General features: G+C 39.7%; 4 protein-coding genes across 14 annotated transcripts; 1 reads left to right on the forward strand and 3 right to left on the reverse strand.

The window, feature by feature from the left end:
• Window positions 1-32505: 32505 nt before the first annotated feature.
• On the reverse strand, window positions 32506-37295 carry LOC117575300 (protein fork head). Its single transcript, XM_052006773.1, is given in 2 exon segments — window positions 32506-34768; window positions 34844-37295. Coding segments are annotated over 2 exon segments (2058 nt in total). The 5' UTR covers window positions 36379-37295; the 3' UTR covers window positions 32506-34245.
• Window positions 37296-55509: 18214 nt separating this feature from the next.
• On the reverse strand, window positions 55510-60393 carry LOC117576322 (torso-like protein). Of its 2 annotated transcripts, none has more exons than XM_034260988.2 (3): window positions 60215-60393; window positions 57024-57328; window positions 55510-56654 (listed from the first exon to the last, which is right to left on the reverse strand). In XM_034260988.2, the coding sequence occupies exons 2-3, from the start codon at window positions 57267-57269 to the stop codon at window positions 55803-55805; spliced, it is 1098 nt and encodes a 365-aa protein (XP_034116879.1). In that variant the 5' UTR covers window positions 57270-57328; window positions 60215-60393; the 3' UTR covers window positions 55510-55802. The 2 variants fall into 2 exon arrangements, with proteins under 2 accessions (XP_034116879.1, XP_051863969.1); XM_052008009.1 differs by having other exon boundaries at window positions 60209-60393.
• A 5391-nt stretch (window positions 60394-65784) lies between these two features.
• Window positions 65785-100813, reverse strand: LOC117576321 (peripheral plasma membrane protein CASK). 10 transcript variants are annotated; one of them, XM_052008000.1, is made up of 20 exons: window positions 100597-100806; window positions 98848-99273; window positions 98247-98359; window positions 97657-97762; window positions 97472-97549; window positions 96087-96444; window positions 95758-96025; window positions 95340-95671; window positions 71038-71223; window positions 70804-70968; window positions 70662-70730; window positions 69518-69547; window positions 68964-69062; window positions 68720-68858; window positions 68001-68054; window positions 67020-67139; window positions 66834-66956; window positions 66667-66774; window positions 66423-66598; window positions 65785-66347 (listed from the first exon to the last, which is right to left on the reverse strand). In XM_052008000.1, the coding sequence occupies exons 2-20, from the start codon at window positions 98904-98906 to the stop codon at window positions 66168-66170; spliced, it is 2763 nt and encodes a 920-aa protein (XP_051863960.1). In that variant the 5' UTR covers window positions 98907-99273; window positions 100597-100806; the 3' UTR covers window positions 65785-66167. The 10 variants fall into 10 exon arrangements, with proteins under 10 accessions (XP_051863960.1, XP_051863966.1, XP_051863964.1 ...); XM_052007999.1 differs by having other exon boundaries at window positions 65786-66347; window positions 95340-95683; window positions 100597-100805; XM_052008001.1 differs by lacking the exon at window positions 69518-69547 and having other exon boundaries at window positions 65786-66347; window positions 95340-95683; window positions 100597-100805.
• Window positions 100814-111806: 10993 nt separating this feature from the next.
• Window positions 111807-113275, forward strand: LOC117575465 (gustatory receptor for bitter taste 93a). Its single transcript, XM_034259679.2, has 2 exons — window positions 111807-112952; window positions 113008-113275. Exons 1-2 carry the CDS (start codon window positions 111864-111866, stop codon window positions 113206-113208), a joined length of 1290 nt encoding a protein of 429 aa, XP_034115570.2. The 5' UTR covers window positions 111807-111863; the 3' UTR covers window positions 113209-113275.
• Window positions 113276-118487: the final 5212 nt, after the last annotated feature.

The following is a 118487-nucleotide window of genomic DNA, read 5'->3' on the forward strand; positions in this document are numbered from 1 at the left end:
GTATTTTAATTAGCAAATGACAAAATTGAAATTTGAATCTTATTTATTTCTATCTTTATTGTATGCAAGTAACATTTCTTCCCTTGTTGTATGCAAATAAAATAAATAAATGAAATTTAACAATTCACTTATTTTTTTAAACAAAATAAGAATCTGATTTATTATATTTTCTTGAGGTAGTTTCATTAGGTTTTGGTTTATAAAGTAAGCACGTAAAAGGAGTTGTATTTAAAGTTAAAGTTAAATTTACCTTAAAACCAATGCGAATGTCTACAGTAAATACATAAATTAATATATAATAAGGTATACAAATAAATTGTTTTCTACATTTCTAGGGTATGTCGCAGTTTTGCCTCAACGCTTGATTTCTTTTTATATATTTGTGCATATTTGACTTCGCAGTCGTTTAATATAACCGAGTCGCTTGCTTTCGCTGCGTCTCCTTCGCCTTCTCACTCACAGACTGTCGCTCTGTCTCTGTCATGCTCGCTGTTTGTGAGCATATTTGTTTTCGCAGGCGTAAGGATTAATTAGCGTACAAGTGTCGCAAAAAAAGCAAAAAAAAAAGAAACGAAAAAAACACACACAGATAATAAAAGCATGCATTCAATTGCATCATTTGCCAAATGAAACTCAATTACCAGACAACTTTTTTGGATATATCATAAGGTTCTTTGCCCTCTCGACAATTTGGCACAAAGTGCAGATTATCTGCCTGCAAATTAGTCAAAGTCAACTGAATGAATCAGAGTTACACTTGCAGCTAGATATATGTGTTTATATGTGGAGATGATTAAATTTCAAGAATATTCTATCTGTGAATATCTTTTGCTATCTCTTTCAACACAATTTTATTATTGTTTAAAGTTTTTTTTATTAAAGACTTTTTATTTTCATGACCGCTTAAAATTGTAATATTTTTTCAAATGTTTCTTAAAATTTTGTTTTTGTTTTTTTTTTTTATAGAAGATTTTGTTGAATTGAACTTTTAATTAAAAATTTAAAATTTGTTATTTTATTTGAGTCAACTCTTTTTAAAAATACTTGTTCGTATACTATTTATATATAGTCCACATTAATTTATATTACTAAATAATAAATAATATGCTATAATTAAACTTTTTACTTACATTAAAATGAAAGAAACACATATTAAAACAGATTTTGAAGAGGAAAAAGCTATTAAAAAACACACACATGAAAAAATATTTTCAATAAATATAATAATCGCAAAAACACATAACATATGTATATAATTGAAACACAGCTGTTTTATTTATTTTGTTAAAAGAGTTTTTTTGAGCAAATTCCTTAAATATTTCAGCATCTTTTTAACTAGCTTTTAGTGCGTTGTTTAAATTGAGGAATGCTTTCTTTTTTGTTGCTTGATTAGCAATCAATTTGAAGTACAGTTGCCTCATTTTCTGCCCCCAAACAAGCGACCCATTATCGCAGCAAATTATAATTTTTTGTCATCATTGCTGCTGCTGATGCTGTTGATGCTGTTGCTGTTGCTGATGTTGGTTAATTGTGCCTGACAATCTTGCAAAATATGCAAACGCTTGAATTTGACATGCACACACGAAACGGTTGGTAAATAGCAGTAACAGCGACTGCCAGCATACACACACACACACGCACACATACATTCATTGCGTGTGTGTGTGTGTGTGTCAGGCGAATGCAAATTGATGCAACGCGGCAACGAGGCAAGTGCACCTGCATGCTACTGCAAACAAAACGCAGCCTGTGACAGTCCACATTGGATGCTCTCTCTCTCTTTGCTCTCCCTCTTGCTATCTCTGTTGCACACACACACAGTCTGTTGTGGTAGCCTAGTCTAGTCGAGGAAAACTGCCGAGTGGAAAACTGCATATCACAGCAACTGCAGTTTCTCGCTGCAGCGACGGCCTCAAGATGCTGCCAGGCCAGGCGAATGACTTTGAAGTGGCTGCCACTGTCGATGTTGCTGCTGCCGCTATCGCTCCCTCTCTCTCTCTCTTCGTCTCTGTGTTTCGCATATAGGGCAGGGCATTCTTAAAAATTCATTTCATTGTCCTGCATTGTCTGACGGGGCGCGACGCGGCGGGGCAAACACAGCTTTCTGCAAGAGCAGCAGCAACAGCAGCAGCAACAGCGACCGCTGCTGCAGCCGCCATCATTTCCGTTTAGAGCTGACTGCGTCCTGCAAAAAGATGCAAAGACAGCTAAGCAAACATCATCAGCACAAAGATGGCAGGCTACAGCGACGGTAACGGTGACAGTGAGTTTTGCGAGAAGGACGCAGGACGCAGGACGCAGTTGCTGTTTGCACAACGTACGACGGATATTGTGCTGCTGCTGTTGCTGCTGCTGTTAGCAAACCAGAAGGAAGGATGCCGACGAGACGTTTGCAACAGCATCACTCAAGCATTTGGACAAACAGCGAGTGAAGCGCCGGCAAAAACAAGAAAAAAATACGAAACGCTGCCCGCGGCTATAATAAGCGTGACCAGCATCAGAGAGAAAGAGTCTCACCGCCAGAGACTAAGAGTCAGGTTAATGCGCCTGCAGCCAAAATGCAGGCCTAACCCTAACACAATTTGAGGCATTCTACAAGATGTCAAGCGGCCAAGTAGCCAAGCCAGTCAAGCCAAGTGCAGCAGCAAATAGCCCCAGGACGCAGGATTTGTGTGGAGCTGTTGGGCTCAGCTGCCTAAATCACGCCAACAATAACTGTCACAAGAAATGACAAAGATAAAAAAAAGAGGAACTGAACAATTTCTAAATATTTAGCCAGCAAAATGTGGAAAAGGGAAAGGGAAATGATGTGCCAAATGAAATAAAAACCAAAACGAATTTGTCATTGTTATGCCTTTTTGGCTCATAAATTTCTCCCTGTCCTTTTTTGGCAAATATCTATGTGTGTGTGAGTGTGCCTCTAATGAGCCATGCAATGTATCTTCTTTATGTAATACATGACCTCCTGTCGGGATGTCCCGCTGTGCCATACAAATCGCATTACACGACTTTTCGACTCTGCCATTCAACTCTAATTACCCGGTAGTTGATTCTTGTTTCCTGCTGCCTGCACAGTGTTGTCCTGCCTTTGGTCTGGGCTCTGCTTTTGTTTGCGGTAACTGCATCATCTGCTGCAGTTAGGAGTTGCACCCTAACGAGGCAGGCGTTATCTGTTTGTTGTCCTATTGGAGAGACTAACAAGCAGTCAATGTTATTGCCAATTTGTCTGCACTTTCATGCTGCATTTTAACAACCTGGGCAACGACTTTCACACGCCTCAACCGAAGGTCATTTGGGGTCGTTATGGTGGGTTAGAGTTTTGGTTAATCGCATAATTAAAACATAAGTCGTTAGCAAAGCGTTTATTACGCGTATCAACGTTTTCAAAATTGAATCTATTGTTTGCCCCCGCCCCGAAAAAACAACTGTGTGCGGCTCTTGTACAAATATTTTATTAAAGCGTGCTAAATGAAAATAAGTACTACATCTGTGTGCTACAGCTAAGCAAATAGACGTTCGCGACAGTGCATAGAAAAATAGGAGCACCTCAAGCTCTGAGGTCAACCAACTCTAGCCAACTAATTGTATACTCTACACTTGTCACTCTTCAATCAACAATTTCAATTCATCATTTCGCTGATATACTCCTTCGGTGTAGAGCAGTCGTAAAGCAGACTTTGGAACAGATCTTGCTCTCGTATCACTTGCGAGTCGATAATGACTTGAGTTCCGACATGTTTCTAACTTTCCAAACAGCTTTCGATGTGGTTGTTGTGAATGTTGTCGCCTGCTATTTGCACAGTTGCTGCATTGTGTGAGACGCAGCAGCAGTATTTTTCCAAATAAATAGGGAAAAAAATAAAAGCGAAACAGAAATAACAATGTCGCATTAGGTAAACACGATCTGGCATTCGTTCCAATTTCTTGACTATCTATATGCCATAATAATAGGCAACTTCAATTGTGTTTACATAGGCCAAGCATCAAACAATTAGTATAGATCTATCTATTCTAGCTTGGCTGGCTCCTTCGACTCTGACTCTTTTTGCCTCGCGTCAAAACACACGTCAAATGTTTGTACACCTTTTCTCTCTGCCTCCTCCTCCTCCGCCGCATTCACCAAAAATACTGTAGCAAAGAACCCAAATGGCCAAGAGGAATCTAAAATAAAACTGCTGCTTCCGCACATTTCACACAATGCTCTCACAATGATCTGCTTCTGGCCCTTGGGCAATACCTGTCAGCCAAAAAAAAAAACAAGAGGAAAACTGGAGGCATGACAATGTCACGACACACACAAAACACATCCGGCCAAGTGACAAATTTCTGTAGCTACACGCCCCGAGCATCTTATGAGTTTCTGCCGACAATATACTTATAGTATTTATTGTGTTATGTCTCTGCAACAACAACAACAACGACTTGACAAAAAATTCCCCAATTTGCTTGTCATTATTACGAAATACAGCGAGTATTGTATATTACTCCGATATTTCTCAGTACTGCGTTTCCGTTCGCATCGCATCGCAATATATGAATGGAAAGTCAATGGGGGCAACACGGCGCTCACGTTTCAACGCAAAACAGTAGCGGATGCTGTATGCAAATTTCTCCATTGTGGCCCCAAAAGTGCCGCCAAAGCCTCGTCAGCATTTGGCTCTTTGGCATGCAACTCATCGGAGGCTTGGCCAAGTGCTTCTTGGCATGGCTAATGAGGCAATGGCAACGACAACGGCAACGGCAACAGCACCCATTAACTTGGTCAGCTAATTGGGGCCAAGTGGCAAAAGGAGGGGAATTGGGGCAGGGTTCGAGTCTTCAGTTTGAATAGTAAACATTTAGAAAATTAAAGACAATTTACGAGCATTTAGAAGTAGAAATATGTTAATGAACTCTTTAGGATTAAGATTAAGCAATTCCACAAACATGTTTCCAACACTTTACACAGGTTTAAATAAAGAGAATGCTTGAAGGAGAGGGAAGTTATTCAAACACATTATTTAAATGATACACTCTTCTTATATATAATACAAATTATAAATAATATTTATATTAGATAATTTATATTATACAGAACTTAAGAATAGAATTAGTAAATTTTTACTGATGAATGGAGAATACTTTTAAAGATTTATTTAGTAATCATTACAATTATCAATATTTTAATATATGGTAAACACGCATTTGTTCAATGATTGAATGTGATTCAAACATACTAAATTTTAATAAATTTATATATATTATTATACAGAACATATCATAAACAGTAAGCTGGTTTAAGCATTCATTTAGAAAGAGATCGAAATCGATTATGTCTTCAGATGTATTTAGTAATGATGAATATTCTTCTATTATATTGACTAATAATCTCTAATTAATGCCAAGATTTGTTGATTAAATCTCTGTAATTCAAACAGAAGTAATCGTTGGTATAATTAAACATATTAAATCTGATGTATAAAGTAATTTTTACATAATTTGCTAAATACACATTTTACTTTTTCGCTCTATCTGTCCATCATCATCCCTATCAATTGAAAAAAAGAACTCAATTGCATGTTGGTTATTAAACCACTGAAATTTTATCGACTTTTGTTTGGCAGATTGTTTTTGTGTTTTGTCCAAATGTTGATTAATTTTGTTGCCACAAGTCATTGAATGCACAGCATTCATAACGGTTGACAGTGCACATTGATTGCTCCACGCATGTTGCATTTACCAATTTCCAATTTCCCATTTTCCATCTCGCAATTGGCAATTTTGTGTTTGTATGTGTCTCGTGTTTGGACTGCTGTGGCTGTGGCTGCTGCTTTTCGACTTGCTATTTGTATTTGGAATAATTTTTAAAATTAATTACAGAAATATGTTAAATCTGTAAAATACATTTTATAATAATTTATTTATCGAAAGCATTTTAAAGAGTGAATGCACACAACACACACACTGGCAAAAATTAAACATTAAATGGCCATTGCCAACAACATTAACGTCCATTATTTGCACTGTTATATGGAAAGAGAGAGGGAGAGAGGAAGAGAGAGGCGAATCGAGTCGATGGCTGCTGCTGCTGCGGCCGCATGAGCCTCCAATTAGCAATAACTGTAAATGTGAAATTTGCACAAGCATAAAAAGCCTTTAGCCGCCATTTTTCATTTGTCAATTGTTGGCAAATAGACGAAAGAGACAAAGTCACAGAGAGAGAGCGAAAGAGAGGGAGACAAGTGATTTCATTGCCATTTTCATTACCACTTGCACTCACAGTGCTGAAAATTAATTTCCATTTACACATGATGTGCATCACAGCTTTAAGATAGTTGCCTCAACTACTAATACTGCCGAAACTGCTGGCAAAACAATAATATTGCAAACTGAATTCGAAACCTGCGGCCACATGTAAAATTCCATCAAAAATCGCGGCTTTCAGCAAGTGAAAACTCGCCATGAAAATTAAGTTTGCGTTAGCTGGTTTTGTAACAACAGCAACTAGAGTTCTGATAGAGCGACGCGACTTTTTCAATACACTTATAAAGGGACGAGTTTTAATTACAAATGGCAATAGTTTTGGGAAAATAAAAACTATTTCACTTACTATTATAATTTTAGCCATATTGTCTTATACTCCAACTATTTTGTATGCTTATTTACTATTAAATATTTTCTCATTTTATAATTATATTTGTGTTAAATGATCTAGGAGTATTACCTTATTATTATTATCTCAAGTTGTCTTTCATAACTAGCATACTCTGCTTTTGGCAGAGCATTGCAAGGCGCAGTATTTGACTTTTTGCAATAAGCAACCACTGGCAAGCAACTGCACCACTTTGTTACTCCCTCCCAGCTGCATCCACTTGGTCAAGTTGTTGTATTGAAGTTGGTATGCAAATATTGTACCGCCTTCCAAACAACGCTTTTGATGCTGCTGCTGCTGCTGCTTCAACAGCGACGCGGCTCAACGTCAAGCGCGTCGAAAATCAAATTTCGATTGCCAACCGTATACGCTGCGTATACGCAACGTACTTTTTGCCTCGCTTTCGCTTGCAATTCGCGCTGTTTGCACACACAATTTGGACTGTTTGTTGTTGCCCAGCGTCGAAGCAGCTTATTGTTTTCATGGGGCGTAGCTGTTACGCCCCCGCCAATGTTCGCCTTCTCCGTCTCCGTCTCCGTCACCGTCCACTGAATACAGAGAACCCCGCAGACATAGATACATACGATTTCATTATAGACGGCACCTTGGCTCTAGCGCATTTTCATTGTTAGCTGGCTGGCTGGCTGGGTGTTTGGCTGGCTGGCGATTAGTCAATATCGCTAGCTAACTCGTCGTTTATTTGCCCTGTTGCAGTAATCAGCCAGTCTCTTATTTGCCTTGGCACAAATCCTGGCCAGCCATTTGACTTTTGCCTCTGCCTGGAGGGAAATATTTGTTTAATTTGCAGTCGCTTCGTTGACTTAATAAAAATGTGACAATGAAGTCGTTTCGCCTCGACTATGAAGCGAATTAAATTCCAAACTGAACTGAACTAAACTGAACTGCACATCGAGTGCGAATGTCATCAATTTTTGGGGGGGTTTGTGAATTTTTCAAAAGTCTAAATTGCCTGGGTCATTGTTGTGTTTAGTGAGCGATGAACAGGCGACTGCCTGAAGGCTCCACAAAATGATGCCAACTAATAAAAATCGCCACACACACTATGTGCTATGTGCTGTTGTTGTTGCTGGCCAGAGAGTCAGAGTCAGTCGAGTGTGAGTTTATGGTTAAATATTTTATAATTAAAAAGCTAACACCGACTAACACCGCGCGAGGTGTGTGTGCAAACAATAAACAAACAAAATCCTTTTCAAATATTTACCGTTGGCATATAGCAGAGTCGACAGCGACGTCGACGTCAACGTCAACGTCAACGTCAGCGTTGACGTTACGTTGAAGTTAACGCTGACGTGACGTTGACGTCTGACGTTGATACATGTCAACTATGTAGTTAAAATTTAAAATTTGATTTTATTGTTTTCGACAAAAATAACAACAGCAGCAGCAGCAGCAACAATAACAGCAACAACAACAAGAATAACAGCAACAGCAACTTCGCGTATTTGCATGCCTTTGGGTCATTTAATTTTGCATAATAATTTATTTGGAATGGCTGAAAAAATTGTTTATTGTATTTTATGTTTCAATTTTTTATCAAGCCAACAGACCGAGCGACCGACTACTAACAATGGCCACGCCCCTAGTCTGTTGGCATTTAATTTCAATTGCTTTTTGTCTGCTTTTTACACACATCTTTTATTTATAACATTTGCATATGCTAGTGTTTATGCTTGTATTCGCATTCGCATGTGTGTATGTGTGAGTATGAGGCTGAAGCCTCTAACTGTTCTTGTTTTGTGTGATAGTGTTAGTGAGTTGCCAACGCGGCAAAATCCTGGCCATGTGTCACATTTCATCATCGCACAGCCACAACAAATTCCTCCACACAGAGGAGACAGAGAAAGAGTGCAAAAAGGGTCGAGTGATGAATATTAAAAAAGAAGTTTCAAAGCCGAATCCAAAAAACCAAAACACTAAAGAAAAAGCACATATAAACATATGTAAATATAGTATATGATAAGTCCGCCTAAAAAGGCTTTGCTGAGAGTGAAATTATTGTGCGCTTTTCAATGTTGGAAAATGTATGTGATTTGGGAAACTTAAGTTGATTTCCAATTCAGAGTCATACTTCGTAATGTGACAGGGCTTCAGTGTTTTTGGTGTTGCGGACAAATCGATTCCACTTGGGGCATGCCACAACAGCCTGCCACATTTGGCGTAGCGCAGCGCAGAGCAGCACCAACACAAAAGGGGCTGGCGAAATTCTAATAATTTTTGCGCACTCCAGGCACAAACCGAATCCATCATAAATCTCGGCCCAGCTCGATGACAATGCATCATCCGTGTGCAAACAAAATGCTAAATCTCTTTTAATATCCTTTATGTCCAGGATGCGCCATATGCGTGTGTGTGTAGGCTAAGGCACAGTTATGTATGTTTTCAAAGTGTGTGTGTGTGCCCAGGGCAGAATTCATTTCGGGCCTTTGTTCTGCTTTAAATTGTATTTTAAAGTCGCAAAAATATGTAACAAGTTTCATTTAAAGCACAATAAAGAGAAAATCTTAAGCAGTGCAATCAAAAAAGCAGACAGACTGTGAAGAGAAAGAAAGAAAGAGCGAACAGGAAGGAAGTGAGGCAAAAAAGTGGCAACGTTTGACGTTGTATCTACAAGATACAATAACTTGTGCCACTAGTGCTTGCCGCTGTTGCTGCTGCTGCTGCTTGAAAGTAGCCAAAAAGTACCGACAAAGTATCAGCAAACAAAGGGCCAAAAAGGAGAGCGCATAAAACAAATGAAACTCTTGTAGCAGCCGAGAAAAGCACAAGAAAATTTCAAGAAAAATATTAAGACAACAACAACAATAGAGGGGAGGAAGAAGAGGGTGGGGATGGGGTCAGGCGACCCCAAAAATGCTCAAGTGCTCATGCTTAGAGTCAGCCAATGTTGCAACTGGAACTAGAGCTGGAGCGGGAGCTTGCTGCCTGTCAAGTGTTCGCCATTTGTAATAGTTGCCAGGCTGCTTCCTGTGCCCCATCCCCGTTCCCTCCATTCCAAGTAGCTTGCCGACAAATCCGACAAGCCACGGACAGATCCCGGGGGGCAGCCTGGCTGCCAGACTATGTAATAAAATGAAATAAAAGTAAAAATCAAAATCAAAAGTAAAGTAAAATGCCAAAGGGGCAAAAAGTAACAACAGGGGAAGGGACAGTTCTCTCCCTCTCTCTCTCTTACTCTCTCTATCTCTCCCTTTCTTTCTCTCTGATCTATAGCACTGACTTTGACTGGAATAGCAGCAATTTGCTGCTGCCGGCAAATTCAACATAGTCGAATCAATTCAAAACAACTACGAATGCAATTTAATAAAATCCCGTTCACGATGCGAAATATTTCGAAGACGATGTCTGGTGGTGGTTTCGCAGCTCACGTAGCTCGTAGGTATTATTGGGTGGCTCTTTGCCTCCTTCCCTCTGCCGGTTGTATCTGTAGCTGTATCTGGTTCTCGTCCTCGTTCAGTGTTCTGTATTCTGGGTCTTGGTCTCTGCCTGGGCAAAGAGTGAAGCCAGTCAGCCCCAGCGCAAAACAATAAAGCGCGCTTGTGTACACAAGGGATATGCGCCTGTCTTTCAGCCACGTCAGACGTGTGTGCAAGTATATGTGTGCGAGTGTGTGTATGTGTGCCGCCATATTGCCAGTCTCTGCTTTCTTTTGTTTGCCGAGCGTTGTTAATTTGGCAATACCCGCTTTCAATTATCTTATAAATATGAAAATGCAGCAGCAAACGCTGCAGGCAACGCTTCAGAGTTGCTCTCTCTCTGGCTGTTAAAAAGGAGAAGGAGTTTGCCTTATGTACACATACGCGTAATGAAAAACGTTTCACTTTTATTAAAAAATACAAAAGCCAACTGCACTGTGTGCCTTACAGATCAATCAAAAAATCATGACGTCCAGATCCACTTGCAAGACGTGCGTGAAAGGAGCGACTCGGACTTGCTACGTGACTGCAACAACAGCTGAGGGTAATGAGTGCATATGCAACTGCAACTGAAACTGCAACTGCAACTGCAACTGCTACGCGTCTGTGATGCAATTGTGCGCATTACTCTTTTTCTTTCGCAACCCACACACTCGCACCTTCCTTCTAAGTAGCCAGGCTGGGGATAGGCGAGGTCGCCACTTCGTTGCGCATCTCTGGCATTGGCAAATATGTGCACAGTACAGCGCACTGATCACTGATCGCTGATCGTTCGCAGTCCCCCGACCTCTGCATCCCCTCCTCAACTCAGCGACACTATTTCAATTAGCAACTGCAATGCACGCGCTAAAATATGCAAAGTGCCTGCCACTCGCATCCGCGTCATGCCAATGATCGAGTCGCAGCCTCAGCACTTGACCCCGCCATCGTCGTCGTCTCCGTTGCCGTCGTCGTCGTCATCATCATCAACGTCTGGCACACTTTGCGCAGTGTATTGCTTATTGGGCGTGTATCTGTGTGTGTAAATATTTAACGCGAAATGCCACAGCGACAGCAGCATTGAGAAGAGTCTCAAGCTCCAAGCCCCCAGAGACACTCGCGCTTGGTATTTCGCAGCGGCGCTCCTGTAAAATGTTTAGCAACGATTTGCGCATGCGCACCCGACACTCAGCTCAGCTCAGTCCCCTTTCCATTCCCGTTACCTTAAGCAATCCCTCGATCGACGGACCGACGATCGACACCCTTTGCCACTTTACCGTGCCCATATGCCATCCTTGACATTGTTTGCCTACGAAATGCCGCAAGTTATTTGTAAGCGAACAGCGCAGAGAAAATTGCAAATTGACTAGGCCCTAGAGTCTAGGGCTTAACTTGAAAAACCTGCTCCTATTTGAGATGTCCGCCTTTAGGCCAATTGCAAACAATACTTGGATATATCTTGACAGGTTCAAATATGATAAGATGTCTGTGTGATTCACTTGACATCTGTTATAAGATAGCTGAAACGGAAATGCTTACATCTAATCTTTATGATTATAATGCAGAATAGCAAATCATCGGATATTTTTAAGCTATTAAATCATTAATTTAACTACTTGACTTAATTGTTTATCTAAAGTTAGAGAAGGTTATTAGCTGTTAATAAAGAAGTATATATTTACTTAAATTTGAAACTTTAAATAGAAGTGATGTGATGACGTTAATAATAAATAAATAAAGGAACAAGAAGGACAAATGTTTTAAATTAGAGAGGAAAAGACAATACAATATAATTTAAAGGTGTTTCCAGCTAAATAAATATGTAGAAGAAATAGACTGAGATCTAATTAGTCAGTATAAGAATCATCTTCTTAACAAATTGTATAAACTAGATAAGAATGTAGTTATTCATAGAAAGAATAGTTACTGTAAACTTGTATTTAAAATATAATTCAAAAGTTCACATTGTATTGTATTTTATCATTTTATATTATAGCTTATAATCTGTGCTTCTGCAAAAGCGTATAGCATACTTCGAGGATCCTAAAACCCATGAGAAACTTCCTTTCAATCAGTTCTTCTTTGCACTTCTTAGCGTGGTCTACAAAAGTGCAAGGCAATTAAAACTTATGCAACCTCTTATAAGTATGTTCGCTGGGTCTTATTTGCTTTGGTCGAAGAAGGCATTAGCGCGTCTCACCAAAGAGCTAAGCAGGTCGAAACCCCAGACGTAGAGTGAGACCCCAGCTGGAGCCAAAAAACAAAACTCCATCCACCATTAAAAGTCAACCGAGCGCGGCATTTTTGTAGTACAATGTGAGCACTCGCACTTCACTTGGGAGCAAGAGATGTTGTAGATGTAGTTGCTATTGTTGTTGTTGTCGCTGCTTGTTTGTGGTGATAATGATGCTCGAGCAGAGCCAATTCAACGTTAATCACGACTTTTACTTGTCTTTAATTTTTTTGGCAAATAGTAAAAAAAAAAAATAGAGAGAGAAAAACGCGGTTGAAGCCTCGCTCGCAACAACTGGGCGCGGACAGCAGGTTAAAAATCGACTTACGAACTTACGGATACATTCACAAGACATACAGATACTGGTATGTGTGTGTGTGTGAGTAAATTTTCACTGTCGTTCTTTTTGTTGTTGTCGAATTCAATTTAAAATGCACGTAGTTATGTCTGTTTGCTTAAGTTTTTGACGGATATTTTAACGATGTGAGCTCAACACAAATTCACTTTAAATGTTTTCGAGCGACAACTCGCGACGGACATGCATACATACTTACATCCATCTCTATGTGTATGTATGTATGTGTGTGTGTGTGTGTAGATGGGCGACAGCGTCGGTGACAACGTTTCGCGTTCCACGTCCCCGCCCCGCGATGAGGAACGACAACGGCAAACATGTCGAGATATTCACGTCCGAGTGATAATGAGATGCGCGCCTTTTTTTCCAGTCGCTTATTTTCGTCTTCTTCTTCAACGTCTCCTTCTTGCCCTGCCCCCCTTTCCAGTCTCCCCAACGAATACAGCTGTCGCTTCACTCTGTCGTTGTCGTCGTCGTCGTTTTGTATTTTCACTGATAAACAAGATGGAGTTACATTTTTAGGTTAATTATGTGCTAAAGCGTGGGGCAGTGCACGAAGTCTCCTTGCCAAGACAGAGAGGGAGAGATAGAGAGAGAGAAAACGCGAAGGCTGCCATCATCGTCATCATCAGCATTCGAATACTTTCAACACGTTCGAGCACTCGTATGATATCATTGACTAGGCCTACTACAATGAATCTAGTTTGCCAACAGACAGGCGTCGAAAGAGCTGATCATTAATCAAAAGTAATGCAAATATTTAACTATACTTTTATTTGATCTGTCGAATGATCGTTCAATATGCGAATTTACGAGTACTTTCCAAAGTGTTGCGTTAATTAGCTACTTAGCTATGCTTCCTCGTTAAATTTTAATTACACTTGGATAACGAAAGTCAACAGTTTAAAATTATGTTAAAGATAAATTAAACTGAATGTTTAGTTATATTGAGAGTTATTTTCAAGATAGTAAATTATAAATATGTTCCTTATACCTATTTTATGCCTTTTCGGGAATAATGTAAAAATAAAGACAATAATTTAAGTATGTAATTTGAGTTAAATTGAGAGGGGCAAGCTAGTGAAGTATAAATATTACTAACATAGAGAGATATATCTATTTTCATATTACTTTTTTTCTTCTCTTATTACTAAAATTGCTTAAAGTGAAAATTGTGCCAACTTATTTCATTATTCTTCTAGTAATATGTTCATATTAAGTTTTTATTAAACTTGGATAAGAAAAGTCACTAACTTTAATTAAAATTACAGTTGATATTAACTGAGAGTCACTTGCAAGTTAATCAAATATCTTTTCTATTACTAATATTGTCATAGTAATAGGAAACATATTTGACTCTTCTGTTGTTTTTCTTTCTTCCATTTATTACCAACTTTGACGACTAACTTACATATATGATTGTAATAGTTAAACTTTCTCATTAATTTGTAATTCAAGGTGTCTAACGAAAGTCAATAATTTAGGTTAAATGAAAATGACTTTGCAGCTTCACTTGCTTGAAAGTTAGTTAATTATAAATATATCTGATTATCTTAGTTTTTCTTCTTTTATCACTAAAATCACAGAGTGAAAACTATGTCGACTGATTTATTTGTAGTTGAACTCGAACCCATTGCTTTATTTATGATATTATAATATTAAGATAGAGTGTGTTTGTGTATGAGAGATTTGTGTAAATTTGCAACTTTGCTGGGTTTGAGTGCCCGAGGACAGCGCATTTTGTGCTAATTTATCAAAACTGGGCAAACCAGACATGGGCCAACATTCAAAATTGAAAGACGTTTGCTGATGCGGCAGGTTGTTGTCGTGTAGTCCTCGCAATACAGAGTGAGAGAGAGAAAGAGAGAGAGGGGAGTTATGCTCCCTTCTATCTATCTCTCTTTCTGGCAGCCTAACAACCTGCAAGGCTGCTGATTCATTAAATCAGGGCTGGAATATGCTTGTTGTTGTCTAGTTTATGGGCACGAGCCCCTCAAAGCAAAGGCAAAACCAGCAGCCGCAACAGCAGCAGTAGCAGCAGCAACAGCAACAGCAGCAGCGGCAGCATTGCACTATACGAAGGCTGTGCAAATATTTTATGCAAATGCCCGGCCCATCATTGCACGGAATCGCTCGGCCATGGCTACTACGGTTTGGGCCACTGAAACGAAATTAATTTGTGTTTATACATAATATGCCTGGTCCTGAGGAAACGCCCACACGGTCCCGCCCACTTGCCATGTTCTGTGTACACACACTTAAATACACATACACACACTCACACACACACTCACACACACACTCACACACACACACACACACATGCGTGTGTGTGTATGCGGATGCTGCAATGAAATTTCATTATGAATATGCCGGCCAGCATCATTATCAGAGCGGCAAAACAACGCAATGCTACACGCTGCAAAGGATATGCACACAGCCACACTGACACACACACACACACATACACACAAAGTATATGCGAACGGTATTATATGAGCTACAGTAGTTGCTGTTGGTGTTGCTGTTGCAGCTGCAGCAATGTAGATGCAGGCAACCATCCAACCGAATAGAACCAAGAGCCGCAGCCCCAGAGCCAGAGATCCCGAGAATTTGCCACTGCCACTGCTGCTGCTGCTGCTGTTGCGGTGGCTTTGGTTTTCACTGTTTGTTGTTGGCGCTGTTGTTGCGGCTGGATAGACAGCGTCCACCAGATAGACAATAATGCACATGTGTCTAAAATTGAGTTTAAATATACATACGCGAGGGTCGCCACGCATTTCAATTTAATGTCTATATACATTTATTTATTTTTCTGACTCACTAACTGACTGAATCAACAAATCACAGTCATTTATATAATTTCATCGTGCAATAAGGCTGGGTATTTTGAAAACTCATTTTCTGACTATTTAGAATCATAAATTATGGTGGCTTTCTTGACAGAGTTTAAATAAAAACTATAGTATTTTAACTAGAAGTTATCCAAGACAAAAACCAAAAAATTTAAAGTCTTAGATAATATATTTTATCTTTATTCTGAGTTTATCTATTTACTTGTTCTTTTAACTTCACCTTTTGTGATATCAAATTGATTTCAATATGCGGAAATAAAATGTTGTATTTTTATATTCTAACTATTAGATATTACATCTCATTCTGTGTTTATTTATTCACTTATTCTTTTAATCTTTAATACATTTGCATTTGCAAAATGAATAACTTTTCAAGCTTCCCTCCTACATGTGATACACATCCTTTGCATTTTGCTGAATTTATCTACATACACTCATATGAGATACTTGACCAAAATCTAAAGTTAAATATTTCGTGTTGTTGTGGCACGCACAATGCCCAGCCTAGCTCTAGAAGTATTCATATAATTTGTTGGCTTTGGCACTTAAAGTCTATGACACAAGGGTTCTCGCTTGACTCCTTCAAGTAGTACGGATGTGTGTGTGTGTAAATTTTTTGGGAAATTATGACGGCACAGCAGAAAATCGTTGATTCATACGGTTGACTCCGCAATGCAAACTCAACTGGCAGTAAATCGAGTAAACTGTTGGTGCATGCGGCTCCCCTTCAGGGAGTTGAGCCGAGTCATCAGCCCTAGGCCGTATGCATATGCAGGCGACTCGAATTGCAGCTCCAAACTCTCCTGCTGCCAAACATTATGACTCTAGGTGCAGGTTTGTGCTGCTGCTGTTGGCTGCTGCTGGCTGCTGTTGCAGTTGCTGCTGCAGTTGCTGTTGAGCAATCAATCAGCGAGCAAAAGTCAAACATTGACTTACAATCCAATCCACGGATTTAAATTGACGTATTTACCTGCCCAACGAACGGCGTAGACGTTGACAATGGACGCTGCTTCTGGCCGTGGACTCACTGACTGTTGGCTGCTGCCTGCTGCGACTTGTGTTCCCACACCTGCCCTGGCATTAAATTGGGCGACTCGCCAAATTATTGAGTTGTCGCCGTTGTCGCCTGCAGTCGACCTAATGTACCCAATGGCCTGCAGCAGCAACAACAGCAGTAGCAGCAGCAGTAAACAGCCCCAGAGTTCTCACCAAGGGGAATGGGACGGGGGGAGGTAGAGGTAGAGGTAGAGTTGGCTATAGGCCATTGGAGTGGGATGTGAGTCCGAGAACGGGCATGCTGTTTGGCCATTAAAGCTTCATATTTGTCTTTTGAATAATTCAAATTACTAATATTGATTCAAGCCACGGGTAAAAAAATGTAAACGCATTGCAAGTGAATGTGTGTGTGTGTGTGAGTACGTTGTAGAAGCTATGTTGTAGCTATTTGAGCGACATTTCAGCATTGCTATGCAACAATAACAGCAACAACAAGAACAACAATTCGCATGGAACTACGTTGACGCTGACGTTGACGTTTGGCTGATTGGCGCCCCAGTCGTATACGTAATCAACGAATGTTGACCACGTCCACCACGCACATGCATAGATGCCCCCTCCCCCTTCCCTTACCAACGCATACATACCTATGTACTACATACATATATGGCGATATATGCTTGATTGGATACGCGCGTATACGGAAAAATACCACACGGCCAACGGCCATCAAAATGGGCGTTTGTCATGCAAGTGCCTAGCTTTGGGGCCCCATTGGATCGCTTCAGGGGCTCTGGGGTTATTTCCTTTTTTTTTTTTTTGGTGCTTTGCTTTCGTTTCGTTTTGTTTTTGTTTTGGGTGTCCCTGCTGTTGCCTTATTTTTGTTTTATTGACAACGGCATTTGGGGGAGAGAGAGGCGTCGAGGGGGCTGAGCTTTTAACTAGGGTAAATAAGGTCCTCATCAAATTGTCATAAGGACTCGCAGTCCCACACACACACACACGTCACATATAGTCATGCATGCACAAGGCAGATAGACATAGTTAGTGTTGTAATAGAAATGCCGAGCAATTGTTCCACGGCACGCTAAGCAGACGCTATTCTGAAAAAGTGTATTATTTATACACTACTAAATTAGATTGGGAAATATTTTAACTACTTTATTGATCTAAATAACTTTCTATAAATTGTTCAACAACATATTTGTAAATACCAAATTTCACTATTTCTATTAAAGAGCATCAACAATTCGTGATCTCATTTATTTGTCACTGACTTGACGTAATCATTTTGGGGCTCCTAGTTTCATTTGGGTCGCCTGTCGCAGTCATTGGCCGTTGTCCTGCGGGAAAGTGCCTGATTGATGGCGCGCGATAAACAAGGCCAACTATTTTCACTGACTTCAATGTTTGTCGACTTGTTCTTAATTAAGCCAGATGGTTGGTTTGGTCGGCTTTTGTTGGACATAGCCGAAAAACCCAGTTGCCACTTACTACCATAGTTAGGTCAATAATCTGACTAAAGCACTGCAGTCAAAGCGAAAGCCATTTTGTTTCTCGTGTTAATCAGCAGCCATGCAGGACCGATAAGAGCATAAACAGATTCGAGTCATATATATGGCTATATATAGACGATTACACAGCCACAAAGTCGACCTTTTGCTCGGCTTATCTCGCTGCGTGCCCAAAGAAGAAAGAATTTGCTCTGTTCTTGTCACTGTTTGCGCTCGGCGTTGACGCCTCAGCGGCGGATGCATTCTTATTTCTGCTTAACTTATCGCTATCTCACATTAAAGGTTCCATATATAGCAGGACGGAGACCGCAGACCGATCCCGATCCCAACCGTGACTACGGCACGATCTTTCGTTATTTGCATTTATGCAGCGTCTGATTAGATAAGCGCCTGATACGAGTACGAGGCACTTGGTTGGTGCTTTGTTGCTGCTTGGTGCGTCTTCCTGTTCCCAGGTAACGCGACTCACGACGCAGATAATGCGGTAGATTCAACGTAGTAAGCGCGAGACTCACTTATCACATGCCACACAGTGCGAGAGATAAAACCCGGGGGTCTTAGCGTTTCTTTCTTGTTCACATTTATTTACAAAGTGCAATTTACAGCTTTTCCAAGAATATCAAGTGAAAATGTGCCGCTCGCTCGCAGCTCGACAAATTAATAAGCCCTGTGTAAAAACCACATTATACACAAACTAAAGCGTAGATACTTCAGCTGTGAGCACACCTTGCGATCAACTCCCCACCTAAAGCCAAATGAATTCTCACACTGGGCAATCTCGGTACTCGGCGCTTTTGCCTTTGTGGTTGTAAAGACCCCTGACTGTGGCTCTGGCTCGGAGTTCGTGGCAGGGCGTTCCCCCTGCTTTTAATGCTTTCGCAAATAGTCATCAAAAATATCCGGACTGTGGCAGACAATTTTAGACTCGCTCCACATCAAAATATTAGCAGTAAACAAATAATACCCCAAAAATATTATTCACTGTGCCATGTTCATGGCTTCGTCTCGGCTCGTTTATGGCATAAAATTTAAATAATATCTTCGTTTCTTGCATTGCGTTTTACCTTTAACAAAGCGTCAAAGTAACCGAAAGCACTCAAATTGGCAAATATTGCCAACACACGGAGAGTAACAAAAGGCTTGACCAGAGATTGGTGTGAAAAGCAAAAAGCAAAAATTCCAGGAAATGCTCTCGAACATACATCTATGTACATTGCATAGCCATTAAATGGGCTTTTAGTAATGGACACTTGAGCCATGGGAAACAAGATGGTTCAATGGGAAAAGACCGAGAAATATGACAAGAGATCGGCATTAGTTTAGAAAAGAAAGAGCCAAGCTAATGAACGATAAGATAAAAATATACCACATTAGGCAGATATTGAAGGTTTTACAATTATTTATAAAGATAGATGTTAGTACGACTAGTAGAATCAGTGATATTCAATTACAGATCTTAACATATAATAAACTTTTTCGTTTAAATATACAAATCTCTTACATTAGTATATCTTTTCTACTAACTATGCTTAACAACACCTGCCCTGATATTTATTTTTACAAGTTATTTAACTCAACTTCTAGTTCTTATTCTTTTGTTTTGTTTTATATTCCAAGGCTAATTGTAGGCGCCACATTTGCATAAATGCAGCTTCTGTGTTTGCAAGCCCTCAACAGTGGAGGAAGGAGGCAAGTTCGATTGGGAGTCATAGTCGTGCTTCGATTGTTTATTATTATCACCTACAGGTGTCGCTTCATAAACATTTTCAAACAAAACGACGATGACGATGGCGATGACGACGACGACGTCGATTGACTGCCAACAGGCTGAGGCTCAACATCGTCGACGTCGTCGTCGTCTGTATGGAATTGAACAATTGCTGCGTTCGTTTGTGCAGAGCAAATATTTTACAAATCAAGCGCTTTTCTGATTTTGTAAATGTGGGCTACCAATTTCCCTTGGCACACACACAGAGACACACACACACACACACTGGCATGAGCACATATTGACACACAACGAAAGCGCAAGTCATTGGCAATGTGGCGTGAACGTGAAGCAGCGACGCCTCCTCAAAAGATCTACATACATAAGTAAGTACTACGAGTATGAGTATGAGAATACAAAATACAACAGAAAAAAAAACAGCAAGGCGAGAAGCGGGGAACTGGGGACCATGATCCATCCGTGGCTTGTGGCACTGTGCATTGGCTGTGCAGGTCCAAAAATGGCATGCTACTAACAATATTTAACTGGAAAATATTTATTATTTACCAATTTGTTTGCTAGGCTAATAACAATAATCACAACAACAAAAACCACAGACAGACAGCGGGGCAGACAAACGGACAGAGAGACAACAATGACAACTTGATATAAAATAAAAAAGTCATTCATAGTCAAAGAAGGGTGCCCCATTTGGCGTCTCTCTCTGTTGTTCTCTCTCTTTCTCTCTCTAGCTCTTGTGACACTCAAGGACGTTGCAGCACTTTGTAAATCGAATACGAAACAATCACAAATATTCACAAGCAGCGCGCTGCATGCCACAAATGCTGTCGCTGTTGTTTTTGTTGTTGTTGTTGTTGTTGTTGTTGTTGGTGTTGTTGTTGGTGTCCAGGAGGCTGCCCCATTTCCATGTGGCATGTCCCATGCCTCCTCAGCCACGTTTTGCACTTGGCAGACAAGCGCTAGACGGCGGCTTGTGTACACTCGGCTCGGAATTTGCCTGCGACTGGGAATGCCACAGAAGCTTCAACTGACTGCGACAGGGATTGGAACTGTGACTGTGACTGCGACTGTGTGTTGTATTGGCAGTGGCTTCTCCGTATCCTTACTAAACATATACATATATATATATATACGTTATACTCTTACTGCCAGCAGGGCGCATTGTTTTTGTTTGCCTTTTTGTATTTCTATTTACTCGCAGTTTAGTTTGACTTTAAATTTATTCCCACTGACATCCTGGCCACTGACGGCAAAAGTCGAATGGCAAAAGGAATGCGTGGGCGTCGCATTCCACTTTGCACTTTCCACTTTCCACTTTCAAAACGTTCGATTTCTTGTTGATTCCGTTTTCAATTTGGTGGCACGGCCTTGCCATCGTCGTTGCCATCGTCATCATCATCATCATCATCATCATCGTCATCGTCTAACCCCACGTAGCTTGCCACTGACTGTGGCAGCCACTGCCTGGCAGTCGTCGTGCATTAGAGCTGAAGTTGTTAAGCAGCGCTAGATAAGTGCTCGAATAAACATAAATAATAAATGACATTTACTAAATAAAAATATTTGCGTTCGCATAATATTTGAGCAGCAAACTCAAACTCGACAGCTCCAGCGATTGCTCTATGGGCGCCTCTTTGGCTCTCTCTCTCTGCCTCTCTCTCTGTCACTGTGAGTGTGTGTGTGTTAGTTGTGGCACCCGGTAGCCCAACATGGCCGACACACTCACACACAGACACACACAAACGCTGATACATTTCAATGATGTCTGTGTGGACGTTGTGCTGTTTTGCTTTGGTTTTGGCTGATTTCGGAAGCAATTTTGGCACCAAACCAAACGTCGCGCTTCACGCTCAGAGTGTCTCTCCCTCTCTTTTACTACTAAAAATATATATCTAGATATATAAATAAGTGTGTGTGTGTGTACCTCTCTCTCTCTCTTTCTCTGTGTGTGTGCTTAAAAGAAGCATAAAAAAAAGAACCATCGCAAATTTGTGCTTTCACTTTCATTTGTTTGCTATAATAACAAGGCGCAAGGTAGCGCATTTGAAGAATGTATTGTGGTTCGGTACACAAATGAGAATTTAAAATACACTCTCTGTCTGTCTGTCTGTCTGTCCGTCTGTCGGACTGTGTGACTGTTTGGTTGGTTGGTGGTTGGGCGATTGTGTATTTTTGGATTTACTGTGCATTTGTTAATGGTATATTTGGCATGCAAACTCAACACTTCGAACTCATTCCCCGATCTATCCGCTGGCAACTTAATTAAATCATGAATCTTAAGAGAGAACTCAATTGAATTAAATTAAAATCTTAAAGCTATTCAACGCTAAAGAAAAAAAATTATGTGTTTGCTTTCATAACTTTTTTTTGTACTTTTCTCTTTTGAAGTTGGCCGAAGCACAGCCGATGATTATCTCTTGTCTAATTATGCAAGCTCAATTAAAAAAAAATTCAGTTTGAATACTTAATTCGGGCAAGAATGAAAAGTTGTACAAATTATCTTGAAAAATCACTCGTTGTATTTGCGCACTCAATTCAAATTATTTCAAGCAATTGCGTTTTCTTCAATTTTTCCATTTTCCTGAGACGTGCAATTAAGCGAACGGGCAATTAAAGTGCAGTTAGTTGTGGCTACGGAATTGCTAATAGATAAGACAAAGAAATTGATAAGAGACTCGAGTGGAAGGCTTAAATAAACGCTTGCGTTAAGAGCTCATGCTTAAATTGGCTTATCCTCCAGCTGGACGAAATCATTGATCCTGACAGGTTTGAGCATAAACAAATGTCATTATTTAACGACCCTCGAGATGGTTGTAGGAATAAAAAAAACATCAGCAACTGCAGCAATTTTGCTAAGCCACAACAATAAAACCATTCACAATTACAAACACAATTGAATATGAAAAGCAACAGCAACAAAAAAGCAGTTTGAGCTGCCTCAATTGTATTAACGCCGCAATAATCAAATCAAGATCATCGGACGGGTATGTGACACCTCCCCTTCCTTCCTTGCTTATCCCTTATTCCTTGCCCATTCAGAAATTGAATCAAAGCTGAGCACAGCACAAACTATTAACTGTTGAAATGGCAAAGAACCCATGAAATCCGTGAAACCCGGGCACAGTTGGATTAACATCAAAAACCTGGCAGCAAGTCGCCACCCCAGCAATCAACATTGTCGTCACCACCCGCCTTCTGCAATTCTTCGCTCTCCCCCTTCGATTGTGACCTGCTCGCTAAATTGCTCGCCCCTTGCAGTCACACAAATGAATAATGAAATGCTTATTGTCGCAATTATTTTATTGCCCTGATATCTCTAGCCTCAAAACATACACCAAAAACCAAATGACGTCGACTACAACAGCAGCAGTTGAAGCAAGGCAAGCAAGTAAGCGAGGCAAGCCAACTGCGACTGCGACGCTGCTGGCATCCCCTGTCCTTGCTCTGGTGTCCTGCTTTTCCCGCTTGCCAAAAGATTTTTGACGTGGTTTTATACACATTTAGATAGAGTATAGATTTCTGGATGGAGTATGTGCATTGAGTCAGGCAATAGGTGATGCATGTGAAATATATCACATAAGGGTATATCAAATACTTTTAAATCAATTTATTATAATAATTTTAGTAAGAAAATGCTTAGATATCTAGTAAGCAATCGGATTTAATACGAACATTATTAACTCCATACATGAACTGTGTTAAACTATACGCTGAATAAAAAAACATTTTGTAAAAGTATCTTTTTGTTTAAGTATAGAATCTCTACAATTAAAATAAAGTAGTTTAAAATCACAGTTTTGAAGCTGAAATATAAATCAACAATTTTAATTTAGATACATTTTTATATACTTTAATTTAAATACTTTTCTAAATACTACAACTTATTAGGAACTCTATAAGAAATAGAGTATACGCAAGTCGACAATCCAAGTTCATTGTTGCTGCCTTCTGATGTCTGCCCAGGACAATGCACTCCGCTCGTATTCCGAGCAGCAGCAGCGACAGCGAGAACTCGTAATCCTTGCTATTATTTGGGGTTGATTGTTTGTGAGTTGTTGTGAGTGAACGTTTTTCCATTCGAACAGTTAGGGGTTGCATATAGTATAGTACATCATAGTCATGGGGTTGCCCCGGAAGAGGCCAAAAACAACAACAATGCATTAGCACTTTAATGCGGCTAGTGAGCATAAAATGCAGAAACAAATGCGCGCCCATTTCAATTAAATGCTACATGGGGGCTACAACACTGAAAGAGAGCTCAGCATCAATAAAGCAACAATAACAACAGCAAACAGCAACAACTTTGTGAACAAGCTTCCTTGGTCTCGCCCTCTCTTTTTCTCTTTGTGGTCCTTTGCCTTTTAGCATGTGCTGGCAATTTGTTTCGAGGGTGTTGATGGGCGGTTGTTGTTTTCATTGGATTTATGTTGTTGTTATTCTAATGCTTCGCGCCAAGTGCCCAGCCAGAAAACAACCGAAAACAACCACGTCGAAATATTTCCAATCAAAAAGCAACAGTCACCACCGCAGACTGCGACTGCGAATGCGACTGACAACCTGCGTGTTAAATGCCAGCATATGTGAAAATAAGCTGTGACAAATGGCTTAATTTAGTTGTCAAACGGCGATTGTTGAACATGTTTTAACATTGTAAAAATATTGGCACATTACACAAAGATAACAGCGACCCACCTGGTGTGGGTGGCCAGTGGTAATGTTTAACGTTTTAGTTAAAGCCTCGCAACTAGTCTCGAGTAGTTGGCCAATTGACCTGCTGTTAGCATTTGGCACATATGCACTGAAATACTTTATGTTTTTTCGTCACAGCTACTTGACTTGAGGCCACAATCCTTGAGCCTTGAGCCTTGCACCTGCCGAGCGCACAGCCTTTTGATTTTTACCATTTGCATGTCTCTGCACTGTTATGCTTCGGGCCAAAAGACGCGGTAAATCAAATAAAATGAAAAATGAAAAATCTTTAACTCATTGAACATCTGGTAGCATTAGATTACTTGGGGTGGCTCAACATGATTGACATTCATTCGGCCAGCATTCTGTTCGCTTATGAATGGGCGCCCATTGTACTATAGTCTTCTACAAAAACGAAAACCATTTCAATTGGCAGCTACGGGGCAGGTACTTAAGCTGGCCTGGCGACATTGCAACCAGAACTCGAGCTGGCATTTATATTGGCATTGCAACCCGCGGCGACAGCCGCTAAGCTTCGCTCCGTGCATCGATCAATTACGCCGGATTTGCCTCCGTCTGACACTTACATGTGTTGCGGTAAGCTTTAACGCGGGGGTGCCGCCAATGTCTGTGCTCCCAGCACTTTGTCTCTGTCGCTCTTCGACTCCCTCTTCCTCTCTCTCTCGCTGTGTATTAAGTAGTTGTTGTTAGGCTTGTTCAATTGGCCAGAAAAACTGTTTGAGCACGCACTCAAACACATGACTAGAAAAGTGCATTTGGTTTTTCGGTAAATGCTCTTTTTTTCTTGTTCCGATTAGTTTTTCTTATTTTGCAATGTTTTGTTTTGGGGAATTCCGCCTGCTTGCATCTTTTTGACTTGCAATTCGGAAATACTGGATTATCCTGTTTTCTTTATTGGTTAAATGTTTTTCTTGTTGCTTAATGTTCCTCATTGTGTTGATGGCTTAGCTGTCCAAACAATTATGCTTAGGCTCTGTCCCTGTGCCATTCTCAGCTTCTTATGATTGCTGTATATTCTCATTCATAAAGCAGCCTGCCTGCCGGGCAAAAGAACCTCAATGAATTCACCTTTTTGAGCTAACGATTCATGTCTGCAGTTTATTTGAATAATGTAACAGTCATTCCTAAACAATCTTTTATTTTAATTCCTACTTTCAGAATAATAATTGTGGCATTCAATTTGAAATTTAATAAAATTGGTAATGGTATTTTTTCCTTTTTTTTTTAAAATATTTGAACATATATTTACTTATATTAATAAACCATTAATATGACATCTTAATCGAGGGAAAAATTGCTATATAAACTTAGTCATAAATAGAATCATTCAATGAATCCTTTTCAGTATTCTTTTCCCAGAAATATTTGCTAAGAATTGGGTTTCTCTATTTTCCAATAGCATCAAGAAATTTCCTTAATTTGGCAAGCAAGTATGATTAATTTTGGTTATTTTCTAAATATGCACACGTATTATTTCGATTCAAAGTTTGTGAAAACAACACTTTGCAATTGCAGCGTAGTATTATGAAAGCTATGCTAGCAAGTCAAACAATGGTCGAAATTCGTATAAAAATGCTGAATTTAGGGCAGGCGGTTTGTGTGTCAGGCTGACTGCTGCTGTCCTGTCCTGTCCTGTCCTGTACTGTCTGCAAAATGGCTGCTCTTCTAGAGCCACTTGAGCCATTTGAAGGACACACACACAGGGCACAACACATGGACCCTATCCCTACGGTCAAAACGTGAGCATTGTTTGGAACATTGCTGCTGCTTATGGTGCTTCGAATGGTGCTGCTGCTGTTGCTGTTACTGCTGTTGCTGCTGCTGCGATTGTTGCTGCTGAGCTATGCAAATCCGAAAGCCCAACAGACTGATGGGCAGGGCGAGTGCTGGGTGCTCGTCGATGGGTGTCGGGTGATGTGGGGAGAATGGCGCCCACTTGACAAATACCATTTTCGAAATTGAAAGACAAACTTTTGAGCAGTCGACGTTGTCTGGTGGAAATGGAAATGAGACACAATGTGCAGCAGGCGGAGGGAGGCGGAGGCGGAGAAGGCAACCACATCCTGCTGACGAATTTGCTGAGTGTGTTGATTTGTTGATTCGTTTCGCCTAATCGCACCACCACCATCAGAGTCAGCTTGCCAGCCAGGCAGCAGACAAACTTGTCCAGTTTGCGTATTGTCCCATGCCATGCCGGACATTGGCCCGGACTGGACTGGACGAGACCGGACTCGCCTGGCCTGGAATGTCCTGGCCTGGCCCGTACGCAAATGTGTTTGTCCTGTGCGAGGACATGTGTGTGTGTGTGTGCGGGAAAGTTTAACTCTATCTCCATCCCGTTTGCACATGTGAATGTGTGTGTGTAGTTGGAAATGTGTGGAAAATTTATTGACATTATTCAATTAATTATTGTGCAAATATTTTCACATACACAGAGGCTCGTAAGTGGCAGGGAATTTGCCATTAATTGTGAATTAGATTGCATGAATTTGTTGCCTCTCTGCTCAACTTGTTGTCGTTGATATTGTCGCTGTTGCTGTCGCTTTCAGCTGTTGTTGTTGCTATCGCTGTCATGTCATCTGTGAGTGTGTGTGTGTGGCAGCCAGATCCAGAGCATCAGTCAACCAAGCAGTCAGTCAGTCAGTCAATCAGTCAGCCAGTCTGTCGCTCTCTGGCTCATTCATTCATTTATGCAGTGAAGCGTTTTGCGCAAACATTCAAGCTCCCCAAGTTCCCCAACTGCCACATGCCACATGCCACATCTAACATCGAGCATGAGGATGAGGATGCACCAACTGCGCCATTGACCATGTCCGTTTCCGTTGCCATTGTCCTCACCGGAAGCGGAGCCCTCTACTACAACATTCGCATTCGCCCATCCTCCTTCTATGTTATCCGGTTTCTGCTGCTGCTGTTGTTGTTGATTATTTCGCATTAATTTTGGCTGCGTGTGCAAATAGATTTTGAAATTAAATTGAATTAATTTAATTTAACGAGCACGCATCGATTTAGATTTTGACTTATGCCAAATGCCAAAAACATTTTATTCCGCACTCCACATGGCCAACAATTTTATTTCTCTTCTCTGCCGCTAAATTAACTAAATTGCTTTTTAATTGAAAATATTGTATGTCAAGTGCAATTTGTGCGCGCTTTAATTAAAACTGCAAAACTAAAGTTGTCCGCAATGAATGAGCTAAATATTTATATACTACATCACATTAACTAAATGAGAAAATATTCCGTTTGAATCATGTGCAGAGCTTTTATTTGAGACTTAATTAATAGTATGTTTGTCATTTTATGCATTTGAATTGCAGCTTTTATCGCTTTTAAAATGAATGCGACAACAGGAAGGCATTATATAGATATAATAAAGTTGTGTGTTTAGAAGCAAAAGATACTATTTGATTTAAAGAAATATTCAATATTTATTTTATGACCTGCTTTTATTAGTTGCTTATTTGTAGATTATCTTTATCATTTAATAAATGAACGTTTATTAAATATCTATTATATTGCTATAACTTGCCAATAATCCTTATCGAGCTGCAGTTTGCTTAGCACATTTTTTTTGTAGTGCCCTCTTTGGACATCATCTCTGTCAATTTGTGGATATTTATATAATTATGCATGAACGCTGACATAAATATTGTTGATTGTTTTTAGGGGCGATTGGCAGACAAACATGATCCAAGTACATTTATCATATCCTAATGATTTTAGCCACACACACAACCATTCTATTCAAGTTGCCACTGTCGCTCTTTCACTCGTCTGTCAAAACACAATTTGGTTATTAGCCGCGCGTTTTTTGTTTTTTTTTTTTTTGCCGGCGTCGTCTCACATTTCATCCAATCGAATGGAGCTGCTGCTGTTGGTGCGCTGGCTGCTTGATAAAGGTGTGTTATGCGGCTTCCAATCGATAAGCGGCCTTTGTCGTTGTCGTTGTAGTTGTAGTTGTTGCCGTGCACATCAGTCACTGTCAGGGCGCAGAGCCCGTGCCCGACAACCAACCACAAATAGCCGCCCAACCACTCAACCCACCCACCTTTCTCACCCACTCGATTGTGATTAATGCGTTGCCGCTGCAGCTAAGCTTGCTGTTTTGGTCGCCCATAGGACTCAGATAGAGATACAGATCCGAAGATATGGCTGTGTGTGTGCTCTACATGCCAAAACTTATGGCAGCGGCGACTTCGACGATAAAGCCCAGTCGATTTCACACTCGAGCCCAGGCGATTTGTAATGTTTTGATTGCTGAGCACGAAAATGGCAACACACGACACAAAAGGATGGCGCGTGGCAAGTTCGTGGTCCAGTCGTGATTTTGCAGAGCACGTGCCCGCATTTTCGTAACGTAAGGTTTCATGGATTAATTTCAATTTGCAGCAGCCCAAAGATATAGACAGAGAGAGAGAGAGTTGAAGGGTGTCGAAGTGGGAGACGTTGGGCGGGTGTTAACGGGCGGCTTTGCTGCTAATTATGTGTGGAATGTTTAAGATAAACAAAACACAATGCAGCAACGTCGATGGCAACGACTGCAGCGGCAAAAAGGACAACCAAGCAAAGACGGGCACTTGTCAGCCAGAGCCGAGCAGCGATGTTGCTGCTGTTGCTGTTGCTGCTGATGTTGGCCTAATCCGTAAGTGTCGTTCACAGGCACGCAGCGGCGGCAGACGCTGATAGAGCACACACACACACACACATACACTAGCACACACACGCATACGTTGGCAGGCAGCGAGAGCGGGAACGAGATGGCAACAGAATGATTGTGGCGAGGAGTCCACAAAACGTTTTGCTGAAACTGACGACGGGCATGGGCATAATGATGTGGCGACTCTCGACATCGACGCGTCATCGACAGCTTGGGTTGGGTTTGAGTCGAGGGGTCTCTATCTCTCTCCTGTACAAAGCAGACCCCGAGCCAGCCTGTTGGTCAAAGATAACAGCAATTTATTTTCAAGTCATCATTTTAATTATCCCGTTCGCAATGTTGGCCAACCTTGCGAATGGGCGCGCCGCGCATTAAACGTGACAACAACAGCAGCAACATAACAACATAGCATACGTTCGTTGATGGCAACGGCGACGGCAGCCATTTTGCTCATTAAAATATAATATGTATTTTTTAATTTAACTGAAATGTTTGCACAAAAATTTTCTCGAAACAAAGTTGAGTTCCGTGCGTTGTCTCTCCACATTTTCCAACTCCAACTCCATTCTCCATTTGCCCCATTCGCCTGAATTTGTCTCTCTGTCTCCGCCTCTGACGCTATGCTCTGCTGTCTCTGGTTGCAGCTCAACGAGAAACCGACCAAAAAAAAACCTTTTTCGCATTTTTGCTTTTTTATTTTCCATTTTGGCTAACAAGGCCCAGACCGAGACCGAGACCAGGAACCAGGACTTTTAGTCCCCACATACACACACGACCAGAACCAGGAGCAGAAGCAGAAGCAGACCCAGATCTAGATCCAGATCCTGGCATATCCCCCGAACACAGTTGCTCCGCCTTCATGTGTTTTCATTTTACCGTTACCGGAAGCGTTCATGGGAAAGTTTCCGCTTTCATAACCGAATTTTAATTAACTTTCGAAAACCTAATTACAAAGTATTATTATAATGAAAAAGCAGTGCACAAAGCAAGCGAACAGGGGGGCAAAAGGGGCAGCACTAAAGGATGGGGATGGGGGAAGAGCAGAAGGGGCAGACACTGGCACGGATACCCAGCCAACCAAGCGAGCTCTGCCCCTGCAGCTAAATAAAAAGTGCGGTGACTACAACGATGTCGACAACGACGTCGACGACGATGGCGATGACGATGACGATGAGGTTGCCTCCGCCATTGCTACGTGCGCTGTCTTTGGCAAATGGTGGAGAGGAGACGGAGACGAAGATGGGGCTATGTGCCACTACTTCCTGTGTATCCATCCGGCATAAGCTGCCCGTTGTCGTTGCTGCTGTTACGTGAGTGCCGCAGTGGGGGGCAGAAAGGGTTGCCATTTTTATGGCAGCAGAGGCTCTTTTATGCCCCAGCTAACCAGGCAGGCAACCCTGGTTAGCTCTTGTGCACAGTGTCTCGTTTCGAAATTAAATATTCCATTAGAAAATTACTACAAGATTGTGGTTTTTAGCTGGAGCAGAAATACTTCTAGCTTAGCAGCTAATTGGATGCTTGTTCTTTGGCCCAGACTAAACTGAAATTCGCTTTTGTGGCTCCACAGCAAACTGATACAAAATGAATTATAATTTAGTACAACAATTTAAGTATATGACTTTCAAAATTGTTAAATTTAACTTAATTTCTCGCTTTAACCATCATCATCATCATAAAGCCACATGAATTTTTAATGCTCAACAAAATGTCATGACAATTTTGTGTAATTGTATTCCTGCGAGGTGGAGTCAAAAGTTCAAACTTTTTTTAATAGAATTTTATATGCAAGTATGTCGAAAAGGCCAAAGTCTCGACGAGTATGCGAAAATAATTACATATTGATCGCGTATACATGCGAAGCAGCTTTTGGCTTTTGCCTTTTATGAATAGATAGCTGACAGTCTGTCAGATCAGACAGACAGACAGAGAGACAGAGTGACTGACTGACAGATTGACTGGAGAGCTAGAGCACAACAAACCCGTGATTCCCTGCACAGAAACCCCCGGGACTCAACGTCTTCGCAGCGCGCATGTCTGGCATAAAGTGGGGGGACTTAGATATATATGAAATGTGTATGAAATTGGTGGGTGGAAAGCGGACTGGACTGGCTGGGTAGACTAGACTGGTGGTTGAAGCAACCCCAAAGCACAGATTTTCGAAAACCAGTTCAATTCAGCTGGGGTTGCTTGGGAGTAAAATGAAGAAACTTTAGCTAAAGGCTATATGGCTATAGATGTACTGGCTCGTTCTACTACTACCAGTATTCATAGTCACAATGTCAAGGAAAGCAACGAACAAATCGAAAGAAACGAAACGAAAAAAAATCGAAATTGAAGCGCCATTTTCTTCTTGTCTGGCAGACCAAACAAAGCGCTTTCCTTTTGTACTTTATCGAGCCCTATAAAACGGTATTAAAGCAACGCTCTTTGAGATACATATGAACGAGAATATATGTACATATATAGAAATGGTGACCTTCCAGGCTGCTTAATTAAAACGACAACAGCTTGTTAAACATGACCGGTGGTGCTGCTGGCACCACCAACCAACCAACCACACACAGCACCACACTACGCAGATAAGTGTAGCTGGAGTTCGCTGGCTAGGTATTTTATTTGAGAATTATAAATGAGAAAGAACCCGCGAACCAGGCACACGGGACACGAGACACGGGACAAATTGTAGATTTTTTAAATGAATCACAAAGATAACTTTACACACACACACACACATTCACATGTGTTGGATCAGTCGTGGTTGTTGTTTATATTGCATAGATAAGAAACAGATATTAGATACGAGTAGCCATAGAGGAACAGTCCTAGGTGTCATATGCGTTTATGTATATTACGTGAGAGTGTACGGGAAAAAAGCAAACAGGGACACCGACCAGAGCTAGAGGTTTCCATAGTTGGTTAGCGATTGGGATAGGTATCACCATCTATAATATAGACTGGGCCTCGACTCTCGTTTTTGTTGTGTTAGTCAGGACAGTGGTTGTTGTTGTTGTTGCCGTCGCTGTTGCTGTTTACCTTGTTGTTGCGTTGCAATTTACGAGTGCACTCCGATAAGTTTTATCAAAAAAAAAAAAAAAAAAAAAAATGGAAGGGAAAAAAGGGAAAAAAAAACTAGTGAAAAAACTGCACTCTGCATCCGAGGTGCGATAAGATAGGCACAAGAACTCTTGGAATCGCTTGATGAGTTGGGTGCAGTCCATATATACGAATGTGCATACATATACACACATACATATATATCGTACTCATAGGTGCTATCGGTCGTTCCATGTTGCTGCATTGATAGCCCAGCCCAATCAATATAGAAGTGCTTGTTGGAGGTCAGTTGTTTAAGTCAACAAAGGTAACGCATTGATTGCTTTGTCAATGGAAAGTTAAAACAATTCGTTGATATATTTTCATTTCTTTTTTTTTATATTTCAAACATTAAAATAGTCTTTTTTAATTTTTGCATGATTTATAATATTAATTTTAACTAGCTTTAGATTTTGGATTTTCATTTTATGTTTTGTTTTCGGTTGACATTTATGAATTTTAGTTTGTGTATTTTACATTGTTGTTGTTTTGTCATATTTAAACTATTTTGGGTTTCAAGTTTTTTTTTTTTGTTATTATTATTTGTTTTGTTTTGTATTAAGTTTAATCAATTAGCTTAGCTCAATGTAAAAATGCGCGTGGGTGTGTGTGTTTTTGTGATTTTGTATACGCACAATAATAAAATTAATATTAAAAATTATTGAATAATAATTGCAGTTTTTCGTTCATTGTTTTTTTTCATTTTTTTTTGCTTTATCAGTTTGTGTATTTTTTTTTGTATTCTGTTCTTTTTTGTTGATTTTATTTATGCTAATTAAATGTTAAATGCTATACAATATTTATTAATGTTGTGTAGCATACAATTTGATTAATTCTCAAGTTAGTTTAAAAATTGTTTTTGTTTTTTATCTCTTTTTTTCGTTTTTGCTTTTTTGGGCATCAAGTTTAATTTTAGCTTGCTTAGAATTAAATATACATACATATTTCTATATATATATAGAGTTCTATTTATATATATAGACTAATTATTTACAGAATGCTTAAGCCTAAGCGAATTCGTACAATAACAAAGAAAATCAATAAATTGTTGCTGTATTTGTAAAGAAATGATTCAATATAGGTTCATAAATTATACATAACGTTTACATTTTGTAAAATGTTAAATTAAAACGTGACGTTTCCTATGCATGGCCAAATTTAGTTGCTTAGTTAAATAATTTGAAGATTCTTAGGGGTCTTTTGCATTTTGTTGGATATTTAGTTTTTGGTTTTTGATCATTTGCGATTCGAATTCGATTGCCTTTGGATAAAAGGATTTTGTTTTTTTTTTGTGTTTTTTTTTCTTGTTGTTTTAGATGAACATTACACACAATCCCGCATTGCTCTCTCTTCATTTCTCTCTCTTTCTTTCTCTCGTTTCACACACATTTAAAATGCTGATTATTTGTTTTAACCGATTTGATTGTTATTGCTTACTTTGAGGATAAACAAATGGCACGGAATTTCTTGTTTCTTAATTCTTTTTTTTTTTTGTTTTGTTTTTTTTTTTTAGCAAACATAAATGTTAACAAAGATCTTTGCTTAACGGCTAACGTAATTGATTATACATTGTGGCCGTTTTTGCTGCACTTACAACTACATCACTTTTTTTCTTGAATTCCTCAACAGAACGACATCGAAAAACAAAAACAAAAGATACTCGTAAACATAAAAGGCAAAGACAAAGCAAAGACTGAGTGCTTGCAGTAGAAGAGTAAATTGAACTATTTACAAGTTGTGGAGGAGGAGGAAGCGGAGTCGGACTCTCTACCATATATAACAACTCTCTTCTAGTCGTTGTCGTATTCATAGTCGAACTCGTGGTCATACTCACGTGCTCGAGCTCAAAGGATGCGCCCAGGTGCTAAAAGCCATTGAAGAGCCGCTCGCTAATTGGCAGCCGATCAACACTGAGACTCTGATTGAGACTCTTCTGTCTCCGGCTCTGACTGCCACTGAGATTATGATTGAGGCGGCGAAGATTGTGTTCGAGTTCGATTCCGAGTCCGAGTCCGAGGTTCGGGTCCTACACAAAGCCTCGCCTTGTGCGGCTGGGCTACAGCAGATTCTGCAATGCGGCAGCGCTGTTGAATGTCAAACTGTGATTCCAGTTGCGGTAACTGGCAGCAGCCGCATATTGCTGATAGTTGTTGTAGAGCTGCTGCTGTGCCGCCTGATGCTGCTGCAGTTGCTCCTCGCTTAGGTCGCTGGTAATATTCGATGAATCCTCCTGCAGTTCCGCTGACAGTTGGCTATGCAGCAATTGCTGTTGCTGTTGCTGCTGTTGATGTTGCTGCTGCTGCTGCTGTTGCTGCTGCTGCTGTTGTTGCTGCTGCTGCTGCTGTTGCTGCTGCTGTTGTTGCACTGTGGCAGCCAGCTTTTGTGAATAGTTGACGGCCACCGCTGCTGCTGGCTTGCTGCTGGCCTTTGTGGATGCTGTTGTTGCATTTGTAGCGGATGTCAGTTGCTGCGTCGCCTGCTGCTGCTGCTGCTGTTGTTGTTGCTGCTGCTGCTGCTGCTGTTGTTGCTGCTGTTGGTGCTGTTGTTGCTGTTGCTGCAAGTGTTGCTGCTGCTGCTGCTGCTGCTGCTGAAGATGATGATGCGAGCTGCTGCCGCCGCCGCCACCGCTGCTGCTGCCGCCGCTGCCACCAAAGCGCAGCATCTGCTCCGCGCGCCCTTAAGCCAGCGGATACTGATGATGTCACAAGCTCGTGGTGCCGGCGGGCGCATGATAGCCGAGACTCTGATAGTACGAGTCCTGGCCTAAGGCAGCGTGTGAGTTGGTCAGCGGACTGAGCGCATTATAGCCAGCATACTGGCTCATATCGTACATTTTAATGTCCGCCTTGGACTCTGTGGGCAGCAGGCGATTGATGGAGAACGGATGGCTGGAAGGCGTATAGCCGGATGGCTCCTGTTTCAGTGGATGCATCGACGAATGATAGTCGCTGATCAGCGACGGATGGCACCGATTCGCCATCATCGCCGACAGCTCCTCCTGCTGCAGCTGATGGTGCTGATGATGATGATGCGTGGGCACATGCTGCGGCTGCTGCCCCAGACACAACTCGGCATTCGCATGCAGCATCGCCAGCGCCTCGGCATCCTTGCTGTGTGCGGCGCTCAACACATTGACACCAGCCAGTGGCACGCCTCCAACGCCACCGCCGCCCGCCTCCTTGTGATGCTGATGATGCTCCAGGCGACTCGTGTGATGATGATGGTGCATGTGATGCGAATCCTCGTGATCCTTCTTGCCCGGACTGGTTGCCTCCAAACTGCTGTGCGACGGACTCTTGTGCAGCTGCCTGATGGCCTCCTTCTTCTCGTCCTTGAAGCGTTTCTGTCGCCGCAGATAGCAGCCGTTCTCAAACATATTGCCCGAATCCGGATGCAGTGTCCAAAACGAACCTTTGCCCGGCTTGTCCGGTGTGCGCGGAATCTTAACGAAGCAATCGTTGAAGCTCAGTGAATGGCGTATGGAGTTCTGCCAGCGCTGCTGATTCTGCCGATAGAAGGGAAACAGATCCATGATGAACTGATAGATCTCCGAGAGCGTGAGCATGCGTGTCGGATTGTTCTGTATGGCCATGGTGATCAGCGAAATGTAACTGTATGGCGGCTTGGCATGCGTGTAGCTGCGTCTGTATGTTGTTGGTTTGTCAACGCCCCGACGTCCCAGCGAATTCGGTGATCCCGTCTCCATATCACGCGGTCCTGCTGGCATTGCAGCATAGCTGCCACCCAAACCCGCTGCGGACATGCTCGCTGCCGACATGGCCATGCAGCCACCCATGTTGCCCAGCGGCGAACCCATGCTCGCATAGCTCATCGAGCTGGGCGTCATGCAGTTGCCGCCCATCGAATTCATGGCGGCCGCTGCGCCCATGCTGCCACTCATGCTGGCCACGGCGGCGGCCGAGTCGAGCACGCTGGAGCCAAAGGTGGCGGCGGCCTGTGGCGACACCGATGACATGCCACCGACTGTGAGACCCATGCTGTTCATGGTGTATGCGGAGCGCGCCAACGGACTCATGCTGCCGCCATTCGATGTGGGATTCGGGTTGTTGTTGCTTGTGGGTACCGCACCACCGCCGCCACCGCCACCGCCGCTGGGTGGTGCACCGCCAGCGGTGGACATGCTGACCGGCGCACTACTGGGCGGCGGCTCCGCGTAGAGCTTTTGCATTATATCTATGGTGGTCTGGTGGGGACTCCCCTTGAGAAAGCTGTTCAATAGTTGCGCCGTTATGTTGCCGGCTTTTTCAACGCGTTGCGTTCGAAATGGATGCAGAAAAATTCACAACGCGCTCCAACGACGCGTTCGAATGTTTGAAGACAAATGAAAAACACAAACCGAAAAACTTGTTTTGTTTTTGTTTTCTTTTTTTTTGTTTCGTTAACAATATGTTTTAGTTGTTATTGTTGTTGTTGATATTGTTATTCAATGCACTGTCACTGCGTTAATTAATTTAAATATTTGTTGCATTTTTGTGCACTGCACTTGTCACTTGTTGTTGCTGATTTGCTGCTGCAAGTTCTATTCTTTAAGCAATCGCTGATGTTGCTGTTGTTGGTTGCTCTTGGCTGCTGTTGCTGTTGTTGCTGCTGCTGTTGCTGCTTGGCATTTGTTTGTGCACTTGTCGCTCCTCTTGAAGCTAAACACTTTGATTAATTTATTTGTGTGCGCCGCTGATGCCTTGTGCAAATTTGGAAATAAAATAACGTGGCAAATATGACTCTATTTTAATGCGCGCCGCGCCGCAACGAACCGACGCACGAACGTGAATTGTTAGCTTGCTTTTGGCCACTGAGTCTGAGTCTGAGGTTTTGCTGTAGTTGCTGCTGCTGCTGCTTTTACTGCTACAACTGGAGGCTGCTGCTGCTGCTGTTATTGCCGCTGCTGTTGCCGTAAACGTTGCCGCTGACGTTGCTGTTGATGTTGCTGTTGCCGTTGCTGTTGCTGGTCCGCTCGAGTGTCTCTTTGGCTTGAGCTCTTGAATGTGACTGTTTGCAGAGGGGAACGCTTGTCTACTATTTGGCTTGCGCTTGCTGCCAACAAATATTGTTCGAGCCGCGCTCAAGTGCCGCCGACAACGACGACGACGACGATGACGATGACAGCGACAGAGACAGAGACGCCGGCAGCAGCAGCGTCAGACGTCAGATACAGCGCCGACTCGTTCTCGCACACATTGTGCCTTTCAGCCTCTTCTATGTTCGTCTCACACTCGCACACGCACACACAGCAACAGCAACTTCTGCTGCCGCTGCTGCTGGCACACACGATTAACCACCGGTTGTGAGGTCTTTTGCCAATGACAGGCTTCGGTTCTCTTACGTACACAGCGCTGGCAGCGCAAGCGCATTGGCCAACGGCCTCTTGTATCAACAGAGCAGCGCCTGGTTGCCAAGACAACAAATGGGCGGAGCCAAAATAATAATGTGCGAGCGAGCAACGCCCTCTGTCTCAGTGGAGCAGCTGCCACACACACACACACACACTGCGTAGTTATCAATGTAGTTGTGTGTCTACTGAGCGCCCTAATACCTCGTGTATTGCTGTTGCTGGTTGTCGTTGTGTGAGCGACGCCATGTTACAGTTAACGATTTTCTCTAATGCGATCAATAATCGCTCGCTCCCGCTTACACTCCAGCCAGGAGGCCCCAGCCCTGCTCTATTCTACTCTGTGCTGCTCTGCTCTGTGCTGCTCTCTGTTCAGCTCAACTCAACTCAACTCAGCTCAGCTCAGCTGAGCAACGTTGCCTAGCCCAGTCGGCTGAGACGCTATGTTTAGTCAGAGAATGTCGACGCGTTATTTTGTTTTTTTTTTCGATTTTGGTTTTTTTTTTGACAAAAACAAAAAGAATGTTGTGCTCCAAAGAAGCAAGACATTAATAATACGAGACGAGTTTGTATGTGTGCCTATGTGTGTGTGCGCATGTATGTTGTCTGTGTGTGTGAGTGTGTGTGGTATGTTTTATTTTCTTCCTTCTTTTTTTAAAGCTTGCACATTTGAGGTTAAGGTACGCCAATGTCACACTCATTCATTCACATTCGTAGCGAGGCGTCGCGAGCAACATCAGCAGCAGCAGCAACAGCAGCAGCCGCCAGCAACAGCAATAGCAACCAACAGCAGCAGCAGCAACTGTCAGCAGCCGCAGAGCAGCGGCATCTTTCGTTTTTTGGCAAGTCATTGCGAAAGTGACCCAGTTCTGGCTGCGTCGTCATCATATCATCCTTCTTCAGCCTCTACCTGGCCATGCATTTCATTGATGCAAAAAGTGCACGCGTGCACATGGAATAATACAATACACATAAATACTTCCTGAACCTCAGTCGACGACCACCGACCACCGACCATTTATGGTCGTCATTTTGGATAAAACGCATTTTAATTTCGGTTATAAAAACTTTTGAGCAATTTTCGCTTGACGCCTTTCATTGTGCATTCCGTTCCGTTTAACCCTTTCGCTGTTTTTAAAAGTGTCTTTCTCCTCAGTGAATGTATTACTCATGTGTTTGTGCGTATCTCTGACTGTGTGTGTGTGTGTGTGTATGTGTGTGTTTGTACTCACTCATCACGGCCATAACTGTTTTATGACCACGGCAATTTGCGTCCCTCATTGTAGAGTTTTTCATTGAAAAATTTGAACTGAATTATATGTTACCTGAAATAGAGAAAAACGCACGGAAAATCCATATTGAATTCACTAAACGTTTTACATTCATGAAAGCCCACAAATTAGTTGTGTGCATTTGTCTGGCCGCTGGCATTAATGGCAATTGTCATATCATATCGCATTGCTGTCATATCAACCTGCTTAGAGCATTCAAATGAGCTTAGCTAGGCCTAGAACATGTCTCATGATAACTAACATACTCGTATGTGACACTGATTATTATAGAATATAGTTTTTTTTTTCTAAGAACAGTTTACTATAAAATGAAGATCTCCTTATAAAGACGATCGTTATGATTTATAGCTACTTTGATTATTAATTTTGTAAAGAGAGTCAAGGTTTTTTCGAGTTCAAAATGTAAATATTAGAACAATCCATTCATCTATTACAGCTACTCAACAATTAGTTGAGTCTATCTCTATCTCTCTTTTTAGATATGATGTGAACTGAAAAAAAAAAGACACTTTGTACTTTGCCGAACCATTAAAGTGTGCGTTTTATAAAATCAAATAAATAATTAAGCATGCAAATACAATTTGAGAACTTGAGTACAACATAGTACTAAATATAGTATTTAAAGTATGGCTCTGTTTATGTGCAGAACCAACAGAGCACAGCAGTCGCCTCTTGTTGTACTACTTGTACATCTAAGTTAATATGTACTATTTATATCATCTTTTAGGCACACAAAGATACACGTTCTTCAATGCAGACTCAACTCGAATGTTGCTCGCGCTCTTTTGTGTGCAGTTCTAATAATGTGCTTAAATATTTAATATTTTTATTGTATTTCCCAGTGTCTCATTAATGTTGTTGGGGGCAACAACTCGCAATGTTGATGACGTAGAGCAAATACTCGTAGTACTCATAGTATTCATAGTAACTGGCAGTCAAAAAAAAAAAAAAAAAACTGAATGCGAGTATTTATTTACCTTTTAGTAATTTATCTATTTATTTATTTGCTTTTAAAGCGCGCCACTTTCGGGTCGGGTCAGTTATGTTAGGTTGAGTTCAGTTCAGTTCAGTTCAGTTCAGTCCAATATGGATTGGAGTCGCATTCATGTTCGGCTCTGGGGCTCGGCTTCGATTCAGATTCGGATTCGGTTTCGTTTTCGGTTTTGTTGTCTATCGCGGTGTTCGAGCCTCTAAGCCATGTTCAAACTTTTTAATTAGTTTCAATTGTTGACGCGCGCCCACGCAGCCAATAGATAGACAGACGTTTGTATTTATGTAAAATATTTATTTTATTTCTACTCGTTTTTAGTTCTTTTTTCATTGTGTGTGTGTGTGTGTGTTTGTTTGTAATGCTTTAAAATGTCGTGTTTTGTTTGTTTTAAGCATTTGCCCCGCGCATGCGTTGTGTGGCAGTGACTTTACAAAAATGTCCATTTTGACCAACTTTTCACAGATAAATGAAGTTTGGCTACTGTTTTGGATCTGTCTGCATCATCTGCATGCGATTGTGTGTGTGTGTGTGTGTGTGTATCAATATGAAATGTACAATATTTATTTTTATTTTTATTATTGGTTATTGCTGATTTATTTGTTTGTTTAATATTTTCACACAAATTAAAATACTTTGCCGACTCGTTGGCTACGCCACGTAAAAATCAACAATGACGCTAAAGCTGTTGCTCCCTCTTTGTCTCTCTTTCTCTTTCTCTCGCTCTCACTATCTCTCTTTGTCTCCCACACTCTCTCTCTCCCTCTCTCGCTGTCTCTCTCGCTCTCAATTTGATTTTTTAACTTAACCCAATTATCGCAGCTCATTAGTGAGTATTTAATTGTTTGGCAAATTTCAAAAAGCAAAAGATGTGCTCAATGTTCTAATGTGTCAGGCAAACAAATCGATGCCACACAATTTTAGAGTTGTGTGTTTCTGTTTATTCTGCATTAAGGTTATAATCCGCACACACGTGTCTTGCTTTTAATACCCTGTACTCTATGGATATTGGGTGTGTTTAATCATCATTTATCATTCATTATTTTAAAGCTGAGTAAAAAGTATATCCTCCAATACAGAGTATTATCTAGTTATTCATTCTCAAACTGTGTTTCACACTTGTTACTTTCAGCCAGTCGGAAAAACTAAACAAAATTAGCTAATAAATTGTGCACACATTGTGAATTTATTTATAAATTTATGAATTTCTGTCAAAGAATGATTAAAGCCAACTGCAGTCTCCAAATAAAATGTGTTGCTAGTGACTTAACTACTAATTATCTCATCTCTCTTTGATATCTATTTGCCAAAATGTGATTTGCGTCACACTGCGAACCAGTTTTAGTTTTATTCTTTGATGCTCATCTTTTTTTTTGGGGACAGTTAACACGATTAGGCAATTTATTGAAGTTTAATTAGAACTATGTTTAAGTAATTGTTAGTAACAGTTTTTCGAGCATATTTGCGCAGTTTAAGAAAACAAAAAAATTAGAATTATATTGATTCTTTTCATTAGTTTTAGTTTTCATCTTTAATTTCGGGAGACAACTATTTTATTTAAATTTAAGTATACAATTTAAGTTGAACTGTGTTTAAGTAGCCAAAAGATTTTGAGGATGGTTAGCTGAGCTTACGAAAATAAAAGTACTAGAATTAAATTAAAGGGATAATACTGATAATGAGATTCTTGTCGTTAGTTTTATTTTTTTTTCGAGGACAGATATTTAGTTTAAAATTTTAAATAGAACTAAGCTGCTAGCCAATGGTTTTGACGGACGCCTTACTTAATTTATAATTTGCAAGATATTATAATTTAAATTCAGAAACAGAATGTTGATAATGAGATATTTATAGCCCGCTGCTTATAGCAAATGCATGTAACAGGCAGATGGAGCCATCTCCGACCCTATAAAGTATATACGATATATTCTTCATCAGAGTATAAGAAAAAAAGCAATTATTATTTTCCAAAAGCACTTCTGGCATATTTTGTACTCCGCGGTATTTTTTCAGAGTATAAATTTGGTACATTTTAAGAATAATAAAGCAATATTTTGCTTTTGTTAGAAATAAGTAGCAAGTATCTCACAGTCGAGCACACTCGATTGTAGCTTTCTTACTTGCTTTCGTCAGTTTAAGTTTTATTCTTTGTCTATCTTTTTTTGGGAATCAGCTCAAGAATTAAAAGTTGAGTTTAAGAAGATGCTAGGAAAAAGATTTAGTGAATTTATTTGCTGAGTTTAAGAAATTGAGAATATTATAATTAAATTGCATTAACTCAATAAAGAAAAGACATTCTTCTCGCTATCCTTAGGAGTTAACGATTTGGTGAAACTGTTTGCTGAAGTTAAGAAATTAAGAATATTATAATCAAATTGCATTAACTCAATACTGATAAGACATTCTTCTCGCTATCCTGGCATACGTCTTTTTTCACATACCTATCTAGCACTGACAGGAGTTTAAAACCGAGCAATTTGTTGTTTGTTGTTGATGTCTCGGGTCTGAGCGTATCTGTTGCGTGTGTCGTAATGAGCACAGCCATAAAAGCGTCTTTTGTTTTACGACCGCACTGAACGCGTGTTTGCTCTACACAACAATGCCAATTTTATGACTGCCTGGTCTGGAGTTCGCAGAGTCCGGACACACAGAACAGCATCCCGACGAACTCAAACTCAGACAACAATAGCGCTGAGGTGACAGCAAAACTAGAGCACTAGAGGTAGAGGTTGAATCATTTGCAAGCTGCGACTGCGACTACGACTGCGATGAATATTGCCGATGTTTGCACTTCGCTCTGGCTTGATTTCGCTGTTGGGAACGGGGTCGCCATCGCGCATTAATTAGAGCACGCAATGGTCAGCGGGTAGAGGGCAGCGGGCAGCGGGCAGCGGGCAACGAGCGGCGGCGGTTACTTTCTTTTAGCCGTAAAGCGTAGTTGCTGCTGCTGCCGATGTTGGTGCTGCTGCTGCTGCTGGCCTGGCGGCTCTTATCTAAATTAGGATGTTGTTTGTTTGCGCCTGTGTCTACGAGTCGCCTGCACTATTTGCGTAGGTGTTTCATTTCCGTTTCACAATTTATCTGGCGAGTGTTTGCACGCAAGCAGCGGCGCGTACTCGTCTTACCTTTATTCTCATTCTCATTTTTTCGTATTTTTATTTTTATTTTCGTTCTCATTCCCTATTTATATTTTTTTTTGTATTCACTCATTTTTATTTTTACCTTTTTTCACGACGACGCGTCGTCAGCTTCTAGTTGATTTTCAGATTTTTCCACTTTCCACTTTCACATGTGATTTTCTTTGTTGTCTTATCAATTTTGGCGCGTTGTCGTCAGTCATGACATTGCCATGAATCACGTTTCGTACATGGAAATGCATTTGCAAGACCCTCGAGACGCGACTAGAACTGCATTGCAGACGCCATCAATCGGCTTTGATAAGCGCCTTCGCCTTCATTCCTTTTTTTTCTTTTGCTTTTATTTTTTGGGGTGCGTGGCTTATCAGAAAGCCGACGCGACTACGACATTCAAATCGCATAAATCACAGCCTAGTCGCAGTTTTTGCCTTATGATTTCCCCATTTTATCTATTTGCTGCGGTTGGCCATAAAGTTTTTATCTTTGTGCAAACACTGAAAGCAACGCTTTAAGACCCATCCGACCTTATTTCATACATATATACATAAGTATGTAGATATACTTTTTTTTCTTTTTTGAATAACGAGAACGGAGTTGATATAATTTTTAATTAAAAAACATGCTACGCTCTCTAGTCGGGTCAGGGACTCGTCTGCATATTGCTCCAATTCCATTTTTATGGCATTATTAATACTACTTAATACCACCACAATCCGTGACATATTTTGTTGTGTAAATCTTGAGATTCTTCTGAAATGTTTCCTATTAAGAAATTGGTATTAATTAAGCGATGACTGAACTATTCTGTAATATTTTTTAAATAATTAGCTATGATTTAGAACCGGTTTGCTTACACTTTTCCATCTCTGAAATTTACACACCTTCCCCAAACAATAGAAGAAGCAACGACAGCAAATCTCCAGAGATTGTCCAAACTGATCATGCGAAAGAATTTGTTGTTCAATTCTTTTACGAACGTCAGTTTTTCTCTCAGCATCAGACGCAGGTTGTGTTGTTGTTAAAGATACCCTGCAAGAAAATGGATAACAAGCAATGTTTGCTATTGGAAAGTAATCCTCTTTTTAATCTTTGTAAACAAAATTTACTTTACTGATTGAAGATTTTTATATATATTATGTCTCTAATCTCTGGCAATCTTTAATCTAGGGTATTTTTCTAGTCGAGTAGCAAAGTCATGTACTATCGTTCTGCGTTTCCCTTAAAAATGTTCATGCAACTTAGCATATGTCTGTTAATTATTTATTCGTTGCCTGAAAAATTAACTTTCGGGTTGAGCACGACGACAACAAGAGTGCTGCCAGTTTCAGTTGTTATTCCTATCGAAAAGCGACGCCTAGACGAGCGGACCCTATTCCCAAATGCCAACGACTATCCGTAGCGGCAACAACGTCAGCGGCAACGGCAGCTCGAAAGCTGTCAAATTGTCGAAAAGTTTTTTTTTTCTGTCTTCTGTATTTTATCGTGCTTCATGTTATTGAGTGGCCTTGTTCACATTCACACGGCGCGGCGCAGCGCAGCGCGAGATACAGGGAAAGATACATTTGTATCTACACATGTAGGCGCTGATATAAACAATTCAATTAATTGTTGTAGACCAAAAATTTTGTCACCGCGTAGCTTTTGGGGGGGGCAGGCGTTAGATTTTGTTGTTGTTGCTGTTGTTGTTGTTGGGGCGTTGGGTTTTCGGTAGTTATTGATTTACAAGCGTGCACTATCAGAGGCTATCAGAGTGTGTTGTCCACTTGGGCCCGTCGACTTATCGCAATGCGTTGTGATTTTTGGAGTGTCGAAACGCCTAAGCAAATATGATTAAAGTTCTGTTTGCTCTGGTCGTCCGATTGGGTCTTAATTACTTCCGAAAACAATGACCAATATTCGTAGATAGAGAGCGAGCGATTGAGCTTTAACTAATTGATAATGCAGCACAAAGCAACAAACAACCAGAGAGAATGAGAGTGAATATAAACACAAATAAATCAAATCAAATAATTGATGATTTTCTATGCATATGATTTTAAATCTAAATCTGTATCTGTGTACGATTTGGACTTGGGATTTTGGATGTGTTGATGTGGGTAACAGGAACAGGTTTGGGGCTATCATTCATAAACTTTTGACTGGCTGACACGCAAATTAGCTCTTGAGCCAACGCGCAGACAGCATGTTGAGCGTGTTGAGCGTGCAGAGAGCAATGTGGCTGAAGAGCCACAGAGACTCTGGAGACTCTGAAGAGCAGAGATACTGAAAACAAAAACTGAAACAGACCCACAGACACAGACAGCCGGACCCATGCACCGGCAACTAGCAACTGCCAACTGCTAGCTATAAGGGACTGAGCCCATTTGCTTGGGGCTGTTGATCATCATCATCATCGTCGTGATGACTGTGTAAAAACCAAAAAAAAAAAAGAAAAAAAAAGCGCAGCTACAAACTGGCACACAACTTTAGATGCTTGAGATGTGTTGGCCGTTTGTGTTAATCCCATCAAGCACACAGCATATTATGAAGTAGCAACAACAACAGAAACAACAACAACAATGAGAAACAACAGCAGCAGCAGCAACAGCAGCTTAGAAACTGGAGCTGCATGCGATGAGGATGAGTGTGCTCGTGTGCTCCAATGGAGGCTCCATCTCCATCTCCAGCTCCAGCTCCATCTCCATCTCTACATCAACGGCACAAGTGACATAAGTGGCGCTTACATGACGATGCGTGCACAGCCAACGAGCAACACAGCCTCAGTGAGCTGCTCTACAGCTCTACACCTTCAGCTACAGCTTCAGCTTCAGTTTCAGCATCCAAAGTTCCATCTCCAATTCAGTCCGCTGTCTGCATCAGCATCAGCATCAGCTTTATCTTCATCATTTTGTAAAAGTCATCATGGAGAAGAGAAGAGAAGTCTAAGACGCCTGATAAGAATGTGTTAGCAGCCATGGAGTTGTTAAAAGCAGCGCCGCAAGGTGCAGCACTTCTGCATCGTGTGTGGTCCTCAGCTTTGATAAGGAAATTTTTGTATTATTTTTTTTTTTTTTTTGGGAGGAGGCTGTCGACACACGTGGTATCCATCTGGTTCTGGTTCTGGTTTCGGGACTGCAACCTGGCAACATTCGGAGCTCTCCTGGTTGGCCATACGCATAACGTGACGTGAGCCTGACGCGGACGTGGACGCGAACGCGAACGCTGACGCGCCAAGTGTCATTGAGAATGGCAAGTCATTGGCATTTCAACTGGACATGCGGCACCCTTGTTAGTCGCTGTCGTAGCCGTCGTCGTCGTTGTCGTCGCCTCGCAACATCCTTCGACGCATAACGGCAAGCGGTGAGCGGCTCCTTTCCTGTCGACTGGACTTGGGATTGGGAATGCGACTGGGACTGGAACTGGGAATGCGACGATGACGCAGCACACACACTGCGTTAATTTAATAATGGCCAAAATAATACACAAAATTCAAGTTGGCTTTTACCATAATTTGGTGCAATATGAAACATGACAGTTGCTGCTTATTTGGAGGTGTGTTTGTTGTCCATTTCGATGTTGTTGTTGGTGTCTATTTGTAATTGTTACACTTGGTTGCACCAAAGTCAAAGTTACAAAGTCAATGACATTGATCAAACAGAAATCCAACGAAAAATGAAAGTGAAATTCAATCAATAAAATGCGACTAGAACTCTAGGTGGAAAATCTTAAAGCTGGCAGTGTATAATGAAAGTTCTTTCGAAAGAAAACAAAAAGCGTGCACGACTGCTAGCTACCCGGTATTATTCTAAACATTTACCAAATTAATATGTCAAAAAATACTAAAATATATATAAATGTATATAACATTATATAAAATAAAGTAATAATACAAATATTATATAACATAATATTTGCTAAAATATAATAATAAAAAAAGTATAAATTACAAAATTTGTATTCTATTAATAAATCTAAAGGTTTATAAATAAATATTCTATGTGGAACATTGACATCAATTAAATGGTTAATGTTATTGAACTCGTTTTGGGTTTGGCTGCTCGTAGATTGTTCTAAGATCTAACTCGTTTGAGATAGGCCAAGATTTGTGGCTGAGGTGATAACAAAGTTAAGACTGCCTCATTGGCAAGGTTTTCACATGGTAAATTTGTGGGCTTCTCTTTTATTATTGGTAGCCGCATTAATTTGCTAGACAAACAAAGTTTCCCAGGCAATAGTCCATAAATAGTTTGCACTGCTCAGCTACTGCAGTCTCTCCAGACATCCATCCAAAACCGCCGACAAGTTACTATATGGTAGTATATGAATATGGTGTGAAGTTCTTGTGAATCACTCGCTTTGCTTTTGCTGGGACGCGGTATGAAATCAAAGAGACGCATGTTGGCCTGAACGGGCGGCCAAAAACATCATAAAAATGTGTGTATCGCATATCTCGATGGAGTGGAGTGAAGTTCATTGATTTCTCTTGCTGGACATTGGGCAACTCAATCAAAAAAATAAAAAAAAGAAAGAACTGAAAAAAAGAGAAAAAAGTTGGAAACGCGCACCGCGGTGGCACTCTATTAGCACCTTTAAAGCACAATTTACAACAAACATTTACAACTGTCAATTGGCAACAAAGCAACGGCTAAGAATTAAGGATACAGGTCAAACAAAGGCACCGCCGACGACGTCGACGACGATGACGATGAAGTTGATGTTGCTGTTGTTCTCTTGACTGTCGGCTGTTGATTTTTAGGGAGCTGCTGATGAATTGCATGCAATTTGTTAGCATTAAACAACAAACTAATTTTCAAACTGACGCGATGAGAACATATTCTATATATGTGTGTATCATACGTATGTATGTATGCATGAGTGCTTGTGTATATGTGTGTGTGTGTGGTGCAGTCTGAAGACGAAATTAATAAAAATTTCACTTGAATTGACAAAGTGGCCGAACGCCGTGACGTTCAACTGACGACAAGTGCCACTTGACAAGCTGCCGAACTTGAATATTTTTTATATTTTACAATACTCGCACAATATTTCATTGTTATATAGAAGCTGCTGACTTCTCCGACTCTTACCTGGCTGCTCTGTCTCTCTGTCTGTCTCTCGGTCTGTCTGTCTTTCTGTCAGTGAGTCGATCAGTCTGCTAACCTCGTCACAGCTGGCGATTAATCTTGACATTGAGACGACGACAACAATGCTCCGAACTCGAGTAATATGGCATAGATATATATACATCTACTCACCTGTATTATGAGTATTGTATCTATAATATATTCGTTTAATTGTTGTCAATCAATAATTTAGCTATACACCACGATGGACATTAAAGGACGTTCTCACAGTTTAACCCAACACAATTGCGTGTCTATCTGAGATCCCTATCATTGAGAATCACGTGCAGCGCACGCGGCCGTTACAAGTGATCAAGTGGCAGGATATTGTTTGCCAGGTCCTTACGTACGACAAGTGCAGCTCATCGTCATCATCATCATCATCAACATCATCCACATTTGAGCCACAACTACTTTAATTACACATTTGGCTTACGGGCACACTTCACAAAAGTACACCAAGCTACAGGGTTGAAGATTGCATCATTATATATTTCATATTCTTAATTGTTTTTGAAGTGTATTTTATAATAATAATGATATGTCAGCATACTCCTTTTAAAAATAATTTTAGAAAATGATTTGTCGACTAAGAATACACTTTAGTTAGTAGTAGGCGAAAATGTCGCGTGAGAAACTTTTTGCATAAAGTAAAAAAAAACATATGCCAAAAAATGTTTTTTTTTACTTTGAATAAAGATGAATATTATAGCACATGATCAGATCTTTAATTTGAGCTGAAATTGATGTTGAAATTATTTTTCTGTTTTAAAATAAAATATAAAATTTATTTATTCTATTGTAAAATCAAACTTAGTTCTACATGTAATTCTAATCCAAAAGTATAGAAATAAAATTACGATATGCTTATTCTTATGTTTTTAACACTATAAATATTATCGCCGACGACATTTTCGCTAGAGAAATATGTGATGATATGGTACAATTTTGTGGTTAAGATTTTTTATAATAAACATACGAAAAATATATACGAAAAATAAAATAAATAAAATTCAATATTTTGTTCCTTACTTTATTTTCGTAGAAAGTAAAAAACTTAATTTATAAAGGGCATTCACAACTAAGGGTTTCTTTTAGCCAATACCTTAAAGAAAGAAAATCTTCTAAAATTCATCAAGTATATTTTAGGCGTTTGCTCCAAAAAGTATGCAGCAACTTCACATAAGCATTAACATTGTTTTATTCATTAGTGACATAAATTAAGTATAAACCTTATAAGTAGTGTAGTTTGCGATTAATAACTGTAGCAAGCCGGCGGCGTGGCAGCCTAAATAAGTGGGAAGGGGGAGCATCAGCGGTTCGGGGGCGTGTCGTTCTCCAATTGTGATGCGAAACGTGTTCACAAGTGTGTGCGTGTGAGTGTGTGTGTGCGTGTAAGTATGTGTGTGTGGCGCCGCAAGCGAATTGCAAAATTCAGTTTCAGTTCACGGCAATGATGATGATGACGATGACGACGACGGACGCTCAAGTGCCGACCCGCAGGGCTATTGACAGAAATCAAAACGGGCCAGCTCAGCGGCTCAGTAGTGTTCAGCGTCTGAGGCAGCCGCCCAAATGGCAAACGCTCTTTATTTTCCTCTTTCGCTTTACTTTTTTTTTTTGTTGTTCTGTATTGTGATTTCGCTTTTTGCGCCCCAGCAAGTTTCGAGCGCTGTCGATGTTGCCGGTTGTGGGTTGTTGCCGGCTTATCACAGCATCAAAACAAATTCGTTTGAAATTAATGCGGAGATTTGCTTTCATTAGTTGGCTTGCCGGGCGCAAATGTAACTGTAAACAAACACAATGGCAATCGCAAACGCAGTGGCAATAGCCTAGCATAAAAGCCACCAACAACATTCGCATCCATGACACGCTCTGAGCTCTGGCTAATCCCAAAGCAAAACTTTTGGCTGTTCGAAGGGCTGCCCCGGACTACCTCCTGCTTTCTGTCTGGCTGTCTGACTGTCGGCTTGCCGGAACTTTCGGCAGCTCACGCATTTGCCGCACTTCGTGCCGCCACGTGTCGTGCCTTTGTTCCTCCCCTTTTGGCTGGCATGTGCTTCTCCCCTGTGCTGTGTCGTGTCGGATGTAGTTTGAATCGCTTTTTGGGCAGTGTCATCGCTTTGCATATTCAGCAAATACTCAAATACTCGAACCCGCTTCTACCTTCTGCGTGTTCCTAATGTGACAGTTTAATTGCAGGTGAGACGCGTTGGGCGCGTGGCCGTTTGCTCTGCCATCCTAGCGTCGATGATGCAATTAGACAGGCAACGACTTTACCATTGTCCTGCAATGACTTCTCAGCCTGCTCGACTGTGCGGGTGCCAGGCATTCTATGAATGCAGTGTGGCATGCAAAGCTGTTTAGTTTGCCACACAGCCCAGGTGTGTATGGGACAATAATGAGTTTTGTCTTACCCACGTAAACCTGGCACCTTGTCACAACTTTTGCCAGCTTAAAATCCGTGTGAATTAAGCAAAAATTAGGAAAGTTTTTTTGCAAATTAGTGTGCCAAATACTCGAAAGTATTTAGATAAAATTATTTCAAAAATTGCAATTTATATAAAGTTGACATTGAAAGTGCTGACTCATTGCCTTTTGATTTATTAATCTTTTATTTCTTGAACGTTTCTTATAAAGTCAACTCAACACTTTGTTTTATTGTCAGTAGTTTATTAATTAGACTGTATATTAAAGTTTCATGTTTGCAAATATTCCGAAATTTAACTTATCTTACGATAAGTTAAATTTCGGAATATTTGCAAACATGAAACTTATATTTATACCTGTTACCGAAGAGGGTAGAAGGATATTATATTATCACCATTATTTAAAAAAAAATTTAAAAACAAGAGTATTACTTTTATATGGGCAAGAACTCCTACTTATTACGAGTTTAGTTGCTTTCGTTGACATTCTGGTATATTTTGTACCCTTTGGTATATTTTGTAGTACAATATTAATACACCAAATATAGTCTTTGGTATATTTAAGTGATTTCGTGGTTTATTATTATCTTAATTCGATATATTTTAAGAATAATACCGCACTAGTTTGCTTTTATTCAAAATGGGTATTTCACAGTCGAGCACTTTCGACTGTAGCTTTGTTGTTCTATTTCTGTTTAACTACTTATGAGTAATGAGACTAAAGCTAAACAATTAATATATTTTATTTGATTTAAATCTCATTCTGGCATTAAAGAAAGTTTCTCTTCAAGAATAAATTTCTTCAATTTAATTAATGAACTACGCAAAGTGCGCTGCAGAATTTTTAATATACTCAGACACACAGACTTTAAACTAGATCAAAGGCGTTCCCTCGATATTGGACCCTTTGGTGCTTACCAAACTCTTAATTTTCATCTCCCCCGACGAAACTTTGGCCCTCCCACAGAAAAAACTTTCTCACATTACATCACGGACGAGTGGAGACAACGAAACGAATCCGTGTAGGAATCGTTGGCTCTAAATGGACATCGTTTAATATTGATGAACACATTGTGAGAGTCCTTTATGATGGGAAAGTGACGTTCGAGTTTGGTTGCTGCCATTCGGCTTCGGCTTCTGTTGTGTTTCAAGTGAATATTTAATTAAATTGTTTTCTAATAACCACGCGCAACTGTGTTGGTCTGGCTGCAAGCGTCAGGACACGCGGCCAGGACAATCGAGTCGACCAGCACACCAGCCGACCAGGACACACCTTGTTGTGCCAACAACATTAGCAAGGGCGGTGCTTCAGCGTTTCGCTTTCAAACGGGCCCAAAAAAAAAAAACGAAAAAGTAAAATAAAATAAAAAGGAGCAGAACCACCCCTTTGCTGCTGCTGATGTTGCTGCTGTTGCTACTCTGGCATATCCTTCCTGGGTGTCCTGGTTAAACTGCTCGTCCTTCTATGTGCTTCTAATTTTCCAAATTACGCACCATCAATCATCGCAAGTTGCGACACGAGCTTGACGAACGTCGATTGCGTTGGCGTTGCGTTTCCCAATGATTATGACGTCGTTGTCGAAGTAGATGCCAATGCCAATGATGATGATGATGATGATGTCGCTGGAAACTATGGCAGCCCAACGTGCTAACCCAAGCTAAACCACCCACCAAATGACCCGCCAATCAACAGCCAATCCCTGGGCGCTGGCACTTGAAGCAAGCGACGCTGCGGCAGCCGCAAGAAAAAATTAAATTAAACTTCAAGTGGCCGCAATGTTGCGTGTGTGCAACAACAGCAATGTATCGGCAACCAGCAACAAAGGCAACGGCGATTGCGATGGCGATGGCGATGGCAGCAGGTCCTTGCAGCTCATGCGTTGACTGTGGGAATCCAGTGTTATTTTTGCTTTCGCTTTTGTTTTTGCAATAGTCGTTCTTGTTGTTGTTCTTCAATTCCTTGCTGCCATCGTCGACGTTGCTGTTGTTGTGGTTGTTGTTGTTGGCTGTGTTGTCCAGGGCAATTAACGCTAATTGCGCTTAACCATAAGCCGGACTTTTGACTTTTCAACGTGTTTTTCGGATTGTGCGCAGGATTTTCCCAATTTTCTCGAGCCTAAGTCGAGGCAATATTTTTGTTTTGGCTTGACTCTTTGAGAAAACATTTCAATCCTAATAGTTAAACAAACAATGCATTTACTTGATACCGGAAGCGCTTGTCTTCAATGGAGACTCTTTAAAAAAATGCAACCTTAAATGTTGTTTGCATTTTTGAATAAATATTATCAGCATTTATATTTCAATATTATAATTTATATAATATTGAGTTGAAGATTTAATTTTTAAATAACTTAACAAATTTAATATAATTTATTTTCTTTTTAAAATATTTAATACATTATTTGAACAACCAAATTTCTGCTCTTAACTTAAAAAGTCTAGTAAAATGGTCAGCCATATTAATTGAATGGCTTTACCAATAGCCATTCGAGCCTTAATTAGGTTTGCACTTCAACTAATGAAAGAGCTCATCAGAATGGATGGATGAGGATAAGGACTTAAGGCTCAGCATTGCAGTGCAATTAAGAGCTCAATCAAAATGACTGTGTGGCCTGCCTCTCCCAAATTACATTTATGGAATTATTATTGATGTTTGGCATTGACCACCAATCAGCCCATAGCACATCTCCAATCCCATCCGTCCATCCGCCATGCTCCCCTGCCCCCTGCCCCCTTGCCGCCCTCAAGCCAATGGCATTTCCAATTTTGTTGAGTAGCTGTTGCCGCTTGGACATTTGGCTGACCAGTTTGATTGAAACGCAGACACAAAATCACAAAATGCTGGCAGGCAGCCATTATATATTTAAGCTGCTTCCGATCTGTATAAGTATGTACATAGATATTGTACACACACGCACACACACACACACACACACACACATATGGGGTGCATGCGAAATAACCCATACCCAAGGCTCTTCGCCATTCCCATTCCCTCATATTTTATATGTATTATGTACATAGTTGATTTGCTTGCTGCTCGCTCAGTTTTTGAACTTAACATACACACACACACACACACACACAGTGGGAGATTCACACGCATGTCGATATTTAGAGCATTTGGATATGGAGAAGTAACGATGCTTGCGATTTCATTCATGTGCAGAACTATGCGTCTCACCCAAATCATCATCATTGATTTGCAATGCCCAAAATATGTCTGTCTAATGATGAGGTTTGTTGCTGTTGTGCTGTGCCTAACTACCAAACATTCGTCCATATACTCACACACACACACACACACACGTATCTCTATCTGTCTGTGCGTGTGTGTATATGTATATGTGTGTGTGTTTGCCATCGTTTTTGGAAATATTATATGCTCATACCTCCGTTTTCGAGTAAATTGTGTAAATATTTGCGCTCGTAAGTGGATTGGAGATGGATGAGTTTATCAACAGCATAGTCGACGTCGCAGCGGTGGCTGCCTGCCTGCCTGCCCCTCCTCTTCCTCCAATTGCCTTGCCTCGCCTTGCCTTTCCAATCCCCATCATCAGATTCATATGCGTAGCCAGCTGGCTGATTGCCTTTGCCTGCCGCTATCTATCCGACTTCGGCATTCAGCCCGATGCTAACTGCACTGTAGCCCTTGATAACCCTTGGCTATCTTAAGTTTCATAAGACAACTCGGTCATTTACAAATCATTCCCTTCAGAGTGACAACCAAGTGAAAGGATAGCAATAGCAATAGTCTTAACAATATATCTAATACAAAACAATAATACAGTTCAGTCAGGCTGCAATAAACTAAATTTCGACCACATCCATATAAATTTGAAATGGAAAACATATAAGAAATCACAGTATCAACTGCAAACCATATTGAATCAATTATCGTAAGATGTAGCTCGATGAATTTTTTTAATTTGAAATTATTTTTATTATGTACATATGTACATAACCTAATGTTATTTATAAATATTCAAAAGGTAACCGAACTACAATATTAAATTTATGTATACATCTTTAAATTCATTTGAAGTGTTATTATGAAGGGCGAAAGAACAGGGTATCTTTTTAAATATACTCAATGTTATATTTTTTGATTGACCCATTTTTCAATTAAGAAAGTAACATGCAATAAATAACAAAATGTTAAATACATAACTTTACATTTACCAACTATGTCATAATCATTTATATACATTTAGTTAACAATGTTGCCCTATCAAGGGACCTTTAAAGAGAATTCAAATGGATGAATCCATTGCCAATGTAATGTTTATAACAAGGACATTTTCTTATAGAGGCTACACATAAGTTCATGGGGTAACAAGTTTATCCAACAAAATTCCAATATAAAAAACGCTATTTAGATTTATTAAACTACAGCTAAATTATATTTAAAAAAGATAAGGAGAGCGAAAGTACAAAATTTCAAAATACATAATTTTTGTTGTTTACAAGCACACGGAAAGAAGAAGACATAAAAGGCGACATCCAGACAGTAAATAATATCATTTTATAGTATTTATGGAGTCTGTGATTAAATGAATATAAATATAGTACCAAATCTATATGTTAATTGGACCTGGCTGTCAACATAGATTAAATTGCAGCGATTTTAACAAAAATGGTATTCAACAAAAATATTTAAAAATGAATTCTTAAAACCAGTATCAAATTCCAAAAATATACTTGCATACTTTTAGGATCACATATTTTTAATAATGGTAAAATAGTGGTTTCACAGCAAAACAGTGCTAGCAAGTACACAAACCAAATAATGGAGAAACAGTGGTCGCACAACTATAGAACGAAACAGTATACCCTAAACTGTGAGCTACATTATTCACAATTCCCATCAAACTGTGTGGTGCAATTCTTTACTAATCTCCAAACTGTTTGTTCACAACTCTCCACACATCAATTGTTGATAGCTTCGCTAAGACAGTTTGAGAGCAGTTGAATGACGAAACTGATTTTCAAAAAGGTCAAACGGAGAATAAAAACAAGTGCGCATCAGTTAAAAAAATGTTTAATGCATGAATGCGAGTCGGTAAGAATTACAAATATTCACACTACATTAATATTCAAAGTACGTTCATTCGTTTAATTAAACTATCTAAAAACTATCACAGGCAGAACAGTAATTACGCGCTACAGACTTAAGCTACAAGTACATATGCTACATATGGTTACATGATATGGTAGCAGCTCCATCCACCAAGACGGTGGCGCCTTCTTGCATAACTTGCATTTAGGAACTATATGGTACCCTCCTATGTATGTGTGTTAGTTATTCCAGCGTTTGCCTATCGACTCGGATGATTGAGTGGCATGTTGAGCTCCCACAGTTTCATATTGTTGTCAAGCACTTCGTGGAACCAGCTCTCCTTCTGTGGATCTTCCCTGAAGACAACATTAAGTGCCTTCAAGTCCAGCTGCAGGATGGCATCGTTGTCCAGCAGGCTGTCCAAAGATCTCAGCAGCGTGCTGTTGCCATGCAGCTTGAGAAGGGTCACATACTTGACCACAAAGTACTCAAATTGCAGTTTGCGACGTGCCCAGCGTTCCACTGTTGCATTAGCACTCGCCGACCGTATCTGGCCCAGATGTTCGGCAAACCACGGCGCAAAATAGTTGTACAGATCGATTTTGGATAGAGCATTCAAGCCTTTGCTCTTCACGCGATCCTTCAGCATTTTGTAGTTCTTGCGACTGTACACAAATACCTGATACAGCGAGTTTCCCGTCGTATACGAGTTCACATAGTGTGTGCCAATGGATTCCATGAACCGCACAGCCGACGTTAGATTGCCAACCTGAAACTGTTGGAAACGCGCTCGAACATCCGGTTCCAATGGCTGATTGATCGGGATCTCGGTATTCAGCTTTCCTGTTTCCCTGAAGCGCACAACTCGCACCAACACATAGGAGTAATCGCCCTCGATGAAGGAGGTGTTGATGCCCAGCTTCTTGGCCGCATTGTGAGGAAACCAGCCACCCGTGAATGCTTCCCATGGCTTGTCCAGATGCTCAATGGTAAAGTCACGGAAATATGCCTGGAAGAGTTGGCGACGATTCTCACAGAATTCCATGTGAAAGTCGCCATGGAAAATGCCTGGCGTATCATCTTCATGGCTCTGCGCCAATGCACTCATGTTCTGCAAAAGAACAAAAACAAAAGAGAAAAAACTCTTTAAACAAAAATAAATCAAGCTTATGCGGAAATGTCAAAAGATGCGGCGATTAGATGTGGCATTCATTTGAGAGTCGAATTATGACAAATCTCTTTGACTTCACATTTAAATCCAAGATACACATTTTTTTTTATTGATGAAGCCTTGAACAGAGCTTTATGGGCAAACTAGTTTAAATTCTATGAACCACGTGATGAGCTAACGGTCAACAGAAATTCGTTGAATTTATAATTATACAATATATTTAACGGTTCAACGAAATCTACAAAATGATTGGGATTGTGATTTAAAATACATTTGTGGGACATTAAATGACAATGCTATAGAACTTACCTTGTAGATGTTTCTCGTTGGCTCCTTGAATATCCATCGCTCGCTCTCGGCACTATCGTTGTAGGGTATCACACGCATCGAGATGCCCAGATAGCCGTAACGCAAAAATATATTGATCGCTTTGCCAATACGCAGCTGAGACTCGCGACTGCCACTGACCGCTAACACAATCGTTGCCAGTGTCAACAGCCACAGCCAGAGCCAGAAGAGGCGCGGTCGCGGGCACGGGCAGGGGCTGGGGCTCATCGCTCAGCTGTTGTTTGGTCGTCACATGCAATGTGCAGAGTACCGATGGAGAAGGGGGGCTGTAATGGCAGAGCGAGGAGGGAGCGGGTATTGTAGACAAATGTCTTTAGCAACCTTACAACGAGCAAAAAACCATCAACAACAACAACAACGAGAAGAACGGCAACTGCGACTACTTAGTATATAATACTAACTATACTTGTTTTATTATTTATTATTCGTTTTTTGCGAGCAGTGCTCATATAACATACACATACACATACACAACATGCACACTGAGCTAGCGATAATTTATGCGCTGTGACTGGTGATCTGCAATCTACGGGTAGAGACGAGGTTTCAGCTCTAATTGACCGTGAACCAGCAGCGGCGTTGAACTTGAACCGAGGCAAGGTGATGCTTACAACGAGATGAGCTAAATGGCTGGCTGTATCACCGACTTTTGTCTGCAATTAGCCATGAAATATATATAGCTAAATACGTTTCAATTAGATCAGCGACAAAACGTCGTCTTTGGATCGTCCGACATCCAAATTATTTCCTTAAGATATATTTTTAATTTTTCTTTTCTTTTTTTTTTGTATGCCTCGCAAAATTTTATAACAGTTTGTGCGCGCCACTTAAAACCAGTTTGCTGTTTGCCGATCTCTTGACTGGGACGAGGAAGCCACAGCAGCAAACAGCAAAGTAGCAAACAACAAAGCAGCAACAACGACAGCAGCAGCAGCAACAAACTGGCACAACAAAGGCAAAACGACAACTGCTAACCACATTGCAACTTGTTGCGCAAAACTCAGTAAAAGAGTGCTTAGAATTAACCGTCGTTATCAACGACAGCAGCAACAGCAACAACAACAACAGCGGCAGACGTGTTGAACCGGTCAAAACATAAAGGTTAGCCGAAAAAAAAAACACTCACTGTTGGGTGTTAGCCATGTTTATGAGTCACACCTGTCGCTGTCGCTGCCTCTGCACCTGTCTCTGCCATCGCAATGTGGTTTGTTGGACACTGAAGCGTAACATTTGCCAAACAATAAATATGATGACGGTCAAAATGTGAGCATCTCAAGCGAACCATAACATGTAGGTGACAACAAAAGTCACTGACGCTGGTCGTGCAGCATGATAATGCCCTAACTCAAAGAAAAACATAACAGAATGAGCATGCAGATTGTGAAAGAAGCTGCGCGCTTTGAATGACTGACTGAATACTTGAATCAATCGTTTTAAACTCAAACTGAAATAATTCGCAATAAAAACTAAAGATGAATTTGTTAACATAATTTTTGCAGCTTTTTTTATATTTTTGGGTTTCCCTTATGCAAGATCCGTTTTATTTCTGACACGTTGCGAACGCAGTGCAAAATTCAAAATACCCTCGGAAATACGTGCAGAGCACTATCGAGTTTAATCAGATTTAATCACCTTGTAATGCTTGTCATTAAGTGCGATACAATTGGAGTTTAGAACGTCAGCATGATTTGTTTATAATTTGGAATGAAAATATTTTATATTCTATTTCGATCTAACGAGCAGTGACTACCCCTAATGCCAAAGCTCTTTTGTTTCCGCTGCTCCATTGATTTCTGCTGACAGTCTTTGGCAATTGTCAACTTAAGAGCTTAAGACAACTTAAGACACCACAATGTGAACTCAGGCGTACATTTGTATACATACTAATGTATTTATGATATAATGATATAGTGTGTGGGTATCGGTTATAGGCATTTACAATGGCAGCATACGCATAACCTTGTGCGAAAAAGACCAAAAACCCGAAGCCGAAACCGAAACCAAGACCGACACCGTCACCGATACAGAAACCCAAACCAAGACCCAAATTGAAAGCCAAAATGATGAACGGACACAGCCAGCGAGTTGTTGATGCCGTGCAAATGAATCAAAAATTCAATGCGCGCGCTATGTTGACGATTGCGTCCGAGACTACTTTGTCAGTCAGCCAAGCAGATCGACAACGATTCGACGACGCTGGCGGAGATGAGGCGACGAAGAGGCAATGACGATGGAGACTACTACGACGGAGTCATCAGCTCAATTGGAGATTCTTTATGCGCTCTTTATGCGCTCTTTTGTGGCCGACCTGGGGTCTGGGGTTTGGGGTTTGGGGTCTGGGGACGACGCGATCGCACGAAGGGCACGCATAAGGTCTGCAGTTTATATTTTTATGACCATATGTGTTGATGTCGTTTTTTGTTTTCTGTGCTTTGCTGCCAGTTGTTTCCTTGAACGGTGTTAAATACAACTTGAGCTTAAAACACTGTTGCTGTTGTTGTTGTTGTTGATGATGTTGATGTTGTTAGACTGCACACTAGAATTCACAAAACAGCAGAGGCAACATCGAGATAAGCTTTGACACGCACTAAGAGAGCGAGTGAGAGAGATACACTCTAACTTGGAGTCAGACTTAGATTTAGATTTAAAGTTAGTTTTAATTATAGCACAACGAGGCAATCGTCGGCGATTGGTCGGCCAGACGACGACTCGTTTGCCACTGGTTTGCCTTATCGCACAGCTAACTGACACCAGGGGCCAATGCACAAAGCGCGTTTAGCATCATTAAATACACACACACACGTACACACAGAAACACTTCTATATTGCCCGATGATGGACAATGTTAAAGGTCAGTCGAGACTGCGAACATTATTCTGAAGGCGATACGGAACAGCAGCATAATCTATGCACGGCCTGAAGGCGCCTCCAATTGTCTTATTGATAAGCGATTTCTTCAGAATTTTGTAACTTTGAATTGTATTTTTGTTGTTTTAGTGATAGTTGTTGGTGCCGTGGACGTTGAAATTGCGCGCACTGTTTACAAGTTTTAAGTTTTAGCAACAACACTCAGAAATTCCGGCTGCCCAACCACACACACAGAAGCGCTTCAGGTAAACGTTGTATATATATTTACACCAATACACACTTACACATACACAACACACGCACACACACACGTGCCTTCCAATTGCAATTAAAAAGCCGGAATCTGACGTCGACTTCTCTAAGCACTTATAATAGCACGAGCACACTCCAAAATCGAACTGGGCAAGTACACGGCGCACAACTTCCACCGCGCAGACTCGAAACAAAACTGAAACTGGCAGCCGGTGTGTGTATTGAGACAGCTAGCAGCTAGCAGCTACCCGCTACCAGCTACCAGCTACCAAAACTCGATCGCTTGAGAGAATAAGCCGAGCAGCGGCGCAACAGCGCACAGTGGTCTAGAATTGCATTTACATTCAATGTGAATATTCTTTCGAAATGTAAATCAACATTTTGAAGATTATTTTGAGTCTTTCAAATAATAATATACATTTTAAAATTTATTGATGCTAAAAATAAACTTATAAAATTAAATTGCTAAAAGAATCTTAGCTTTATAAAAGTGCATAAACAATATATATATAAAAATATTCTGATGCTTATATAGGAATTAAAATTTATAAATATAAATATAAGGTTTTAAAGTTTCGTAGCTGTATAAAATATAATATATAATATATATATAGCTGTATATAATAAAGTAAAATAAAGTTTAAAAGTTTCGTAGCTTTATAAAAGTGCATTAAAAAATATCTTCTCACATATAATATATGTACATATATATCTATAAAAAATATTCTGGAGCTTATACAGAAATTAAAATTTAGGAATATAATAAAATACAAAACAGAAAAACAGAAATAAACAAATATTGTTAACTAGGGTAATATAAAATATGCTAATTTAAAGCTCATATTTTCATTGTGCACTCATATTATGAAATTCACACATTTTTCAATACCATCATCAGATTTATATAAAAGTATTTTTAGCCACTTTGAATAATATTAGCAATGATAGCATACATAAAAATAAATAACTTCCCTAATAAAGACACAGCAAACCCGATTTTTTGAAGCCTATTCATTGCGGAAAGCTTCATGGATTAAAATGATAGCGGATCGAATTCAACACGGAAAATAATTTGTCAACTTGCTGCGCTGTGTTTTGAATTGCGTTCGCTTTTAATGCTGTCCATCAAATGTTATTAGTGGGTTATGACCGCAAATTGCAATTAAAATATATAAATCAAGTTTCGGTGGCTGAAATCGATTTCAGTGACATAATTGCTCGGTTGCCCACTGTGCTGCAGCTGCAGTTCAATGACTGGCTGACTGGCTGGCAGGCAGATGTTCTGGTCGTCTGCCCCTGTCATGCCCACCACACACAGTGGGGCGCAACAACGGTAATAGCACATGACACAAATGTCTAAATGTCTCCGCTGTCTATGAGGTGTGCGTGTGCTACTCTTATGCGAGCGATGTGTGTTTATGATGAATGTATTTATGCATATGTATGCATGGAGTGTTTATGTATGTGCCCAGCTCCCCCACAGCTTTTCCGCTTATTAATATTTCCCGGCACGTCTGCCGCTTCCACATTGGCATACTAAAATGCATGGGACCCGGGAACGTTCTGGGATTTGGTCTTTGGGTTGTGGTCGAAGCGACGTGGGACCAACAACTAATAACATAACAAATTGAAATGATTGCAGTTCAACAGAAAATCTTTTTGCGAAATACTTAAATAGAATAATGAAGCAACTGCTGAAACTTCAGTCCCAACTGCCGGTCAACACACTCCAACCAAAGTAACAACAAAAAAAAAACTACAAAAAGAAAAATGATAAAAGCGAAAGTATCAAATTTGCATTACCTTGAAAAATATTCAAAACAAATTTAGGTCAAACTTTAAGCTGCTATGACGACGCCGACACTCTTTGAAAACTTGTATAATTTTTCAATTAGAAACACTAAAGATGTATGTACATACATATGTACAACACGATATGAAGTATGTATGAAAATATATACATGTGTGATGTGTCTTTACGAATAGTTTCACATTGTCACGACCATCCGCTCATTTTGCTGAGTTCCATTGGAGAGTTTCTAAGAACGGCGGTTCTTTTCTGAAAATCAGTGTAAAAGTGCTTGAAATTTCGCCTTTTTGGCTACACTGCAATTCTGATTATACTTACATTATACACACACATACACATACATGTATATTTTGTTTTAATCTTTTTGCTGTTCGTGATTGTTGTTGAAAGTTATAAAGAAACGGCGAGGGTTAAGTGTTTATTTCCTTTTTGTTTTATTAATTTTTAATTCGCATTCCCTTTCGTTTCAATCTTTATTTATTATTAATCCCATGTTTAAACTATGTATATATAATGTCATCATTTTCATCATTTATTTCAAATGATATTTACTAACGTCTCAACTATTTGCACATTATCGATCTTATTCCATTTATATTTTAATAACAATTCACTCAAATAGCTCGAATAGTGCCAATCTAATTACTTATATTGACATTTTGACAGTTTTTTGGGGATCATAAGTATCAGTATCATCATTTTGAATACATGCACATCTTTATCCTCTCACTTGTCATTCATTATCATTAATGTATCATTACCATTATCATTATCAACTCTTGAAATTAGAGAAAAATTCTAATTCACTCGGGTTGCATTTGTTTCTGTTTTCATTCTATTCTTTTATGTTTTGGTTTCGTTTACCATTTCATCATCATCGTCATCATCATCATCATCATTTATGTAATATCAACAATAAATTTTACTTAATATTAATGTGAAATTATTCTTAATATACAGCTACAATTTGCTCGCATTCGCTATGAAAAAATGAAATGATAAGAAACCCAAAAAAAAAAGAACAAAACAAAATTCGCATAACAAAAAAAAGAAAACAATAGTATCATTTCTAGCCGGAAGGGGCCCCGTTTTAACATCATCATCATCATACATACACAATAAAGTACATAAGTATTACCCAAATATCATGGTAAAATATAAGATTTTGATTTGAGCATTGGTGTTGTGGCACACCCAGCCAACTGGGGGCTGCAAAATATACATACAAGTACAAGTACAATACACAGTACACTTTTTCATTCTAGGTATTTAAGGTATAAGTAAGTACTACTTAGTTAATTTGGCCACTCGGCTGCGTTTGTCGTGGGTATTAGGTAGTTTAGTTCTTGTTTGTTTGGGTTAGGTTCTTTCTCGACTCTTCTTTCATTTTGGGAATACATCTATGATTTGCTTGCACTCGAATGCTGCCTGCTTGTCATCGTATCAGCTGTAACGCTAACGCTCAGAACGGAGTAAAATTGATAGACCAGCTCACAAATATTGCATACATAAACATACATATAATCGCGTACTCGTCGTATATGTTCTCAACCATCTTGAAACCATAGAATTTATCATGTAGTTTTTCTTTTTTCTTCATATTGTGGGTAAAACTCCATAATTTTTTTTGTAACTATTGTGTGGAGAATGGTTGGATGCTTGTGTTTGCATCTGATTTAAATAAGCTCCGGCTCAAATGGAATTAAATGGGGGGGATTAAAGTGGGTTAATCGCTGTCTGCCACCAAATGTGCTGCATGATTACAAATTTAAATGTTTCGTTATTAGTTTTTATTATTTTGTTTTCATTTTTTCGCGTCTCATTTATTATACTCCCGTTTTTCTCTTTTTTTTTTGTAAATTCTAATTATAAGAATTTAATGTGCTTCCATTCGCATTTGCCCAATATGTTGTTCTGTTTTGTGTTGGCGCTATTATGTTGGCCTAAAGTAAGAGTGTTCCACGTAGCATTAGGAATCCAACTGCAGGTTGCCCCAAGACGTCTTGGCACTAACTTTACGTTGATCCATTTAAGTTTGTTAAACTTACAAAATAGCTCGAGATACGCGAGTAGCAGATGAAGTTCAGATCTAGCTGCCTATTTACGACCTCGTCTGTTTTTTGTTGTTTTGTTTTTCTCGATTTAAAATATAAACAAATTGAATAATCATTCATATATTCGAATAAAATTTCTTGTGGGGAGGGGAAAAACGAGCGCATTTTCCACTCTGTAAAAGCAGGTGCCATTAGCAAACCTGTAAAAACTGATGAGCTGCTGCCATATGTATTATATGGTATAGGGTATTCTCGTATGGTATTCATAGTTTCATCTACATGATTCCGTTTTTGTCATTTCTCATAATTTCATTTGTTGTATACGTAATACATAGCATTAAAAACTTAAAGCTGCGACGCTATTTGGGTGGTTCTTTTTGCTCATTTTTTTGTTAAGGTTTTTTTTTAAGGTTGTTGTCTTTTTTTTTAAGTTTTTCGTTCTTTTACTTTTTGGATTGTGGGTTCATTGATTTGGTTCACTAAAATTAGCTGTCTGTTGTTTGCTTATTGGCTGTGGGTTAAAAGGAAGCGCTCGCTATATTAATCTTATATAACTTGTCTGATTTTCAATGTATCCAACCTGAGTTTGAGTTGTTCAAAAATATATGTGTATATTTCATATATATACGTTTATGTGTGTGAGTGTGTGTGTGTGTGAATGTGTGCTGCGCTGTTCTGCTCACACTTGTGTGATTTTATTTATTTTCGATTATTAAATAGTGGTTCGTCATAAGGTATTTCATTAACCGTTTACCGCTCGTGTTTAATTTATTTCAATACTTTTATTTTTTATTCATCATTTATTGTTTGTCAGTTGTTGTTGCATGTGTGTGATGTGTGTGTGATTGGGTGTTAGTATGCGTGTGTTTGTGTGTGTTTTGTGCTCACTCTATGTTCTTTTAATTTGCCATTGTTTAATTAAGTGTTCGTTTATTATGATAACGCTGTGGCAAATAAATTACGCTTATATTGTTTGATTGCATTTTTCCTTTTAAATTCTTAATTAAATTAATTCAACTTCAACAATTTTATTCGCTTTTGGTTTTGGTTTAGCTTTTGCATTTGCTTTGTGTATGTAAGTGTATTCTTTCCTTATTTTGCTTGTTTTTTTTTATATATTTATTATGTATTTTCTTTATTGCATTTAAAACCGTGCACATTTTTGAGTTATATTCATTAAATCTTCATTTTCGTTTTTATTCATCTCTTTCCTTTATTATATTTTTTCTTTTTTTTTGTTTTGTTTTGTTTTTTGTTTTACTTTTAATGTGTATTTAATTGTTTTAATTTGTTTGAAACACTTGAAATTGCTCACATCATACTTTGTTTTATTCATCTTCCCCATGCTCTTGTTGCTGTTGTTACTTTGTTTGTGACTTGCTTTAATTTTGTTTTTTGTTTTTTTTTTTATCATGTTCTATGTTAGTTAAATTTAATTACGTAGTTTCCTATAATTTACTAACTCGTTTGACGCTCGCTTTTCAAAAGACTTTCATGTTGCAACTAAACTTTCGTAAACATTTTACATTTTGAATTTATTTGCTGGAGTGCTTTGTTGTTGCTGCTGCTGCTGTTCATTTTCCATTTAACTTAATCACTAACAAGTGTAGGATTTACATAAGCGTTTAATGCTGTCTGGCAAAAGAATACTAAATAAATGTCTAGATCAAACAATAAACATAAACAATAAAACAAACTGCTTGCGGCAGCTTACTGGAATGGCAAATACAATACAATAATAATAATAATAATAATAGTTAACTTATACTAAAACAAAAAACAATATTACCTTGAAATTCAATATTGAAAATTAACATTTTTGTCTTTGCGTTGCGACTGCAGTTCCCATAATACCCATTTCTATATATGTAGACGTGTGTGTGTGTTATTGTTGTGTGTGTATGTTTTTTGAGGATGGCGCCAGGCGCCTACCAACTTCACTGTAGTAGTTGTATGTGTTGTATTTGTGCCTTGTTAATACTTTAATGGTGTGTGTTTGAGAGTGTGAGTGTGTGTGTGAGTATGTACTCAGTAGAGCGCCACATTGGACGCCTGTGTGTATGCATCCCACTCGCAATCGCAGCCATCGAGACAGTCGGGGCATTCCAGCTCACTGTCTTGTCAGTAGAGCCAGGACACCGGCACCCATTGTGGTGTGGTGTGTACACGCTCAATGGCCGTCTCCAGCGTGGCAATCGTCTCGCTAATATCGTTGTTCACAATGGTCAGGTCAAAGAAATGGCCATACAGTTGACGCAGCATATCCGATTCCTTGGCCAATCGCTCCAGGCTGCCATCGTACTGCAAATGAAAAAGAACAAAACAAAAATTCAAATTCTTATTGAAAAAGAGTAAAGAGAATTCCATCGCCCTTACGTCTGCAATGTTCTGGAGCGAGGGCGCCGCTATAAACACCACATAGGGCGTGAATTCAGCTGTGCGCAGTATTTTAAGTGCCTGCGGCTCCACATCTAGTATGGCCATTTTGCCCTCAGTGTGTATGCGTCGTATGGTGTCCAGCTTGGTACCATACATGGCATCCTCGTGGGTACCTAAACAATGGTTAAAGCACGATTAAAAAGTACATTCTTTGAGATGATTATCAATGTCGTCTACTTACCGTATTCCAAATACTCATTGGCACCAATGTCGGCCATCATTTCGTCGTGTGAGACAAAGTAATAACTGCGTCCGTTCTCCTCCTCGGGCTTAGCAGGTCTCGTTGTATCTAAACATTTGATATTTTACTCTCAATTAACATACAACTCAACTCTGCAGTTAACTTACGTGGTATGGGATAGGCATATTTATCGGGATACTTTGATATTAAAGTATTCTTTATATGCCGCCGACCAACGCCATGTGCACCAAGTAGCACCAAAGTCTTGCGCTGAAAATTCGGATCACCAACTAATAGAACGAGCATATTATTATTAATGGATCATATTTAAATGTCGTATAAAAAATATATACCTGGCACTTTGACAACCTCTTCGTATGTGACCACATCGAGCGTATCGAATATGGCATTATGTTTGGCCAAATATTTGTCCCGACACTGCTTCTTCTTTCGCCCGAATATGGAACAGTTCACTGTGGGTTATAGATTATACAATATTTTAAATCTATGTTGAATGAACTTTACAATTTAGAGAAAAAGTAGAAGTACTTCAAAACAGGCATAGCATGCTCTCAATTCAAATGCAAAGATTTCACATAGCGAGTTGATTATCCATTGTTGTTTCTTTTTTGTATTTGTATCTTTTGTAGCAAATGTATTTGTCAATTGTTTCGATTTCATTGTGATGATATAGTTCGACATGCACTGCGATGGGGTGATCTTGTTATAGCTGATTATGATGGATCTGATGTATGATTTGTTAATAGCAGAATTTCGATAAGATGCCACTTGAAGCAATGCTTAAGAAATAAAAGCTTTTTCTACATGTCAAATGAAATTCTAGATAATACTGCATCTTGTAAGACTAAGTTGATACTAATAGCATTTAAGGGGAGGGTTAGTAAATCATTTGTGCGCTGGATGATTCGTTGCTTATCTACAGTAGATACGCTGACAGAGTTCTATTTATGTTTTAAGTAAAGGAAATCATAATAAATAAATATTTTAATAATTTGATTAGCATCTTTATTTTGTGAATGAAACTCTGCAAGCGCATTTTTAATCCCGGTAAACCGAGCATTAAATTTTAGCTCTTATTCTTAATGGACTGACTTGTGATATTATATCATAGGGGTTTTTTTTTAGGGGAAGTGGAAGTGCCTTTTAAATGAGCGTTTGCTACGTTTGGTGATGATAGAAATTGAAGTAAACACAGAACTCAAGAAGAAACGTTTAAAAAGTTCACTTGCTGTCAAGTATTTTTTTTTTTTTTTTTTTTATTTATTCTTTTTTGTTTATTTATTGTTATTGTGGGTCTTAGGAGTATTAGCTACCTGCGGATCCATCACACCCATCTGCGTGAGCGGAACATCCAGCACCCGGTTCTCCTGCATTACATTGTTTGTACATACATACATTTACATATATATAGTAATATATGTGTGATTGGCGAATTCACGATATTGATTTAAATATATATTTTTATTTTCATTTTCGAAGTGTATATACGTGTCTGTGTTGATGTGTTTTTCTATGTGTCTTTGTGTAACACAGTTTTCTAAGTATTTTGACGAAATTTTGGGGAAATTTTGTAACTACTTTTTGTTGGCATGCAATTCGCTGAGCGTTTTTCTGAGTGTACTATATGTCAATGTATGTATGCATATGTGAATGTGTGAATTTGTGGGTGTGAAATGTAAACGTGAGTGTGGAAACATGTTCAGCTAGTCTTGCTCTGGGCATTGCCAACGGGCAGACAAAGTGAGAGTTACAAGAAGGAGCTGCTCGCTCATGACGTATGTAGATTAGTGTTGTGTTATGTGTATGATGTGTGTGTGTTCTTGTTTTAACTACGAATTCATCACACACTTTCCAATATAATAGAATTATATAAAGCATACGATTATAGTTTTTGCATCCAATTACACATATAAATAGCACACATAAGTAGTAGTTTAGTTGTTTACATGTTCATCATTTCTTTTTCTTTTTTATGTATTTTAGTATGTGGAGAATTTACCAAGTGATCAAGTTCAGTTCGCAATCAACTTACCTTGCTCCTGCTTGGTCTTGTCAACAGTCTGACAGGCAATGCGCCACTCTTGCAGTTCCGGTGATGGTATCAGACCCGCCGAACCGCCCACCGTATCAATTCTCGCCTGCCACCAGTGATGATCGTCCTTGCTAATGATCTAATGACCCAAATGAGCAGGAAGACACAGACCACAGTCATTAGTTGACATTGTTGTTGTTGTCGTCGAAGAGAGAGAGTTTTAGTTCGCTAATGTTCTTCCTACCTGCAGAATGTCGCCGACTTGGAATGCAATGCCTGCCTGGGCGCAGGGTATAAGCTCATCATCCAGTGGATTATAATCGAATTGTGCACGAACAAAAATCTGAACAAGAGAAACCAAAAAATAGAAGACGCAAAGAAGCAAAACGTTATCGAAAAAACCTTTTAGTTGCTGACATTGCATTTGCGCTGCGCGCCTAATGCGATTGCTGCCTTTGCTTCGTTTCAATGGCCACGCCCACTTTGTGGCAGCAACAGTAGCAGCATTTTTTTTTGTTTAAACATTTTCATTTGCCTGGCTGGAACAACCAAAACCCATTTTGATTACTCGCTCTCGCATTGTTGGCCAGCCAGGCGCATATATTAATTAAACAAATTCTTGGCAATTTAATGAATTCTAATGAGCGAAGCCGAAATGAAAATGGATATGCAGACACGTATGTGTGTGTGAGTCTGTATACCATTAAATAATGGCTGCAACTGTGTGTGTGTTATGTCAAATTATGATACATGTGTGTGTGAGAGTGTGTGTGGTTTAGTTGAGAATGTGATACTTACAAGCACTGGAGCGGGTCTTATCCTGAAAAGCTGCATGTGGCATGTATGCATTTTTGGAAAGGAGGAAAGGAGGATTGAGGTGAGTTTGAAGACATGTTAATGTTAATGAGCAACAACATAATTACATAATAATGCATTTTGAGCTACAGTCGGTTAAACAATGAACCAACCATTCACTCGCATGGTTAGTGTGCTTTATGAATACATCTTTTATTTACTCAAGTTACAACCTGATTACCAATTACGAATTCTCTCAGAAGTATTTCAAATTTCATTGTTCGCTTGAATAAATAAATACATTTCGTAGGAATGAACACAATTGGCTATCAATTTATTGGAATGAACTCAATTAGTTGCCTATCAATTTATGCTGTATTGAAGTGCCTAACTAATAAAAAATATAAACTTTTTTTTACATATTTTTAAATATTTTTTTCTCTCTTTCCTTCAATTGCATATTTAATGAATAAAAAATAAGCTGCCTCTTAATACAAAATGAAAACAATATTTTTATATATATTTTTTGAAAGCTAGTTTTCTCTCTTCTTTTTAATTGTATAGTTAATAAAAAGAAAATAAATTGCCTATTTAGCTTCTGCGTTTTAAATTCGATTGCTTATCAATTTATGCTGCATTGAATTATTTCATTAAAGTATTTTTCTAGATGAATACATATTTTTTGAGTTTTGTTTTCTTTCCTCTTTTTCATTGAATAATTGAATAGAAAATAAGTTGCCAATTTAGCATCTGAATAATTAAACTTAATTGTTACAAAGCAACACATATTTAAAGTTCAATTTTTCTTTTTGTATCTATTGAATTTGAATCAATAGAAAATAAGTTGTAAGTAGCTTCAACTAAAGCAGCATAAAGCGAAAAAAATCACAAACTTAATAGCTTCTTTGCTTAATCTACAAAGTTGCTAAACGAAAAATGTTGTTGGCAGTTGATGCAAACTTCAATACAGCAATAATTGATGTACGCTATCAGTGTTCACGTATACAACATGCAGAATGAATCGCATTGAAAATTCTAGCGTTTGCCATAATGGAGAAATGCAGAAGGGTGGGGAGAGAAACTTAAATAAGACTAGGCGGAAGTAATATGCAATACACCCGGGGAATTTCAGAATTCAGAAGCTTACCTCACAGGGTGGCGGTGCGCTGCGGTATGAAGGAACTATTTTAAAGGTAACGGAACCGCGTGCCTCGCGCTGCAATGGAAAATAATGAAATACGAAATTGAAAAATACCAAGCGAAGCATATCGAGAGAGAGGTAAACTTACCAGCATTCGTTGCAATTGACCGACAGACTGATGCTGCACCGGTTGCCCATTGATTTCCCGTATCTCGTCGCCCACGTGCAACGTGGCTTGTCTGTGTATCATGCCGCCGTGCATGATACGCGCCACAATGCAGCGTCCGTCTTCGGTCATTTTAAGCGTGATGCCCTGAAGAGAGAAAAAACAATTTATAGTTATGGAGAGTTAACTTAGTAATTGACAAGTTCGAGAACGTACCATCGGCTCGTCGGTGTTTTTCTGGAACTGCACGAGACGCACACGTGTCACATGCTGCAGCTCACCGCCCTCGACGTTGTCCAGCTCATCACCATTGAGATAGGGCACCATTGGCGGCGGTGTGACGCGCAGAGCTTCCTCGCCATAGACATCCCGAGCAACGACATCGTGTGTGTGCAGCAGCGCCTGTCAAAGGGCACACACAAACACAAAAACACATACAATACATAAATGCAAACAAGAGAAGAAAGATGAAACAAGAAAGAAAGAAAGATGGAAGGTTGGTTAGTTAGGCTTTATGGCTCGGGCCTAATGGTGGGGGCGCAGCATCTACCGCACTCTAAATTATGGCCGGCAATTAAGCTGCCAGTTATTATAAGGCTAAAAGCCGTTCCAAAGCCACTTTCTGTGGAAATTAAATTTCCGATTTGCTATGCCTGCCTCATATATCATACTCGTAACCCAACACACACACACACACACACTATGACAGACATTGAGGAGGTGCCTCCCACAAAGACACAGGGTTCAAGCCTAAAGCACATTTCCCCCGCCCATACAACTTGTTTACAACATTAACTGGCAACATTTGTTGCACAGCCCAAAAGGCACAAAAAAAAAGCACAGTTCAAAGACTGAAGAGTGAGAGAGAGGGGAACGTAGCAAACCGCCCATTCTGGAAATGCCGTTAACGGCAATGGCGATGGCGACGTCGACGGCACGCACATGAACCTCGTAACCCAGAACCGCTCTTTCGATCCCTCCTCCCTTACCCTCTCTCTCTCGTTTCGGCAACCAGCAAAAAATCACAAAAATTTATTACGACCTCTCAAGTGCAGCAGCAGCAGCAGCTTCAGAGTCGAGAGTCGTCGGCGTCGGCGTTAAAGTCGTCGACGCTTGGCTTTAGCTATGAGAAAGGGCAACCAGCAACAACAGTCACAACAGCATCAACAACAACAAACAACTTGGCTTGGCTTGGCTTTATACAATTTCGTTTTTAATAAATTATGTTTAATAACACTTTGAATATGCTGCGAAATTAATTTGTGCGGCGCCTCGACAAACCGCAAGACAGGCAGAGGCAGTCAGGACACCGCATACAGAGCAGAATGCGTAATACACACGCACACACGCACACACACACCGCACACTCTCTCTCACACACACACACAAACGTACGCAACTCCTACGCATAGTAGATGCTTGCTACGATGGTTAATGCCATAAAAAAGGATTTTACTGCGTGCCCATGCTGTGTCACTTGTGGCCGATGTCGCACGCACGCCGCACACCTAAACACACACACACATTGTACACTCCTCTCACACACATACATACACACACAGATCTCTGCTTTCAGATACATACATATGCTAAGTATAGCTAGGCCATGTCAGCAGCTTTTGTTGGTTGAGTCTCCATAAAAAACGCAATTTTCAACGTTGATGATTACTCAATGCCACAAACACACACACTGCGACGAGCGTGTGTGTGTGGCACGTAGTATCAGCAGCAACGGCACTTGCCATCTCGCTTGCACAGTGAACGTTGCGTTGCACGTTTCATTTCCGCCACAGACGCCACTGACGCCGCCTCAAAGCATTACAAAAGCGAACGTAGTTGCCTTTTAGTTGGTCTGTCACTAGTTGTTGCTCTCGTATTTGCTGACAGCCAGGCAAATGGACAGAGGCACACAAAGGGGCATGGGGGACGAGGCAGGCAGCACTTCTTTTTTGCTGTTGCTCTCGTTTAGGCGCAGCTTAAAAGTAAATTGGCTTTTTCATGTCGCTCTCTCTCTCTCTCTCTCTTTCTGTGTCTCAAAGTTTTTCCTTTCTTTTTTTTTTGGAGGGCCTAAGCTAAGCTGATTTCATTCACTGTCACTGTCACAACCAAATTCACATTCACATTCACAATCGCAGTCACTTTGTGCACACTTCGACTAAATATCCGCAATGCTGTGTGCATAAATATTTCATAATGCTTTTAAAATACTCTCTGTGTGTGTGTGCGATTTGTTAGCAACCCACAAAAAAGTAAATCAAAATGTGTATTTATTTGGCATGTGGTCAACAGCAAATTTTACTGCAATCGCTTTACACATCGCTTTGATTGTATTTGCGGACTGGTTGAGCTAACTGGATGTCTGACTAATCGATAATCCAGAACTTGAAGTACATTATACAGCAATATATTTCCTTCTGTCAGATCCGAAATTGGATTTGTAAGCAGATCTCATTCGTTTGTGAAATCTTAGACAAATCGAATATATGAAGCTGTGAATTGCTTTAAATTAAAATTGAAATATATTTGAATATCTTCGAATGTATTGTATTACTCAGTTTTATGAGGTTATTGCTCTTGGGACAGAGCACAACAATAATTAAATTCATCTGTCAGCTTAACACTTTCTCGAAAGCATGTGTCAAGATTGCGCTTAAAACACTTCAATGTGCCATGTGTGAAAAGGGTCTAATAAAGTAAAGATAATTTATGTAGAAAGACTAAAAATCGACCACACATCAACTCGATTCAAGCCGCCTGTCAATTCAGTATCCCTTGGACTGTCGATTGGTATGTTAAAAGTAATCCTGGTCAGGATAAAACTTGATTTGCAGTAAACACAGCAATTTATCGATTTGGCATTTGCACGGCTTTTGACGCCATTATGAAATATCGTGTATATGTTAAATAAAAAGCAGTAATGTAAAACAAATCGGATTACCAAATGACCACGAGTTAATTACAATAAAAAACGAATCACCCACACAGCACTTATCGTTAAGCTCATGGCATATTTTCGCTGCATAATTTGCAGAACAACAATTGCTATTGCATAATAGATTGAGGTGTGAAAATCGACAGTCAACTCTATTTTTTATTGTGCATAGAAATGCTGTGAATATTCGTTATTCAATTTATCATAGATTTCCCATAGCAACAGAAACAACCGACTCTCGACTCTACTCGGCTCGGCTCGTCTGCTTGTCAAACTTCTCTATCCAATTATCAAAAACTTTCAGCAACTCGAAGAAGTGAACCCGCCCAGCATTTTGCCCACCCACCGCAGCACAAATTCGACTAAATAAATGGCTAATACAATTTCCGAAAACGAAATTATGTACTTGGAATAAAATTTGCTGAACTTGGCAACTATTTAAATATGGCAGCAGGCAGGCTCGACAAACATTCGCAAAGGGAGGCGAGCTAAATGGCAGTTTGCCGTTGACTGTTTCGTTGGCGTTGCTGTTGCTGCTGCCAGTTGGTTGGTTGCTACTCGGTTAGCTGTGCAGTCGCCGGAAGTAAGCGGTAAACAACGTAATCTGATTTCAGTTAAAGCACGCCTCCGCCTCCGACATGCAAACACGCCCATTGACCAAGCGACAGGCCATAGTTAACACCAAGTTGTTGGGCCAATAAAACGGTAAATTTAATAAACGCTTGACAGGCGAAAAGTTGAGCAGTTAAGTTTAATGCCTCATTAGTCGTCGCAAGCTCTCCCTCTCCCTCTACCTCTTCCACTTCCTCTTTTATTTCCATTTCCTCATTCCATTTTCTCCATTTCGCTGACTCTCGCTCTCTCCCTCTCTCTCTCTCTGCACCCGCTTCGCAATCTCGATTCAATGTCCCGAGCCTGTGACATTGATAGCCAACCTCGACGTCAGCAGCAAAGTTTCTGGCCAAGCAAATGATGCCACACAGTAACCACACGAATACACACACACACACACCCTTACACACACACACATATTGGCACACACGCAAAGCCAATACAAACATGTACTGTTGGTACGTGTGGCTGGCCCGCAGCTGACTTTGATTTCCATGATTAATACTTAAGTGCTTGTTAAAGTTTTGCCAACACACACTCGGCCAACAGCTGACGCCCCTCGCTTTCCCTCCCCCACACCTCTCATCTCTCAATCTGTGTTGTTGCCCCAGCTCAAAATATGCAGATGTTAGTTTAGCCTTTGCCCGTCGTCTGATCCTGTGCTTTCAGCACGCCTTCCATATTTTCACTCTTTGTTTGCCACTCTCTCTCTCTCTATGTGTGTGCCTGTGTGTGTGTTTACTCTGCTGAGGCAGCAACAAAATGCAAAACAAGCCTTAAGACACTGCCAAACAGTGTTGGCCAATTTGTTTGCTCACAAGTCAGGGCAGACCAAACAATTTGTCCAAAAATAGCCAACATTTTCAACACTTTCTGCCACAACAATAGAGTGCAGACAGCCAGCAAAAGAAAATGTGGTAATGCCAGAGATAAGTGAAGTTGGCTTAGCCGCAAGCAATGCACAAAACATTGCGTATACTTGATGCGAACAAATTTTCAATTTTGTAAATTTAATAGTTTGCAAGGTAAAATTCATCATTTGCAGTAAAATAATTACAGCACTTGGGGAAATTTGAGTATACTTAGCCAAACATGAACAACAACATTAAATTTTAAGATGATTCTCCACAAAATTAACAAGTTACAATTAATACTTCCTGATATTCCTGATATGTAAATATTTCACTAATTTATTCACCATTTGCAATCAATGAGTGCAGCAATTGTAGAATTTGCTTATACCTAACTAAACATTACTTATACGTAAAGTAAACCAAAAACTTTGTAGAGGACTTTTTGTTACAAATTTAACAGTATGTAAATTTAATTTCAGACATTAATAATTCCGATAATTAATCCACAAATTGCAATCAAGCAATGCACAAACTGCGTATGGTCAATCAAACATTACGTATACTTAATATAGATGACGCTTCATAATTTAACTATTTTCACGTAAAATTCAGACATGTGTGTTGCTGTTACATAACTCTGTCACTAATTCCTTCCACAATTCCAATCAATTAATGCGACAAAGCGGTTTCTAAACAATGCAAAAGTTGCGTATACTCCTACACAAAAATTACGTATACGTTTTGCGTAAATTAAAATTAAAATTTCTCTGTGTTCATCTGCTTGCTGGCATGTTTGCTGATAAATAAATAATGCAACTAATTCACTTAGCAAATTGCAATATTAATAGCATCGATTTTCTAGCCAGTAAACAGCTAAATGTTCAGCGCTGCTCGCTGCATGGCCAAGATTGTTGGCAGTTATGGCCTGCCTGTCAACCAAACAACGGACAACCGAGCGGCGAGCCCTTTTATCAGTTTTGCGCTAAGCCAGCCCAGCCCAGCCAGTGAGCCAGCGAATGAATAAACGAACGAGCAGAGCAACCCACAAAGCCCACACCGACCACATGAACCTTATTTGTTGGTTTTAATAATTACACAGCAGCAGCGGCAGCAGGAGCAGCAACATAGTGACAACAACAACAACGACAACAGTAACATGAGCAAAGACAGCCGTGCTGCAATATCGCAGCTCTTTAATATGCCAGGCCACACTTCAATTACACACGTACGTAATGGCACTGTGAGAACTGCGCTGCGAGCTGGGACTGGCCACAGAGAGTGCCATCAGCAGTAAGAAGAGTAGGAGGAGGAGGAGACAGAAGAGACGGATGTGTAGCAGGCTCTGCAGCAGACATCAAGCTCCATTAGGGACAACTACTGCCGCCTGGGTAGACGTTGACAGCTGAATCATCTGGATTAATGCCGAATTTTAATTAGTACAACGTGCTGGCAACGAACGTAGCCAGGCAGGCAGGCAGCCAGCCAAACAGGCATCGTGTCAGTTAATCTTATGGCCTGGGCCTCACATTCACGTTTACGTTTCGACTGGCTTTCCGCTGTGTTCCCCCCCTCCATCCCAATAGCAGCTTTTCTTCTCTCATGTTCTCATAGTTTTGACACTTGGCGCCTTATCAGCGTTCTTGCAGCGACCGAGGAGAGGCTTAAAAACGCAACCAGGCGCAAGATTTGTCAAAACCACAGCCAGCATACAAACAGACAGACACACAGTCAGACAGACAGACGGATGGAGAGACAGTCAGACAGACAGTCTGGGCAGACGGACTGACATGCATGGTTTAAGCGCACCTCCCACATGGACTAATGAGCACGCATCATATGCATGATTAATTTGTGGAATGAAATATTCTTCCAGGTTGTTTTGCGCCTGAGCAGGCGCCTGTCAAGCTGTCAGTTTGTGCTCAGTCCTTCTGCTGCTGCTGCTGCTGTCGCTGTTGGTTGTAGCTGTTGCTTTTACTGCTGCTGTCATGTCTGCTTCTGACGTCTGATAAGCTGGCAAGGCAAAGAAAAACATACAAACAACAAAAACAAAAACAAGAGCAAGCGCAAAATACAAAATGAAATATACACGAAAAATATCAAAAACTCTTACGAATAAAGTTTTCCACTCAGTTTTCGATGGGTGGGTGAAAACTTATTGTTGTTAAACAAGTTGAACGATATCACTTCCGTTTTTTTTTTTTTTTGCTTACTTGATGGTGGTTTGTTGCTTGGCTGACAACCACCGAGACACAGTCTTACAGTTAACATTGGACTCCATACACAACATTCACCGTACGACTATGTCACGGTAATTGAGCGTCGTTGCTATCCTAATGCCCAGGCCGTATCCTTTTCAGAGCGACGCACACTAACAACGACTTAGTTAGTGCTCATTTCAGTGTCATAACATTGCCTCTGGGTATCTCATGCATCATCCATCGCGTCGACGTCGACGTCGTTCATCGTTGCTGCCACCTGCATACACACAGACGCACACACACACATACACATATTGATTGACACTGGTAATATGTTGAGTTTGCCTTATCAGTTGAACAATGCCTCGGCGCCGTGCCGTTGTCGTTGTCATCTGTTGTATCCTGTTCACCGAATAGCGACTACTGAATTCCGTACACCAAATACCAAATATACCGAATACCCGAATACCGTGTGGCACAGCCTCATCTATCTTGTCCCGTTTCCCGTCTGACAACCCAAGCTCTGCCCTCGTTCCCTTCCCTCAACGAGCTGTCAGGCGCAAATCATTCAATTTTGATGCTCGACATGGACCCAAACCGTCAAAAAAGGAGCAAAAAAAAAACTAAAAATTTTGCAAACAATGGCAAAAAGGCAGAATTTGTGCCTGGTTGCTGCGCTGCGCTGTGCTGTGCTGTCTGTGGCGGTGGTTGTTGTGGTTGCTTGCAAATCAGCTTATTATTTCTGGCAAACAAACCGCACTCTCACACACACACACACATACAGCAGCCACAAATTTCCGTTGTGTGCGTGTCCGTGTGTGTGTTTGTATATGTGTGCATTATGCACTTATCAGAGCCATCTATCTGCGGTGCGTCAACTGCTTCCTGTTGCTCAATAGACAAGGCGAGGGGCATAGATACAACGTGTGTGTGTGCACATAGAATAAAGGAAAGGCAAGACCACAAAAACACATACCACGCACTCGGCTACCCTTCTATCTCCCTTACACACACACACACAGTGGCACAGACACTTTCACCTACTTAAGTCACCATTTTCATGCGGCGCCTGTTGGGTAGGCAACACTTTTTTGCACATTGCTTTAATGCTAGCAACATTTTCAGATTTTCTTTTATATATTATATATATATTATTATTATATCACACACTCAACACTTTTGGCGCATTGTGTGTGCGGCTTTGTTGCATTTGATATATGTACGTATCAAAGTGTGTGTGTGTATGTAAAGATATACAGAAGTAGCAAGTGTGTTCGTGTGTGTTTCGCATTCATTCAATTTCAACTGGAGAAACAACGCATCGGCACAAAGGACCATAACTCAGTTTTGTAACAAGTAAACTAATTATTTCTTGACTTTGTTTTTTTTTCTCTTCTCTCTTCTCTTCTTCGTTTTCATTTTTTTGTCAGTGGTTGGCAGTTGTTTTTGTTGTTGTTTTGTGCTTGTTTGCTTGCCTTGAAAAGCATGTGTGAATGTGTAAGCAATTCTATGTGTGTTTTTTCTCACTCTCCACACGCTGCAAGTTTGTATATGTGTGTGTGTGTGTGTGTTCGTGTGCTCTGCTAAATTGCAAAATAATGTACACACTTGGCGTTGTAATCGCCATTGTTGTTAGATGTTGTTAGAACTGCCTCTAACTGCTTGTTCATGCCATTGTGCTTGTTCATCATCATCAACAGCAGCAGCAGCAGCAACGTGCAGAGTGTGTGTGTGTGTGTTGTACTAGTCAGGGAAAGTGTGTGTACACACATCTACATGTTGTATGTGTTATGTACATAGAGAGTAGAAGATGGGCTAGTGAAGAAGGCAAGTGCTTATGCTTGTGTCTTTTGCCTTGCTTGCGCAATTAACGCATTCACAAATGAAGAGTGTCAAGGCAAGCAGCCAGTCTGTCATTCGCTCCGTTTGTCATTTAGGCAGTTTGCTTTTCTTTTGAGGCCATGTCAAGCCAATAATGAAGCATCCCAAAACACGCCACACCAGCTTAACACACTCACATACACACACACACACATACTGCAAAGCATTAGCTAGAAGTTTCTCCAAAAAACTTTTCGAGCTAGTTAAAAAGGATGACAGTTTTTTTTTTTTACTTTTCGTTGGCGCTCAAAAGGAATATTGCATTGGGCCAAGTGCATTTAAAAGAGGCTTAGGGACTGATTATAATTTGCAAAGCACCCATTAAAAAGTTGGCAAAGAACAAACTACCTGAAAGTCAGTCCAAGCTTGGACTTAAAAACTTGTTGTAAATGCTCGGCAAAACATTTTACCAACGCCATTTCACTCTTAATATTCTGTCTTTAAATTAAAACAGAATTCTCGTATTTTATGCCAGAGATAGAATAATATTTTTACTCGTAGTTGTTTCAATCATAACAGAAATATACACAAAAATAACGAAAATTCCAATATTAAGATAACAAAGGCGAGTGTGTGACTTAAATTGCATTTAGATTGTGAATAAGATACTGGAATTTCTTATATTTTTAATACACATTTATAAACATGTTTTGATTTTACCTTTTAAGTAAATGAATTTCTAATTTTCGATAACAAAAACACTGTGTGAATTGTATCGTAAGCATCGTCAACGTGCAGCAATTTCATTACTTGTGAATTGATCACATCAACGTGGCATTAAAACTTGGGCAATCTTCTGCTTTGAATGTGCCATAAAAAAGCTGACATCGTTAGCTTTAAAGCCAAATTCTGTTTTTTTGGGGGGAGGGCAGAGCGACCACACCTTTTGCTAGTTCGCTGACATATTCAGGCAGGATGATCTGGCTAAAAAAAAAAAAGAAGAAGGCCAAGCCAAGAGCGCCTTCAAATTAACTCCCCGACTGCTGCTGTCAAGACGCCATAACGAGCCTATTTTGCAATGCTGCCCCAGAGTCTAGGGGCCCCGAACATTACGGGGCAGCTGGCCTGCTCTTGCCACTTGCAAAAACCTCCTCCAGTCTTGTGTAATATTTATGTAAATTCGGCCCCGACTGGCGTAAAAATTGAAAGGCGTAATGGTTTGTTGCGCTGCCTACTTTGCATATGACGCCCTCGTTGCCCTTTGCTGCGGCATTCGGCAGCGGCGGCGTCTCTGTATTGTGTGTGTGCATTTGGAAATTGTTCATTATACATACATATATATGTATGTATAGTATAAATGTGTATACTGTATACAAATGACATCAGGCATATTAGGCGCTATAATCGAGTGGAAGAGAATTATTTTGTGTGAACTAATTGCATTAGTGACATTCAATTTGACGCCAGGGCAAAAGTAGAAACAGCGCTAAACGGCAATTGTCACAGAGCACACAAAGAGAGAGAGAACGAACGATAGAGCAAGAGTGAGAGAGAAAGAGAGAGAGAGTGGGAACCACACTTCTGATAAACCTCAATGCCGTAGAGCTAATGCTACTCGTATTTTATTTTAGTTTCTGTTACAGTTTTTCCCCTTCCATCCCATCCATCGACTGTTTATTTTGTGCTCTACGCTTTGTGCTGCCTACTTTCAGGCGCAGTCAAGCAAAACCCGTGCCTGAATCTGATTTGGGATACGGTTTTCCTGACCCAAAACCCAAACTCGGAACCAACATCATCATCATCATCATCACCATCGCCATCGAAGAGGGCGCCCCGCTTGGGCAATCATGTGAATCGAGCTCCTTATAATTTGCACAACTATGCGAGTCACTAAATTTACGCGACGTGGCGTGTGTTTCATATTACAGCTGCAAGTCGAAAACGAAAAGTCACTTATGTTTAGTTCTCTCACTCTCTCGAGCGGCGGAGTACAATTGGTTTTGTGAAAAGAAAATGCTGATAAGCTGCATGGATCATAAAACCTGCTGCACAGTTATTGATTTCCAAAAGGATTTCCGTTTAAATTTTTGTGATTTTCGAATTAAATCAAAAAACAAACACAGAAAATAGAAGATAAGTTTTGAGCTCCATTGTTTGCTAACCCATCAAGCAACCCTCCCAGCACCAAAAAGGACACACACGTGTAATGGAATGAGTGTGCGGGTGTCTCCATGTGTGTGTGTGTTTGTCACTTTTGAAATAATCTTACATGTCGTTGACACATTTTTGCCTGATGCCAAAATGTGTTGGGCACTTGGTTTCCGGTCGGTTTTTGCTTACCTGCAAACGTGGCCAAGTGATCCATAGAGTGAGGGAGATTGGCATAGAGGAAGAGAGAATAGAAGAGAATGCGTAAATGTTAGTTAAGTAGTTGAATAAACACATGCGATACACATGGCGTATACATTTACATATGTATATAGTTATATATTTATAGTATGTACAATATGCATTTAGCTCTAACTAAAGCAAATTCAAATACGAAATTAAACTCAAAGGCGCAAAACATTTTGTGGCAAGCTGTTTCTGCTTTTTGTTTTTTTTAAGTCAATGCAATTAGTTAACGGATTTTAGAAAGAGACACACACATACGAAAAGTATATACAATATTAATTAAAGCGGTCCCCCCACGTTTTCAGTTTTATGTTTTTCAGTTGCGGTCAGTCGGTTGTTGTTGGTTTTCCTGTGTGTTTACTTTTGGGTCTCACCTGATGTCCGGAGCATATGGAACCGTTGGGCACACGCACACGAAATGGACTATGCACGGGGCAGGAGGTGCGCGGTCCCCAGCGCGACGAGGCCGCCTGCTGCAGGGACAGCGCTGAGCTACAGGGATTGAAGAGCGCCGGTGGCGGGGGGCAGGGCGGCGCTGACATGCTGAGTGAACTGAGGCCGCTCATGCTGCGACAATGTCCACCGGTTAGCATGGCAACATCAGCAGCCGAGCATTGATTGATCGGTATGCCTTGGCCGCTGCTGCCGACACCGCTGCCGCTCATGCCGCTGCTGCCACTGCTGCCGCCGCCACCGCCGCCGCCACTGCCGCTGCCGCCCAAGAGAGACATGTGGGAGCCAACACAGCCACCGGACATCAACGATTGTGATGTTAGCCCATGATGCTGGCACATGCCGACGACGCCGCCCGATCCTGGTGTCACGCCCGCTCCAGACCATTGACTGCTTGACAATCCAGCTCCAGTTCCAGATGCTCCTCCAGCTCCGCCTCCGGTTGCTGCTGCTGCAGCCTGTGTATCACCGCCTCCGCCGCCGCCACAGTAGTGATCCACGGTAAAACTGTCTTGGCTACCAGAGCATTGTAAGCGATGCGGTGGCGGTGGCGAGGATTGGCGTGAATAAATGTTGTTTGCTGTTCCGTGGGTAGCCTCCTGATATGCTGCTGCTCTTAATCTTGTTGTGTTGCTCTTGCTCTTGTTGTTCTTGTTGTTGCCACTTTTTGTTGTAGTTCGAGTTGGTTTAGTTGTTGTGTTTGTTTCTGTTGCTTTTGTGGCATCTCCTGTCTCCTCTCTGTAGCTTTAAATCACAGCCTTGTCTAACAACAATTTAACTAACAACAACTATTGGAGTGTGTATATATGTATGTATGTGTGTGTGTGTGTGTGTGTGGGTGTGTTTCCTGTCTATGGATACGCCTTAAGATTACAACAACAATTGAAGCCAGTCTGCATTTTCCCGTTGCTGTTGCTGCTGCTGCTGCTTTCGCATTTAAATTCTGTTGCTATCACTGCACACGCACAAATACAAGTACATGTGAATATATACGTATATACTATATATATACTATATAGTATATATATGCGGGGATGTTCGGTTGCAATAATTTATATATGCGCGCTGTCCTGACGTCGTATTTCTTTAGTTAAAAATTATTGTTTCCTTTAATTGATTATGTTGTGCCTTTTTGTTTTCCCTTCGTTTGTTTGTTTTTTTTTTTTCTTTTTATATTTTTGGTTGTGCAGTGTTTCGTTTCTTTTATCTATATATTTTATACTTGGTTTTTTTTTGGTTTGTTTGTTCGAATTAAATGCTTGACTTTAGTGTTAATTCATCACAATTTGTATTTATTATGTTTTTTTGCTATTATTATTGTTAATATTATTTAATTGCAGTGTTTATTATATATTTATATTTGCTATTAACATTTACATTATGTAAATTTTCACTATTTAATTTCTGCTTGAATTTAGTTTGAAATTTTGAGTTGACTTTTTGTATTTTTTTTTGTTAATTTTGTTTATAGCATGCGAGTTCTGCAAAAGAAAATTGTTGAGAAGCCCAAAATTAAACGAAATCTATTGAGGGTTTCTTGGATGGGCAAATTGTTGTTGTTGGGTGTGTGTTGGAAGAAGGAATCTATTTATTTACGCTACAATTTTTGTATTAAAATTGGGGTAAAGGCTTAGCACAGCAGCTGTGTTGAATGTTGTGTTGATGTTCGATGAATATAATTAAATGTGTATTTCGACATTTTTTTTGGGTGAAATGTAATTTAAAATTTAATTAAAGCGAAACGTAACGAAACGAGAAGCATCAGCAAATTGCCGAGCAAACAAAAATATAATTTTATGCGACAAAACTTTGCTCGAAAGATAAGAACGAAAAAAACATACCCTTGGGATGAGCGGTATCTAAATTGGTCCAGAGGCCAGCCAAAATAAAAAAACAAAATAAGAGAACCGTTTGGGAAAAGGAACACGAAGACAACAGCCAAAATGGCCAACAGAACAAAATAACGCAACGAACTGAAATTTTAAACTGGGCCAATGAAGGGCAAACTCGAGAAGTCGATTCCCTTGTGGCTCTTACGCTGTCGCTCTAACGAGACTATTTATGCTAAATAGTTTTCGAGTTAAAAATTCAAAGGCCTGGCGAAAGGGAATGTCGAATTAAATTAAAAGCGAATTGTGAATGCTTAAATAATATGTTTATAAATGTGTATCCTTACTTCGGATGCCGATACGCATTCGAGGGGAGCAGACTCGGAAGGAGGCGGAAGGACTGCGAGACAAAGGTGCTGAAATGTTTGTTTCACCGGCTTGGCTTCCGTTGCCACATTTTAAGAATGCTAATGTGGCCCCGTCGCTTCCGCACCATAATTGAATGAGAACGTGCCGAGCTTTTCGCTGGTCCCTCAACCCCACACAGAAAAGAAAAAAGAAAACCAAAAACCTGTGCCTCTACGCTTGGGCCACGCTGCCTGGGGAGCAGCAGGATATATGCGGCAAGCAAGAGAAGAAGAAACTTTGCAGCGCAACATACGCGAATAAAATAACCAAATTCAATTCATAAAATATTCAGAAAAAAGCAAATAAAGAAGAGCGAAACCAACAGCAACAAGAACAACATAAAGATGGGCAAAATGTACAGAAATTTTCATACAAAACAAGAGCAAGCAACACACACAGAGAATGTTGCTAAAGTCTAGTAAATACGTATACGTAATATGTATGTATGTTTGTTATATAGATGAAGCGACTCTGAATCTGATGTCTAAAGTAATGTTTGTGTAAGTCTGTATGTCTGTATGTGTGTGGGTGGGTATTGCAGTTGGGTTGGGGCCAAGTAAATGATACCAAACATTTTATGTGTATTGGTGCAATGCTCTTTTTGTCGGTGTATCGGTGTGTATGTTTATGTGTGTGTGTGTGTATACACACACATTTTTTGATAAGGCAAACGTAGACGGAAATGGCATAGGAAACGGAGGCTGGCTAGCGAGCCGAGCCAAGGCGAGGTGAGACAGAGAGCGAGAGAGAGACAGAGAGAGAGCGAATGAGAAAGAGCAAGAGAGAGAGAGGGAGCGAGTGAGAACAGTTGCTGTGCTTGAGCCAAGGCAGTGAAGTGTACGAAATTTGTGGAGTGTGTAGAGAGATGAGACGAGGCATTTTCTATAGGGGGTGGTGAGTGGGTAGTTACTAGTGGGTGGGCGCAAAAAGGTAGAGAGATGGTGGAGCGGGGGGGGGAGGGTGTTCAACTAGAGAGGGGTTGGGGTCATCAGGTGTAACGGGGGTGGTTGCTAGAGCACTGGCTTTGATGGCTTTGCCTTCTTCGTACTTACTGCAAAGTTGTTGTTGTTGTAGTTGTAGTTGTTGCTTTTGCTGCTGCTGTTGTTGCTGTTGTTGTTATTGTTGATGCTGATGTTACTGTTATTGTTGTTACTGTTACTGTTGTTGTTGTTTGACTTTTGTGTTATGCGTATCTAACTCGTTGTTGTATTGTGGTTATTGCTGTTATTTAATTTTATTGTAAGCATTTGCAGTTTGTTGTTGTTCTTGTTGTTGTCGAGAGTCAAAATCAATAATGAAATTATACGAATCCTTATTTCTTATTGTTTTCTTTATTTGCTTCACTGTTTATTCTGTTTCTTTTTTCTTTTATTTTGGGCGAGGGTTAACTCTGCACTTGTGTGTTTCAAGCAAAAGTCAAAGCACTTGCTGCAAACGTATTAGACCATAGATTATTAAGCCAGCTGTCGCCGTTTCATTCAATTTCCACACACACACACATTCGCACACACACACACAGACACACAAAACGCACATGGGTGAGAAGATAAACACGAAGCATGAAATCAGATTAATTTAATTCAATTTGCAGCGCGTTTCGTTTGTCGTTTGGCAAATCATTGATAATAATTTTGGTCAAATCGATTTTGAAATGCGGTTGCCTTGGCTGTTTTGGCTGGCTGTTCGATTGCTCGGTTGGTTGGTTGGCAATCGAGAGAAACTGGAGACACTGCGGTTGTTGCTTCGCACGAAGGCGAAGCCAGTCAATGACAACCGACTATCGAGCACCGAGAACTGAGAACCGAGAAGCGAGAAACGACAACCAAGAATCGAGAGACCGAGGAGAGTTCGCACAACTCGCAAATTCGCAGCTCGCTGTTCACGATGCGAATGAGTGAGATTCGTGTTCGTTGTACGAGCAACTCCCACATACACACACACACACACACACACATACGCACGCACACACAGCGGCTCCGGTTTCTGGTAATGGGCTCTTCCTTTTGCTCTGCTCCAAGCTGACAATATGCAAAAAATCAGCAGCAGCAACGACGAGCTTAAATTCAATGGCATGAAAAAGTCGCCATTGGGCCGCGAGTGTGTGTGTCGTTGTATGTGTGTGCGTAAGCGCGCGTGTGTGTGTGTGTGTGCGTGCCTTGACAACGATTTGCCTTGAGTTGATTTTTTCCTCTGGTTTTCAATTTTATTTTCTTTTTTTTTTTTAGCATGTGGCGTGTAAAAATCAATTTGAGTCCAAGTTCTTTTTTTTTTGCTGTTCTTCGCTTGGCTTTTGTGTTCTTTTGCCTTTTTAGCTTTTGCCAGTGGCCACAAAAATTTCACTGCCTACTAAAACGGAGAGTTTCATACGCCAGCAGTTGGGTAACTATTTCTTTTGGCTGGGCACCCCAAAAAAGTTTTGTGCACTTGCTTTCGAAATTAAAAAGTTTTTCGTTCGCTTGTTTTTCGTACATTCATTTTAGCTTCACAGTTCGTTCATTTCTTCTTTTTCGTTCTTGTTGTATATATATATATATATATATATATATATATATATATTTCTTCTTTTTTTTGTTGTATTTTGCACTAGCTTGCGCCGTATGGCAGCAGCGAGGACGACGACAACAACAACGGCGACGAACCAGGATGAGCCCGATGTAAAAGTGTGTGTGCAGCAACCATCGTTGTCGTCGTCGTTGTTGTTGTTGTTGTTGCTGAAGCGCTGCTTTTACTGAATGCTGCTGCTGCTGCTATAGCTTTAGCTTTAGCTTTAGCTGCTGCTGCTGCTGCTGGTTTTGTTGTGTACCCGTCCTATCCAGGCAAGGGCTCGCGTTATACTGCCACAGTTCCAGCCAGCAAGGTGCACAATTATAGACTAAACTCTGAGTTATCAGCAGCAGTCGAACAATGCTGCTAAGCTCTCGCAGCTGAATGCAGCAGCACAGTCAACTCCGCAGCAGCAGCAGCAGCAGCTAACGGCAGCAGCAACAGCAACTTTTCACCTAGCAATCAATTTCCGGTGCAGATGCCAACTTTATGGGCGCATTGAATGCGTGCGAATGCGACAACTATATTGCGCACATTTTAAGCTGCCTTCTTTTTATTTTGTGTGTGTGGTGGGTGTCTCTTTCCAACAACTGCTCATTGTTGTTGTTGTTGTTGGGATGATGCTGTTTTGCTGAATCTGTGCAGAATGCTGTACAGCACATGCGCACTGCACGTTTACCGTTACAGTGAAAATTTGTAGGCTTCTCCACAGCGTCGACGTCGCTGCCAACGTCGCCGCTGACTGCGCTGCTATATTTGTCTAGCAAAAGGAGAGTAAAGCAAGAAGCAGAAGCAGAAGTAGAAGAAGAAGCAGAAGCAGGGCTTGCAAAAATATTCGTAATTTATGGCGCAATGTCTGCGCCACGTAGTCGTTAACCCAATCATCGCCGGCGTTGCCCCGTCATCATCATCATCATTGTGATCATCATGATGAGCATCATCATTATTATCGCCATGAACGAGTTGCTGCCGCAGTCGTTGCTGCCGCTTTTGCTGCTGTAACTTGCTGCGGTCGCATTGCTAAATCATGCCAACGGCCATAGTCCAAACTAAAGTAGGTGACTTGTGTCCACACACACACACACAGACACACACACACACGGGAGAAAGAGAGGGGAAAACGGACATAAAGACAGAGATAACTATGCCCACTTCTTATTTGACAACCGCATGCGGGCCTCTTGGCAAAAGGAATCATGGCCAAAAGGAAAGAATGCCGAAGCCGCAACCTAATTACTTGTGGTAAGCTGCCCAGTTGTCGAAGAATGTGCAAACAGCAGTTAGGCAAAAGGCACAAGACACAACGCACAAGACACAACACACGAGGCAAGTTGTAGGCAGTTTGGTGGCAAGCACTTGTGTGAGTTATGGAATCTGTGCTGAAGCACTGGCAAATAATTATGAAATGTTTGTGCACCGAACGAGGCTCAAAGACAGACAGACAGACAATCGATTGATTTACAAGGACAACAGTCCCCTCCCCTCCCCACATCTTCCCCCTCTTCACGCTTCGCAAATAGAAGCAAATGCTGTCACGTTTAATGCGCAACATAACAGGCTTTTAATTAATGCACAATAAAGTGCACGGCGTGCTACAATCCCGTCAAGTGCTACAACAAATCGGAATACATTTCGCCCAAGGTTTCGCTGTGGCGCAGCCTCACTTCCCCTTCCCCTTGCCCATCCCATCCCTTGCCCACATTCAAGGCAGTCATCATCAGGCGACAGAGTGTAGGTCAAGGCCTGAACAGATGTAATGACTGTGGAGATGGGCCACGTTGGCCACGATGTGAGCTATAGACTATAGCCAATAAACTATTAACATAAAGCTGTCGATGTCGATGTCGTTCGTCGTTTTTGGTCAAAGAGCAATTTGGTAACGAATGTCGATTTCATCGCACTGCCAATAGAATTTATTCGCAGCCAGCACACAGCACACAACAACAACAACAATCTAGACACGTATGTGTGTGTGTGTGTGTGTGTGTGTGGCCAAAAGGGGTTTGCTTAATGTGTCAGTGGGCCGGGGACACGGAATGGGCCAAAAGGAGGGCTTGGCCAGAACGTTTTGCTTGCGTCCGGGCCAATTCTCGACACAGGTATGGCTGTAGTTTGTGGGCTTGGCATTTAGCCTGCATGCTTGTTGACACGTTTAAATGTTGACTCACACACACATACACACACGCACGCAGAGAGGAAACACAAACATTCACACACACACACACACACACCGACAGAGACAGAGAAACGTATATAATTTTTCGATAGTTGCAGTTTCTGCGCGTTTCTTTGACAAATCACAAACAAGTCAAAGTTACAACGAGTTCAGCTGCCGTGTGGGGTGGAGGGTGGAAAAAGGGTCAGAGATTGTTGCCAGATAAAGCATTGAATGCAAATTCGATAGCCATTTGTAAATTGATTTTGACATCAGCAAATTCTAGTGTCTAAATATTAACAATGGATAACAATTCAGTGGCCTAAAATGTAGACAAATAACTCGTAAAATTTTATGACTAGCAAACAGATCAAATAGAGTATTAGAATAGCAAAGTACTATAACAATAGAGCTTTAATTTGAAATTATAAATAGCTAAATTTAGCATTGATTAAATAAAGCTAAATATTTTATAGTCACAATTAAGGAAGTTACTTCCTTATTATTTAGAAAGCATGACAAAAGCATTACTTATATAAAAAGAACTCACAACTTTTATGACTATAACTTTGCTTTTATTTTATAAAGCAAATAAATAGCCAACTTTTGTCTTTTCATTTGAAATATTTCACAATCGCAATTGGGAAAACTTAGTTACAAAATTACGTATATACAAAAATGTGTATAACTGCGATACCCATTTTATATTTAAATATAAACTATATCCAATAGCATTTGTGAGTAAAAATTTTGGTCATTTTTTGCTTTTAAATTAAAGTTATAAAAAGCAACGTTTAAAATATATTTAAATCCGCTTTCTAGTTTTAAATTAAAGTCGAAAACATCAAAGTTGAAAACTTATTTAAATCAGCTTTGTATTTCACAACAATTCAATCATAATTGTAGAACCTTTTTGATTAATTCTATTTCATAAAATTAAGATGTGACAAGAATATCGCTTATTAAATAGTTCTATACTCAACCTCAACTCCACCTCAACACAAATTTCAATGCTAGCATAGGGTATCCTATAGTCGCATACTCCCGCATTGTCAGCAACTGTTTTGCATAAATCATAGCGTGCTTATTTGCTTGTACACTCAACTATCTCACTTTCATTTACACTATTCCCCTGCTTGCCGTTATTCTATTTCTGATTTAAAAACACACACAAAAAAGAAACCCTTTGGGCAGCTTTGTCGACTTCTCTTCTTTTTTTTCTTCTACGTGGTTGTCTTTCTAGTTAAATTGCGCTTTACTTGAAGATAATATCTCAAAACAACTGTGAACATTGCGAACATAGTAAAGAAGCAAAAAAAAGGCATTAGTTATGCATATCTCCATTGTTCGAGTATTGAGACCATTCCACAATTGTTACGAGTTCAATCTTTATTCTCCATTTGTCTTTTCTTATACACAAATTAAAATTGCTTTTACAAGCAAGAGCAATTCCATTGAACTCTTTCATTTCTAACTCTTAGACTGCATAGAAAAAAAGTATTCTTAATGAAAGATCAGGGTATCGCACCCACAACTTATTTATCAAGATTCGTTCCAGATCGCTTCAATTCCCACTCAAAACTAAGAATCGCGACTCTTCAGGGACTCATTAGGGGGGGGAGGGAAGCGCAAGTTGTGCATTTGAAAGTTTTTGCTTAACTGAAAAGGGCAAAAAGCATTTTTCATTCAATTATGCTAAGTTCAAGTTGTTGTAAGTTTTATATACACACATATACAAGCCGTTTTATTCATAACTTTGCCAAGACGGATTACGCATCTTAATAGAATTCTGTTGAATTCGTGGGCGGCCGACGATGATGACGATGATGATGATGATGTTGATGATGTATGTGTGCGGGCTTAGAAGGAAGAAATGATTTACCTGCTGGTGGAGGTTGTTGTAGTATCGCGTAATGTGTGGTGGCAAAAGTTCAGCTGTCTCTAGGCCAATCCATTGAAAGACGCTTAGCATTTGTGGCATCGATGTGGATGTGGTTGTTGTTGCTGTTGCTGCCGTTGTGGTCGTTGTGGATATGCTGTCACAGCAACAACAACATATCTCCTCCACCTCCACCACATCTGCCTCCTCCTCCTCATCGAAGAGGAGGGCTGCTCCCGCCGTCGTCGTCGTCGTCGCCTCCTCTTCGGCCTCGTCAGCCATTCAAAAACTTCTATGCTAATTTCGTTTGCTTTTGTCGATTTTGGCCGTTTTATAATTTGTTCGCTTTCATTTTTTATAGTGGCGCACATTTGAATTTAAATTGAGTTATAGACGCACAAACGATGACAGCAACGGCAGCAGCAGCAGTGGCATCAACAGAGGCTGTGGCACTTTGTTGTGCTGCCAATTTATGAGCAGCGCCACAGCGCGTCCCCAAAGTCGCCACATGGCGTCGCTTGAGGTTGAGGTTGACGTTGAGGGTGCGACGTCGTCAATGACAACGGTAGCGGTAGCTGCTGCTCCTGTTGTAGTTGTTGCTGTAGCTGTGGCGGTTGCCCTTTTGTCAATTGCTCCCATGTGGGTTTTGCCGCCAAACACGTGGCTGTAAACTTGGTCTACGCGCGCCTCGCTCGCTAGAGGAGGTTACTGCGGAAATTCGCGGGTAATTGGCACACTGACACGACACACTACACACTCCAGAGACAACTTCTCGTCCGCGTCCGCATCCGCATTCGCATTCGCGTACCGTTCGTTAATTGGGTCAAGCGAGAGGGCGCGCGGAGCAAAGACGTAGAAGAATGGAAGTGAGTCACTTGAGAAATAGACTCGAGTCAACTTTACTTTACTTGACGAAGGTTTCACCGCACTATATATATGTATATATATTCCCAGAGCTTTGTTTAGCCAACCCTTTTTTGTTGTAGAGGGGGGGGGGAAGAAGTAGAGTATAGAGAGATGTGGGCAGGTCTGTCGCGAAATCGCTCGTTAGGCGCCTCTTTCACACATCACTTGGCAAGTGTCAAATAAATCCAACTCGAGGCAGACGACGATGTTTCGTTCGTCGTCGTTCCCTCGCGGCGCAGTCGCCGCAAACTAAACTGAAATGTGTGCGCGCTTTTTGTTTAAGTCAATCACGGATGCTCGGTTGGTTTGTGCAACGCAGACACTGACACAGTTCCACACACACACACACATACGCACGCTTCTAGGTGTGTGCGTGCGTGTGTGTATAGGTATTTGCATTGCCCCTGCAGCAGCACTTTTGGCCAACGATTGCGCTCGCTGCACTTTGCAGAATGCAAGAGAGAGTGGGAGAGAAAGAGAGTGAGAGAGAGCGAGAGCAAGTGTGCAAGCGAGAGGGCGCAAGAGAGTTTCATGCAGTGAGATTTGCAGTGCAGAAGGCTTGGACTGCGACCGAGGTCCTTATAATAGTTGTTGTTTTAACTAACGCGCCCAACACCATCGCCTCCCCCTCTGCCTACCACCCTCCCTCCCTCTCTTTCTCTCTCTCGCTGTCCCTTTCCCTCACCCTCCTTCTCTCTCACTCTTGCTCTCTCACGCTCTGCTGTATATGTACACAGCATTAACACATTCACTCATTGCTAGCTGAGCCTGCGTTTTGTGCAGTTGTTCATATCGTCTGTCATTTATATCCATCTTCTCATTTCTTTTTTTTTTTGTTGCTGCTTCTTCGTGTTTTTTTTTCCATGAATTTATGAAAATGAGTCGCTGGCAGCAGCCGAGCAGAGCTTGCGTCACACACAAAGCGACTGATAGACAGTTGGACAAGTGGACAACGAATCGTCCGGCCGAGTCCGATATAGAAAGCGAATGGAAACAATTGAGTTGCGAAAGCAAAGCTAAGAAATACCCTGTAGAACAACTGTTATATACTTCATTTTTTAAGATATACAGCATAGTTGCTAAACAACAAACCTAATATATAGAGCCACACATTTAATAATATGCAACTCTATAGTAAGCAGTAAAAGACATACAATTTAATTATAATCTAAAATTATAATGAATATGAAACCAATAAAAGATTCTAAATATTCCAATATCTAATCGTATCATTTTACTACGCGATAAAGCTTTTAAATCTTTTTTTATCTAAAACAATAAACCAAATATCAACCCACAATCCCATTCACTCTTAAGCCGCAAGTTTCTTAACGGCAAATTCTTTAGAATTTACTCAAAATCCCCAAGCAACAATGCTCTTTGCATAGCTCCAGAAACACAGATATCCGCTGTTGCTCATTAAAAATACATTCGCTTCCCCATAGACCTTGCAGCTGTTGTCACTCACACACACACACACACAAGCAGACACACACACGCACACACTCCCTGGCGATATGAATTATGCGTTCAACTTACTAATCGATGGCTCAATCAATATGATTTCTTATATTCTTATATGCAGCAATATATTGCTTTTGCAAATTATTAATAATTATGCGATATGCTGCATAAAGTAGTGACAAAACCCCTCGTTGCATAAACGCTATTTGCACAGGGTATGAAAAAGAATAAAGAACTGCCGTTCAGCAGCAAAAAAGTGTAGTCTGCTTCAAGGATCAATTAACGACAGTAGATGGCACAGAGTTATGGCGTTCATATCGCACACAGCCCAGGCTCAGCTCGCAGTGTGGAAAACGAGGTTATACCCTAACTTATAGTTGTGTACGAATGCACAACAATCGAGAAGCAATCAGTGAATCATTTGAAATTATTCATAATTAATGTTCATTGCATAATTTAAAACAAATTTAGCCAAACTATTCATAGTAAAGTAAATCAAACACTCAAGAAATAAATAAAAAGAAGCAACTAATTTATAGGCTTTGAGTTGTAAAATATATATGTAAATACATCCTTATAATAATTTAATGGTTATCTTTGATCCTAATAAATCATAATAATTTAAACTTAGATCCTAATAAATCATCAATTTAGAGAAATAATTTAAATACATACTAAATACGTTTTAAAACATAGTAAATTATTAAAAACGTTAGACATAAATAATCTAGTTTATAACTTGTATATAAAACATGGTATTAAGCCATTTACCGTATTCAATCAACTGAGAAATAATTAATGGTTTAGCTCGTATCTCACGTTGAACATAACAGTGACTCATTCAATTTAATAAACAGTTTAAGACTCTTTGAAATATATGCTTTAGTTGGATATACAATTCAAAATAATTTAACCAATAAAAAAGTAGAGTAATGTAATAAATCAGTTTTTACCTTGTAAACTTAAACATCTAAGCATCTCATTTATTTGAGATCAATTGTAATCCTTGAGAAATTATACGTTTTTTGACAGTTCATTCAAAGTATTTAAACACATATGTTAATACAACAGAGAAACAATCTCGTTTTAATATTGTATATTTAAACAAATCATAGATAAATACGATAAAAATATGATTTTTCAAAACAATGTCTGTGTAGACATTTCATAGGGAAAGGGTATTCAAACTTCGTGCATCTGCCATAGGCTTAGGTGGGTCATTTTCTTTTTTGTTGTTTTTGCTTTTTTCGTGCAATCGTTAAATGTTTTTCTGTCCCTTCTCTACTCGCCGTTGGTCTGTTGCAAATGTGTGCGGCACACGCCTGCGACGAGGCGCGACACGACGACAGCAACAGCGACAACTACGGCGACGGCACTTGAGTTTTGTGTAGCATACTTTTCTGCGCAAAAAGCCTTTAGGGAAGTGCCCGAAGCACTGCTGAGCTGAGTTTGGTCCTAGAGTTGGAGCTGTTGAGCCAGCAGCAGTGGCAACAGCAACGTCCGAATTTCATTTAGGTTTATTCTGATTAAATTGTTTGTATTTTGGTTGCATTAGCAGGCGCAGTTTGTTTAGACAAGCAGTATATATAGACTATTCAAGTAGAGTAGAGTAGACTAGCGTATAGAGTGTTGAGCTTACTACTACTGTGTATTCATGGCTCTGTGTCGTGTGTCTGGGCTTTGAATGTGTGTCACACTGTTTGGCCGAAGGATTAGTGATTGCCTGCGCTGCGGGAGTTGCTCGTGGTGGTGGTGGTTGTGAAAGTGTGTGTGCGAGTGTGTATGTGTGTGGGTATTTGTATACATTTGCCTGTTTGCTGGCACTAAATACATTTCAAATTTGTTTTGGCTTATGCTAAACCGAACTGTAGAGTGGACCACAGATTGATATGACCACATGCCCAGCAGTTTATTCACTGACTCTGATGGCACGATGGCACACGGGACGTATGCGTAATGCAACAATGCATACAATCATGTGCTTGAGCTGACAACAGCTTGCCACAAAATAAAGTATAGCAGACTTTGTGTACACAAAATAAATACAATACTCGTAAAATGCCACTCACCTGCAAGTGCGGCGCGGCAAGAAGCTGCATCAGCTCATCCTTGGCATACTTATTGCCCACACCAACGCCCACCGATGACAACAGCTCCAGGACATCGCGACTGCGCGCCACAGCCTCCGCTGTGGGTGCTCGACCATTGGTCGTGATGACCGTCGACCCGATGCGATCGAACAGCTGCAGAAATTGCTGCAATCGTCCATCGCGGAGCATATCACGCAACACATCCGCATCCACATGGGCATCCTGCAGCGAATAGATGTCATCCAGACAGTCCAATATTCGTTGCACAGCCTCAATGCCAGCCTCCTCGTCGGCCCATTCGTCCGGTGCGCCTGCAATGGGCACTGCAACAGATAAGTTCATAGTTCAATACGACGACAGAGCTCAATTGTTCTCGAGCTGAATCGAAAGCACTCACTGTCTGCATCACTGGCATACAGTGGATCCATGTTGGTGCCACCGGCAATCGCTTGCACAGCGCCCTTGAGCTTGCGTCGCGCATTATAGCGCTTCAATTCCTCAACAGTATCCGCCAGATGAGTGCGCTGCAATTTGTCGCGATCACGTATCCAGGGATGCTCCAGCACCTCGGTGATTGAGAGTCTGTGATGTGGATTGGCCGCCAGCATTTTCATGACTAGATCCTTGGCATTGGCCGAAATTGATTTCCATTCTGGTGCCTCAAACTGCAAATGCAACAAACATTGTAAATTCATCACTTTGATTATAAACTCATATCACACTTACCGAAAGTCTGCCGCGTGCTATCGACTGTTGCAGCCGCACACCGGAGCCCAAAAATGGCAGACGACCCGAGAGCAGCACATGCAGCATAACACCAGCGCCCCAGACATCGCAACCCTTGCCATACAGACGCCTGGTGACCACTTCCGGCGCCATATAGTGCGGACAGCCGACGCGTCCATGTGTTTCTATGGTTTCGCGTGTGCCCGGCAACTGTATCGCCGAACCGAAGCCGCCCAGTTTCACTGGCGCCGAGTTGTCCACGGTGGCCAGCAGGGCACAAGCGGGTCTCACATCCCTATGCAGTATATCGTTCTCATGGCAATAGCGCAGTGCCTCCAGTATTTGCCGCATATAGTGACTGAAAAGCAGAACGGAACGAAAACGTAAGTAAAGTGCAACAAATTTCAATTATTCAGCATTCATAAAATCAACTAATTGGTTTGTATATTAAATTTTAGTCAGTTTCCACTAATTGCCATAGTATACAATATAATTATTGAACATTCTGCAGCTTCCCTATTAACGAAAACTTTGTTATCCTATTGAAAGTATGAAAAGTATCTATTACATTTAAAGTGAACAGTTTCAATTTCATAAATCATTTCTGAAATTATCTTGGTTTTCAATTTTAGCAACTACTTTTTAGTTAAACAGTTGTAAAGCGTATTTAATAATAAATTTGACAATGCCTTCTTAATTCATTAAAAATGTATTATGTTTTTTAAATTTGATGCATTAATACGCTTAAGTATAAAAGGTTTTGTTGGCCTATACTTTGTCTTTGCTTTGTATTTTGATATTAATCATAATTAATCGATAGTTTCATACATTTTAACTAATAGTTGAAGAACTATGCGAAACTGACATGATAGTTATTATCTATACTACCTAATTTATATTTCACAATTTCTTTTGTATTTAAAAGTCAAATTTGAAACTGTAACAAACTTAACAGAACATTTCTGCTTTAACTTTTTAAATATACAATCTTTAAAACTTAACAATACTTAATTATGTAGCTTTGCATTTATCAACATTTAACAAATGACATGTGATTTATGAATTGAATAGAGAATCGTAAATTATCTCAACATTTGCATTAATAATTCAAAGTTTTGCTAAAATTTAAAGTGCATCTGCTGCAAGAGCAATGAATCTCTTGATGTGCACAATAAGTATGTGCAGCACAAATAAATGAAGCTGCCTTCGCTCTTCATGTGCTAATTGGCAGCATCGTGAAGCTGTTCAATTGTTATCAATTGAAGTACGCTTGCATTCTTCATTCACAAAAAGAGAGCACTCAGAGCACACACAGAACTCAAAACGAAATAATAGAATAATTTGCATTATAATAGCATCATAATTGGGTATGTTGCCATGCTTACCAAGCCACCGCCTCGCTGTAGACAAAACCTGCGACGGCGCGTCGCACAACCTCAAAGCACAAATCGGAGCCTTCCATGCTGCAAGCAAAGGACATGTATATATGTATATATATATATTTAAGTGGCCTAAATACAAATGTATATGTATAGAGAAGTGTGTGTGTTTGTGTGGGAGTTTTACTTACAATTCAAAGACCATGTAGAGCATGCCCTCGGAACTGTAGGTTTCCAGCAGCTCGACGATGTGCGGATGCTTTAGCATGTGACATATTGTGGCTTCGCGTTTCAGATCTGTAATGGCGCGCAATTAGTTGATATCAGAATGAGTAACATTTATATGGATGCCCAGCTTCCAGCTTCCAACCCCTCTCTTCCTTTTCGACACCAGCTGGTCGAGAAGCTCTAATGGATTTTGTGGCGGCTGACTTATGTGCCTGCCATGTATCATTTAGTCAATATTCCCCTAGTCAAAAGACATCGCGTTGCATTTGAGCAATTTCTTTTTAATTGGACCAGTTGCGACTAGTTGTAACTGGAGGAGCTATCCTGTCATAGCCCGACATCCTGTTCGTCCTCCTTCCGACTGTCAGGACAACATTTGGGAGCACGTGCGAAATTTGCTGTGTTCTTGCCGCACAATTAGCAGCAACAAATTTCATATAATTCAGGCAGATTAATTATAATTTATTCACTCAGAGCGTACTCGAGGGGTTGGCTCACTGGCAACTGGCTGGCAACTGGCATGTGGCATGTAGCATGTGGCAAGGTCACTTACCCGCTGTGCTCAGTCCTGGACTGGCCGTAAATTTGGCCACATCAACGATTTTCACAGCAAACTGCTGGTTCGACTCTCTGTGTATGCAACGCCTCACAATGGAGAATGGACCCCTGCAACAGACAAACACACACACACACACATAAAAAGAAGGTGTAATACACTATTTAGTAAAAGTTCTCAAAAACCCCGAGTGGCGAATGTCCTTTTTATGACCTCGTCCAAAAAACTAGGCCTTGTCTCGATAACGATGACGATGACGATGATGATGATAGTGGTGAGATTCGAGATTGTTGTCGGTCGACTAACTAATTCAAGTTGTCGACAGAGAGCCGCATAAATATTAATGCATAATGTAAAAGTCGACACCAGCAGCAAACTTGTTTGGCCAACTTTTGACTCACTGCCAAAAGACAAGAGAGTGGGATGCTCTGCTGAATGAAATGGATGGATGCTCCGATGGATGTTTGGTTGTGGAATGCGGCTTCATTACCAATTGTATCGCGTGCCGGGCGTCGACAGATGATTTAGTGCGTAAAACGCATAATGAGATATGGCACCGAAAACACATTGAACAGATCCCAAGAAAAATGTAACTTACTTGCCAATGACCTCGCAGAGCTCGTAAACATCGTCAAAGAGAATTTCGTCTTCGGTCATTTTGAATAATTGATGAATTAATGCCTGTGCCTGACTGACTGATTGACTGACTGGCTGACTAACTCGACTGGCTAGCTGGCTGACTAACTCGACTGGCTAGCTGGCTGACTCAATTGCTTTCTGGAATATTGATGATCTGCACCCGGCTGATGGGGCAGAGAACAACAGTTGTTGCGCCTCCTTCTCCTCCTGTTCCTGTTTCTGCTCCTTCCTCGGATACTTCAATGAACTTTCGTCTCGAGTTCTGAGTTGTAAATGTTCTTATTCTTGTTCCTGTTCAGTTTGTTACTTCGTTGTTATTGATTGCGTTGTTGTTGTTGTTGCTGCTTCCACTGCTGCTGTTAAAGATTCATTTCGTCACATGTAACTGCAAAAGGACACAAGAAAAGTTTTTAATGTTATAGCTTGTGGATCGCAACAGAGAGATAAAAACGGAAATCGAAATGGGCATTCATTAGGTGGACCAAGGGGATATTAGAAAGTGTGAGGGATGGATGGAGACGATGTGTCAATCACAGGTGGCTGTGAAGTGCTGCAGCCGAAAAACCCAAATCAATTACAGCCACAAAAATCTCGAAAATGTTATCAATGAGCCCCCAAAGGAAGTCTCACTGTCATCACACTGAACAATACGTGGAACGAGGCTTCGACGATTTGAATTTTCGAACGGAAATGATTTCCTGTGGTCTGCCGCACCAAAAACGCACAACAACAACAAAAAAAACTGCGAAGGAAAAAGGTAAACAAGCCACTCAGTCAGTGTTACACTGTCCAACCCAGTTGCGGTTCATAGTTAAACAATAGCTGCTAAATAGTACCCATGTTTTCCTTTCTCTTTCTCTCTTACTCCTTTTTGCACGCCAATAAGCGTGAAATAGTTGCTCTTGTCGTTTGTGTTGTTGTTGTTGTTGGTTGAGAGCAAAGCACTCTTGAAGTCGAAACACAGTTTTCGATGGTACTCCAAATTGGGAGAGCGCGTGGACGAAAAAGAGAGCGAGAGCGAGAGAGTTTGCCGACACAGCGAAGAGCGAAACGCAGGCGCAGAGCAAAGTTGTCTGTGTGTAAAAATCCCAATTGGAATCGTAAAGTAAAGGAAAAAAAACAACTTAGAAAAATACATAAACTGCTACGAAATTCTTACTGGGAACTAGATATCCGGGACTGCAGCACAACACAGTTATTTGAATATGCAACAATTTATGATGCAGCACCACGGGGCAGGATCAGCAAAGATGCATAAAAAAGCAAAAACGGAAGGACACACACAGATTCATATTTAATGCAGAGCGCGCAATGGGCGCGGTATAGCTCGGGGCTTGGGGCACTTCGGGGTCTCGGGCGAAGGTTTTACCTTGCTCTCGTGTGTGCTTTCTGCTTGTGCCGCTGTTGTAAAATTCCTTGACACTTTCAACTAGGCGACCTTACCACATACTCACACACACACACTCACACGCATGCAGATAGACAGTAAGAGAGAAGGGGGACTTTGCTGTTCACTTGTCGCGACAAGTGCCACCGCCTCACAATTAAGAAATTGATTCTTTGTCTAGTATTTTTACAAAGGATTTGCATTGCTCAGCCGCTGCCACTACCGCCCACTGCCACCCACTTTACGCCCCCTCCCGAGGGCACACACACATAACACACACCCGCATACAGTTCGTGTCTGTTTTTTTTTTTATGTACAAACCTCGAATCATAGCGCCGCACACCCGAATTTTGCACAGAATTTTAGATTATGGCTTGCGACATGTCCATTACCTAATGCCCACTGTCGTTAAGAGATCACTCGATAGTTGTGCACATTCGTATTAAAGTTATAAATTATTTAATATTGCTATTTATTCCTTTTAATATTTAACTTAAAACAAACACGGCCCGTGAATTGATGGCAAAGTACTGGCGTTACCAGACTGGCTGTGCAAAAAATCGAGAGTGCCACTATTGAGCGTTGAGTTTTAGCGCAGTGGCAGCGTGCTGTCGTCAATGTAAACAAAATACTGTTTTCATCGATCCGGCAACTCTTGTTGGTTACACCAAAGTGCTAACAGTATTTTGCTTTCGAATTCACACCGAATAAAAATTGTTGATTCTATAGAGAACATATTTAATGAAAATTTTACATTTTTTTTAAAAACGAACTTTTTGGGTGTTGATGAACGAGTTTGGAATGCCACTTCTTGGGAATCTTCGAATTCGAAGTGCGTACAACTTTTTAAAGCTATCTGGCAACTTGCTGGCGGCAGTATAATTCTTATTAGAACCGAAATACCAGCAAGTGTGGTATATTTTCGAAAATCAGTTACTTTGTCGAATTCAAAGCGCGGGCAATTTTAAAATGAGCACCGATATAAGCAATAGATTATAGATAATAGTTTTATAACTGTTTAACAAATTAGTTTTTATTGATTAATAAGAATTCACAATAATGATTTAGTTTATACTCATTTAAATAAATTCTTTTATTCATAAGTTGATTGCCCTTCTAAGTCGTTTGCATTTCCCCTAGACAGTCTTAGGGTCATAAACCATTTAATAAACCCATTAGAAATTATTAAGTCTTCAGAATTAATATGCCGGTCACACAATCTCTTCACAAAACCCACACACAATAGGTGCGTAATCTTTAAATCAACTCTGGCTCAACAAAACGAGACACGGGACCGGGACCCCGAACATAAACATCATCAATTACACAAACCTCGAACGGCAACAGCAACAACAACTTAGGGTAAGGAGAGTCGTAGGTCGCAATGCAGTTGGCTGACTGCGTTGGTTGACAAAAAGGAAGAGAGAGGAGAGGTAACAGGCAACAGGGGAAAGAAGGCACATCACATCGCATCGTTGAGCTGCAGCCACTCAGGTGAAATCAAAATCAAATTCAACGCCAACGAATCGTCGTCATCAGAGTCGGCGTCGTCGTCGGCGTTGGCGTCGGCGTCTTGTTGTCCTCTCTCTCTGTTGCCATCTCTTTCGCTCTCGCTTACGCTCTGAGTCTCAGTTTGCGGTTGTTGTCGTCATTATTTGGACGCGTCGCGACTTGCGACTGTCGCGCTTAATGCGTGTGGATTGGACATGGACGTGAACGTGAACGTGTAGGATTCGAATTGACATTATAAAAACTGGTTTGCTGCCAATATACAATATACTTATTTGCCGCTTGCCGCGTCCTACGCAGCGGCGACGCTACGTCGACGTCGTCGTCGTCGTCGTCGTCAGCTCCTTTCCCTTGTTGTTCTTTTTGTACCTGCCCACTTGACAGCGATTCTTGCAGTTGTTATTACCTTTGTTGTTGTTTTAGCTCTAGCTCTAGCTCTAGGACATTACCTGTAACAAGACAAAGCAAAACAAAAAGCGCGCCAAATGAGCAAAGGCAACTACAACTACAACTGCAACTGCAACTGCGGCTGCTTCTCGATGCCATAATAATAACAATAGATAATGGAATATACACACAGATATACAAACGCATTCGTGTAACTTGAGTAAACGAGTATTGAACGTTTATGGGATCATAAATATGCATGTTGAGCTCAAATATCTGCAAGATTTAACTTGCCACTTCGCACTTGCAATGAAATATTATATTAGACAACTGTGCATAAATACATAATTTATTACGTATGCGACGTGATGCTCGTGATGGGAGAGAAACTCAGAAGTTTACGAGCATCATTCTCGATTTTTAAAATGCATCACTGATTTTTATTAGTAGAACATTTTAAGACTGATTTGAAGAAGCATAAAATTAAAGTGGAAGTGCTCTTCAGCATACAGTACTTATTTCTGGATTTAGTATTTGATGTAAATAAAAATAATAGTAAAAATACTTGCAGTTATAATAGCTAACATATATTATCAATATCTTAAGATTATAATTCAGTTTAGTATTTAATATGAGCTTAAATATAATGAAATCGAACTTAAGATGTTTAATTCAATTAGCCTGAGCGATTAAGACTTTCAGTATATTTTTTTTTCATAGAATTTACTTATTATCTTTAGATAGATACATAGATTGTAAATAAATAAAGAATATATATAAAAAATAAGAATATTTTTTTCAATATTTGTCAACTTAATTTAACTTTAGTTGCTACTTTATTAAATTGTATGCTTGTTAACTTCATTTAACTTAATTTATTTGCTACGTTATTAAATTAAATGTAACATCAAATCTTTTTTAGTTTAATCTGTATATAGCAATTGAAGTCACATTTGTATATATCTTAATAATAGCATAGTTAAACAGTTGACTTAGTTGTTTAACAATTAGCAGAAGTAGAAGTTAGTTGAAGTTTAGTTAGCACTGCAAAAAGTAATTATGTCTAATATACATATATACATAAATAATTGCAGTAGTTGTATAAGGCACAATATTTGTTAGTCAAAAACCGAGTGTAGTATTAAAATAGATTAGAAGAAATAGTAAAATATTACATATAAATATATTAATGTATTAGTAGATGCTGTTGAAGTAGTAATAATTAAATTAGTACAGTAGTGAAAATAGTAGCACGTTGTAGAAAAAACATTATTAAATAAAATAGAAAGTATAACTAGATTTGTCTTAGAATTAACATTAGCATTTGCAACGTTAATTGATCAAGTGTCAAATGTAAATGTTCTAAGTAAATATGTGCCCATCAAATTAAAGGAAAGCGAAAATCGTTTATATAAGTACATAATATACAATAACAACAATGGTTAATACTCTGGCGAGAATGTTTGATGGGACAATAAAAATAAAAAAATAAAAAAAAACTATATGAAAACATATTGTATATAAAGATGAATCTTTTAGCTCTTGATTAGTACTTTAATTAAAGCTAATAATGATTTTGGAATTATTTTTCTGTTTAAAGATTATTGTTCAATTTCGTATGATGTATTTCATTGTGAAACACAAAAAAGTACCTATAATAATTCATAGTTCTATATATAGTGCTAATGCAAAGCTCTAAGATAGCCCTTTAATTATTTTTAAAATTGCTTCAGTTTTAGTATTTTTCATTGTAATCAGAGAATTATCCATTGCACATTTCATTTAAAAAATGAAAATATAATTTCGTATCCATCAACTTTTAGATGCTTTTCTATTTTTAGCTAATATTTAAATATTCTTTACTATTGTTTTCTCAAATTTGTAGTATGTTATTAATATTTTAAATGATCTCTCTTTAGCTGTATACTTTTAAGATGTTGTTTTTTGGCAGTAATATTAGATTAGTTGAAGATTAATTATTAAGAGAAGTTGCATCTATTAATATAAAAACTATACATACTCATCTTATAGACTGTAAGTTGTTTAATGAAAGTATAATTATAATTCTCAACGCAAAAAAGACACTGTACAACGAAACCTCAAATTAGCTATGATAGAGTCGAAGACCTTAGTTCTTGAAAATAGAATAAAATTTCTTCCAAAAAATGTAAGTTTTGCATACTTAAGAGTAGTTATATTTGAAAGTTGAACTTGTCTGATTAAAAGTCTACGACATTCAACCTGTATTTAGAAAGTTTTTTGTTGTACGAAGGTCACTTACAGGTGAACGTACAATCATAATTGTAATACAAAAGAATAAAGCGTAATTTATGCAGAGGCATCTCGAATTTCAGTTCAGTTCATTTCAGTTTTGTGGCACATACGATATGTGTAGTAGTATGTACTATGTATAAGGAAGGTGTGTTAACGGATCACCAGGAACTGATCATCTGGCATCGGAGCAGCTCAGTTGAGTTCAATTCCCTCCCCCTGAGGGAGGGAGTATGTGTGTGTAGTCAAATTACGTTGCCTGGAAATGCATGATATATACGCATATTCATTTACCGTAGTCCCAAAAACCCGCTACCCTGCTGGCCATATGGAAGAGACGACGACTGAGGCAGCAATTAACTCAAAATGTCATTAACCAAGCGTCGTAGGCGAGTGAGACAGACGCAGCTCAAAAACGTTGTAGACTGACATATGACAGGCATCAAGCAGGAGGCACAACAGACTGGACAGCAGCAGCAGCAACCTAACATGGTACAGAGGAGATCCACAGAGCAGCCTGTTTCTTCAGCATCAAGAACGCCCTCGCCCTCGCCCTTGCTTCCCTCACCCTCCTCTACTATGGCTGTGTATTATGTTCGCTGACGTTCCACCTTGGCATTAAACGCTTGATTAAATTTCACTACAAATGGGCTGGGCAGCAGCAATACACACACACACACACACATGCACACTCTCTCGTTTCTATATGCATATTGTAGAGCGAGAGAAAAAAGGTCATCGCTGGCCATATGTTGTTGCTGTTGTTGTTGCTGTTGTTGTTCTCTCAGCTTAGCTGCAGACGTGAGTAAATGTAGTTAGAAAGCACAGATCTTAGTTGTGTTTTTTGCTTATCACACATTGCCATGGCATTTCTTACATATCATTTCCCATGCCACTTCCCTTTCCCCTCCTCCTCCTCCTCCCTCATTACCATTCGCCATCCGGTAACAGAAGCGATGCGATGCGCCGCAACGAATGGGGAAGCCTAAAAAGTGCGCCGACAGCACAGACGGAACCAAACAGAACAGAACAGAAACAGCAGCGGAACGTGGTGAGAAAATGTTTTGCATTATTTACATTTTTACTGCACTTCTGTTCTCCATCTCCCTTCCTCTCTCTCTCACTCTCTTTTACGCTTGCAGTCAGCAGGACATCCGTCATCCGTCATCCAGTTTTTGGCCGTGTGTCCGTTGCGCTTGCTTTGGTTTTCGGTTTGGTTTGGTTTTATTTTTTATCGCTTCGCTTCCTGCCGCCGTCGCTGAACCTGTTGCTCTCATTAACAAATTGTCAGGTGTGCCAACGTGAACGTCGAACGTCAACGTTGCAGTTATTCGTCATGCTTTGCTTAATGAGCAAGAGCTTCGAGAACAGAGAGAGAAAGAGAGAGATTCTAGACGGCACAGCGGCTTTACGATTCAGCCAGAACATGTTTGCAATTCAACTGTAAAACCATTTAAACGGAAAGTTTCCTCTCCCCCCCTTGTTCTCGTTCTCGTTCCCGTTCCCGTCTCTTGTTCTGTTTCCCCTTCTAACCACTTTCTGTTTACCTGCTTGTAAACAAACGCCGCCTTAATCAATTCGTAAAAATGCTCAAACTTCAAGTGATAACAAACAAAGGCGAGACGTAATGAAAGAAAGGCTCAACCTCAGCCTCAGTCTCAGCCTCCGTCCCTTGTCCCTTGTCCAGTCTTAGTTCCAATAACCCAACATCAGCATCAACATCAGCATCGAAGATTTTCAGTGAGTTTATCGTCGGTCTGCGAATGGCCAGCCCCATGTTGTGTGTTTATTTTCTCACAAAGTCGGTGAAAACAAATAAAAAACTCACTTTGGGTATTGATTTTGGAAACCTAATCAAATTGAGCAGCCGACGCGATGCAAAGATGCAACGCATCTCTAGTTATACTCTATACGGCGGGTCAATTCGATTTTCTTATACGATTTGATCACATTTGGAATTCCTTTAAAAATAAACAAATTTATTTATGGAATTCAAAAATAAGTAAAAATACTTGCAATTATAATAATAATATTATAAATATCTTAATATTATATATCAGTTTAGTAATCTCTTTAAAAATAAACAAATTTTTAATATACATACTTTTAACCGTCTAATGTGCTATTAGATGAAGTTTTTAAGCATAATGTAATTACTTAACATTTTACTTACTTAATAAAGAAAATACAAATTAAAACTAAAGCCGAAGTATATTTTAATAAATATTGTTTCATTTTTTGTTATCGCAAGTTTTCTTTAATCTTGAAACAATATTGTGAATATTTGATGTTATTTGAAATTCTTAAATACAAATACATATGTTTAATAGATTATACATACAAATTTCAAAAAGAAAATAATTATATTAAAATGTCCAAAACTATTTTAGAAAACTTTTCAAAAATTCAAAAATTATTAAAAAAAAAATTTCCTTGAATAATTTTCAAAAATTTAGAGATCTAGAATAATGTAGACAAATATATTAAAATGAAAAAATTGTATGCCATTCACAGTGTTTTTATAAATTTTGTAGGCGGAATCAAATTCTTAGTACTCAAATCGTATAACTTTAGTAAAAATAATAAAACTAAAAATATTTTAGAGAAATATTCAAAGATGATAAAGATTGCCTTGTGTTATTATGATTTTTAAGATTTTAACTTTGATAAATAAATTATTTTTTTAATATTTAAATCAATAGATCTTCTATAAATTTATAGTGAAATAAAAAAGTATTATCTAATATATTTTTTAAGAACACTTTATTATCGACGTATTAAGATATTTACTTTTTTCAAGATAAATTGTTATATTAATCTAATCTTATTCAAACTTACTATTATTATCAACGATAATAATTTCTATTTCAATTTTATATTATTTTGAAGTAATTGCAGAGCATTCACTCGTCGGTTTTGCTTAATCAGTTCTCTTATCGCTCATAAATTGTGAATGCCTGATTCATTTGCATCCGTGGCTGTAGCTACCAAAGATATTTTCGTAGCTGTATGTTTATCAGCACGACTGTATCTGTATCTCGTATCTGTATTTGTATCTGTATCTGTAGCTTCATTTGCAACTGCAACTGCAACTGCAACTGCGACTTCAGCGTGGTAATTAAATATCCAAATTAAGAGCAAGCGAAAAGGCCGCCTCATAGCTATGTAGGGGTTGCATCTTTAGGCGCATCTTCAGCATCTTCATCCGTAAATAGCAAATGGCAGCCGCAGCCAAGTGTGGCATTTTGTGCAACACACGCCAAAATGTGAGGTTGCATGGCCCCACACCGGGTGCAAGACACTGTGTAGGGGCGAAGAAGGAAGCGAGGGGAACTCAGGCAGAGAGCTGCTCATCACTGCCACAAAAGGGCTGGGCCACAACACAGTTGTTGTTGCTCGATTGTTGTTTATGCAAACGCATGGGGCATGTCTCCCGCAACTCTAATGACTCCCAATGCCAATGCCTGCTGCGTCGCCTTCCCTCTCTCTCTTTCTCTCTCTCTCACTCACAGTTTTCCAAGGCATAACATCGACAACGCGCACAATGAAAAACATTTTCCTGTCTCTGACAATGTTCTTTGCTTTGCTTTTTTTTTTAGTTTTTTCTCTCATTTCATTTAGCTGCGCTGTTGTTGCAGGCACTCAACCTCTGCCCCGTTGACAGCTCCTTTCTCTGCCCCTAACTCTGGCCTTCGTCGGTGCCCCTTTCGCTGCCCCTTGTGCCCCTGTGTCAACTGCCACGTTCAACATAATAAAAATCCATATGATGTCGATGACTTTTTTGTTTTCTATGCGTCCGTTGACGTTAGAGTGCTTCGATGAATCTCTCGCTTACTCGCTGGGCACGCTCACAAATACACAGAGAGGGGCACACACACACACACACACACACACACACACACACACACACACACACACACACATTCAATACACACACTAACACATATTCAATCCAGCCGTGGCACATTCAAATGTGCATGGACTTTGCTGTTGTTGTTGTTTATATCGTGAATGCTCTCTAATCTCCTAATGTCGTTGAACTTTTCCTTACACACAACACACATGTGTGTGTGTGTGTGTTTTTATTTCGCATTGCGCACAACTTTATTATTATTGTTATTGTTCGCCAGTATTTTCCGCATTTTGTCGTTGTTGTTGCCGCTACTGTTGTTGTTGTTGCTGTTGCTGTTGCTCTTGTTGTCGTTTTGCGTTACGAGCAATGCCTCCTCCACCTTCTCCACCTCCTCCACCTCCATCAACTTCTCTCGCTTCTCTGCTCGCTTCTCTCTATGCCCTTGCAGATTCATAGTCATACATATTATCTGCTGCTTTACCTCGTTTGCCTTTCGTCTCATGTATTTTATGTCATAGTAGAAAAACAACAAGCGCAGCAACAACTGATGACAACGATAACAGCAGCAGCAACAGCAACAACTTCAAGAGTTGCAACAACAACGAGAAGCATTGCAACTGCACACGTGCATTCTGCTGCAGCCGATGTTGATGTTGCTGTTGCTGTTGCTGCTGCTTCTCTGCAATTATTTCCAATTTAGCAGAACACAACACTGTGAGTGCAACAGATGCCTGCAGCAGCAGCAGCTTCTCCACACACACACACACACACACACCCCACTGCGTAGCTGCTGCCCGGCTGCTCCTATTGTCTTTTCTGTGTGTGTCCGCAGTTCATTGGCCCTCCGCTGCCAAGTTGATGGAGCAACAGCTCAGCAGCAGCATCACGGCTTGGGGTCAGGCTTGCTCCAATGCAATTACTTCATGTACTTGGGCCACAATAACACCGACTCGATGAGTAGTCCAAAAACGTTCTGTGTCGAACTGTACGTAAACTGGTTGCAAGTTTTGCACGTTGCACGTTGCGAGCTGCAAACGTTGCCGTTGCCATTGCCAGGATGCTGTACTCTCTTGTGCTCAGCCTTACTATCATCTATCTATCTATGGCTTCGGCCTAGGCTAGGCCAAGCAACTTGGCTTTTTGGCTTTGCTTTGCTTTGCTTTGCTTTACGTTGCCATCATCGTCATCGTCGTGGACAGACTCGCCAGCAAAACCAGTTATGGGGCAGGCTTGTTGCACGCCTGCTGCCTGCTGCCTTATGCCTGCCACACAGTCGTTGTCAGAGGCAATGATCATGCCAGGAGCAACAAACAGCCAGCCTAGACCTGTTGCTGATTGTTGTTGTTGTTGTTGTTACTGCAGTTGTTGTTGTTATAGTCGAGGTTGTTGCTTTTTCCTACAGCTACAACTCAAAAGGCTATTGACTTTGTTTTTCTATTGCCAGTCTTTGGGGCCCACAACACTTCCTCCTCCAGCTGGATATATGCTGTTGTGTGGCTTTCGGTTCATTGAACCACCTCGAACACATTCTAATGTCCAGCAAACGTGTTTGGCAACTTGCAACCTCTTGGTGGGAGTGAGTAGCAACCTCCTCTTTCTCTTCCTTTCAATAACTTCCACAACAACTACAATCAATTCTATTATAATTGCTCACGAGTGAATTGAAAATGTAATGAAATTTCTTATTGACGCATAGCGTATAATTATGCACATTGAAACTTTTATTCGATCTGAAAGTTGCGACTTTTTAAACAAAACGTGTTTTTATAAACTTTTGATTAGAAAAATTAAATAAAATATTCGAAGGCAATCACAAATTTTGAAACTTATTGATTAAGTTAAATAATGAATGTATAAAATAAATAAAATTCATGTATAAAAAAGGAACTTGATTGCTGGCTACTAAAGCCTTCGACAATTTAAGAACTATTTGAAATAAATAAACGAGAAACAAAGTAAATATATTTGTCTCATTTTATAATAGGATTAACATTTTATTGCTGCGATAGTTTAGACAAAATAAAAAGTCTATTTTGAATAGAAGCAAAGTAAATCTTTATGGTAATGTCAACTTCGGTAAATATTTCGTATTCAAAAATAAAAATAAATAAATTTTCTATAAATTTTCTTATTATTACAGAAAGTTCATCTACAAATGAATGTTATTAAATAAATAAATATATATTAAATACGTAAAATAAATATAAATGTGTTAACATTTCTAGGAATTCATTTTATATCATGAATGTAACTTATTTAACATTAGTTGTACATATTGAATATCGAAATATAACAAATAACAATTCGGCAAGCCTTTTAAGCATTTAATTATTTAGATATTTTATAATTAGTATGAAAAACTTTAAGAATTTTAAGGCTGCAATAAATATTTAATATGGAAAAACAGAATTGCTTAAAACTTTAGTTAGAATATAATTGCTTCATCAAATTATATTCAATAAAAAAATTAAATATGATTATAAATCAAATATAAAATAAGTAAGTTTAATAGTATTATAATTGACTATAAAATTTAGATAAATATGAAAACTTTAACAGAAATGAGGGAAATATAAATATTTCATATTAAAATAAATTGAATAGAAACTAATATTATATAATTCTAATAATCAATATTTATATTATGAACATAACTTGTTAAACAGAAAGTTATAAAAGCGAAATATGTAATAAATGAAGTAGCATTAAAATAAATTTTCCTTCTACTTAAATCGAAGTAAAATAAATGAATAATCTGTAATAAATGAAGTAGCATTAAAATAAAACTTCCTTATACCTAAATTGAAATAAAATAAATGGAAATTATGTTAGTTTAATAAGCTTATATAATTGCTTATTGGAATCATGGGAATAACTTCCTTGAGCAAATTAAATATCTCACATGCTGTTATATAACTCTCTGTCTTATTAAGTTGAATTAAAATCGCAGCAATGACAATTAAAATGGCAGGCAATAAATAACCCGTTAATGCACTTAATTATTCAACAACAAGCACAACAAAGTTGCTGGCAATCTATAATTTACAAATGGCTTTACATGCTGTACTATAATTTGTTTTTTATAACATTAAAAAACCTTATGCGAGAGAGACACTTGCACGCAATAGTTTCAAGTTACGATACTCGGAAATTTGCCGTTTCCAGATACAGTTCACACCAGAAATAGCCAACGAAATATCAATTTACGCCCAGTTTTGAGCAACATCTGTTCCAATGTGCCGCCCGACCAGGAGGAAGGGGAAGGGGATAGGGGAGTGCTGTGTTGGGCTGTCCATCAACAGACGAGCCATATCGCGATGGACACCAGACTGTGCTCCCCACAGTCCCAGTCCGAGTCCGAGTATGAGTTTGAGTTCCAGTTCCATCTTCAGCTCCGGCTAATCAGTCAGCGAGGCACTCAGCGAAGCGTGAAACGCAATTGGCCCGATATCTACACACACATTCAATTAATAAAATCAACAACAACGACAGCAACTGTCTGTCTTTCCCCCTCAGAGGTATCTGGCTGACTAGCTGGCTGTCTGACTAGCTCAGTCAATGCCTGGCCATGAATGCCACAGCTAGTGGCAAGGATATCTGGTCGCGTCGCCTGCTCATTGGTCTCTATCGTGCCGCCCGCTGGTTGTCGCTGCTCTCATGTCGCCTCGATGTGGAACGCAATCACATTGAGCTGAAGGCGCCACGTCAGCAATGCAACCGATTGTTGACCATCATTTGGCGCAGCATTCTCGTCAACGTCTATTGGACCATCATACCCGATGTGTTTCTCCGAGCGCACAAAACCGAGAGCTATGCGGATGTGTTTGCCATGTTGCAATCGGCCTCGGTGATCCTTTTTGCCGTTGGCTCCTTTATTGTTCAGGTGTGCGCTGAATCGCGTTTCATTGTCATCTTGAATCGCTATATCGCACTCTATGGCCGCATCTGTGCGTTGACTCAATCGCCGGAGTTGTTTCCGCTCAAGTTCAGTGTGTTCTATGCGTTGAAGTTGCTGCTGACAATCGGTGGCTGCCTCTATGAGTTGCCACAGCTGTTGCCGATGCGGCACATTCTGCATGGCGATGTGGGACACATTCTCACCGGCATCATTGGCATTTACATGTGGATGGGCACGCTCTTTATGCTCGACGCCTGCTTTCTGGGCTTTCTCGTCTCTGGCGTCTTCTATGAGCAGATGGGCGCTCACATTGGCGCAATGCTGCTGGGCATGCGTTCCATTGATCTCATGGATGATGAGACTTCGCAAACGAAGTCGCTTCCTCAACGCTACAGTCATTATAGACGCATGTGTTTGCTGTGCGATCGTGCCGATGAACTGGAGGCATGTGGCAGCATCTACAGTGAACTGTATCAAGTGACACTCAGTTTTCGCAGCATTTTCCAATTTCAAATCTTCTTCTACATCTATTACAATTTCATTGTGTTGCTGCTAATGCTCTACGAATACATCTGGAACTATTTGGATGATGCCCATGAGGCAACGGATCTGGTGCCATTGATCATGGTTGCCATCAAGCTGGGCAACATTGTGCTGCTGATCATGTGTGCCGACTATACGATCAAAAAGTCACAGTTGCCACAAATGATGCCACTCGATATTGTCTGCACCGACATCGATCAGCGTTGGGACAATAGCGTAAGTTCAAAATGTATCTACAAGTATGTTAAGTATCTAAAAGTGTCAGCCATAGGTGGACATGTTTCTCAGTCAACTGCAGACGCAGCAATTGGAGATCAAAGTGATGGGCATTTTGCAGTTGAACAACGAATTTATTCCAACCATTCTGTCGGCTATCATCACGTATCTGTTCATCTTGATTCAATTCGGTTTCACCGGTGGCTTTGATGTGGTTGAGGAAATTGCCAAACGTAATTTGTCAGCGAGAAACTAAAGAGGAGATTTACAGATGTGATTTGCGGATGCATCACAAATCCATAAAGTACATATCTGAAAGTCGTATAAGATAAGTGTGTTTTTTTATACTTTACTTGCTTCTTACTTCATGTTAATGTCAACAAGCTCAAAGTTGTACTTTTGTAATACTTTTTATATTCTAAGATCTTTGTTCACCTTGACTCAATTCGATTTGACAGCAAGAAACTAAAAATGTTCGAAATATTTGTGTTATATAATTGTACAACAAATTCAGAAAGTATCTTAAGTGTAAACAGATTTTAATTCGTGTTTTTATACTCATAATAAATACATTACTTACATTTTTAAATAACAGTAAAAATAATAAACTCACAGTTGTACTTTTAATATTCTTTTTCATATTCTAATCTTTCCGCTCACCTTGACTCAATTCGATTTTACAGCAAGAATTCAGAAAGTATCTTAAATATAAATCTGAGAAATTATATGTACATATATTATATAATTATTTAAATGTGTTTTGATTCATGTTAACATGTTAATACATGTACAAAAACAGTACAGATAATTAACTCACAGTTATACTCTTAAAATGTTATTTATCTTATAAGCTTTTTGTTCACGTTGACTCAATTCCAATTGACTGCAAGAAACTAAAGATATTTAAAGTATCTTTGATGGTTAGTAGCATGACAAATTCTGAAAAGAATGTACAAATAAATCTGCTTTTTAATTCACGTTAATATATTCATAATAAATACATTACTTAACAGTATAATAATACAGTATAAATATTAAAGTCACAGTTGTACTTTTAATATTCTTTTTCATATTCTAATCTTTCCGCTCACCTTGACTCAATTCGATTTGACAGCAAGAATTCAGAAAGTATCTTAAATGTAAATCTGAGAAATTATATGTAAATTTACTATATATATAATTCTTTAAATGTTTTTCAATTCATGTTAATATACTCATAACATAACATAACAATATACAAAATCAGTACAGATAATAAACTCACAGTTGTACTTTTGAAATCATTTTATATTCCAACCTTTCTGCTGACCTTGACTCAATTCGATTTCACAGCAAGAAACTAAAAATTTCTGAAGTATTTGTGTTGTTGTGTTGTGTAGAAATTCAGAAAGTAGTAAAAGTGTACCGTTTTTAATTCATGTTTATATACTCATAATAAATTCTTCGCTCTCACAGATGTATTTTTATCATATTCTAATCTTTCAGCTCATCTTGACTCAATTCGATTTGACAGCAAGAAACTACAGATTTTTAAGTCAGAAAATATCTTAACGATAAGTCTGAGAAATTATAAATTTATTATATTACGTTACTTTAAACGTTTTTTTAATTCATGTTAATATACTCATAACATATCATGTTAATATACAAAAACAGTACAGATAATAAACTCACAGTTGTACTCTTAAAATGTTATTTATCTTATAAGCTTTTGGTTTACCTTGACTCAATTCTATATGACATCAAGAAACTAAAGATATTTAAAGTATCTATGATGGTTAGTAGCATGACAAATTCTGAAAAGAATCTAATGATAAATCAGCTTTTTAATTCATGTAAATATATTCATAAAAAATGCCTTGCAGTAACGTAACAAATCTTGCAGTTGTACTTTGAAAATGTTATTTATGTTCTAATCTAACTGTTTACCTTGATGCAAATCAGCTTTATCGATGGCTTTCGTGTGCTCGAGGAATGCTGAACACCAATTGACAGTAAGAACTGAAAATGTTGGATAGCATTACAAATTCAAAAATAAAAAAATTCAAAACAATACAAAGTATTTACAAAGCAATGTGCTTGTTATATTATTCTTTAAACCTTTTTACTTCATGTTAATATATTCATAATAAATTCTTTGGTTGCATTTCGTTGCAACAATAAAGATAAACTATGCTTGTAGTATGTTAAATTCACTATCTTGACTTAATTCAATTTGAAGGCTAACTAGAGCGTGGGCAATTTAATAGCAAGAAACTAAAAATAGTTGCAGTTGTAGTTTAATTGCATGACAAATCCAAAAAGTATCTCAAAGCTAAAGAAAGTATCTATAGAGCAATAAGCTCATTATAGTATTATTTAAATGCTACTACTATAATATAATGTGTTCTTTACTCGCGTGAAAGATAATAAACTGACAGTTTTACTTTTATTATTATTATATTAGCTCAAGCAAATAAAAAAGCAGCTGTTGCTCAACAAGAATTTGCGTGCTATGTGTTCGTCTCAAAGCCTATAAATATTTATTCTATTAAATTGGGTTAAGGCTGCGGCATTTTAATGATAGTTGCAAGCGATTGTAACATTAAGATTAAAGTTGTTTCTGTTGCTGCAACTTTGCTATGCATTTCGATTCAGGCCAATGGGTCAATAAAAATAGATTCAAATACGATTTCTTCAAATGATTTAAAAGGTCAGTGCTCCACATGTTTGAAGCAAACCAATTAACAAAGGAAATGAAAAGCATTTGAACTGACTGCGCAGCCATTAGAGGAACACACATAGTACCATACTACATTATGTATGTATCTTCCTATAGATAAGCTCTGTGCTGTTTTTATGGGGTATGACTAACAGGATGGAAGAATTGCTTTCTCAGCCTACGCAATCATTTGTGTAAATCTCCGCCACAAAAATTTCTTCGACTTCTTTCACTGAAATCGTATTTTGAAGTTTGGGTTTTTAAATTCACGGTGCCCATATTATCGTTCATTATATTGTGCCCCATTATACTTGGAACTTGGCTGGACTGATACAATTCGGTTGCGATGGGTGGTGCTGAGAAGTTGGAGCTCGTTAGGCAGCTGAGAATAACAAGCTGAATTCGGAGCTAACATGGTTGTAATTATCATAGCTTCGTCTGTCTGTCTGACTGTCTGTCTGTCCGACTGTCAGTTCCTGCTCCGCCCACTCCGCCCGCACTTCTCACCCCTCTCATATTATCAACATCATCATCTACAAAAGCGTCTTTGTCTTTGATTATTTTTGGGCGCCAGCCGAGCGTAACGCGCATGTCACGCCTATTATTCCCGTACTTGCCCAACTCCAACAACCGCATTTATAAGGTACACACCAACAATATACTATATCGTATATACGTTACGTATATCCAGTCGAGAGTGCAGGTATACTTACTATATGTGTCGTACATATGTTCAACGTCGAGGTTAGTCGGCGGTGTCGTCAGCTGAACCTGAACTCAGCACCGTTGCTGACCCCCGAGCTGTCTGGCTGTCTGTCTGTCCGCCTATCTCGATGTCTCTCTCTCACTCTCTGTCTGTCTCTCTGTCTGTCTGGCTGACTTTATTCTGTAGTCAGTGTGTGATCCGCTTGGCAAAATACCCGTGCACCGAACAAAAGCAAACAAAACGGCAAAAAAAAGCACTAAACCAAAATAAAACTCGCAAATTGTTATATCTCGAATGTGAGGCGCATATTAAATACACTTTGAGAGAATTATCGCAAAACAAATCAAAATATTAATTTTAAATACAAAAATCTGATCTGTTTCTTTTAAACATGCATATATTCATTTTATAATATTTAAAAAGACTTCAAAATAAATTACGAAATAGTAATTGTAATTGCATTATAAACACACTTTAATAGAATAATTACAAGCAAAATTAAAATTTTAAATTTAAATACTAAAGTCTGAAATTTTTCATCTATAATTTTATTCTATAATATTTAAAAAATCTTAATCTAAAAGTAAGAAATCCTAAAAGTAAAAAATGTAATTGTAATTTTTAAGCAAACATAATTTCCATATATTATGCTTATGAAAAGAAAAATCTATCTATAACTTTATTCTATAATATTTAAAAAATATCAATCTAAAAGAAAGAAATCTTAAAAGTAAAAATTGTAATTTAAATTCTTAAACATATTATTTCCCAAAGATTATGCTATGAAAAAAAAATACCATAAAATACTATGAAATTTACTTAAATATTTTTAGACTTTTCACTAATTTACCAATAATATATTTTTTTTATATTTTTAGATCAATAACAATAATAAAATATTTTCCTAAAACCCTCATTTGCTTTGAAATTTTAACTTTAAATTACAAAAATTTGCAAACATGTTTAAAACATATGTTAATTTATTCTTTAAAATACATAAAATACTTTAAAATACTTAAAACAATAAAAAATCATTTTATTTTACAATCATAGTTAAATATTAAAGAACTCATAATATATTTATATATATATTTTATAAAATAAAAAACAATTTAGTACTCATAATATATGATAAGAACTGAATTCATTTGACTCCTAATTAATTTGACAATAATCATATTTTTTGTTTACAAATTCTCAGTTTTCAAAAACAAGAATTTAAGTGTGTAATTTTATTTCTCAAAATGCTTAATTTTATATTAAAAGCAACAAAAATCATTTTGTTATCACTATGTTGAAAGTACTTTAAAACTCATAAGATACGAAACAAGCATGTTATAAGCTCTAATCAAATAAATAACTCAATAAATCTAACTCATATGTGATTTGTCGAAATTATAATTAAGTAAGTCATTATGTATTTGATTTTTGTAAACTCAATTTTAATGACAAAGAAAGTGTGACTTTCATAATTAACTAAAAATGAATACAAGGCAATTTTCACTCGAATTTTCACATTACATTATCAAGGTAAACTACCCTCTGAAAGAGTATTCAACAAAGCAAAAAAAAAAGACAAAACTCAGCAACGTTGCAACAGAATTAATTTTTGTTTTTGGTCGGCTGCACACACTTTGTTGCCCCGAGTTGAGCTATGCTGATGATGGCCAAGTTAGTAGCTCCCAATTCTCTTCCTGACACGGCGCATTCAAATTTCTGTTTGGTTTTGGTTTTTTTTCATTTTGCACATTTGGAGCTGTTGGCCAAATGCTGTTGCTGCTGCTGCTGTTACTGCTGTTGATGTTGGCTGATCAAGCCATGCATATTTCCGGCCATTCTCAGGCATTTAGACTGCTTCGATTTCCTGCCGCGTTCTGGCCATTTCAAGTATTTGCAATCTACTTAATTAACCAAGTTCCCCACCGGCTGATGAATTTGAAAATTCTTGGCACACCCAGCAAAGGGAATGGGTAAGGGAAAAAAGGGTGGGGTTGGGGGGGGCAAGTACATATGACGGAACAGCTTCAAAAGCGTACTTGTAGCATTGTTGTCCGCATGCCGGCGCCGCTGCAGTTGAAAGATGCCGCACACGCCAACAGAGGCCCCCATAAAAAGGGCTCAGCTCCCA

This window comes from Drosophila albomicans, chromosome 2R, assembly GCF_009650485.2.
Source record: "Drosophila albomicans strain 15112-1751.03 chromosome 2R, ASM965048v2, whole genome shotgun sequence".
Lineage (NCBI taxonomy): Eukaryota > Metazoa > Arthropoda > Insecta > Diptera > Drosophilidae > Drosophila > Drosophila albomicans.

Bases quoted from the DNA above. Each gene is read 5' to 3' on its own strand.
- LOC117575465 (XM_034259679.2), top strand. From the start codon at position 111,864: ATGAATGCCACAGCTAGTGGCAAGGATATCTGGTCGCGTCGCCTGCTC. The intron at 112,953-113,007 runs GTAAGTTCAAAA...TGTCAGCCATAG, and splicing joins ATCAGCGTTGGGACAATAGC to GTGGACATGTTTCTCAGTCA.
- LOC117576322 (XM_034260988.2), bottom strand. From the start codon at position 57,269: ATGAGCCCCAGCCCCTGCCCGTGCCCGCGACCGCGCCTCTTCTGGCTC. The intron at 56,655-57,023 runs GTAAGTTCTATA...GTTCTTTTGCAG, and splicing joins CAACGAGAAACATCTACAAG to AACATGAGTGCATTGGCGCA.
- LOC117576321 (XM_052007999.1), bottom strand. From the start codon at position 98,906: ATGACCGAAGACGAAATTCTCTTTGACGATGTTTACGAGCTCTGCGAG. The intron at 69,063-69,517 runs GTAAGTATCACA...TCTCTTGTTCAG, and splicing joins TAAGACCCGCTCCAGTGCTT to ATTTTTGTTCGTGCACAATT. The intron at 66,957-67,019 runs GTATATATTTTT...TCGTTCTATTAG, and splicing joins AGAGGTTGTCAAAGTGCCAG to TTGGTGATCCGAATTTTCAG.